The sequence below is a fragment of the Syngnathus acus genome, chromosome 12 (assembly GCF_901709675.1).
Source record: "Syngnathus acus chromosome 12, fSynAcu1.2, whole genome shotgun sequence".
Taxonomy (NCBI): Eukaryota; Metazoa; Chordata; class Actinopteri; order Syngnathiformes; family Syngnathidae; genus Syngnathus; species Syngnathus acus.
This window is the reverse complement of record NC_051097.1, coordinates 9,675,935-9,815,098: the sequence shown is the minus strand read 5'-3', so window position 1 is coordinate 9,815,098 and position 139,164 is coordinate 9,675,935. Positions and strand designations below refer to the sequence as shown.

At 41.1% G+C, this 139,164-nt stretch overlaps 12 protein-coding genes and 1 long non-coding RNA gene across 35 annotated transcripts; 7 read left to right on the top strand and 6 right to left on the bottom strand.

The window, feature by feature from the left end:
* Nucleotides 1–43,509: 43,509 nt before the first annotated feature.
* On the top strand, nt 43,510–45,220 carry si:dkey-242g16.2 (uncharacterized protein LOC336380 homolog). Of its 4 annotated transcripts, none has more exons than XM_037266061.1 (3): nt 43,510–43,694; nt 43,886–43,975; nt 44,147–45,220. In XM_037266061.1, the coding sequence occupies exons 2-3, from the start codon at nt 43,962–43,964 to the stop codon at nt 44,925–44,927; spliced, it is 795 nt and encodes a 264-aa protein (XP_037121956.1). In that variant the 5' UTR covers nt 43,510–43,694; nt 43,886–43,961; the 3' UTR covers nt 44,928–45,220. The 4 variants fall into 4 exon arrangements, with proteins under 4 accessions (XP_037121956.1, XP_037121954.1, XP_037121955.1 ...); XM_037266059.1 differs by having other exon boundaries at nt 43,510–43,737; XM_037266060.1 differs by having other exon boundaries at nt 43,510–43,741.
* Nucleotides 45,221–46,346: 1,126 nt separating this feature from the next.
* Nucleotides 46,347–47,885, bottom strand: LOC119131368 (phospholipase A2, minor isoenzyme-like). Its single transcript, XM_037265747.1, has 4 exons — nt 47,742–47,885; nt 47,501–47,648; nt 47,289–47,422; nt 46,347–46,633 (listed from the first exon to the last, which is right to left on the bottom strand). The coding sequence occupies exons 1-4, from the start codon at nt 47,788–47,790 to the stop codon at nt 46,515–46,517; spliced, it is 450 nt and encodes a 149-aa protein (XP_037121642.1). The 5' UTR covers nt 47,791–47,885; the 3' UTR covers nt 46,347–46,514.
* Nucleotides 47,886–48,118: 233 nt separating this feature from the next.
* prkab1a (protein kinase, AMP-activated, beta 1 non-catalytic subunit, a) lies at nt 48,119–52,046 on the bottom strand. Of its 5 annotated transcripts, none has more exons than XM_037265745.1 (8): nt 51,913–52,046; nt 51,144–51,383; nt 50,744–50,913; nt 50,563–50,656; nt 50,382–50,496; nt 50,105–50,238; nt 49,761–49,829; nt 48,119–49,351 (listed from the first exon to the last, which is right to left on the bottom strand). In XM_037265745.1, the coding sequence occupies exons 2-8, from the start codon at nt 51,291–51,293 to the stop codon at nt 49,274–49,276; spliced, it is 810 nt and encodes a 269-aa protein (XP_037121640.1). In that variant the 5' UTR covers nt 51,294–51,383; nt 51,913–52,046; the 3' UTR covers nt 48,119–49,273. The 5 variants fall into 5 exon arrangements, with proteins under 5 accessions (XP_037121640.1, XP_037121638.1, XP_037121639.1 ...); XM_037265743.1 differs by having other exon boundaries at nt 51,144–51,378; XM_037265744.1 differs by having other exon boundaries at nt 51,144–51,352.
* A 1,567-nt stretch (nt 52,047–53,613) lies between these two features.
* Nucleotides 53,614–64,963, bottom strand: phf24 (PHD finger protein 24). Of its 3 annotated transcripts, XM_037265988.1 has the most exons (9): nt 64,481–64,963; nt 59,704–60,107; nt 58,632–58,817; nt 57,475–57,553; nt 57,001–57,203; nt 56,764–56,930; nt 55,988–56,020; nt 55,511–55,588; nt 54,834–54,930 (listed from the first exon to the last, which is right to left on the bottom strand). In XM_037265988.1, exons 2-9 carry the CDS (start codon nt 60,103–60,105, stop codon nt 54,834–54,836), a joined length of 1,245 nt encoding a protein of 414 aa, XP_037121883.1. In that variant the 5' UTR covers nt 60,106–60,107; nt 64,481–64,963. The 3 variants fall into 3 exon arrangements, with proteins under 3 accessions (XP_037121884.1, XP_037121882.1, XP_037121883.1); XM_037265989.1 differs by lacking the exon at nt 55,988–56,020 and having other exon boundaries at nt 53,614–54,930; nt 64,481–64,956; XM_037265987.1 differs by lacking the exon at nt 64,481–64,963 and having other exon boundaries at nt 53,614–54,930; nt 59,704–60,105.
* A 5,797-nt stretch (nt 64,964–70,760) lies between these two features.
* Nucleotides 70,761–76,797, bottom strand: pigo (phosphatidylinositol glycan anchor biosynthesis, class O). Its single transcript, XM_037265650.1, has 11 exons — nt 76,615–76,797; nt 76,041–76,519; nt 75,733–75,876; nt 75,540–75,663; nt 75,140–75,299; nt 74,467–74,649; nt 72,814–74,395; nt 72,543–72,746; nt 72,172–72,356; nt 72,019–72,089; nt 70,761–71,771 (listed from the first exon to the last, which is right to left on the bottom strand). The coding sequence occupies exons 1-11, from the start codon at nt 76,626–76,628 to the stop codon at nt 71,642–71,644; spliced, it is 3,276 nt and encodes a 1,091-aa protein (XP_037121545.1). The 5' UTR covers nt 76,629–76,797; the 3' UTR covers nt 70,761–71,641.
* A 389-nt stretch (nt 76,798–77,186) lies between these two features.
* On the bottom strand, nt 77,187–79,607 carry stoml2 (stomatin (EPB72)-like 2). The gene is made up of 10 exons (XM_037265651.1): nt 79,431–79,607; nt 79,011–79,163; nt 78,822–78,921; nt 78,683–78,741; nt 78,515–78,616; nt 78,293–78,427; nt 78,079–78,223; nt 77,883–77,962; nt 77,673–77,801; nt 77,187–77,609 (listed from the first exon to the last, which is right to left on the bottom strand). The coding sequence occupies exons 1-10, from the start codon at nt 79,470–79,472 to the stop codon at nt 77,508–77,510; spliced, it is 1,047 nt and encodes a 348-aa protein (XP_037121546.1). The 5' UTR covers nt 79,473–79,607; the 3' UTR covers nt 77,187–77,507.
* Nucleotides 79,608–80,162: 555 nt separating this feature from the next.
* On the top strand, nt 80,163–114,739 carry LOC119131228 (protein unc-13 homolog B-like). 10 transcript variants are annotated; one of them, XM_037265482.1, is made up of 45 exons: nt 80,163–80,396; nt 84,486–84,515; nt 86,641–86,740; nt 87,541–87,658; nt 87,825–87,948; nt 88,365–88,438; nt 88,524–88,581; nt 89,330–89,540; nt 99,611–99,880; nt 99,975–100,065; nt 103,987–104,033; nt 104,165–104,246; nt 104,495–104,500; nt 105,230–105,304; nt 105,385–105,604; nt 105,678–105,905; nt 105,974–106,115; nt 106,306–106,475; nt 107,082–107,197; nt 107,273–107,436; nt 107,520–107,670; nt 107,801–107,869; nt 107,968–108,057; nt 108,258–108,395; nt 108,484–108,614; nt 108,726–108,811; nt 108,899–109,025; nt 109,099–109,195; nt 109,267–109,410; nt 109,527–109,604; nt 109,695–109,772; nt 110,272–110,298; nt 110,373–110,423; nt 110,697–110,711; nt 110,803–110,823; nt 111,405–111,493; nt 111,574–111,720; nt 111,803–111,926; nt 111,996–112,049; nt 112,125–112,202; nt 112,286–112,433; nt 112,540–112,596; nt 112,795–112,887; nt 112,973–113,132; nt 113,199–114,739. In XM_037265482.1, exons 1-45 carry the CDS (start codon nt 80,375–80,377, stop codon nt 113,482–113,484), a joined length of 4,887 nt encoding a protein of 1,628 aa, XP_037121377.1. In that variant the 5' UTR covers nt 80,163–80,374; the 3' UTR covers nt 113,485–114,739. The 10 variants fall into 10 exon arrangements, with proteins under 10 accessions (XP_037121377.1, XP_037121375.1, XP_037121376.1 ...); XM_037265480.1 differs by having other exon boundaries at nt 87,541–87,667; XM_037265481.1 differs by lacking the exon at nt 104,495–104,500 and having other exon boundaries at nt 87,541–87,667.
* Nucleotides 89,556–99,593, top strand: LOC119131227. The gene has a single exon (XM_037265479.1). The coding sequence runs from the start codon at nt 89,885–89,887 to the stop codon at nt 98,813–98,815; it is 8,931 nt and encodes a 2,976-aa protein (XP_037121374.1). The 5' UTR covers nt 89,556–89,884; the 3' UTR covers nt 98,816–99,593.
* Nucleotides 100,726–103,879, top strand: LOC119131229. The gene is made up of 2 exons (XM_037265491.1): nt 100,726–103,473; nt 103,557–103,879. Exons 1-2 carry the CDS (start codon nt 101,619–101,621, stop codon nt 103,607–103,609), a joined length of 1,908 nt encoding a protein of 635 aa, XP_037121386.1. The 5' UTR covers nt 100,726–101,618; the 3' UTR covers nt 103,610–103,879.
* A 1,332-nt stretch (nt 114,740–116,071) lies between the features above and the next one.
* On the top strand, nt 116,072–121,601 carry LOC119131150 (phospholipid-transporting ATPase ID-like). The gene is made up of 26 exons (XM_037265321.1): nt 116,072–116,128; nt 116,208–116,321; nt 116,401–116,499; nt 116,565–116,626; nt 116,699–116,771; nt 116,852–116,922; nt 116,996–117,078; nt 117,159–117,317; nt 117,420–117,508; nt 117,587–117,780; nt 117,852–118,060; nt 118,143–118,186; nt 118,250–118,415; nt 118,486–118,674; nt 118,778–118,893; nt 118,954–119,118; nt 119,244–119,355; nt 119,430–119,535; nt 119,625–119,775; nt 119,844–120,027; nt 120,090–120,313; nt 120,383–120,466; nt 120,533–120,778; nt 120,843–120,981; nt 121,076–121,206; nt 121,281–121,601. The coding sequence occupies exons 5-26, from the start codon at nt 116,718–116,720 to the stop codon at nt 121,500–121,502; spliced, it is 3,138 nt and encodes a 1,045-aa protein (XP_037121216.1). The 5' UTR covers nt 116,072–116,128; nt 116,208–116,321; nt 116,401–116,499; nt 116,565–116,626; nt 116,699–116,717; the 3' UTR covers nt 121,503–121,601.
* A 123-nt stretch (nt 121,602–121,724) lies between these two features.
* On the top strand, nt 121,725–129,372 carry LOC119131148 (phospholipid-transporting ATPase ID-like). 2 transcript variants are annotated; one of them, XM_037265316.1, is made up of 28 exons: nt 121,725–121,998; nt 122,604–122,686; nt 122,821–122,879; nt 122,951–123,064; nt 123,133–123,231; nt 123,325–123,386; nt 123,507–123,579; nt 123,648–123,718; nt 123,799–123,881; nt 123,945–124,103; nt 124,164–124,252; nt 124,345–124,538; nt 124,601–124,809; nt 124,884–124,927; nt 124,993–125,155; nt 125,220–125,408; nt 125,541–125,656; nt 125,727–125,891; nt 126,000–126,111; nt 126,226–126,331; nt 126,426–126,576; nt 126,645–126,828; nt 126,892–127,115; nt 127,190–127,273; nt 127,347–127,592; nt 127,666–127,804; nt 127,890–128,020; nt 128,241–129,372. In XM_037265316.1, the coding sequence occupies exons 2-28, from the start codon at nt 122,632–122,634 to the stop codon at nt 128,490–128,492; spliced, it is 3,573 nt and encodes a 1,190-aa protein (XP_037121211.1). In that variant the 5' UTR covers nt 121,725–121,998; nt 122,604–122,631; the 3' UTR covers nt 128,493–129,372. The 2 variants fall into 2 exon arrangements, with proteins under 2 accessions (XP_037121211.1, XP_037121209.1); XM_037265314.1 differs by having other exon boundaries at nt 124,990–125,155.
* Nucleotides 129,373–130,959: 1,587 nt separating this feature from the next.
* Nucleotides 130,960–135,713, bottom strand: stbd1 (starch binding domain 1). 4 transcript variants are annotated; one of them, XM_037265320.1, is made up of 4 exons: nt 135,215–135,713; nt 134,412–134,761; nt 133,192–134,211; nt 130,960–133,017 (listed from the first exon to the last, which is right to left on the bottom strand). In XM_037265320.1, exons 1-4 carry the CDS (start codon nt 135,696–135,698, stop codon nt 131,635–131,637), a joined length of 3,237 nt encoding a protein of 1,078 aa, XP_037121215.1. In that variant the 5' UTR covers nt 135,699–135,713; the 3' UTR covers nt 130,960–131,634. The 4 variants fall into 4 exon arrangements, with proteins under 4 accessions (XP_037121215.1, XP_037121214.1, XP_037121213.1 ...); XM_037265319.1 differs by having other exon boundaries at nt 130,960–133,046; nt 133,221–134,211; XM_037265318.1 differs by having other exon boundaries at nt 130,960–134,205; nt 134,409–134,761.
* Nucleotides 135,596–138,893, top strand: LOC119131151. The gene is made up of 4 exons (XR_005099601.1): nt 135,596–135,715; nt 137,810–137,905; nt 138,216–138,338; nt 138,569–138,893. It is a non-coding gene; the product is annotated as an uncharacterized LOC119131151 (long non-coding RNA).
* Nucleotides 138,894–139,164: the final 271 nt, after the last annotated feature.

Genomic DNA, 139,164 nt, shown 5'->3' with positions numbered 1-139,164 from the left:
GTGTATTTAATCCAAAAGACAGAACAGACTCACGGGACACCACTCCGGGTCCAACACTACGTTGTAAATTGTATGCCGTTTTCTGCTATGTCAATGGATTGAGCTAATTAGTACAAAACAGGTGTTAATTAATCGAGGTGAGAGGCTATCAGTTTGTTTCCGATCCATAGCGACTTGTCTCATGGTGCGCCAACTCTTCGATCTCCCCTGCAGGCCTGAACGCGCCACTAGACTTGTCATTTCCAATCGGGATGTTTTAAAAGATTCCTCAAAGGTGTCCCTCTTGTTAAGCCTCGGTGAACTCGGATGAATGGAACGAGTTCAAATCGGTGCAATGTGTTTCTTTTTTCGCCGCCTTCTGTCTGGCGCTTTTCTTTTCGGAAGTTTTGAAGCTGCCAACATGAAGCAACACCTGCTGAGTTAGGACGCCGAGGGAAATAGCAACAAAGTGTCGTTGTTTTCTGTCGCTTTGGAACTAAAGCAAATTAAATGATGTCCTGTTGGTTGCGGTTAACGTTTGATAAAGGAGGCAACCGAGCAAGTGAATTATAAACAAGCGGAATGTTCGACAAGCGACACAAATGTGTTGAGGCGTTTCATCAAATGAAGCTAGAACGACTTCGTCGTAAATTAGTCCAGTCAGTCGTCAAATCGGGGTTTATTAGGAAAGTATCATCGCATAATTTGCTGACGTGAGAAAATTGGGATTTTTCCCATTAACAGCTGACTGCTTTAGGGATTTGTATTTCAATTCACATGCTAACATTTGATATTCATTTGCCATCTCTACATTCAAATACTATAATTTATGTTGAGAATAGAGTGCAGAGGAGATAAGGACAAGTTGAAATGCTATCAAATGAATTGAAATGTAATGATAGAAAGGGAGGCCTTGAAAAATGAGAGCTGAATAGTTCATTTTCATTATAGTCGCATTTATTTAATCTTGTATCTACTGTTGGTGTATACCAAAGCAAGACCCGCCTTCCTCCAAGTAACTTTTGTATTTCATCAACTTTTTGTTTACCCCAAGGACTTAGCATGCCTTGACATTTTATTCTGATTTATTTGAAGGCATCTTACTGTGTGAATATGCATGGCAAATTGATTATTGGTGACTCCATTTTCCTGGCATCTAATTTGCTTCCCAGCAGTGCTTCAAGAATCTTGCAACCGTGAATCATGTGCAAAGCTTTTGTTTAGTGTGATGAAAGATGGTTGAGCGAGGTGCTGGGTTGAGTTGAAGAATTTTCAAAACAACATGGATTAGAGGAGGCACATTTGCATTTCAACAAAATACTCCCTTATGGGGAATTCTTGGTGCTTACACGCTATGGGTGCACACATGAGATGAATAATGCGTGTTGGGATTGGAGGACATAAATGGAAAAAAAAAAAAAGATCAGCTCATCACAGCTGGTGGGCTTACGTAGAATTAACCTGGCAAGGATTTGAAAATAAAGACTCGAATCTCTCATGTAACATGCTGCGGAAATGTTATGGCAGAAATTGATAATTGTTAATACCGTATTTTCCGCACGATCCGGCACACCTAGAAAACCTCCAATTTTCTCAAAAGCCGACAGTGCGCCTTATAATCCGGTGCGCCTTATATATGGACAAAGTTTTAAAATGAGCCATTCATTGAAAGTGCGCCTTATTATCCGGTGCGCCTTATAGTGCGGAAAATACGGTATATGATGTGCAGTGCAGGTTGGAGGTTGAAGGTTGGCTTCACCAAAGTGCGTCAAAGACTTTGTGTGACAAATTGCACCTAGCACACTTTGCAACACTAACTTTTATTTTGTGGGCTCGCAATAAGATGAACACATCGCAAATCCCACCCCGATCCATTCGTAAACACTATACTGAAAACAATGACAATATAGCCCTAGCAAAGACGTAAACAATAAGTCCACATCGCCCTGATATTTGTATATTTGAGTCTATGGAGTATTATTAAATAAATATATAAATCCCCCAAAGCTAACATCAATGACAAACAAGAAGTCGGCGAAGGAAGGAGGTCTGTTGGGTCAGTCGCTTAGTGTCTTTCAGCGGGTGCGTGATAGACTAACTCTGGGAAATAAATAACATGAATTCCTATCTATCACTCCGCCTTCTTTCCCATTTCCTCTCTTACGCTGCAAAGATCAAAGACTGCTGAGCCAAGGGGAAAAAGATTCCATCAATCTTTGCTTGTCCCTGACAGTCACGTTCACCTGTCAAAGTTGCGCAGCACTCGGTGAAATGCGGTTCCTTCCTGCCAAAGCCTTGACTTTTGCCCCTGAAATATTGTCTTTCTATATTGTAAATTCTATTTAACGGGTTGCTGTTGTGCCCTGGAAGGCCTATGCGCATCATGTCAGTTCATGACCTTCATTATTAGTTCTTTTGGTCTATTTTTTTCCCCCTGATTAATGTGGGTGGCCAAAAATAGTGACATCGGAAGTACTCACCATCATATATTCTTTGTCCTCTGCAAAACACGACGGTATTAGTGCTGTACTGATGAGCTGAGAGTGTTGAATACACAGTATAGCCATCTTAAAAAATATTTAAAAAAGTGGCCGCACCAGAAGTAGCAGTACAATGGCCATTCAGTTGAGATGGTGTGAAGAAAAACCTTTTATTATTTATTATTTTATTTTTATTACTCTAACACCGCAACATACAGGCCAATTGTCATTGATATGTGACGAGCTGACACATGGCAAATGAACTATATAATGGGGTGGAAGTCAACGGCAATATAGTCTTACACCCCTTAAAGCTAGGATCTATCTGTTCTCATTATTCTGAAATGATTTTGCCCGATGCTAACCACTAAGCTTGAATATCCCCCTCCTATCTTTGCTCAGCCTTATTTTCCCCATTTCTATGTTGGGAGTACGATTGCAGATATTGCCTATGGTGGTCTTTCTAATTATAGAAAGTTCTCTGAGTTTGGCTGGAAGCCTGAAGGATCAACATTATCATTGTGGGCCAAGATAGGAGCTGCCCAGAAGCTTGTCCCCGGAGGCTGCTTAATGAGAAAGTGGAGACAAGGAAGAAGAATTGAAGCACCTGAAAGCCAACTGTTTCCAGAGTGTAGCAGAAAGGCCTGAAGTCATTGTGTTGACATGACCACGGGGCCTCTCCAGACATTGTCGTGACCTCACGCTACCTCCAGGACAGACGGGAGCGTCGTTTATCCAATACATTAGTCCTAAAGCCAAAGTTGGGGTGACTTAACACGAGATGACTCCACAGCTAAGGGACGATTCCCGAGGTTACGTGCTTCGCCAGAGAGGAGACTGCCCTTTGTGTCGTTAACATGACAAGACATATAGTCACCTCTGGAATTACACCGAGTGTATCATGCTTGCTTCTATGGCGTATCATAATTCAAGAACGGGATTAGTCAGGAGTTGGTAAAATGCTCATCTCTCTGTCTCTCTCCCTGGAAGGCCAGCAGCTTTTGCCGCTAAGTGTTTTTGTGTACCCTGCAAGGCACAAATGGGGGCGTTTAACCTTGAATTTATTGCAGAGCAGTTGCGCAATATGTATTTCACTCGTGTTTAGAAGCAGGACGGGAGTCACACTGTAATCACGTGTTGACAATTTGAAATATACTATCTTTTTTAATTGTTAATATCTTGTCACGGTGGCATTTTGTAGCCCTAAATAAAAAATAAATAACTGTTTTTAATTATTGACAGCATGCGTCACACACATCTGTTTTTTTTTAAACATCGCCTCTCAAAACTACTTCGTCAACAAATGTAAGCCGATGTGGCCTTGTATGGAGGAGAAAAAAAAAAAAAGTGACATCCATGCCCTTGGTGGCCTGTGAGGTTAGGAGTTAGTCATAAAAGCAATATGAGGCTATTTAAAAAAAAAAAGAGCGAGAGAAAAATGCAATTTGTGAAAATGCTCTCAGGATAAATTGAGTTCAAACTAGCCTTGTGACTGATTGCTCATTCAGCAATGTTTGGCCAAAGAATATTAGAGAAAAGATAAATTTTTCTCATTTTTATGATATTGATAAAAATGTCTTTACTTTCACATGCAGAGGAGAAAAAAAATCTTTTCAGTCCGCTAGAGAAGATGCTATAAAAGTGGCTAATTTCCTGTATCCACTTTTTCTATTGAAACATTATAAAACCTCCCATTTGGGACAAATATTTTGTTTATCTTCATTTCTTTTGCTGTCATATTTTTTTCAATGTGCAATAAGTCTGAAGGCTTTTTGAGTTATTATATAAATGTAATATAACAGTGTCTTCACAGCAATAAAAGTGAGATTACATACTGTAATGGTCCCCCATGCAACCCACTAATCCCCGATGATGGGATTAGAGAAACCCGGTCGAGATTGTTTAAATGTGAAATGAGCCAGGGAGGATTGAGACTGCAGTATTTTCCTTTCTCACTGGATAAGTCGTGGCATCTTCACGTCAAAGCGTGTTGGCCAAACACCACTCGAGGTTGAATCGGAGATGACAACACACAGCACTTGGACAAATGTTTGTCTTTTCCGTTGGGACACTCATCGTATAAAAGTGAATTGCCTAATTGCCGAGCAGCTCTGAGCTCTTGGATGTTTGTGCTCTTGTTCTGGCCAATGAGTGTGTTTGCAAACGATTTGATGTATTTGGTAGTTGCCAACTCTGCGGAATGATTACGAAACAATTTCCATGGGACGTTTGAATAGGATTCAGACAAAAAGGGACAACAGAATCTTTTGTACTTATTCGTGTCCGGCGCCAGGTAAACTTTCCAGCTCATCCGAGTTCCTGGAATGCAGCACAGAGGCATGAAATTAGGAAACCAAAAACGTTGCAGAAACTTGTTTCTTTTGGCACGATAGACTGAGCCTCCACAGAGCTGACGGAGGAGAAGTTGGTTGTGGAGTCTGGGGAAATATCTCCGGTGGAAATGATACAGGAGGAAAACGCAACCTGTCCTGTTAGCTGCATGGCGAATGGTGGCTCCGTATGTTGTGTGACCAGCTGCCACCTGGTTGGGCGAAAGCAAATAACCGGCAGGCCAATAATCCAAGCCATGTGGAAATGAGGGCAGGCGAGAGCACCCCAAGAGGAAAGTGGAAAACGGGAACAAAATTGGCCACTGTTGGGGCAGAATGGGAATTGCCCCAATCAACAATCGATCACATATACAGACAACCATTAAAAGTCACATCGATGATATTGATTTTATAAACAATTGATCAAAGTGGAATACGGAAACAAAGTTGGCCACTGTTGGGGCAGAATGGGAATTGCCCCAATCAACAATCGATCACATATACAGACAACCATTAAAAGTCACATTGATTTTTATAAACAATTATGAGATCAAACTTTTTTGTTTCCTTGTTTATTGGGAAGATGTAATGCAACTACTGTATATTATGCCTTTTGAAATCCAGATCAAAGTTTTTTTTCTGGCTCATCACACCAAAAAGATCAAGCTGGAATTCATGCCTAATTCTGTTAGTCCTCTGCTCTCTCCTCAGGGAAAGACAAAAGACAAACATTGGAATCCCTTATCCTGTATCGCACGCTCAAAACAAAACCATAAACATTTTCACCGTGAAGTTAGGCGATTGCGAGATGCCCTGTGTGCTGCTGCTTTTTTGTTGTCATAAGTTCAACGTCTCCCTCGTTTTCCTTCTTTTCGCTGTCTGTTGACTGCCGCTGTGCCTGCAGGACACCAGTGGATGAGGACGGAGGCGGACCTTGACTTCATGCTCCAGTGACAACACGCATTGAGGGATGGCAACAAGAAGGGACGTAAGTGGCAGAGGCCAAAATATCTTATTCAGTGCATGCAAACGTGAAAGATGATGCAATGTGTGTATGAGAACGGGTACTAAAAATAATTATAAACTATTAATTTATCTTAATATTTTGACCCATGAATATAGAACCTGAAACATTAGCATTACTTTAGTGCTTTAGATGAGTCAATAAAATACAACTGGTTCATGAAGCAAATTTGAAGCTTCATTTTCCACTAGTAGAAACCAAACGGTAAAATGTATTTGGAAAACGTACTAGCGTTGGCATTTGACATATGACAGTTTTAATAATAATAATAATAATAAATTTTATTTGTAAGGCGCCTTTCAAGGCACTCAAGGTCACCGTATAGAGATAAAATAGCATACATGATTAAATATGAAAAAAGTATAAAAGCAAGGAAATAAAAAAATAAAAAAAAAAGTTTTGATATTAACCTTCTATCAAAAGCTGCCATTTAGATGCTACTATATTTTTACATTTTAATCCTCCTAATGCTGTTTGAGAGTTGGAAACCAAGCGGGGGGGGTTGGCATAGGTGAATTTGAAGATTTGTGTGAAAAAATCGAAGCAAAGCATCACCATATTTTTTTTTCCTTTTCATAACAGTCGTTGGGTTCGATTTGAGCTTGGGTCAGTCCAGGTTGCTGCTCCATCCCTGACGGATGCCAGCCATCTTTCACTCTCTTCTCCTTTATGTTTCTGCCAACTTGCCACCCCCTTTCACTCTAATGTATGAATATACAGTCCCCTTTTGGGTTTTTATTTTATTTTTTTTTCCCCAGCCTCCGTCTAACTTCTCTCTGTCAGCCCCTATTAAATCAGAGAGATTGTAGGTGTCTCCTCTGAGTGGGAGGATTCACTGCTGCTGCAATGCCTTCCCTCCTCTCAGCTTGACAAACTCCTCTGCACAACTCACCGTACTCTAATTTATCCCTCCATGTTCTTATATGCAAGCAAACCTGGCGGTTACGCTATTTATCACACGCCCCTACCTCCGCATTAACTGCGAGTCGTGATTAACTGCGAGCGCCGCCGCAAAGTTAATCATTAAACTGACCGGTTTTCATGCAGCGCCTGTGCCGTCATGCAGGTATTACTCAACCAACCAACCAATCTGTGTTTATTTTGAATTCATTTACCTCAGTCTGCTCACATTTGTCGCGAGAGTCTCCATGTATTCCCATTTAATATATTTGCCTATTACTGCCGCAGTGTTTTCTGCAATATCTATTTTTTTTTTCTCCGACTCTCAGCGGCAAACCGGCAGCTGCTATCAGCAAATGGCACCGGCCTCAATGAGCGGTGCTAAAATGACTGAGTAAATTTTGCACAGTTTACACTTGCTCCCAAGATGGTGGTTAAAGCGGGGGGAGGGGGGAAAAAAAGGAAAAAACGTTGACCTATGTGAGGCCTCCGTACTGTATATATCAGCCAGAGCAGCATGCAGGAAATAATCCTCGGAGTTTTGAATTATTATGTGTCGGGAGGTCCTTAAATGGATTTTCTTGGAAGCAATGCAAAGCCATAGAGCCAGGAAATCAGGCTATTTTGCTGTGGTGGTGTTTTTTCCCCATTCTTGTATTGATTTTAATATTACCTAGACTTCTATAATCCCACTTATACAATTAGATTTATCTTCGCTCTTCTATTGAAGCCCAACCGTAGTGATTAATTGAGTCTCCATTGACAGGCCTCAATCAATTTAAATAAAGGATTGTGTTCCAACGGCACCAAATCCAGAAACTGCCTTCCTGGGAAAAAAAAAAGGATATAACATAACGGTGATGGATGACGATGATATCTGGCCTTTTAAGATGGCAAAAGTAAACAATCTCCTTGGGAAAAAAAAACGGTGACATTTCCTGCCTTTCTTTTTTTTCTTTTTCATTTCCGTTGTGTTGAAAGAAAACATACTCTTTCTGCTCTGTCCTCTCAAGCTCTCAAAGGTCAGCCTGGACAACAGCCAAGTGCTCTAATTATGTTTTACTTGGGGATGGTTGTCCAGGGAGCCGCATTGGCGCAATAAAGGTTTTGGTGCGTATGGAGGTGAAGGTTCAGTCTAAAAATTGCTTCCATTTCATCGAGAGAGATTTGACCCTCCCAAGACAGACCCTTGTTTAGAAGTTGCTGATTGCTCTTATTTTGCGCTTTATTGCTTCGCTCGCTTACACTTTTACTGTGACACTTAAGGCGTGACAAAATAGGAGGTGACATTTTGATGCATCGAAATACCCCTTGTCATTTCACCTAGTGACAGCGGACAAGAACAGGAATCAATAAGGGAATCTTGAAAAGTGGGCTCAAAAAACGAAAGACAGCTTTTAGTTTAATTTTGATTTGCTGGGGAAATAAAAGAAAACATCAGCCTTGATTTTAATGCATAGTTAAATTTCGGAAGTTGTGGTTGAATTTACGAAACTGTGCACATCTATTCATTCGGTTCCAAGATGAAGGTGACCCTGTTGGAGCAGGTATCTCGCTCTCGACTCCTTTTCAACTGCTGCCTTCGCTTGCCACCAGAAAGCCCCGACTGAAAACCACTTTTCTAAATTGCTACCATTTAATGGAACACCTTGACCTGTCTTCCTCTCCCAGCCAAATATAAATAAAGAAATTGGTAGTTGAAAGGCCTTCCAACTTAGTGGAGATGCCTGAAGAATGGAGAAAAAAAAAATGGAAGCCATCAAGCATCACTTTTGCACGGCTTCCTGACAGACACTTTTCTTTAAGAGCTCTCATGTGAGTTAAATACGGCAGCATTTTCTTAATGGACCAATTTAGCACCCTATATATATATATGGCCATCATAAGTGATACAATCCTTTTCAACTATGAGCCGTATTAATTTTGTTTACTTTAGAGTCGAGGTTTGGCGGTTTATTGAAATCTGGTGAGAATTTAAATGTAAACCACAAAGCATCGTGCATGTTAAATGAAGGCGGCGAGCGATCTAATTAGTGGTGACTGCTGGCCTGAGTGACAACTTGTTTGTGCAGTGTGTCGATAAAGGGGAGGATGTTTGCCAAAAGCAAAGGAAATGGACAAAATCGTTTTTCTTGTAGCTTAGTGGGTGAAGCCAAGCTGGTCGTTTATGAAATTAACTAAACTAAAACTGGCGTGGTACTTAATAAGCACTGATTTGCATAATTGGTGGCGTGGAAAACACAATCTGTTTGTTTTTTTCTGAAAGAAAACAAATTGAAACCCCATGAATCAAATCTTAAATTGAGTTCAAAGACGATTCATCTATTACACGATGCATTTTGCTGCTTTGGTTATTGAAATCGACGAGCTCAATTGCACGGCATTTGTTTCACCTCTCACCGGTCACTACATGATCTGTAAGAGTTGGCGGGTGAGGATAAAAAAATTGGATTACACATCCATCTGCACCCGAGGAGAGCTTTTGATCCTGGCAGGAACCCCACTTACCTGCAGGCTCGACTTAGAAGTTCAACTTAAAGCATGCTGAGGACGTGTAGCACATCTGAGCCTTCAATCGGAGCAAGGAAAAACTGTTTGAAGACGTTTACATCATAGCACTGGTGGAAGCACGGGTGATGTTTTGGAGTTGGGGGGTTAGAGGCAGTTACAGGTGTGATTATTTAATTAACAGTGCATTTTTTTTGTTGGATTGGAATTTATTTTACTATTGTATTTTTAGTTTTTATTATTTATTGGAATTGTATTTCTTTATTGTGTTTTTATCGTATTTCCTTATTTTTAATTATTAATTTTATTGTTTTGTATTTATTGTACTTATTGATTTTTTTGTACTATAATAATCGGACAGGGAAGATCTCAAAGTGCCCTTGTTATGAAATGTAAAAACAATAATCAAGTTAGCGCAATCCCTGCTGAATGAATGTGCTACTAACAGCAAGATGGAGGGAAAAAAAAAATACACCGCCTGTCTGATAAGACCAAAATCAATAGCAAGCCTCTTTTCATTATTGTTGTCCTCGCCCGGTCTCATCCACCAATGCCTATCTGGTTAGCGCCAAATAATCCGTCACAGGATGGCATCTTTCTCAGAACCAGCCTATCGGGCTAATGGATTACTGCTGGTTATTGAAGACACAGCAGATAAGACAAAAGTCTTGTCAATATTGAATACATAAAAAACCAGAATACAGAAGAGACTAAAGCTCGCAAACTGAAATCATATCTTTTATGCTGCGATTGCTACGGCAACAGCAACAAATTAACGAGTCCAATTTCTTGGTATGTTTTTAGCAGGCACATTAACCAAACCAGACTTTCCCCGCGTGTCTGATAGATGGAGCAGGAAATGGATCACTTGCTTTGATTAAAGTGCCGCGCTTGGCTGGCTTTCCACATCATAATCTAAGAATGGATTACACTGCAGTAATGTGGGTCACAATATTTAGCAGCGGTGAAGGCACAGACACGGACGACTCAAACAATACTCAGGAAACCCGAATTCGAGAATTCTCCTCCAACAAGTCATATCCCTTCTCCAACCAATCATTTGTAACGGTGGATAGAGACAACTGTTTTGAATTATTGAACTATAACCAGGGAGGAACGTTAATGTCCAGCGTGCCGTGAAACCAACCTCCACCCAATGATCAAGGTGACCGGTACCGCCCCATTCCCATGACACACTTCTCCCTCTGATGGATTGACCGTGCATCGGACAAGGACTTCACGAAGTCATCCGTGACAAAGCCCCTCAAACTTTTGTCTCCAGATTACAAGTTTTGCTTCAGTATCTTCTGGCATCACTTGTAAAGCGGGGTTGTTCTTTTGCTAGCTCCTTAGAGTCATTCATCAAGATTGCCTCATGCTAATGAATCCTTGCACAATTTTTTTACCCCTCTTTAATGATCCCCCTTGTTTCCCTCGCTTATCACTATCTCCCATACTCCTTTCATTTACAGAAGGCAGCCTTTCATATACGTAACGGATAAATGAAATGCGCCTGTAACGTTTTCATCCCATCATGTTCCTCCTTATCTCTCCGCCTTCTTTTTTGCTCGCTAGCCTACTTGTGATTGAGTGGATGAGCCCAAGAGCCGCAGGACGGTGCTAAACTCCTACACTAAACTGCATTGTACACGCCGGTTTCCATTTAGCGGATGAGTTATAGATTTTTTTTGCAGCAGCAGCAGCATCAAATGCAGAAGGGGAATGTGAGAAAGCTGGAAAAAAAATAACATACCTGAGCTTGAGAGTTAATTAGAGGTTGCAACTTTTTATGCTCTGCTGGGACATATTGATTTTAGTTTTCAGAGACAAACACGTGAGGGACATATAGGATTAGAAAAATGATTGAAGTCCATGAAGCAATTGGAAAGCTTTTTGGGTCTTTTGGTGTAATACTCGAATATCGTCTCAGGAGCTATTTTCAGTTCTGAGCTTGAGACTCGGATCGACTCATCCACAATCCTGATGGGGATCAATCAAAGAAGTATCGAGAATTATTTTGCCGTATCTTCTATTTGTATTCTTCCAACTCATCCTCCATTCATTTTTTATGATTTAAAATTAGAATAACATTAATCACAATCCATTCCAATCCACCCGAGACAATGTTTGCGCCTGCTGTATATTAAAGAGACAAATAGATTTATCTTCCACAACCACGCTGACCTCAATACATCTGCGCCTTAAAAAATTACTGCAACATTTTTCGGTTTCTAAGACGACGATATGTATTTATAGCAACGGTATTTAAGTCATGTCAGTCGCAGGCAAGTCAGCCGGCATAGTTTTACGAGTATTCAAATCGCAGAGGATCATCAAGTCAAAGTGCGCAAATCGTGATAACCCCGCGATTGGCCGATGATGATTCGAGGATTTACGGCAGCTTTCACATTAAGAAAGCTTCAGTTCCTTTGTCACCCTGACAAGGATAAGCCGTCTAAGAAGCCAAAGGAGCAAAATGCATTTATCATCTTTACACAAAATATCTGCTTCTTGATTTATCACTGCGTTTATTTTTGATTAAAATACATCCTCCGACCATGTATGAACATTTCAAGTGAATCTTCTTGAACATCTCATCTCTCCATCCATTGTGTGGTTTTGATTGATAGAATGCTTTGACCCTCGAGTGTCCACATTCCTGGAGTGGATGTAGATGATGATCGATGTTTCAAGTGTCTTCTTGCGGCTAATAACCTCTTTTCCCATCGATTTCCCCTGGCCAGATAGCGCTCTTTGTTCTCTTTCAACAAATGAAGTCTGTCACCGGCTGTCCTTTGCTCAACATGTATTCCCCTCAAGTTAGCGCCTCTCAAAGAATATTGCACATGTAGTGGCACACTTTCGAAGCTAACCTCTTGAATAAGCTCAAGGCAAATGGGATCATTTTTGAGTGTCTCACTTCAAAAGTTTGCCCGTAGGTTTTATTTTTCTGCAGGATACGTTCGAAAGGGCAAAACTTGAAAGGATCCGAGACGGAGCCCTGAGGGGTCTCTTTTCACACACAAATCACAAAGACACACTAATTAAAATTTTAAATGGTTAATATTTTTATTATAGAACTTGTAACCTTGTATCAGTTTATGTACAGGTCACACACATTATAAATTAAATTAAAAAGTGATAAGACAGCTATTTATTCAGATCATTTTTATGAGCCGCTCTTAACCACATCATTTGGAAGTACCGGTAAGTTAATCAAGTTGATCTCAACATGCTCTTTGCCTGCAGTAGTTTGTGTGATTTCATTTACTGAATGCTATCTTTTTAAGATTTGATTTCGGACTTGTTCGTGGTTACTGCGGGTTATTTGCGACTTACTGTGCAAATGTTTCTTCCAGCTAATCAAGCAAAACAAATTTCACTCCTGACAGACCATCATTGTAAAATTCCAGTTTTGAGTGATTAATTACCCCGTGCTTTGTTTATGCAGATTAAGGACTGCAGGTCTCCCGCTGCTCTCAACTAACAGCGAGTTAACTTCACATGTAGCTTTTTAATTTTTTTTGGGGTGGCAGCTAATAACAACAATCAATCAAAGAGGACATGAAAGAAGATTTCTCAGATTTGTGACCTAACTAGTAAGCTCAACTTTATGACAGGTCTGGTTTTCAAAAGTTCCATACCTCCGCTATAAAACTTTCCCAAGTCTTTGAATTCCATAATTGAGTTAGAAGAGATGAAGGTCTTCATAAGAGAGGGACATCTGGAATACGAATAAGGTCTAATAATTTCCGAGTGTCTAAGTAACATTGAATTGAGTTGATGGATTCTATGTGTGTATTTTACCACTCAGTTCATTTTTATCCAGACCTCCAAATTCATATTTGGGTGTCAGTCCTCGTGTTTGATAAGCGCAGATCCTTTAATCATATTCCCTCTGCAAAGTTCTTCTCGCAAACTTTTAATAGCAGGGATTTCTTTCATACAAGAAGAGTTTCTCATTAAATAAATAATAGAATGACTGTGAAAATGTCTGGCACTTTTACATGTCGCGCGGTGAAAGGCGTACCGTGTTGTGTTAGATACTGCAAGTGAAATAATGCAAATAATGAGGAAATAAGCAAGCGCATAAATAATGCCATCTGGATGAGTGCTAATGAAATTGCATCAAGTAAACCAAGCGCTACTATTTGTCTTAAATGTTAAGCACTTGCTTAATTCGTGATAACAGTTAATTTGCGAGGGAGGGGGGGGTCGACTGGGGAGACCGAAGCTTGTGAGCTGTGAAACACCAGAAACACGCTTTGTCAATTAGTGCGGCTAAGTAGAACTGATTCCAGCGTATTCATCAGAATATGATTTGCTTAACCAGCAGCCATTGCTGTTCATTCTTGCAAACTCTCAAAGGTTCCCTTGCATGCATTACATAAAATTAAAAAAAAAATGGCCGGCAGAATCTGCCAGTCACTGTGGTCGGCTTTTTTTAGGGGGAGCCTTTGGTTCTGGGAGTCTTCCATCTGATTACTACTTTTGCAAGTAAAACTTTTCAGCCCAGCAGCTGCGGACTTTTCAAACATGACGGCTGGAATAATGTGTGGTGAGTAGTAAATCAATCAAATATGTTCAGCATAGCACACCTCGAATTTTCTGGAAGGAAGACATCCATGCAAGGACCTTTTTTAAATAAATTCAGACTCACGATTCAGGCAGTGGTTGCCTTAGATGTCTCTTTTTCAACACTCCAACTCTGCTTCAGGGAATTTATGTTCTGAAAGGTCTGATTGGCGATTCTCTGATCCTTGTCACCTGTCAATCAGTCTTCCAAATTTGTTAGGTTAGGGGCACAAAGCAATCAATATTGTCATGTCAAGATTTGTTCAATTTTCATGCTGCATATCTGTCAAAGTGGGAGGTCAGGTCAGCTCACACATTTTGTTGTTGTTCTGAATTGAATTAAAGTCTGGGCATGAAAACTATCTTCTCCTTCTGAAGCCCATTCTGGCTATTTTGCATAGTTGTCATGCTTAAAGCTGAAGCACCGAGCCATTTTTTTTTTCTAACAGATTTGACCGGTATTACAAACTGTTGCTAATTCACTTTGTGAAATGGGTGAAATGACTGAGCCTCACTTTTGAGTCAGTTCAAATCTAGTAAATCAGACGAATAATATATATATAATAAATGTATATGTGAATAATATATAATATATATAAAAAAATACAAATAAAAAAAAATATATAATACAAAAAATGTATGTCAAAGTCAAAGTCAAAGTATGTAATAAATATATAAAAATAATATAAATTATATATAACATAAATGAATATTTAAGCCTATAGAAGCTATAGTTCAGACACAGAAACTTCCTTCCTGTTCTTTCCTTCTGCTCTCGTTATTCCACTCGACACTTTTTCCATCCGCTTTGGCCTCCAGTCGCTCATCTTAAGCACAAACTGGGTCACGTTGACCTCTTCTCTTTCAAGTATGCATCTGAAGTGACCTGACAGGACAGAATACATTTTGTGCAGCCCGGCACTTTCTTTTCATTGCACGGCCTACATTTTGTTTACCATTTTTATCTGCCGGACTTAAATGGAGTCTTACAGAAACGGCTTTCACTTTAGACGTGAGTGTCATTCTTTTATTTGAGTCTCCGCTTTGATACCGAGCCATTCAAAAGATAATACGAGAATAGCATATTGCTTGACCTCCACACAGAGAACGTTCACATTTTCCAACAAATACCCTAAATTCCGATCTTGTAAACGTAGTAACTAGTCCAGAGATTTAAATCCACGCTTGTTGTAAAAGTAAAGCACGTATTTATTCTTTTTATTTCTTGTCTAATTTGGTTCACTAAGTTTCTGCCTTTTAAAACCAGCACTGTGAAATGAGCCTGTGAAGACACGAGTAAAATTAATTGGGCCAACATGCCAAATGGCTGCAGAAATTATGGAACGATTAGCCAACTTCTACGGTTGTAACCCACAGAATAACCAGATGCTGTCAAATTTCGATTTATTAGCCTGCTCTAATAGAATACAAAATAATGTGATGATGCGCCAATAATTATTTTAGAATGACTGATTTCAATTATGTAAATCATTGTATGATCAAAACAATTGAAATATAAAAGATGCCGGTTGGCTTCACCACGACACGCTCAAGTGGGTCAACGAGGGGATCCATTTTGAAGATCCGACACGAGGGAGTCGTAGACAATCCCGGAAGAATCCTTCCACGATTGCATGAAAGCATGACAGAGAAGGCTGGGAAAATGTTTGAGACTCCCCGGGGGAACACTTTGAAGGGGAAAACTTTTTAGTTTTGCAAATCTGTCTGAAAGAAGAGAGGGGGAAAAAAGCACATTGGACGATTAAATATGTAATCTCCGGAATTAAAAGAAAAACGACATGATGTACATCTTTTGATTGTTACTTAGCCCTTTTAAGCTCGGTCGAGCAAATGGCAATATTGTTGAAAGTTCAAGTAAAGTTTATTCAACGAAAAGAAGACGCTCATTAGCTTAATGAGTTCCAGTCATTGTTCAAAAGGGTAGCGGAGCAGTTAAAATCAGCCGAGTGCACTCGCACTTTGGGGATCTTCGTAAATGCTCCGATTGAAAGTGCGTCACAGAATGCAACAAATTAAAACTCAGGCGGGTGAAATTCTTCTTGCGTCATAAAAATCATGATCAAATCCAATTTTGGTTGTCTTTATTTGGGTCATGTATAAGATGAGGCCTATCCCTTGTAGTCTTTGGACCAGCACTGGATTAGTATGAAGTAACTGTACTGTATAAAATTGATTTAAAAAAAATATATGTGGAAGTAGTAGTAAATATTCACAAAAATGGGTATACCGTATATCTTGCTTGTACGGTTCCTGTAACTAGAAATTCTGTGCATGAATGAAGAAAATCAGTGGCAAAGGGCGATCTTGAAAGATTCATTATGCGTAATGGGAAGAACTTTTACTGCAAATGGATCGTAATCGCGGGCCACGGACCTCTTGCGGTCAAATACCTAGTAGTGATGGCGACCGTTTAAATAGTTGATCTCGCTCTGCTCTCCCGCTCGTATCTATTATCTCTATTATTATGAACTCGATCTAATTAAAATGACAGCAGAATGCATATTGAAATGACAATGAATGCAGGAAAGATGAGTGCAGGGTATCACAAGTCAGAACAGCCATTTGGAAAATGCTTTTTACTGCTTCAGCTGCAAGTCAATCTTTTGAAGGCTTGCCCATTTCGCAAAATGTATCTGTGAGCAAACCCTTTCATAACATTTGGATAAAAATATGTCGTATATTCCCCCTCTTTCTAAAATGCCATCAACAAATCTGTCGTAAGTTTGTATTTTTCTCCGGAATGTTTTTCCAAAGCCACTTAATCGACAGGGGGCCGGTGAGAACCGGGTTGCCCGACACAGCATGTTTGGTGATTAATCACGCAACGACTTTGTGTCTTTCGGGCTTCTTCTTCAGTCCTGCAACATCTGGGGATGTCTGGAAACGTCAAGTGAAGGGTGGGGAGGGCAAGTACCACCTATTTGTCTCTGTGGGACAAGAACCAGACGTGCTGCCTCAAGCTAATGTCACCCCTCATCCTTTTAGCTTCAGGGTCCCCGCTGACCCTGTTTGGACCAAAAAAAAAAGGCGCCGTCTTGTTATGTGACACATAACACTCTGAAGGACTGGGAACACGGGAAGTCTCCGGGCCGCACATGGGTGACAATAACAATCGGGCCAAGTTGGTGAGCTATCAACAAGAATAACAACCTGCTGTGTGTGTGGGGGAATACAGTTGACATAGCGCGTTAGCGGGGAAAAGCTCAAGACAGCGGCTGGGCTTAAAAATAGCAACAAACAGGCGTTAGGAACGGACAGATAGCAGAGATGAATCGAAGCGAGGCTTGCTTGAAGCAATCGGCTGGTCTAAAAGTGGTGGAAAAGTTTCAGTTGACAGACAGTAAAAGCAGCAGAAAGGCTGAGAAATCTAAAGCGATGTCAGTAGTGTATCTTCCCAGTCAGTGGAGCTGAACAATAATGGCCTCTGCAATACAAAGTACACAAATGTAAAGTTTGTTTTCCCGGATCTCTATTTAGCAGGCTTGCATATATAATCTTGTTTGGAATTTTATTTTGTGGATGTAAACTATCCCCCGGTGGGTTTCATTAAATGCGGCGCGGTGACTCAATTTAAAATCTAAAATGTATACACCCACACTATTAAGATAACGGATTATGCATTATTTACAGCTCTATGTTAATTGTAGCGGTAAAGAGGTTGCGCAAGAACACAACGGCATTTAACGCCGGCGCTACGAGTGACCCAAATATTAGATTATGACAAAAACAAGATTGTGTGAACAAATAACGAGTGGGTGGACTCGACAATAATTTCAATTTGCTCAAGTAGCGTCGCATCGGGCGTACCAAAGCGTTTCGCTCCAAGCGTCGTGCACTCGACTTATTGTGTTGAAGATCCTGATATGATCTCTGGCGCTATCCATGTGATTCACACTAAATCATTTCAGTGGAGATAAGATAAATCATATGCAATGAACTTCATGCAGATGAGATATTTTTGGCTATAAAAGAACCAGCTGATTATGCAGTGGCCCTCGTGCCCGTTCCAGGAGGCAGCTGTGCGGCGGAGATACACGAGCTGCGTTCCCCCTTTTCACTCCCCCTCGCTCGTGACGGCATGATGAATGATCAGCGCAGGGAAAATGGAGCCAGGGCAGCTCTGACATGAGGGAGTCACGGGATGTACTGTACACGCGCTGGCTTTGCTCACAAGTCTATTTCCATTTTCAGTTATTCCGCATGTCCCCGTGGCCGGGAGCTGGAGCACAAGACCTTTTAGGATGAATGGCAGATTGGAAGCTTCCCTCCAGTGTGATGTTTCACAGGTGTCACTTTGGGTTGTGTATCAGCGCTGACAGTTTGATGGTTGATGACCTTTGCGGGGACACATTGGGACATAAACACTCACGTGGATTTTGCAAATTTGAATTTGTTCAATTTTAAGATGGTCTATCTTGGTGGGAATAAACTGAGCCGACGCTCCTCTGTCACAGTGGCGGCGCTAGGATTTTATTTTTTCATGGGGGGGCTAAGGGCTTTTGTAAAAATAATAATTTGGTTTTGCGGATGCCCTAATTCTTCAGAAAACACTGATAAACAAACTAGGTGTGGGGAAAATAAATATAATTCCTGAAGTGCCAAGTTATTACTTAACTCAACCGAATCAATCATGTGTTTCACTTACTGAAGAAAAACAAAATTACCATCCCTATCTGTTAGGGAAAAAGAAAAATGAATGCCACAAATAAATCGTCCTCAAAGTCAAATTACCATTGCATCATTTTTCGAAACTTTCCTGATGATTGTTTCATTACAACTGTTTCACACCAGTGCTCGCCTTTGTTTGCTTTTTCACAATATTGCTATTCATTAATTTCCCAAAAGATGTTTTTGCTGCAGTGAACTGAATCCAAAGTGGATGCTTGTTCACTCATAATTTCAGTTTATAAAAAGTCTTTGATAAAAAACACAAGGGTGGAAGGTCCCTGGAGTAATGCCAGAACCAGAACTCCACAAAGAGATGGGTCGACGGAGAATGTGCCAACAGCATGCTCCAACTTGACAAATGTGATGCGTAAGATTCCTTTAATACAAGAGTGTGATTCATTTCCTCTCACCCTTAATAACATCGCAGATGTAGTAACACAATAAAAATACCAAAAGGTCATTTTTTTGCACATATTCTCAATAAGTGTAAAGTTGTAAAAGCTTCTGAGTGTAGAATAGAAGAAATATGAATACTAAAGTGTCGTTCCGTATTTTTATTACTGAACCAGCACGAGGCTTTCTTGTTTTCAATACTTCTACATGGGACGTGTATCATAATAATGTGACATTACATTATTCCTGCGCGACTCAGTAGCTTGAACAATATTATGGAAACGCAATGCGGTGGCGGAATTTGATTTTAATGTCGGGGAGATTAAGAACGGAGTGGCAGTCCTTCGGGGAAATTTCTAACGAGCCGATAGCAGATGTCAAGGCACGTAGACTTGTGGGGTCTCAACTTTAGCATTGTGAAAGAGCTGCAGATGTGAGTGAACTTTCATTAATCTCACCAACCACACAGCTTGCTTAATTACGGCCATTGTTTACCTTTATGTTGGCACGCTCAATGAATTATTGATGGATGCCCTGACCTAGTCACTTAAGCAGCCGGTGGACGGACACCTGCCAGCTCAACGTCGCCCGCACGACACCCGTTTTGAATTATTACCTCAATAGCCGTTTGTTTGGCCCACGGCGGCGCCGTGCCTGCGGCGGCTGTTTGACGATGTGATAAAACGGTATTATTATCAACAGATCATGCAGTAGCCTGCATGATTATTCATATTCCTAGCAAGGACATAAACTGCGTGAATTGAAATATTGCACCATTCTAATTTGCACCCAGTTTGCAAAACATGCCCTCAGTGGCCCATTATAGCTCTCTAATGGCATCCGTGTGGTATACATAAAAAAATCCCTCAATCTCCACCGCAAATAAGAAAGCAACTGAGTCCAAAACAAATCCGTGAATGATTACCACCCCCCAACAATAAGCAAATCCTCAGGAAATAAAATTCAATTTTCCGCAATCCCACAGTCCTACTGCTAGCCGCCATTCAAAGCTCGTGAGGATTTGGACTTAAGGCGACTTAGAGGTGATTTATGCTGTAACCCAAATGGCTGCGCCGGGAAGAGAAGACAGGCAGCGGGCCCTCAGAAGGAAAACCTCAATGTGTGTCATGACTCACGGTTGTTACGCTATGCATGACAAGGTAGAGCTTGGCCTTGTATCATTTTTGCAAGGTTCCGCTGGGTATCTCCCGTGCGCACACCCAATTATGTCAAACAGTTATGGCCCGCCCTCTCACTGCCAACTAGGGAAAAATAAATCTACCGGTATGCTAATGCATTTGAAATACAGTGTGGAAATGCCTTACATGACAAAAATTTCCATTATTTCCATTGGGATTGAGTAAGTGCATTTTTCTATCTCACAGGTATCATGAAACTGAAGTCGAAGCAGGTTAGCTCTGTCCGGCCATTTTAGATACAGCCACAGAGGTGAGTGAGGTGGAGAGGGCAGGAATAATAATGAGGCAGGAAATGGAAAGACTTGTCAAGCGGCATTAAAGTGTCTCTTTGAGAAAATGAATCATCAGGCCACCTGGGGATGATGACGGACGGACAAGAGCTAAAGAACACGTTTTGTTGACGCCACACTGAAACTTAAAAGTATTTATTTCTCACTTGGTTTGCTTCCCCCCTAAAAATGAAAAAAAACACAGTGCTACATATTCTCAATGTTTTGTTTTGTTTTGTTTTTTCCACTGAATAAATAAGACCGGGTCTGTCTCACATCTCACCCAGAGAGATGTGAAGCGGAATGACAATAATGTCAGAGTGGTACAATGTGTTTCTCAAGTAGCCTTAAAGTGTCACTTTCACAATGTCAATCACCATCACATCACTGAAGGGTTTCCGAAGGGGGCCACGTCGAGATGCTTGCGGCATGCTTGGCTACACACTCCGGCTGCAATGTGGAAAGTCGCCTTGTTAGTCGCCGAAACATGCGCCGTGACAGTGTTTTGAAATATTTGGAGGGTATTAATCAGATTAGGGAAACTGTTTTAATACACTAGCTAAAGTTAGACTTGACCTCATTATGAATATCGCCATGTTTTAATCACCATATTTCTTGGATTATAAGGCTCTCTTAAAATCCATAAATTTTCTCAAAAATGGACAGAGTAATTTATAATCAGTAAAGTTTGACTTATTTGCTGTATTGGTTTGTTTGTGCCCCATATATGGAAATGTCCAAATATTTGCCATATGGATACGCCTTATAGTTGGAAAAATACGGTAACCGTACTTGCAGATTTAAAAAAAAAAAATTGGAATAACATGCAAGTTATAGTTTTAAAAAATATATGTAATGACATCTTATTTGTTTTGCATGTTTCTTGCCAGCATACAAAGTGGAACAAATCCAATCCAGCCAATTTGCAAGTTGGTTTCGGTTTTGTGATCCATTTTGAGTAACAAACAAGATGTTCCCATTTTCTCTCTGCGCGAACCAAAAAAGGCCGACCTTTGGTCTTGGTCGTACAACGGCCGCTGTTTCAAGCACTTTTTGAAAGCTTGAGAAGTCCGCATTAAAATTCAACCGTGGCTTTTTTGAGAATCCCGAGCACCTACAGGAAGCCGTTATCCTTTAGGAAGGTAGTGAACCCCCCGTTGCGTCTGACTGTGTGTTGATGGTGTGAATTTGCCCACCCTGTGGCCGTAAGGGATTCATTGTTATTTATTTATTCATACATCCAGCCTGTCTACCTGGGGTCATGTACCTGCTTTGTGATCAGCGAAAAAGTGAGGAGCGCTGACTTGTTTCAATTAAATCGATATACATGTATGCAATCGGGGCATGTACCTTAGAATCGACACTTTCGGTCTGTTGCGTACGACGCTATTTATTATGTAAGGATCGTCCGAGTCGTTCCTTTTGGTTTACACCCCATTTGCCATTTTCCCCCGTCAATTTCAGATCACATAAAGCAACCCTAATGCAATAAAGTGATTGATGTTGTTCTGGTTCTGCTGCATTTAGCAATACTTTTTTGGGCTGTGGGAGAAGCACATCAAAGACTCAATAGTATTCTTTTTTCCAGCCCGTTGCTGAAATGAGGATGAAAACGGTCCAGGAATATTCTACAGTCGAAGGCCACGCGGGACCAAAACATCAAAGCTCATCTTTCCGTCAAAGCAGTTTACACCTAGCTTAATTGGTACTGCCCTCACTGTGGAGATTTATAACACGGAATTTAAATCTTTGAGAAAAACAACTCTTTGAAATTGGTTTCATGTTGCGGCACAACATGATGTGACATTCATTACTTTTTTTCAGGGAGCGGTTTCTTCGTTTTTCAGCCGTGTACAGAGCCTTGGGTTTTTATAGGCACACATAACGTTGCTGTCAGCAGTCCTGTGAAAATTGATGGTGTGTTAGTGGAAGTCCATGTGGAACAAGAAAAGCCAGAGACTATCAGCAATGTCTGAAGGTACCATTGATGTCGCCGTGGAATATATGTCTTAAAGATTTAATTACAAACCTTGAGAAGAGCCACCAGTGGTTTATATGCAAATGAAAAAGGGAACTGGTGTTCAATCATGCTTGGAAAGACTGCAGAGAGGTGCCGAACAATTTGGTGTAATGTTTTAAATTTCTTTTAAAATGGAATATAGAAGAGAAATAAATGCACTGGATAATGAGATGAGTCATCAATGTTGTATTGTATGTAGATTCAAGAAAACTTAGAGTTCAATAAAAGAAAAAACGATTTCCCGATTCAACCCATTTTTGTTACACATCGAAGTATTTGATTCACATTATTCTTCATTTGCATGAATTGATTGGCTTCCTTGCTCACCTGTATAATAAATGCAATGTATTCCTACCCAATTTGTAACGGCCATTCATCAAAAAACAAAAAAATCATGGCTCAGGATAGTATTGGAAGCTCGTATTTATCCCTTGGCACGGGAACACACGAACGAGTCTGTGTTAATTTACTGCATGGCGTCCAGCCTGGATGATCCTATGGGAGTGCAGGCACCCCCTGTAAGTGAGGCTGAACGCTTTATCCCGTGGCATTACTCGCTCATGTTTGAGTTAATACCCTCGAGTCCGTCGTCGATCTGGAGGCATTAGTGTCTGACACTCAGCGGTTCGGGATGGGAGAGACTCTCACCCCTTTCCTGTTGGACTGCCACTTCCCAATTGTTTCTCTTTCACTCTGGCACTTTGTATTCGAGTTGTCAAATATGACAAATGACACCCCAGGAAACACTTTGATCAGCTACGTCAGGGGTGGCTAGGTCGGATAGCAGAAAGAGCCATGTGAGAAATGGATGTTACCACGGCAATAGGTGAAGACGTATATAGAAAACTGATAGATCAAGTTTTGGGAAAAAAAAATAGAAATTACCGTGTTTTTCCATGTATAATGCGCAGAATTTAACAAATTTATTGTCCTAAAATCTGGGGTGCGCATTATACATGGGTACATGGCTTTTTTCTGAAATAATTTTACGTTTACGGACTTAAGTAGGAGTCAAAATTTGGGTGCGTATTATACATGGGTACAGGCTTTTTTCCAGCATTAACATGCCATTTTTAGGGTGCGTATTATACATGAAAAAAACGGTAGTAACTCAGTGTGCTTCATAACCCTGTTCAAAGATTACATTTTTTTGTGTCGTTATGATCATGAAGTATGCTTATTGTCCTCTGCAATTTAAAGCAATTAGAGGAGAAAATCACTTGACTTTAATCATTTCATTTTGCTTTTCTGTGGCACATCCCCGAGACTAATTAATTATGATGTCTGAATTTAAATTACTTCTGTCTCGACTTGCTGATAATTCATTGAGTAATTGTGATTTTGTAAGTGCTGTTGACGGACTGGGTAAATAATATATAACTGTCACAGTACATTGATTTATCATAAATGATCATTTGATTGATTCAGAAGTGTTTTTAGAATAGTCAAGGGTGATGTTTATTTGTCACGGCCATATCTGCTAGGTATTCCCGTTTCAAGGTGATTGATGTATTTTTGTTGTTTAAATGCAATTGATTCAATGTTAACATTTTCCTTAATTAAGAAGAAACTGAATTTCTATTGATTAAAAAGCTTCTAATGCACTGCTGAGATTTTTTTTAAATCACATCAAAATTAAGTTTGCTCTGACATGAAAAGGTAAACAAAGAACCCCCATGACAGGTCCAAAGAAATTTTCCATTTGAATGTTTTTATGGATTCAAAATATATTATCCCAGGAGCATGTCCAATGCCAATGATTAATGTTGATTCCAGGCAACGTCAAATTTCGTAGCAGTATATGACATCACCCCCCACCCACCCACACACACACACACAGACACACGTCAGTAGGGAATTGTATTTCATGGCAACCCATCTTGTTCCACATTCTATCACACCCTGTGTGTTATTTTCCAAAATGTCCTTCAGTCCCTCCCCCATCGCGCTGACCTGCCCCTCCCCAAGGGGCTTCACCTGTGTCCCATCATCTCACCTTGCCTGATCTTTTCATTCACCGTCCTCATTTATGTGTCCCAGTTTGTCTTGTTCAAGTATTCTAGCAGAGCTGCTCCCCCCCCTTTTCCCCCCCAACCCTTTGTTTATTCATTCCGATTGTTTCTTAGGCTGAATGTGTCTTTTCTTTTTTGGGTCCCATCTCCCTCTTTTCTTGACTTATAAATGATGCTGTTTACACTTGGACCATGACATGTGACCACACTCCAAATACTTCTTTTTTTTATGATTATCAAATACTACAGCACTTAAAAAAAATGGGTTCACATGCCGTCTAATTCCGCCTTTTCCATTGATATGCAGTATGTAATCTGTCTTTGTACATCCACAAATGGATGTGCTGTCATAATGCGCTACCAAGGGGGCTGTTTTCTTTTTTCTCAGGCTTCCGGTTGACTAAGATAGCGCTTAAAATGCATTTTCCCTTGGACACAAATGGCTTTTTAAAGCGTGATCTATGTTTTTAAAACGACCGGTGTAGGTGTGGATTTAGTCACTGCTACAATGACAGATTACAGTCCGTACATGGTGTGGTAAACAAACAATGATCGGTTAGCACATTAGTCTGTTGTCTTCGCGGCGAGCTAAGAGGCATGTTAGCCGACAACGTCTGCGGGGCAACACTGATGTTCATTATGAAAAAGTGGCAGCGCTCACATTTAGTCAGGGAGCAAATCCATACTCGGATGCTTTTCAGCAATGCTGACTCAGTGCGAGTCAATTACACTCTGAGCTCGGAGTGGCGGGCAGGGCAATTCCGACCGTGTCTGCGCTGAGTGATTGCTGAATTTATTCATCAAGGTATAAGTGGCACTTGAGTCGCACACGGGTGGAATGTAAAACTGAAAAGTCACCCGGGTTTGAAGAAGACATCTGGAGGTTAACTGGGTGGAGCTGAGAACTGCTTATTAGCATGACTGGGGACAGCCATGGAGTCGGAAAAGGGCGTGGATTGGGAAGTATCATAAATGTGGGAAGGTGAGGTGCAGTTTTTGTGTGGAGAGCAATTAGATGTTTTTTTTCTAGTTTTCGGCAACCTGTCTGGGCCATTCCGTAATTCTAATCTTTAGTTGAGGCGTACGTTGGTTGATGTCAATGCCTTTAACCTGTGTGATGCTGAAAAATGAAATGTCTCAACCTTTTGAACTTTCAAGCGAATGCCGAAAGGTTTTGTGGCAAAATATATCGTCGGGGCTGTTCATACATCATTCCACTTTGTTCCGGCTGAAGAAAAATGACCTTAAAGCACAAAGTATCTGCCATGTCTGCTTATGTAAGAAACATACTATTATAAATGATGCAAAAAAATAAATACAACTTTTCTTAGCTGAGTGCATTTTCTTAAAAACAACCGTTTCAAACATTTGCGCGCATAAATTGCATAGTGCAATGCAATTTAAACGGAGAAGGTCGTTTCAGCACCATGGAGAGCGGCATAGCGAGAAAGTGGGACAAGCGCAGTAAAGGCTTTTCTAGCACCACGAAGAGCGCTCCAAAAACAAAATAAAAGCAAACATTCGGGCTGATTGTAACGAGATGGTGCTATACATGACAATAGTTGGAAAAAAAAACATCTATCAGCAATTAAAGCTCTCAAAACAGATGTTGCCTGCAAGAACACGGACGGGTATTTTCTTCATTAATGGATTGAAATGATTACTAGCCTGTTATTTTAGAGAAGCCCGCTTAAGGCTCTTTGAGAACGCAATTTGAGATAATCAAACTTTAATGAGATTTTATGAGGGGGAGCTTTGAGGGAAAGTTTAGCCTGAGCTTGCAGTCATTTATGGACCTTCCGAGCCGGCGCCTGAACTGGGCCGCATGTTTTAACACGGGCTCTAGTGTCACACTGTGCCTGTCAAACAGATGCTGAGTCAAATAAGCGTCCAACTACAGTGAGCCGCCGCTGCCGTGTTCAAAAGGAATGCGGCGGCGCTTTAAACGCGGAGGTATGAAGATGCAAGGATAACATCAAATGAGAGAGAACAATCAGATTATGAATTATAGAAATATTATCAGCCCTCATTAAGATGAAGCAGATCCTGGAAAAAAGAGAAGTGAAGCATATTAACTTCCTTTTCACACAGGATAGCAAGGCCTTCCTCTTTCGCTTGGAGTTACTTCAAGCTTTTTAGGCAAACGGCACACATTTGGGATGTAAGTGGAGCTGCACAAAGGGAAAAAAATGCAATTGGATAATCCCAAGCAATAAAATTTTTGATAGTCGAGCTAGCTTGTTGCCAGCTAGCTAACTGTTTGTTTCTGGCCTTGGTAGTTTGTCGTCAAATTCTGCTTAAGTCTCATGAGAACAGGCTGTGCCGAGAGAAAAATGCATGCTGGGATATAAATGGAGTCTACCGTTTGACATGATTGTGCTACAGGAGAAGAACAACGTTTTCTGTACGCTCCCATCTGACCTAGTTTCCTTCTCCTTACCTTCCTGTCTGTCCTGCCACAGCAACACACTTGAGCTGCCCAAGTGAGGCATTGCGCACACTCCTGGGATTTATAAAACTTTGCTAATAATATATTCAATGTTGCTTTATTTTATTAATTTATTTTATTATTATTATATTCATATATTCAATGTTGCTTTATTTTATTGATGAACTTGCTCATTTATTCTCATATGATGCTAAAGATACAGACAATAACTGTATCATTGTTTACCTCTGCACATTTCTTTTAAATTATTTATAATGTACAGGTACACCAAAGTTAATTATGGAAGTATGCCTTAAGCAAAACAGAGCTGCTTGTGTACATAGATGAGCAAAACAGAGTTTATGTTAATTTAAATATTTATTGGATCCCTCACCTTAATATTTAATCAAATCTCTCTTGGTATCCATAGCATTCGCTAGTAATTCTGACACAATGAAATGTAGCACAAATGCCAACAATAAATCGATATTATTCTGCATCGCTCAGGTGTGTCTCCTTTTGTGCAGGAAGAGGAATGTCCTTACATAATTGGACCCGACACTTATTTCATTCGGTTCTGTGGGCGGACCAATAAAGAGGGAGCCAGATTAAATTATTTGATCGGATTCCTTCTCGCTGATATGTCCCGCGGGATTTTCATTAGCAAAGTGTCACAATTTTGAATTTCATATTTGTCTTGAGTTGACTCTTAGCCGTCTTGCGTTGGCGTCAATTACATGGATTTAAAAACAATAAAAAGTTTAGTTTGAGCTGTTTTTCCTACTGTGATTTGTTTTTTCAACGCAGCCTTCTTGTAGTTTTAACCTTCATATCAAAAACACCACATTTTATGTCAGCATGATACCAGTTTAACGATTGGTTGTCCAGATGAACTTTTTCCTCACATTTCCAACTTGAAATAAATAAGTTGAAAGAAAACATCCAATAGACATTTGTTGGCCTTTTTTTTTTTTTTTTTTTTTGTCAGGAAAAAAAAAAGAATTTAATGACTTTAATGACAAATGAGATATGCCTACTGCGGACACAAGCTAACCGGCGGAGGAATTCATTAGCTTTCATTAAATGAACGCGTACTGAGACGACCATTTGTTGTTATGTTTGCAGCGTGTGAAGTCTGCCGCCGCCGTCGTGCGCAGTTTCTCATCTCCTCTCTCTGCGAGCAGTCCATTTCATGACTTATTTAGTTTGTTTCTGATTCAGCATCTGTCCATCTCCCCCCGTCTCTTTATCTCCCTCCCACGGCGTGCTTGGATGTTGGAGTGTGTGCACTGGAGCGGCTCACTAAAGGTTGCCTTTCATGCCGCTTCTGTTCTATTATTCCGCGGCTGTCGTGTTCTGAAATGTTCTCGTTGCCCAAACGCTCATGTCTACGCGCCGAGATGTTTTCGTCTTGGGCTTCAAAGTCGCATTTTCTTAACGTTGCCATCGCCATGTTCCATACTTTGTGTCCATTCTTTTTTTTTTCCTTTTTTTAAATTTATTTAGTTTATTAATCGATTAGGATATGCTCCGTCTAATTGTGACTATTTTTTTTATTCCGAATATTCAAATATTACAAACGATACAGAGCTTCCTGTTTATTCTCAGATAAAGTCCTTGCATAAAACTAAAATGAAATTGAGGAAGCAAAATAAGGGAAAAAGACATTGGGAAAAGAGAAGCATAGCATTTCTGTTATAGTGACGGCATTTTTTTCTTTTCCCCAAGTTCAGTTTATAATACTTTTGCATTTCCCACAGAATCTAAATCAGCTTATTTTGAATTGGGGCCACTGTATTTGTCCCCAATTGGTCTTTTTCAGTTAGAACCACACAAGGCGTCATGGGACACGACTGCTGGAGGAAATTGAAAATCCTCATTGGATTCCATGTCGCACCAACTCGTGGGCTGCCACAACTTTACATTTACCTGGGGATGAAGTGCATTTGACAGCTCTTCCAAAACAAGACCTGCTGAGCAGTTCTGGCTGTGCAAGGGCAATAAAGAAGGGGTGTTAAAACTGAAATAGATCCCCAACAATGAGAAAAGGGTGGGTGGAATCGCAGCAGAAATGGCACAGCGCGACGCTAACAGCTTGGAAGGCAGTGCAAGACGGCGGGAAGATGCGGCGAGACCCCCCCCGGGGATTGCTAAACCCTGCGTCATCGTCATTTTAATTTCTCGGTGCGCAACCCCAGATGATTGGGGAGTAATGATGGTTTTACTAATGGGCCTTGTGATTCTCCACTTTTGCATGATCATTTGCACTCCAAGCAACATTAAAAAAATATGGCGCCAATGAGAGATTTGCATTGATTATACTCACACAAATCTCATTTACATTTTGGAGTCAAGCGTCATGATAAAAAATTGCATGGAAAAAAAATGATGGGTCAAAATTGGATCATACATGAGACACGAGCATGTGCGGAATGTTTCTTGGAAAATGTTCTTGTCACACCGTCTGCGCCTCGCTCCCTGTTTGAAAAGTGATTTATCGTAGTGTCAATCGGTCCCCCCATGTGAACAGCCCTGAGGTTGGTGCCCCATCTACACATCAACTCAAGGAACCGGCATGTCTCGCTGACCCGTAAATAACGGCTGTAGAGGTCCGCCAGATGTGTGAGTACAGCTTGCATGGCAGTTGAGAGTGAGGAAGTGTAATAATGAGGGTTTGGATCATTAACCAAAAGAACAATAATTACTTTTCGGGAAGCGTACCCTTTGGTTAATTTATCAATGTTTACCAACATAAAAATCAGCAAGGGTGACCACCTTGAGCAAAATAGTTTTGATTGAGTTGAGAGAATGACTGCTCAAGAATACCAGGAACCTTTAAAAAAATATGTTTTCCTGTGATAAAAAAATGTCAGACTGAAATTGGACCCATTCGTTTCCACGGTTGCGGGCATGGTGCAAGACAATTGTATGAATAACTCGGTCTGATTTCCGTATATGGATCAATTCATAGTCTCGATCTTCAAATGTGTTAAATCGGCCAAATTTTCCGTATTTTCCGTAGTATACGGCAAACATTTACCGTATTTTCCATCGTATACGGCACACTTAATTTTTTTTCTAAATTCGACATAATCTAGTGCACCTTATGTATTGCTGTCAACAACTCTGAAAAATATTTTTGATTTTGATGTGTTTACCACTTTTAATTCAAGAGATGTTTTAAGGGAGCAGCTGTATTTTTTGGGTTCATTGGCTTCCACTGATGTAGCCCAAAACACGCCACCCATGAAAATGGGGTCTGGCTCTGTCAGTGCCGTAGGGGTACTCAGCTCCGGAGTCAACAGACATCGCCGTGATGCTCTGGATGCCTCCCAGTCTTTTATTCCGCACCAGGGACGAACCCCCTGCAGACAGCAATGCGATCATCAGAGGATGCATTTAATTTCCATAAAGATGACTTTGTTTCCTAATTAATCTCCTGGCTCCATCTCCCCGTTTTGCTCCTGTCACTTCCTCAGAATGAAACATGGCCGGCAATTTGTTAAATCAATTATTCCGGCTAGGAAGCCTGGCTTCTTTTGTCAGTCCACCCCGAGAGCTCACACACATACACACAAATGACGGGAAAAATACAGAAAAGCACATTGATCGTCAAAATGTTGTTGTGCCTGAAAGTAAGATTATGAAGAGCGGTACTGGAGTTTTGGGAAACAGGCGAGAGCGAGAGAAACGCTTTGTCCTTGTTGACATGGCAGCAAGCTTTTGTAAACGCTTGGCTGACGAGAACTCTCCTTGGCCTCACGCCGCAAACTCCCACAGCAAAACAGAACTACTGAGCCCCGAGGGAGGTTGATAGACACAGAAAAGAAGGCAGGTGGAGATACAGATTGGTGTTGGGGAACAATGTGTGCGAGGGGAAGACGGGGGAGCCAAAAGGTGGATGCCGGAGGTGAGGAGGAGCAGCAGTCGATAAAACCAAAGGAGAATCGGCGTAGAAAATAACATATTTACTGACATACTTGTGATTAGCATTTAGAATCAAAATCAAAACAACCATAAGGTCTGGATTGGCAAAACATGGAAGCCCACCAAACTCTGGCAATATAATTTAAAACGTCCTTCCAACAATTTGATTCAAGGATATAATGATGATGTAATTATTCGATTCGGTTCATTTTAGTGGGATTACGATTCGATATGTCTGTATTTTCCTCCAAATATAATCACAGAATTGATCAACTGGGCTTGTAATGCAATCCAACAAATTTTCTCAATGAGATTTAAATAATCCGGTGCGGTATAGTCTGAAAAATACGGTTGATTTGATTCGACGATTAAAATACGATCTTTCGATTCGAATCAATTTTTGTTCTCCCTCTAGTGCTGTACTTGTCTTTAAAACATAATTTCGGATGATGATGTAAAGATGCATCTTTACAGAGACTTTACATTTATGGATGAGGCGTGCAACGGTGGACCGATTACTAATGGAAAAAAAAAAGTCTCCCAAATGGGAAGACAAACAGAGGTGCCCCACTGTGGCGTGGGCTGCATTAGGCAGAAGAGAAATAGCGTGGCAGGATGTGTTTAAATCAGAGCGCTCGATCTTGTCGTGGGACACATTTCATTAATCCCAGCAGCTGAGGCCGCGGCTTCTCTGGTCTACACATCTATCATCCGAATCCATCAGGCATGTCCTCCCATGCGCTGACAGCATGCGCAAGATGGTCGCCGCTCGTCTTGAGCAGACGACTCACACACTGCCTGTGCTCGTTTCTATCTTCGACAATGTGTGAGGAATTTCCGTGTCCACTGACTCTCAGCCCATTGTTTGTCAACCTTGATCCTTCATTTTTCCCATTGTCCATGTTTGTGTATTGACCAGGTCTGGTTTAGTCATGTTTTCCATCGTGTCCTTGTCCGTCTGGTCGGATTTTTCTATCCACCTGTTTACTTCTGTCCACCAATCAGCTACTCGTTTCATCCAACTGTCTTTTAATGGTTGCCAATTGTGAATAGATTAAGCGCCATTCAACACTTGTATTCTATAAACGCTGATTTGTTTACAACACAATCACTAATTTGGACCTGTTAGTATCTTATGGTTGTCATTCCCTTTATAAACTTCCAGTCATTACTGTGACGCCTAACAATTGGATCACAGAGTGGCTGCTACAAAGTTGCACGTGATAATTAACCTCTTTAGGTGATGATATGGAGCATAATATTTTCCAACGAATATAATTACTGATGCTATAATGTGCAAACACTGTGCAAATATTAGAGCCAGTTAGTTCTGAGTTGCAGGCACAGAATTAATGAACTCCATTTGTATACAGTGGATATAAAATTCCCCCAACACCCCCACCTGCTTTAATTCCAGACTTTTGCTTTACCCTAATATACGTACGTACATATATATATATATATATATATATATATATTTTTTTTTTTAGGACACTTTTTTGCTGATTAGCTAAATTAGAAGATCTATTTGAGTTCCTGTGAGTTCGCATTTTCCAGATCGAAGCATTTCTCGGTGCAGTCGTACTAATTTCCTAATTATAATCATTGAAATAAATCCTTGCATGAGTTGTGTGCAAATAAGTGTGACTATCGGACACAAAGTCCAAACTCGGCGCCGAACAATTTTGTGTTGATGAACACGTCGCGTTATATCAAATATGCAAAGTGTGTTTGCTCGAATGCTTTTCTGAGCTCCACGCTTGATAATTAATCAAGTGCGATGCGTTTATTAAATGTAATTAGATGACTTTTGAAAAGTATGTCATTTACAATGCTTGAGTGTGTTTTCATTGATTTAATTAAGGAAATACATGCTTAGGAGAGACAACTTCAGAGTTCATTTGCGCCCGTGTTAACCTGCGTGAGATGAACGCATGATTAAGCCTGTTAATTTCCCAAAGTTGTTCTGCCGCCGTGGCTTTTCCGCCCGCTTTGCTCGGCTCGCGCCCACCTCCGGGTCAGAGAGGTGAAAGTTGAATTTAGTTGTACTGACTCGCTCTTTTCCACCATGTAATCCCTGAGCGTCTGTGGCCTGATTCCTTGTGAGCGGCAGATGTGGAGCTCCTCTCCGGCGGTCCCGACACGCTGGACGGCTCCATCTGTCTCTAAATTTGTCTGCTCGCGGTATTGCGCCGTTAAGACGGCCTCTGGTTTTAGTCATCTTGAGCCAATCAAGGGATAAGTCTTGCTAACTCTATAACTATTTTTATATATTTTTTTTATATACTTAAAAAAAAATATATATATATTAAAATATAAATAAAAGTATAATGATATAAAAATATATATGATAAAATACACGCCTGTATAGAGTTTTTCTTTTCCAAAGCCGATTATTGGGTGGGATGAATTTTGGTTCGCTGCCGAAGACAACTTCAATGCTCAAAGGAGTTCATATCACCAAAGCAAGTCCTATTCACTCTAAAAAATGTTTTATATTATTTCAACCTTGGTTTATTGTGAGTTCTACCACTTGAAAACTCTGGCGAAGAATGAATAACATACACTTGTTAAACTCAACAGTGTTGTGTAAGTAAAGAAAGAGTTTTTAAATCGTTTTAATCCACACAAATCATATGAAGGTTCAACGCTTCGTTTCTTCTTTTATTTCTTCCTTTTTCTTGCCACTCTGTCCCTACCAATGAATCAGTATCTACCTCAGCCAGCTCGTATTAGAAGACCACCGTGCCCTTTCGGATAGGATAATCAAATCCCCACAGGAGATGCTTGAGTAAATGACTGTGGGAAATGGATGGACTTTCCAACGCAGTGATACGAGGTCCGCATGGAGGCGGATTCTTGCTGGCTAAATCCCCAGCCTGGTGTTTACCCCTGGCACCATATCGCTCCAGATCTGAAATCCTAACAATCCTCCAAACCCCATTATATACTCTAATCCCCAGCCGTCCCACTCTCCACTCTCCATGCTCTCAGAGACAAACGGAATAATTGAATTTCCACTGAGCCCCATGCAAATAACCCTTTGTGTGAAATATTTGGGAGTATTTCTGCCATTGTTTTCCTCGGTTCTCAGGGTTACCCGTCGCTTTCAAAGACAGACGTCCTCCGTTTGCTTGTTTATATTGCTTGGTGGAACAATGGGACGCCACGTGCGGCACCAGATGCTCGGGGCACGTGGGTGGGAGCAAAGTACGGACAAGCAAACACGATGATGAAAGCATGATAATCTTGAAGGTGAAAGTTAGTTGTTGACGGGGCGGATCATAATAGCGGGAGGGAGGGTGGGAGAGAAAAAGTCATGTTAGAAAGCACGCTTGATGTCAGCCTGAATATTTTTTTTTTTTTTTTGGGATACTGGAACAAAGATGAAATACATAAGAAGCTGTGATTTGGTAAGGCTGTAAATAAGCCGGCACATGAAAGCCTGTGGAAAACATTTGGTCAGTAGTGATGTCAAAAGCAATGGCAAGTTTGAATTAAGTAAAGCGAAATTTAAGTAATGAAAGTGAAACAGAAATAGAATAAATATATCTCTGTATGTATATACTTTTATCAGCCGCCTAAAATGGCTTAAGGATAAGAGGGGAGGCTGCTAAGTCAGATATCATTTTTACATTTAGAATATGTTCCTCTCCACTAAAGGCTCCGTTTCCTAGTCCGACATGAGAGGAAATCAAGATAAGTAGCCAACAAAGAAATTACTCTTGAGGAGAGATTCCCGTTACATGCCAGCGAATTTTTATGGTCGCAGGGGCTCAAGATACGACGAATGTGTATGCGGGGGGAAAATGAATGTGTCTCCTGACATAGATATCTTCAGCAGTCTGTGCGAGAGCGAGGATTTAAGGCTCTCTGAGTAGAGATGACCCCGGGGGAGACTGCATGAGCAAAGAACAAAAGTAGGAGGACTAACTTTTCAAAGACAAACACCGTCTGGATCACAGACTTTTTATGGCCATTTAAATGTGGTGCAGATGCTAGACCTCCACCGACACGAGGGGAGACAACCATAAATACACGTTAATTCACAAGGTTGTTGTTGTTCTTAAAAGTGCGGCTAACTATTGTGCGTGTGTGTTTTTAAATAGGTGGGGTTCTATTTCTAATTTTACACTGAATTAACCTTGGGTGTGGGGGAGATATGTTTTATACCCTGATTTATTGACATCCAACTAAGGACTAGTTTTCGTTTCTATCCCTGCGTTGGCATGAAATAAAAAAAAAAATAAAACCCGGGAAAGGGATTCCAGAACAGCTGCACTTTATTTGGGGTAAATGAGAGGCACTTTCAATGGTAGCCCTGTAGTGATGGGCAAATGAAGCTTCATGAAGCACTTGTGATATATTCTGACTCTACTAGATGGCACTCTTGGTTTATGGAGCCACTAGAAGTTTAATCCTATTACGCTAGTGTTTCTCTAAAATGAAGACCATCTGGAGGAGTAAAAAAAGTGCTTCATGAAACTTCATTATCCTACGATAACCCACAAACAACTATTAAATAAAGACAAAAGACTGCTAAGAAATACATCCATACAGTTTTTACAAATTTATATAACATGTTTATTTTTGCATCAGTCTTGATCCGAGAGTCAATTATGAGGTTTTTTTTCCCCCATCAGCATTTGTTGTGACAGTCAGATAAATTCCCGTAACAGTGAAAATAAACTGGCAATAGTGTTGCCCATAATGAGCTTGTGTTTCTAAATTGCTCAGTAGAACTGAGGAAAATCGGAAGAGGCTGTGAGGTGATTTGTAAACTATTCAAGGATTTAGTATGGAGTATCGCATACTGTGTAGGCGAGGTGGATTCTGCAATAAACATTCGGGACACGCGCGGCTGTGTAGGTCTCGTTTAAGCAATGCAAAGCTCCCCATCTTCCTGCAGGACTTGTATAGGATCAGCAGCCATACACGGGCAAAGAGACGAGATCAACTTGTAATCTAATGCAGACAGAAATCGCTTTTATTTGTTCTTATTGCTACTCCAATATATATTAGTTTTCTTGCCTGCTTATTCTCATGCAGTGGAAATTCAAGGGACACTTTAGAAAAAGCGTAACGTCAAGTATATGCGTGTGGGTGTTGTTGTTTTATCTGTGAGTGCTTTGAAAGATTGTAAAAGTGGAACTAATATTGCTAACATTTAGCATGTCATTGTTAGTTTCAAGGTATGTTTAGCTAACGTTCTTAAAGTGGAAGTCGACTCCTAACGTTTTTTTAGAATATGTTCTATACGGCCCTACTAGTCTAAACACGGTATTCCGATGAATATTGTGTTTGTGTACCGTATTTTCCGCACTATAAGGCGCACATAAGAACCTCCAATTTTCTCAATAGTGTCCCTTATAATCCGGTGCGCCTTATATATGGACCAATATTGTGCCACTACAGCAGGCGTGTCCAAATATATGGACTTATATATGGACAAAGTTTCAAAATGGGCCATTCATTGAAGGTGAGCCTTATAATCCGGTGCGCCTTATATATGGGCAAAGTTTTAAAATGGGCCATTCATTGAAGGTGCGCTTTATAATCCGGTGCGCTTTATAGTGCGGAAAATACGGTAATATGAATTATGTAGCAAAAACCACCATCTCAGTAGGCGGCCATTTTGGCTTGCTGTCATTGACTTCGAAACAGGTGGATAAGAAACCAAAATAACAAACAATTGGAATCAATTATTTTCGAGGGGGAGCATCTGAGTAACGGTTAAGGATCCAGCGAGGCCTGCTGGCACATTGCCCAAGCAGGATCCTCCTAGACCACCCTCTTCAAGTCTCCTTGGGGGGCTTTAATGGAACAACAGCTGTGCCAATGCTATTTCTGATTTAACTCACTTAGCTGTGGTCTTCTTATCACAGGCTCAGAACAAACACTCTTGGCCCCCTTCAGCGCTTCCCTCATTTTCCTCAGTTCCCTAACGTGATTGTAAAGTTACAAAATGTAATTGCCGTAGTGGAGAATTGCTCTGTGAATCTGATCGAAGTCCTCGCTAGGAAGCAAATCTGTCAGTTTCCTTGCAGCAAAGCTCCTCCGGCCATTCTTTATCCCATTGTAAGCGCTACACGCATAATCCTACACCCCCCCCAGAGGGCACTCTAATATAATTAGGCACAAAGCAATTATTCAAGCAATCAGTCTCAGTTTTGATGGTGTGTCAACAGTACTTGTCACTTCCATTCCCCAAACTGTTTTTGAGCTGCATCTGCTCCTTTTTTTTCCATTCATAAAAAGTTTGCACTCTCTCCTCAATTTACATCACGCGAGTCTCTGCAATCAAGAGCGAAGAAACTGTTGACAGGAGGTCAAGAGTCTGGTCGTGAAAATCTACCCCCCCTCCTTCCAAAAGTGAATTTAAATGAAGCAGACCTCATTATCCATCACCTTCCCATTTTAAATGTCCACAAAGGGCTTCTAAAAATGCAAATTAACGTTTCATCACAACAGGGGAAATGACAGAGCAATTTAAAGCCAAGGCAGGAATGATCAAAATACAGGCAAAAATGCATTGGAGCAAATGAAGCTATAATTGCGTGTCACACACGTCAACTATTGTTTTGCAGGCTAATTTGAATAAATATGTCATATTTCTTGTTCCTACATATATCCTTATACAAACATATATATATATATTAGCAATATATATTTGCAATATGCTCAAGACAGCTTGGCTGGATGATTTAATTTCAAAAGATTCTTGGCTTTTTCTAACTACTTGGCTCTAACAGCGACTTTTTACAAGAAGATATCGACAGCTGGCCAGTAAACCAGTTTTTTTTTTCTTTTTTTTTCGAGGTGAAAGAAAAATTTGTTGGTAATAATGTGTGAAGTAGAAGAAAATTACCAACATATCCTGCAGAGAAGAGTCCATGAGCCAACAATCATTTTTTTCTGGCCTTGAAGCAGAGACACAACTTCACTCTTAAATAACTTTTAACAGACGTCTGTGATGACATTCAAACTCAAAGTACCCGGAGGTGTAAAACATTCAAAGCGAAAAGTTTTCTGAAGAATGTTAAAGGCAAATTATAAAATCCTCGCTTGAAGGAGAGACTACCAAATCCTCAATTGCCATTGTGATGACGTGAAACTGACCTGAAATCCATTTTCATGTAATCCTGTAAATCTAACTACATAGCCAAACAACTACGACCAAAGCAAAAAAATGGAAATTAGGAATTAGTCTTTTCGTATAAGAAGCAAGAATTGTACAATTTTGACTTTTCTATCTCTTAGCGTGAACTATTTGTTATTCCTGTCAGGAATAAGGTGACATCCAATTCCTCTTAATCTCATCACACCACTGGTGACTTTTGACTTCATCTGATCATCTCTCGACATCGCTGTGATCAACGTATTTCCCGTCAACAGCGACTCCTTGTTAAATAAACGTAGATGCGGCTTACGCACTCAAAGACGAGTCGAGCGTGGTGATAAATTGCAAACGATAAGACTCCAGTGATGATACTTCCAAAATATTTTGATGCCATTTCAAGTTCACGTGTATTACGAAGTGGTGTCGCCCAAAGATAGAACGCCTTGGGAATATTTTGAACTTTCTCATCTCAGCATTTGCAAAACAAACCCGCCCGGTGTATTGCGAAAAATGAGGCAAATGTCAATCAAATGTTAAGCAAATTGACTTGAAGGCGAATTTTTTTTTTTGGGTGGAATTGAAACCATCAAATATTTTTGACATAATTTTTTTCTCCAGCCCTCATATTGGACAGTAAACTCTTGAAAAAATCATTTAGGATTTTATAAGACACACTCTACTGAAAAACTAGCAGCACAAATCAGGAGTTGGATTTCCTCTCACTCGAAAGGTGTTATTGGCACAGGCGGTGGCCACTTGGAATGCTCCACCAGTGGTGCAGGTGAATTGACAAAAAAAAACTCCCGCCGGTCACTCCGTGGCTGTTTTCATTTTGAGTGACACACGTACGCCCATGCACACATCAACAAAGCGTTCTTCATTCCCCCCACACACACACACACACTCAGCCTTCAGATCATTTCGTAACCCGTGCCCCTTTCTCATTCCATTAAAGCTTGAATTATTCAATGCACATGAAATTGATTTCTTGATAGTTTAATCGCAAATCAAAACCAAACCTCGAGCCCGGCGCATTCCCTGAAGGCAATTTTTGACAATCAAATATTCATGAAAATATGAAATGTTAGCAAATCACTTCTGCTTGTGGCTGATTAGGAAGACACGTTGAATTCCGGCGGTGAAAAGGAAGAGGCATGGAATTAACTTCGACCGGATAGCGTGGAAAATCTCATGCCCTGATCAGATATCGAATCTCATCCAGGGTAATTTTCAGATTATATTTGTCATTTGCTCCTTGAAATAAAATAATAATGCACATTATAAGGGAATTAAAATTTAGCATTTCATTTTACACTTGCGTCATCACAGACACAGAATACATTGAAACGATGACTCCCCCTCTCCAAAATATGCTTAAACTTCCCAAAAAAAAAGATTTCCCCCACATTTCCCTTCCAGTTGAATGATCCTCTGCATTTTCTGAAGAATTTTGGGGGTTTGTAAAAAATAAATATATAGTTTTTGTTTTAAGATATCCTTGGCCACCCCAGCCTCCCCCAAGAAAAAAAACCTAGCTCCGCCAGTGGTCCTTGACTTGCTGCTCCTCCTTTGGTGTATCAGCAACATAAGGTTATAATGGACAAAAGAATTCTCTTTGTGTCACTCCTTGCAAGCAGAAGCTTGTCACTCTCCTCTAGTTGCAAATGAACATCCACAAAGGACGACTAGTCGTGCAAAATGTTTCTTCGGTGTCAGCTTCTTTCCGGCCACCATCACCAGGAGGGTCTTTTTTTTTTTTTTTTTTTTTTTTACGTGCTTACATGAGCTCTTTGGTATTTGAGGTGTAGCCTGCTTCGGGCAGTTAGTCAGCAGGTGTCAAAGTCCCTCAGCCTTTACCCAATGCACACCATGATGGCTGTAACATCAGCAGAGCTGGAAGACGGGGACAAAAAAAATTGGCACTGGCATTTTTGGCTGCAACCACCCACGGATAGATTTATTATTAATATTTTGAAATGCCCATTTTCGCACATTATAGTAGCTTCCCATTGTTTTAATAGAATTCAAATTTCTAATGTGCTGAATCAGCATGACTGCTCACTTTAAAATCTTAAATTGCATTCAGGACTGTCGTTTATCAGAGGGCAAATGGATTACCTCTGCACTACCTGACAACGGGAAACAAAGTTCCAAGAGGATTTCACCTCTGGGAGCTTGTCCTGTCATGATAAATACAATAAAATTAAATAAATGCGCCGCTGTACTGCACAGTTTTATGAGTTTCAACGTGTTTTTTTTTTTTTTTCCCGGGGTGATAACACCAAACTGGAAGTGATTTGAAGTGATGAATGACGGTGAGAAAAAATTAAAGAAGGGGATCAAAAAGCAACAGAGGGAATGATGGATTTAGAAGGAATTTTAATGCTGTGCTTTTACTTGCTTGCCAGCCTGCATGGTTAATTCATTTTATAGCATTCTGAGTTTAAAGCAAATGCAAATCATCTGAATCTAGATGAGGAAAGTTCTAATAAAATAGAAAAATAAAATAATAAAAATAATAAAAACGGGGTGGTACAATATCTTAAGGTGTACAAGGAGAAACAAAAGGAGAAAAATCAACAAGAGCTCAAATAGCAATCAACACGATGATTAGAGAAAAATAAGAAAATAAATAAAATATTTGCAAACTCATTTTCTTATTTTGCTATTTATTTTTATTACTGCCAGTTTTGTTTGTGTTGTGTTTCCTTGTGTGCTAAAATGAAAATAAAAAGGCCTTGCTAATTTGGCTTTTGGTCATTTTATCATTATGATCAGATAATGATGTTGTTTGCGGGCACATTTAGCAAAAATGTTTTCTCATTTTGTCTTTTGAGTTCCAATTGCTATCCCAAACTATTACACTAACTCCTTAATTCATATTTCCAGGTAGGAAATTGCATTTCTCAAAATACATATCCATCCTCCCAGGGCAACTACGGCGTTTCATTAGCAGAGTTCACTTACCATTGGACTCTGGAGTGTTTTTTAATACAGCAGAAATTCGCCGAATCTCTTCGATACTCAGCCATGCAGGGATCATTAAAGGTATTATTTGACCGAAAAAAATAATAATGCCCATTTGCCTGCCCCCAAGGTCAACACATTGCAGCATGTGATTGCAAAATGATTCAACAGCGGCGCCGGTGTGCCTTTAGGTGCTCGGTGAGATGTGAATCCATTATTTACCTGCAATCGTTTTGGATAAAGCACATGGGAACACGCAGCAATTCATGCAGTAAATACAGTAGGCGCCTTCTCGCTCCCCCGTGGTGAAACATGTGCACCCAACGACATCGCGGACCTTTCCCATTGTACGTTATGCTCGTGGGTGAACGATTTTCCATTAACATAATGTTTTCTTGCTTTCAATTTACTACACCTTGCTCAACGTTGCAGAGCCAGCAAAACGTATGGATAATAAACCACGACGGCATCCGCTTTGATTGACACTGATGGAGAGCATGCAAGGCATTTTGACCAAATTGCAAACAATAAAATATGGCAATAAACGTATTGTTGAGTTTATTCATATATAATGAAGTGCTGGAGTACCTAATGAAGTGTCCACTGAGTGGAGATGATGTCCATCAGTCCTAATTAGACAAGCTGGCAGAGAACGGGGGGTAAAAAAATCAACAGGCCGGGTGTCATTGCCATTTTTTGATTTTTTTTTCTGTTTTTTTTTGTTCCATTGGAACACAGGGAAGGGAAACTAGTCAGATACTCGGCTTGGTACTCTACTGCCATCAAGTGAGGAAGACAAATAAGACACAAATTGCACAATATGTAATGCATATATGATCAGCATTCATTTCCTGCGGTTGTCTTTTTTTTTTTTCCTCTCTCTCATGATTCATTCGGAAACTGATTGCTGAAAGCGGCAATATTGGTCACTTTCACCTGGATACACATGACCGGTCCGTTTATTCTCCAGCTGTGTGAGCATACATCAAATGTTGTCCCCAGCTGGTGAGTGAAATGGGAGTGTAATGTGAAGATTAGGACACATCTGCTCTTGTAATGGCACAGATTTCTCGAAAAGTTGACAAAATGAGCCACTTGAAATGCATCGAGGTTCAGTATGGCTGAAAAGCACATTTAAATGGGCTTGCTGATGACATCACAAGTCTCCTATAAGACCTGTGAATAAACTTGCATTGAGACAAATTAAAAACCTTTTTTTTTTTCCTTTCAGTATTATATAAAAAATGCTTTCATGTGGTTGAGACTTGCTAGAATACATTACACGACACTTGCCTCCATGCATATTATAACGAGACGGTATGTGCAATTATAGCGTGACCCACAACGGAATACATGGAGGGTCAGAAAAGTTACACATTTCAGAACTGAGCTGAATCAATTATAAATCATACAATACATGCAGTGCATTATACATCAGACGTATGGGTTATTCCTCCCGGGATTTTGATGCCATTCAGCACTCAGCTGCGTTTATATATGTACTGCTTTGCATGCAATAATATGTGCAGAATATGGAAGTATATAATAGACAGGGAGGGGAGGGGTGCCACCGGGGGATTTGGAAAAAAATAGAGACCTGACACTTCAATGCAGTGAATTGAAAATACAGTTTTCAAAATATGACTTAAGTGTTAAAGCTTATGCGGGATTTCTGCTTTGTAATTCAGGAAGGTATTCCTATCCCATATCCAACCGAGTAAGCTGAACAACTCGACCTAGCGGACATGATTATCGATTGTGCTTTGTGAGAAAACTGTGACATTTTCTCAAGCCTGGGACTTCTCGCTGCTTTCGACTCAATTTGATTCCTTTTTTTAGTCTTCAAATAGGAGCCTGCAGGGTAAAATATCTCTGGCTCAATAAAAAATACAGTGTGATGCCTGCAGCATGGCAGATTTAGATCTTACCGATATCTACTTGAGGGAGGACTGCTTATTTATAATCGTGTATTTTACAAATGTAAACCAGAATTGATTTAATGGTATCGGCGAGGACCTTCTCTCTCCACAGGAGGGCAGCGTTGCCCATTGCCTACTTGCGGAAGGCATCGACGGAGGGCCTGCTCATGCTGGGCTACAGTCTGCAATTTAAAGCTCCCCTCCTGCAAGCTTACATCAGCCTCTCTCATCATTCTTCCTCTGAGTGGAAAGCTAATCGTTTTGCTCGTGGAAATACAATTTGAGGGACTTTGAAGATTTTGTATTTTCGCTCCTCTACAGAACTATGTTTGGGCTTTGAACTTTTATCCCTTCATGTTTTCCCCGCAACTGGTGGACTTTTCGTCTTGTTTTATTTGGAATTGTTGTTGTTTAAACGCAGTGAAAATATTTGGAAAGCACATCAAAAGATGAATATGGAAACTTACGTTCAGACAAAAACAAAAGTTTTAGCTGCGACGTAGCAAAGATACGGCAACAGATGGACTTACTGTATCATTAGTGAAATGAAGCTTCAGAATTGCTTCATGAACCAGTGGTTATGTCATTAAATATATAAATAAAGGCAAATATAATTAAAGATTGCCATAAAAGGTATGAATGCAGACTATTCTCGTGTGACCTCATACATAAGCAAGATATGACAAGTGAAAGTCTAGCCGCCCACCTGTCCGTTCGTGTGATGACACACTGTGCAGTCATCATGACACAGCTTGACGTGACTGTCGGCTTGGAAATGTGTGAGCGGGAGAAAGGAGGAGATGCCATGGGAATGTTAGACTGAGGTTTTGAAAACTGCTCTCTTACCTCAGATGTAGTTTAGGGGCAGGACATGATGAAGCAGGTTCATTGGATCACTGATATGCAAAGCAACTCCCACTGGAGGTTCAACCTCAAACTTCTCATATGAGCTAAGGTGAGAGCAGAGTTTGGTTCCGTCTTTCTCTCACTGATGAAACGTAAGTGAGTAATATATATATATATATTTTATTTTAATTAAAATATTTTCTATTATTAAAAAGCATTTTTTGTAAATGCTCCTTTGTTAACTAGTATTGCTAGAATCCGGTGATTTTTCCAACTAACCCGTTCGGGCACTTTTCTCAGTTTTCAGTGTTGATGCTAGTGGATGACTTGGAATTGACGGAAATACTATGGCGGAGTGATTGATTATAGTTTGGAAATGAATTGCACAAGGTAAGCATTACTTCTCTTGACTGTCTATGAAAAATAAACCAAAACAAACACACACAAATATCGATACATAATATGACAAGCAAATTCTGTTTGAATAAAATCTAAAGTTCTATGAAATGTGTGTTTTAACATCATAAGGTGCTAATATCAAACTTTTGTTTTGACCCTCAGAGTCCTGCCCACCTTTGGCAGTCACCCTCAGCCAACTGGGATGCCAGTCGACCTCGCCATGTGCTTAAGTCTGAGCCAGCGTCGAAGACTTTACCAACTTCTATCCATGAAACCTACTTTGCGTTATAATCCTCCCACTGGCAGTCTGCTGAGAACCAGCTTTCACTCTTCCAATCAACCTTCTTCCTCCCAGTCATCTTCACCCTCACCCTCTGATCTTCAGAGCTGTCTCCTCAGGAAAGCCGGAAAGCCGGGCAAAAAGCGTGTTGTGTTTGCCGACTCCAAAGGACTTGCCCTCACTGCGGTACATCTATTTATGCCTGATACTGAACCGCCCGATCCAACCATGATACAGAACCACAAGTATCGTCTGGGCTTCCCTCAGCCGTCACTCGACTCCAAAGCGTTCCTGGCACGCCTGCGAGAGACAAACATACAGTTGGAAAGCTGCAACGTTTCCGAATGTTCCCTCAGCGGCAAAGTGCACGTCTGCCACGGGAACAGCGACAAGGCGGTCCACTTAAGGCTCACCTTTGACTCCTGGCAGCACCACTTTGACATTCCATGCAAGTTCTTACAACAGCAGCGGTGTCTCGGTTTCGATGTGGATGTTTTTACCTTCGATCTGAGCTTACCTCAGAACCTTGACCTGATCGAGGGGATCGAGTTCTGCGTGTCTTTCAGGCCTGGATGCGGCACTTCTATGCACTGGGACAACAACAGAGGAAAAAATTACAAAGTGTACTTGGAAAAAGACGAAAAGGACGGGTTACCATTTTGACCCTCTTATATGTCCTTGGGTATTCAGAACCACGGCCATGTAAGCTACTTCAGAGGACGTTCACTTGTTGAATCTGAGTGGAATGGAGATCCCTTTGTTCAAATGAATAGACCAGGTGACAGCAGTCCACTCAAAAGAGCTACGAAGACATATAAATAATGGATAGGAGGAATATGTCTTGTGAAATCTGCACAGTTGGGCGGATGTTGTAAAATGCCATAACTCAGCTACCCTGCTGGAATGTGAATATTTAAACGTGTTGAATAGATAATAAAGCTCTTGTCACCAGTAAATCTTGAGCATACTTTTCCACGATAAGTCAAACTCCAGACTTTAGACTCTAAAGTCGATTCAAGTACGATTTTTCGATTCAAATCGATTTTTGTTCGACTTCTAGTGCTGTACTCTAGTGATGGGCAAATGAAGCTTTAGAATTGCTTCATGAACCTTTTTACGTACAGAATCCTGTCAGTATCCAAAAATCTCATTTAAAAAAAAAAACTTGTGTACATAGCTGTACCAACAATCTATTGTCTCTTTACACAAAAACACGCAAGTACGTACATGTAAGGTTGTTTGTTTCATAGGATGTATCACGCATTCCTGACAGGTAAAGTCAGGTTACTAAAGAAAGCTCTGGGCAATGTGGCTCTGCATGGGTGAGCTTGTTCTGGGCACTCCCAAACTGCAGTGAACAATTAGAAAGTATCTTTCTTAATTTACCCAAATGTATCCTACAGAGATAATTATAGAAAACACGCATTTGTTTAATGTAGGTACATATAGTAAATATATTAGAATAACATGTTAGAATACTTTGTATTCTAAAGCCAAAAAAATGTACAAGTATGCTCAGAATGTTAAAAGCCTCAAGAGTCAATTTGGTGCACTGTACTTGTATGCATAATTTTTTTCCTCTAAAAGTAAAATAATGGAGAGTGTCGGTGCGCTAGAGTTGGGGCAAGCATTTCCTTTTCTTTGTACTGTGCAGACCTGTTCCCACATGCAAGAATTGTGTCATTGTGAGATAGTAGACAGTGAGAGTATCCCCCCCCCCCCCCTTGGATAATGATTCGTCACCTGTCTATTGAATATCTTAATCTTTCTCTCCTTCGCATAAAATCGGTTGCAGATTTTCCCATTTAATTTACCAAACTGTATACTGATTGTGTCAAATAAGTTGATTTAATTAGACTGAAGAAGTTATTTGACTAGATTTGTAATAAACCTTCCTATAATGTCCAAATAAATACTGCCTTTTAGAATGATCACTCCATTTAATTAAACTCTAAAGGTAATTCTGGAAAATGCAAAGAAAGACAGTAGATAGATGAGATAAATAACATTTATTTTGCAACTAAATCAATCAAACCGTTTTTGCTCTGATGATTTGTGCAATTGTTAAATAAATGCCACCAGTGTCATTGATTGCCAAGTATGACATCCGTTTTAATAGAAAGAACATCAAAAACATCATTATGGATGCTTACTGACAGTAATATACTCCTCCAAACATTCCAGTTGTTCCGCTCCAGTTTCTGCATGAGTCTTGTGGAGACATGGCTTGGCTGAAGTCACCTGAGATCTTCACTTGCACAAGTGGCTGGGAAGGTGCTCATGCTCAGGGATCCATGGAGACCGGGCAAAACATTCTGCTGCCTTTCTGTCGCACTCGCAAATGAACATCTCACAGGTGTTGTTTTTGCCTAAGGAGAAAATTGACAATATTGAATTAGATATTATGTTGTCTTGCAATAAAATAAAAAATGCAATAAAAAAACAAAAAATGCTTTTGAAAGAAAAATAACTAGCAAAAATGTTTTTTTTTTCTTTTTTGTCTTTATTAGTTAATTTAATGCATTAGGGTTGATTTTCAATGTATTTATTTCTTATTAGCCTGAAGGAATCAAGACGTTGAAACGGTTGCCTGGGAGTTGTAGTCCTTTTGTGTCGCATATAAGTGACGTATTCCAGCAGCCAATTATCAACCGCTATAAAAATGACGTCACTGCCAAGCGACGGGTTCGCGTGTTTGGTTGTTGACATGAATAACTCAAATGCTTTTGTGATTTAATTCAGCCCGAAACGCAGCGCTAGAAGAGCTTTCCTTTTTGTGATTCATATATGGAAATAAATAAGTACAATTGGGTCTGTTAGACTACTTGTCAACAAGAATTCAAGCCACAAATCCACTTTTGAAGTTGGCCACTCTGCAACCAAGGTTAGGATTGTGATGAATCTAATTTTTGCATGATTTGATTTTTATAATATATTTTAGTTGAATTCATACTAATGTTTTTTTTTGTTTTGGTTTTAGACTTGCATCTTGCACACAAGTAATAAAAGATCTGCTCTACTCACTGCCACAGGTGATCTTCTTCTGCTCCTTATCACAGCTGTAGTGATACGAGTTTGTGTAAGGGTTGTCTATGATGAACCAACAATCGGGGTGCTGCATTGCGTCACTATAACACCGGTCGTGCACATAGCAGCACCTGTCAAGGGCAGAAGAACATGTAAGGCACAGTGTGATTTAGTCGTGGTCGAAATCAAAAGTGGAATTAAGATTGGACCTATCCAGCTCATCCACAGGTGTGCCTGAGCCACCCTTTCCACAGTAGCAACCGTAGTCAGTGTAGTCCCAGACGGGCCAACTATCAGGCATCATACACAGGATCATTTTTCTGAATTGGCTGAGAGACTTGTAATCCATGGATTGAGCTGCGGGACAGAACATGAAGCAACAAGCCTGCTCACGGTGTCCTCATGGATGTGTACCGGATTATATCGCAAAGCAGTCCTGCGGCGACTTACCAACAGAGAGGCTTAAAGCCAAAAGAAGCAGAGTGTTGAGGGTGTTCATCCTGAGTGTTCTCAAGGTTGGCAGCGGAAGTCACAATCATTCTCTCGCATCAGACCCTCTTTATAGAGGTAAGAACCTCGGTATCTACCGCGTCAGCTGTTCATACTGCTCAGGGTCGCACGCCATTAGTTCTACATACGTATGGGAAGAAGATGGCAATTCTCACGTGTGAACCGACCAAACTTGTTCAAGTGTGTTTGATGTTCTGTCTGGACTTGGGATTGTTTGTTTTTTCAACATAATCTTAGTCATCCGTCACAGGGCGATTGTGAGGTCATGAAAATTCTGGAAAAAATGGAACCCAGAAGGGAAAAAAAAAAAGACAAAGTCCATTTAATATATTAATCTTTATTAAATGAAGTGATAATGCAAGTGAGGTTGAAAAACTCAGCAATCTTATGTTCTACAGAATCGTTAGAATGATTACTTACTGGCCTAGAAAGTCAAACAAAGATGTGAATAAATAACCATAAATAAAAAAGTGGAAGTTAGAATGATTTGCAAATCATATATTATCTAATAGTGAGCGTATTTCGAGCCATCGTGCGATTTGAGACAATCCATCTGTCACCGGAAACAAAATATCGTCAACTTCATGGTAAATAATAGATTGATCTGAGACAGTTCTTCATTGGTCTTAACTGCTCATTTTGATTGTCAACTTGTCCAACCAGCTCAAAAAGAATAAATTCAGATCTTCTACTAATTAGGTTGCATTCGACTCAATTCCGCTGACTTCACAGTACACGCATTCTACATTCAATGTTGGTCAGTGTCATGCTAAATGATACAAATGTAAGTGCTACGTAAAATAAGTAACTTTGTCACCTTAAAATTAGAAAAACAAAACATTTTTATACTTCAAAAAGAAGTGCTCTCTAATTTGTGGAGTAAACAATGATTCAAAAATTCTGAGAACACTTTTAGGGTATTCAACTATCTAACATGACCCTTTAAATCTCTCTTGCTACATTCCCTAAAACCAGGTTGCAAATTCCGAACCCCTGAAAAGGAAAAATAAATTGGAGTGCCGTCTTTTATATCGTTTTGGTATGACGTGTTCTTTTTGAAGGTTACAAAAAAAAAGGTTTGGGCTGAGTGTTTTTGTTGTTGTCTGGAACGTATTGAGAATGAATAAAAAGGATACACACTAAAAAGTTGTGCAAGGTCATGTGACGCAATCTCACAGCATGTTTACATGGAAACTCATTTTGTGCTGCTGTAGATGATCCAATTTTACTAGACCGGCAGTGGATGAATTAATTAAGATCATTCGGAATATTGTATGAATCGCAGCTTTCATGAGTCATCTTGTTTACGGGACTCCCTAAAATGTATCAATTTATGTGATTAAAATAAAACATATTGTGATTTTTCTACAACTAGATTATACAAAAAAAGGGAACGTTTGATCCAGCCTTAGGTGGACTAGTATTGCTACTTGACTTCACATCAGTTGAATTAATCCTGGCACGGTCTCCCGTCAGATGGGTTTATACAGTAAAGTGGTGACGTACTTCTTCTTGTAGCGATGTGTCGCGCTAAGCACCATCACGCCGTCCTGTCAAAGAAATCGTTTTGAAATATATTTCAGCGTTTACAGACTTCAGCTATTTGCAATGTAACACCTGTGTCACTTTAAAGAAACATTCACACACACACACACACACACGGTTGCATATGTATCCAAGTGGAAAAAGTACCGGTCCGAGCAGCTGTCTACTGATATGGAAAGCGCTAAGTATGACTCAGCTGGGAAGGTGCAAGCATGTCACAAGTGTGTGCTTTCACTCCTACTCATTCCCGGATTCAACTCGCCGTGTGCGTTCTATCTTAGCACAGGTGTCAAGTTTATTTTTCCGGTCGCGCTGCGAGAAAAGCACATTATCTCTCCTGCTGACTTCTTCCGACTGCAGTTTGTTATTATCGTTGGCGTAACAAGAAAACCCTTGAATCGTCGGGGTGCGTACCTTTATGGAGAGAGCGTAGAGGTGGTTGAGCATGACGTGGTTCGGTTCTGGAAGGAGGGCAGGATCACACTAGGAACGAAAACAACCGTTTCAATGGCAAATCGTTGAACTGGTATACACCTCGGGATAGGTGCCAGCCAATCACAAGGCACATACAATAAACAACCGTTCACATTTACCGTATTTTTTTATTATGAGGCCAACTTAAAATCCGTGAATTTTCCCCAAAAATCAACAGTGCGCCTTATAACCAGGTGCGCCTTATATATGGAAATTTCCAAAAGTAGACCGGTTCGCCTCGTGGTCCGAAAAATACGCTCATCTGAGTGACGATAACAACTTACAGATATTCCAGTGTCTTTGTTGAGAATGACTTGAAGCAGATGAGGTGGGAGAATAGGTGGGGACTTGAATTTTTCCTCTTGTTTTGGAGTGTACGCATCCTGATGATATGGACCGGGGGGAGAGCTGGAGAGGTCTAATGGAAGAGGAAGAGTGTTGAATCAAGTACTTTGGCGACTCAATAATAACGCATTTTTCAGAGAGTGGTCTACTGGGGCGAGAAAAGGAAACTGTAGGTTGTTTAGGTCTCGCTACGTGAGACAATTTGTTCAGACTCACCCGACATGTCTGAGCACTTCTGCGAGTCCACCATGAGAGCGTCAAACACCTCAAAGTCTGTTTTCTTCACCTGGATGATGTTATTGACTGTACCCAGCTGACTTGTTACAACAGGCTGTCAGCAGGAAGAAAAAAAGTCAATAAAAGAAAGCGGGAAAACAAAACATGATTTATTGCACACCTCGGCTGGGTCGTGAGTCCACTGGCCGTCGACGTAAAACTTGTACTGATGTTCCCCTTCAGGTAGCTCCACGATGGTCACAAAGGTGTTTTGACTTGGACAAGTAATGAGGGGATAAACAAAAATCAAAACAGAGAGACAACTTATAGATTGTACATGAAGTGACTCTCAAGCTCCTCACCTTCGAATCAGGGGAATCTTATTGGCCCAGTTGTTAAAGGATCCTGACAGGTAGACCTCTTTGCCGTCACCCTTCCAGCGAAAGACGGTCGGTCGGTCTAGAGTTGGGTCTTTGTCTTCCGCTTCCAAATCTTGCCTCCATGCAAGGAACTCTTCTTTTTCTAAGGGAGCCTGCAGTGAGCATAAAGCCACAGTAAGATATGATAAAATGGTTCCTTCTGATGTGTGCACCTTAGCCACCAGGGGGCAGTATAATACAAACACAACTGCTCAGTAAGCTGCAAATATGAGTCGTTTTTAGCAGAAGATAAAATATATAAATATGCAATAAACTGAATATGCAATGAATAAAATTTTTGATTATTTTTTAAAAGTCAATGTATCCCAGAGAAAGAACTTACTTTCATGTCTTCGCCGTGAAAAATATCTGCATCTTCAGGGCTGTCCATGAGAATTTTGGGCCTCTCACCATCCTTAGTTCCCCTGCTGTCCCTCCGCTGGGCCTTCTCTCCATGGCCCAATGCAGCCCTCTCGCTGCTTGTGTTCCCCATTGCGTTGTTTCTGGGTGGTCTGCTTCTTCAAGGTGACTGTAAGATTCAAGGAAACTTGGCTGCTGAAGGAGGGAATGTGCAAATTCTGACCTTTCATGAATAACTTAATTAATCATTAATAGCTGTGACTTGGGAGTACAGGCAACAACTGTTTTCCCCCCCAGCGATAGACACACTTACTGGGAAACAAAATTCATACTACTATTATGTAAATAACTATCTATGGAGGTGCATTTTGTTGATTATAGCTTGTGGATTGCATCTAATTAAACTGTGCAATGTGTGGATCAGTTGTTACTTTTTGTAAAGTGTTTTGTTATGGCGAAAGCTGTTGTGAAAATAGTATATAAATAAAGGTCATAAACCGTCGGCGCGACTGTGACGTCATATAAAAACAAACTGACAGCAGTCTCGTTATAGTCGAACGTTTACAGGATAAATCAGCAGGTATTTATAAAGTGATATGAGCAATATTCCTTACCGTTACATTTATTCACCAAACCGTTGCTAACAGGCGGCTAAGACTAGCGCTACCGCGTCATCGGTTCGTTCTGTTATCTCAGAGGCTTAATTCCAACGAATAACACTTTGATCCGTCTATGCATGCGGTCATTTTTACCTGCAGAAATGCGGCGGTGATCGATGATTTTGATCATAAATTATTAGTTCTCCCAGGCCCCATTTCATTCGGTGAGCATAAACATAAACATATGAACTGCGCCTCCTGCATCTCGCGCATGCGCAGTCGACCGCGCATTGCGCGCAAGCAATAGCGTTGCGGCAATTGACGCGCGTGCGACTATCACGCAAATGTTTTTTGTTTTAGTATATGAAGCTATTTAAATGTCCGAAAATAATGAATACTGATGGTAAATACTTGTAATATAGAAGTTTGACACTAGATGGCAGCACAATTCCAGTGTCGGTCCTTGAATTGCTTCAGACATTGCAAATGCAGTCAATAACTGATATTATGTGCTGATGACAGTTCTAAATGTGCGAGACAAAAGGTATTGATTCATGCCGTACTGTATTTAATGTAATATATCAAAAAAAGAGGCTTCAACCTGTTAAATATTGACCCAAATATAGGTTTACTGGCAAATAAATTGCTATACTGCCCTCGTGTGGTCAAGGTAGGCAGCGGCACGATGGTTATTCAAACAATGCAGTGTGCGTGTGGGGGGGGGGGGCGTTTAAATTATTTTTAATTATATTTTGCCATGTTAGTACAATATGGTTTTATAAAGCACACCAATCACAGCGTGATATTTGTCTCATTACGAAATTTGGAGATTTTCTTCAGGATGCTGGAAGGGATTAATTAAACTCATATTGCAAACCACCAGTGTATTGCAAAGGAAGGCAAAATATTTTAATATACTGTTAATGATCAGGTCTTGTTTTGCCCATCTAATTGGGTGCACATCTCAGTCTCCATTTTGTCAAATAAAGCTTGCAATAACCGAGGGGAAAAAACCCCCACATCTTTGTTTTGCTCCATATTTTCGCTCTACACTAACATGTAATGAGGCTAATGATGGCCCCCGTGGACTCCATCCTCCGGACCCAAGGGTAAGCTTGGGGCTTTGGCACATAATGAGGCGCTAAATTAAAAGAAGAGTCCAACAAGGCAGTGAAAGCGGATGGGAAGAAGGTTAGGCTTGACTGAACCACAGATGAAAGGCCCTGTTACCTCCTTAAAATGTCTCAGGAGATGACATTTACAAGCCATTCATAAATATGTCTTCTTTTTCCAGAGCATTTATTCCTTATTTTATTTGTTTCCTTTTGGATGCACCCTAAAATTACAGCATATTCCAGCTGGGATTCTGCACGTATGAGCATGGCGTATCTTTTTTGTTCCAAAGAATAAGTGTCAGCTTGTGAGAAGGCTGCCATAATTGCCTGCAACAGTCACAGCATGCGAGAAGCAAATGGTTGGCCTGAATGCGACATTTTTTTTCTGGTGGAGGTGGTTCTAAAAATATAATGTCAGTGTTGATAATATGTTGTAAAAACTAGCAGGTCCTCACTGTTTGGGTTTATCAAAAAATCCTAGACTGAGTTCTTGCAGCTTTAACTCATATCAACAAAAACAAGCTGAAATCGGATCGCTGTGTGTTTGACTATGTTTACACATAAACAGTTTTATGTTGTATTTTGCAGTTATTTACTAAAACTAATTTAATCTACATTTGTTGTCATTACGTATAGTCAGAATTTTGACTATGAGACATGGTTTTCATTTTAAACTGCACTTTGTGTCTTTATTTTATTCACGAAAACGGAGCAAAAACAGAAACACAAGACTTTCCAGGAGAGTTAATGTCATGCATTTATTTTAGCACTGTGACATCCCTCGCATGATCACATTTGAAGTCAATCATAATTTATTCACAAAGTCGAACTAGCTTTAAATCTTAATTACAGGCCATAGACACAGACACGAAGCTCTAGTTGTTATGCTAGTTGCTCATCAATCACTGTAGTAGCAATCTTGTGTGTATTTAAACTTTCATAGAGACATTTGTCGAGTTTCCCATGACTTGAAAGCCCCAGCAATTTATCCACATAAATGTCACAGTCTCTGTGAGGCGCATTTAATTGCCAGATATTTCCAATATGTTAAAATGTAGCTGGCAGCACAACAGGAACAAATATAATTAATGGCAATATACATAGTGATGGGAAAATGAAGCTTCAAATGTGCTTCACGAACCAGTTGTATTTTTCTCTCTCCTCTAGATGGCACTGTTGGTTGAAATAAAGGGTTTTACGAAATGGCAAGTCAGTGTGCTTTCAGCCCATAATAGAGCAGAGAATGCCGTCTAGAGGAGTCCAAAAATACAACAACTGCTTCATGAAGCAAATTGGAAGCCTTATTTTCCAAATGGGATCACATCCCTATTCAAACTACATTAGAAAAACAAAGATTTATGGATTCAAGTGAAGACAGTGCACATCGGAGGATACATGAATAAATATAGATTTGTAATGCATTGAGAATAAATTAGACTGGTGTGTATAGCAGCTCTATTTCATACATTTCTGTTTGATATATGTTCTCTTGCCTGCAAGGTCAACCTCCCTCACAGAAGCCTATCCACGGTGTGCCAAAAACGAAATCTCGCATATGCCTCTGAGTGGTGTGATTAACAACGGGCCAGCAAATAAACACAATGCCATTACAGTAGCAAGAAACTCTCATAAAGACATAATGAGGCCCAAAGAAATTAATGTTTGAAGAGTAACAGCCTGTCAAAGTAACGCACCCGCACGGAGAGGTTAGCTCTAGCCGGAGGGCCATTGAGTCGAGTGTTTGTCATTGAAAAAGCGCGAGAAGCCAAACAGTTCATGTTTATCTACCTCTCTAGGTTTTCAAAAACTTTCACACAGCCTCGTCTTTCCCTCTTGCTGTCACTGCATGTTCTTGTTGTTGTCGAGGAGGCCAGATGCTTGAACCGCTGCCTCTTCTCGCTTTTTGCTCGTCGTCTTCGCCCTCCTCCTTCCATTTTGTCTGCCGGGTTTCGCGCTGGACTATAAGGGAAGACGGATGTGCACGGCCGAACTATTGGGACGTGCGGCCAAGATGTAGATGGAACTCTCCCTGAGAAAGTCTGCCCAAGATGTCGGCCTATTGAATATAAACATGATTAAAAACACATAACTGAACCACTCGTATCATTTGTCCATTAAGCTTAGTTGAAACCTTTTGAAAATCCTTCTGATGTTGTATTAAGACAAAATCTATTTGTTCCTTGACCCATTTTTAAATAAAAACATCACTTTTAGTTTGAGGTAGCTATTTTTGGTGTCTTTCTTTTCTTAGAATTTCTTTCTCAAGATCATCCTGACATGTCTGCCCTCTTTCATTAGTGATGTGACAAATGCTACCAATAGAAAATCACATTTTGACAGCGTGTCCAAATGTTCTCTGATGAATATTTAGCGTGGCAACAGGCAGAACATTTTCCATCCGTCTGAGAGACGTATATATTTTTGGTAACATTAATTAGATTTATGCGAGGGGCAAAATATTAGACACACTTGGATTAGCGCACATTGCAGCTCGCCAAACTTCATTATGAACATTGTTAAATTATTCTTCCTGCACTGTCAAAAGAGAACATAAATGTTTTGTTTTCATCATTAGTGTCAAAATACAGTGCGTCTTTATTTATTTACTAAAATGCAAAAACTAGAAGAGTACAAACCTATTGTCATCAGTCTTGCTTTGTTCACTGCTTGAGCTGGCTGGGCTGCTCTCACAAATGGGCCCAACGTGACTTATGCTTTTGTACACAAGAAAAACAAGATGTAAAAAAACGCACAGAAAAGTGATTATTCATGACCACATTCCTTTACACTGCTGATGGGAAAATGAAGCTTCAAATGTGCTTCATGAACCAGCAACTGGTTCACGAGGCACATTTGAAGCTTCGTTTTCCCCGTACTTCACAATGAGGCAAGGAGCTAGCTGTCACCTGACTGTATGTAAAAAAAAAAAAAATGGCGTAGTCTATTCTTAATCTATGCTAGCACAGAAGTCATACATTCAGGAAAAAAAATATATATATATTTTGGGACTACTTATGAATCTTAAAATAAGAAGAGCATGCATGCTAGATATTGCAGAGGTGCCGAAGTGAGCGAAGGGAAATGAGCCGTGCACATTTCTGAGTCACACTCACCCGCAATTCATAGGAGCGCAGAGTCCCATGAGTCTGCGCGGTCGCACATGATGAACAGGGATGGAATGATGCATGTGAAATAAGACATTAGACCATATGGATGAAGCTCATGCAAGTTTGTCTCGATGGTGGAAGGTTTGATTTTGTACTACCGTAATTTTCGGACTATAAGTCGCGGTTTTTTTCATAGTTTGGGTGGGGGGGCGACTTAAACTCAGGAGCGACTTATATACATATATATGTTTTTTTTCACTTTTTTGGGCATTTTATGGCTGGTGCGACTTATACTCCGGTGCGACTTATAGTCCGAAAATTACGGTAGTATATTAGAGGAATACTATAATTGTTTTTTATTAAGAATTATTTATTATAATTATTAATTTTTTTATTTATACTAGTATATTAGACGAATCTTTTTAATTAATAATATCATTTTTTATTTTTTTATTTTTTTATTATTTTTGTCCACCACAGACATACAGATAATAATATGGCAGTGAGTAGAAACTGTCAGATGCTACAAACATACTCAGCTGTCCCCGCAGATATTAACGTGATAAATGTGCAGTCACAAAGACAGAGTTCATATTGCGCAATATCGAGCGTGTTTCCTGAAAGCGCTTTGAGACGAATGAATGAAGAATCAATACAGTAGCGTTGAATGCAACAAAGACCGTCTGTACTACCGTGTCCAGTTCAGTCAATGTATTCATTAGAAAAATGAAAAAAAATAAAAAGCTTTGTAGTGCGTGACGATGAGATGAATGTTTTCTCACCTCACGTTGCAGGACTGCGAGTCTTTGCTGAACTTGTCGAACCAAGACTGCTGGGCCTGCCGGCATTCTGCTCTAGTGATCAATCCGTCTTCATCCACATCCAGATTCAGGAACATTAACCGAGCAGCGTCTCGTTCTTTAGCGGTCAGCAGGCGGACAAGTGAATTCTAGCGGGGAAGCAAGAATCAGGTAATGGCATTTGAGACGTGTTGGAGTGTGAAAACACATTTTCTTTACCTCAGTGCGAAACTTTTTCAAAACTGCCAACGATTCAAAGTAGAGAAAGTCTGACCACTCCACGTGACCTTTCTTGTCGGGGTCCAGGGCTGCAAACTGGGCCAGGACTTCTTCCTCTTGCTCATCAGTCAGGTCTTTATCAAACTGCTGCTTGGATACAAAGTGGTGGTACTGCAGCAACTCGTCCGATACCAGGCACGACTCTGACAAGGCGCAATTAATAACACAATATACACCTTCATTAGGCACTGAGAACATTCCTCCAATTATAATGAACTCCCAATGACACATTTCAGACAAAATGAAATATCAGTTCCCTGTTGGTCCATAAAAGAATACGATCGGTCTTTAAGGATAATGAGACTGGGGGCAATCAAAGGCACGGTTTGACGGTTAAAAATAAAAAACGATAAATACTATTTTATGAAAAAATCTTTAAATGTTATTCTGCCTAAATTATATTCCGGAACTCACCTGGGATGATCTTGCACTGCTTAAAGGTCTCCATAAGGCTGTACATTTCTTCCTCCGTTAACAGCAAGTTCAAATTATCCTATAAGAATAGGAAAGGCAGGCAGGCGAGGTTATTTTATGGTTAATTGGCAAATCGGATAAGCTCTTTCACGAACCGTAGCAACCGAATGTGCAGTACGATATACATAGGTGATTTAATTACACAACGTCTTTGACACATTTAAAGAATATAAGTTATATTTAGACATTCCGGGAAAGGTGTCGTTACTTAAGGTTTATCTCGGAATGGATTTTGAAACGGGAAGTTAATATAAGGACAAAGGAACAAGGTGTAATGTGGTCTTGTGGTTTAAGTCTCTACTTGAACTTTGAATCAAGTATATGTGACATTATTCACAAGCTCAGGCAGAATCCAATGAAAGTGTCACAGAGTAATGAATGCACTGCTTGGCTCGTATTTTCAAGATGAATGGAATTGGTAGCATAACCTCCATTAGCCTTAAATATTGCTACCGAGTTGATACATTTTCAAGGCACATGCAAAGAAAAAAGCAAATGTATGAATGAAACGACAGTGTGCCCGGTATTAATCCTTGTGGTACTTTGTATTTTGTTGTAACATGCAATAATGGAAGATTTGCAAGGAATATGTGGGGATATCGATTTTAGACATTCTGATTTGCATAAACCATCAACAAAAAAAAGTGAAAAAAATTATATTGATCTTATAAATCCACATTTAAGGAATCTAAAGGAATAGACGCTACAAATAGATTTTAGGGGGGTGGCGGGGGGGGTCAACAAGTGACATTTAAGCGCTTTCTCCCTCTCCGAGACACAAATGTCTTGCGGTCTGCATTCCTCTCCCAGTGAAGCACCCAACCAAAAAAAAAAAAAAAAAGACAGAGGACCTTTCAGGGTTCTTTCACAGAGTGGCTAAAAGCCCCCCTAAACCGCCTCTGAGTGTGTTTGGCATTTGGTTTAATTTCCCATTGCTGATTAGGCGCAGCAAAGCCTCCACTTCACAGTGAAGGGTTCTTGAGCAAAAACACTTTTCGGCCTCTCACAGTATTCAAAATAGTTTCATTTTTCCAGCAGGATCAGCAAAAACACAGGTTCATGTATACTGGCTGATTTTTTTTGTTTTTAGTGCTTACACAATAATAGCAACTCCAGCCGGTAACTGTGTGAGCTGTGTCTCGCATCTCCTGCAAGGCCTCAGCACGAAGGTAGCCCAACTCCCTCAGGCAACCATCATGGAAAACCCGAGTGCAGATCCTGCACGGGTAGAGGTCGTCGGCCGTCCACACCTCACACACGTCGCACATCTCGTCGCCTTGCGGCTAAGGAAGAAAGAGAAAAAAAAACATGACATGTCAACATTATGAAAATCTAAGATATATTTTCTTTATTTCCTTATTATTTATTTAATTTATTTTTTAATTATTTTATTTTTGTTTTCAACATTTGCCGCCCGATTTTGTGCCCAAATTTAATTAGTTCACCTTCCCTGCCTAAATAATCACAAAGCAGGTGGAAATTACTACCTAGCAAGACGCGACTACTTTTTGTTAGATGGCTAATTAGTTGCGTTCTTTGTCAATTTCCTGCTGCTTCCATTAGCATTCAAAAGCTACCGGGCTGGCATCACGATTGAAAATAACCGCGTGATGCTTGGCTATTTCACGGCATAAATCAAGCACCAAACCCGTTTTTATCTCCTTTCAAATGCCACAGCAGCTTCAGGGCTTTGACTGCATCACTTCTCGTGACCTTCGTCTAAATAACGATGCCGTTTTCCTCATTAAGATGACATTGCATATTTTTTTACCGGGTGACTATAATTACACGGGAGCAGATTTAACAAGAAATATGAAAGCAAATAATTGGTAACTATGGGAACACATGCCCATGATCAATTGGGATTTCTGCCGCTGAAGGTTGTTGTGCTTTGGCTTCTGATGCTGGACCATTGTGTGATTGAGTTTTTGTACTTTTCAACTTTCTCTTCCTTGAGAATACAAAAAAAAAAAAAGCTTAAGATTTCCTCATTGAATCGCTTGGACGAGGAGACCGGATCATTTGCTGCTGTTGCCATGGAGACCGACACGGTACAACTAGCGCTTTAATCCTATGCCTCTCGGATTTGACATGTGTAAACTGAAGTCATTTTCTACGTATTGATCTGTCATGCACATATATTGATTGACATATTGATTCGATGGTCACCTGCTCTTTTTTGGCCAGCTCGACTTCTAAAGGCTGATCATCATCAGCTTCCCTTTTGGGCCGCACATAAGCAGGCGGCGTGAGCTGATGCCTCTTTTCCAGATCTTCAGGTTCTACTCCCTTTCCATCTCGTAACCTGGACCAGGCCTCCTGGTTGACAGAGGCCTGCTGAGCTGCGGACGAGCCGGTGCCACTTTCCGTCTCCCCGCCTTCCCCTTCCTCCGTGTTCTTCTCCTTAGCCCCGCTCGAGGTATTAGCTGGCACGTCGGCATCCTCCGCGTCGCCCTCCGTCGGCTTGACAATTGCCGGGCGGTCCTTGATGCCTGACTGGAAGGCTGAGACCACAGCGGTGCATCTTTGCACCTTGTCCACAGACTGCTTCTTTGACATGAGCACACCCATGGCTGCACACAGATGGAGAAAGGAAGGGACAGGGGATACTTGCATGAGTACTCGGAAAAAAGCCTGAGGCTCATGTAGTAAATCCATCTGTTATCCATTAAAAAAAAAAAAAACACATCAGTCCGGCACCATCTGAGCTTTTTCATGTTCTGTCTTTAAAGCGAAAGAAATATACTGATCCGTCTTCCGGGACTTGCTTCTTTCATTTCAAAAATGATTTGAAGGACTGAATAACGTGTTTTGGATGGTAATCAGGAATTGTGTCGGTCTTCACAAAACATAAGTGACCTTTTTTGTACTTGTGTTCTCACAATATTTCAGTCAGGTATTGTGTGAAAAATGATGTTTTATTATTTTCAGATACCGAATCATTGCCAGCTCTGTTATTTGTGCATCAACAAACCTTCATAGTGATTTCGATTTTTTTTTTAAATGTCAAGACCCGACGAGAAACATCTATTCCTTATGCTATGTGGAATAGGCAAAATTAATTTATTCTCCGGCTATTTTAAAAATAATTTCTTCAACAACTGCTAACACGAGCCAGGATTTTGTTGATCACAAACAACGTGACACCAATAAATAGTCTGGGAGGAGTTTAATGGCTTTGCCCTTCAAAGTCATTTCCAACTTTGTCTCAACTGTCGTTAACTAAATCCCATGAGAGAAACCTTTTGCCCTTCTTTTTATTGGATCTTGTAGAATACAGATACACAACTCAAAATTACGCCAAATGGATGAAAATTGGTTCCTCTTCTATAACAGTGTCAATTACAAGCATTATTAGGATGTTTCCCAGGTAGATGTGATTACATCATTATTTGGAGTGCACAGACGTTTTGTCCTGTGAGACAGTGAATTGTATTATTCGACAAAAAGGCGCCATCATGGATTGAAGCTTCTTGTGGGACATGTTTCTTTGCTGTGAAATTCAATCCCATCCATCTTCACTCCACATAAGTGCTTGTATGAAATTCAATCTCATCTATCTGGAGTGAAATGGGAGTCATTCTCGCTCTCTTCCTCCCGGGCTACCCTAATAGCCAACAAGCCCTTCATTTGGTCCCAGGCTGCCACTGAACTTTATAGGCTTCTTTTCTTTCTAGCATCAGGTCATGTGCCCTCACAAGCTTTCGCCTAAATTTCCTGTCAAGGCACACATTGTGCAGTGTGACACATGGCTTGTTATCCTCAAGGACAACCCCTCCCAAAACAAGGTCCAGTGAATTATGGTTACGATGCACACAAGCAGACTACAAAGTTGTAAAGGGGAAATTGAAGCTTCAAAATGACTTTATGAACCAGTGGCTGGTCGAATGGCAAGTCTGTGTGCTTTCAATCCGATGTGGACAACTGGTTCATGAAGTGAATATGAAGCTTCATTTGACTCACTGAGCGTGTTCAACAGTTAAAACAACAATACGTGATTGCTGTTTTAAATTTGACTGAAAGATTGATTTGCCATTACAAAATCCATATAAATATCTCCTTACTTTTTTTTCCATGAAAATCAAGCACAGTGAGAAGATTTTAATGTGTTTTGGTTTCATTGCCCAGGTGAGTGTTGGTGGGCGGAGCCTCCTGTGGCCACCTGGCGTGAATTGAGGTTATTTAGGTGGAGCTGAAAATGTCAAACCATTTGCTTCCCTGTGTGCGCATTACTTGCTTACTTCTGCTTTTTGAGGTAGGTTGTGTATTTCTTCTCTGTGAATATCAAGTGTGCTGACTGTTTTCGATCATGGCTGTTCGATGGTTGTTGTCTATCAATCAAATTTGATTTATTCAGCACTTTTCATACATGTTAGTAACACAAAGTGCCTCACAGAAGAGAAAATCAAGAAAACCCTGAAGACCCAGTTAAAAGTAGCCATGAAGCATTTAATACTTCGACTTGCACGGCAAGTATGACTTATCAGAAGCACGCTAATTTATGTTCTCCACACTGAGATGACTGAAGTACCTGCTGGACAAACGGAACCTTGTCATTTACAGGTTAACTTCTGAATATTAAATAAGACCTTTATGTTTGCCCCCCCCCCCCTCAAGCAAAATCTATACTGACAAAAGTGGGTCAATGCCTCTCTTTGATACCTTCATTTGTCGGAGTTCACTAACCTGACTGTCTGATATCTTTACTCTAAAACAGCAATTTTATTTTATGTTTCTTTTGCGGGTTGAACCAAAAACAACTGCACCGCTGATTTTAATGAAATTGAGGCATCTCAAAGTAGTTTTAAAGACACACTGGTTCCATATTTAATAGACAGAATGTGCCAAATAATCAAAATAATGCTTTTAAAAAGTGGCACTGAGGCTCAAGATTTATAACTGAGTCACAATTTGTCCAAGATTTGAGAAGGACGTCTTAAATGTGTCACAAATTGACGTGTGAGTGTTTCCTCCCCGTCCCAGACGCATCTAAATGATTTATAGGCCTCAGGTTATAAAAAGATCTGAGGGGAGGCAAGGGAAGATAGGATCACTTCTTAAGGCTGATAGATTGTGATGTATCCCAACTTGGGAATGTTATTTTCAAAGCTGCAATTCAGAAGATTTCGTTTACACTTTCCGGAAAAATATATGCCGTTAGTACATTTTGAAAGTGCACTCTGTCTTTTTCTCGGACAAACCTTAGCGAGAAGGCCAAAGTACAAATTCGATACTCATTGGCCCTCTTGAGTCCTCTCTGCAATTGATGGTGACGGCGCTTTCAGGATAAGCTTGGTTTGATTAAATATTGATAAATTAAAAAGGGAGGTGAGACCAAAGAACTCATCAAATCCCTCTCATTTATTTTTCTGAACTTGGCAGATATTTTTTCTGGTCTTACCACACTCTCCCATTGGGAATAGCGGTAGTTGTTTTTATGATGAAAAGTATTATGATTTAAAATTGGATTTTTTTTTTCAGTAGCCACAGCACGCGGTCTAACCCCACGAGAAATCTCACTGCCAATAGCAAAACTGGGAATTTATTTAAATCAACCCGTGTGGCAAAATAGTTTACATTTGTCACATAAATTTCAGATTCAATTATTTTTTGTTAGGGTTGACGTTCAATACTTGTGAATTAATAAAAAACATTTGATGTGAAATGAATTTAAAATTTGTAATCAAAGTGGGCACTCAGGCTTTGTACTCCTGACTGCTTTCCCAAAGCTGTTAGATGTCACTGGTATGTGCTGATTAGAATCCCAACCAGTGCCTCCTTTCATTGCTTGCCTGAGAGGGCAAAGGCCTTTTTTTTTTTTTTCTTCATGGAATCCCCACAAAGCTTTTCATGGGAAAGAATCCGCCCCCCCTTTAGCCACACAAGTAACCCACGGACCAGGGAAGCGGAGACCTGGAACTAATTACACTAATGAGTTTAGCCAGAGCCTTCTAGTGAAAGAGTGACTGGAATCATTAGCTGAACATTTAAAACATGCAGTTGTACAAAGTGAATTGAATTCACGATGCTTCAGAAAAAAGTCATAATTACGATTGAACCTCCAAAGTCGAACAAAATTTGCGCTCTAATTATTATTTTTAATTAAATAATTGCTTCCCAGCTCAAACTGTTGCAATCAAAACCTTAATGAACTGCACAGGAAATGATGTAACGTTAGAACATTGCTAATGCTAACTGTCATGAACTTATAAAGTTAATCACTGCAAAATAAAATGAAAAACAAAAAAGTAAAACGAAGCATTACCTGACATGTAGTTTAAAAGATATATTTGAAAACCCAATCCAAATAAAACACCAAAATGGCCGAAGAATTCAAATCTCAATACATGCGTAGTCTAAGAGACATCACATTGGCATTCAGGCGCCGCCAGAGCCGAGCATGCGTGTGTGTGCCAACTCCCAGAGTCAAACAATAAACGGCAGCAAAGGAGGATCAGACTGTGAGGAATCTGTCACACGCTGAGGCGTGCACTCAAAATTCCCTCAATGTGGGCAAGGATAAAAACAGCCTAGACTGATGACAAAAACTGAACAGGGGCTTCTTGAGATATGTTTTCTCCTCACCGCATCCCATCTGTGATATACTACAAGGAAGGTCATGCCCTCATAAAAAAAAAACTGTGTGACATGTAATTACTGTGGGTGTAAAGCCAAAACAATCCACCACCCGAGTGCATGCTGACGTAAATATGCTTTGGAGGCTCTGTGCTTTCTATGAATGAGATGCCTTTTACAACTACAGGGACTAGACACCTTCTACAGTTAGATAATCAACCCCATTGACATAAAAAGAAGAAATAATAAAGAGTGCAGGATCCCCAACAAAATGATTCCCAACTAGCAACCTGCATTACAATTTGTTATGTAACATGATTCAAAAAGGTTTGTGTGCGTGCGTGAGCTTGAGCAGCCCGACTGAACTCACCTTTAAAGGGGGGGTGAGAAAAAACGCCGTTCAATAAGGACTTGATCTCTCCGGTGCCCTCAAACTGGGCCGTTAAGCATGGCAGGACTTTGGCTCGGATGAAGTCTGTGCACCTTCCCGGGTTGGTTTTTTTTTTTTTTTTTTTTAATTTATTCCTTCGTCTCCCAGTCTCCGAGAGAAGAATTAGCAGCTTCTTGCCTCCGAAAACAAGAATTGCGCAAGGGTGGGGAGGGATGGGAGGGAGGTCGAGCGTGGGAACAGAGACTTGACTCGGAGGAGCAATGGACAGCTCCGGTGCTGAAATGGAGTTCGCCTTCCTTCCGTGGGCTGCTCCGCCAGTGCGTGTGAGCGGCCACGCAGCGCGTCGCCGCTCGCGTCAAGAGGAGAGACCTTGGCGCTGCTGACTCACAGGCAGCCAATCAAGTTACATCTCCCATTTATAAGCCAGAGTCATCCAGAGAACCCCCCCGGCCCCTCCCATTCCTCCCTCGACCTCAGTGAGACAGTCAAGCGACCACTGAGGTTAATAAAGTTGCGGGACGCCCTGATTGGACCGAAACAGGCTACTGCGACAAACTAATGACGTTAGGGAGGATGCGTCCTCAGCATCCAATTAACTTTTAGCACATTTTAAGCGTGACAGGTCAAACTGTGACTTTCTTTTTCTGCTTTTTCTCTTTGACTGTGTATTGTAATGCATAGTGTGTGCACAGGTCGCATTTTTTTATTTGGATTAGCTACAGCAGGGATTATAAATCAATGCGCCGAGGCACAAGTTTGAATTCAGGAAAGATGATGTCGCTTTTTTTCCATCTATGCTAACTAAATGCTTTTCCACTAGAGGGCGGGATCTTTTTTGAGAGTTTCTCGAAATTTCAGGGCAACAGATTTTGCAAAAAAAAAAAGTGTAGAAATTTTGCAAATTTTGCAAACAAATTTAAAAAAAAAAAGATAATTTTCAGCATCCCCACAGCAGCTTCTCTTTTGCAGCCACTGCATGCTTTATGTATGAACATCTACATGCTCAGTACCCCTCTGTGTCATTCTTAAGCTTGCTGGTTCAAATGGAGGCACCTTGCATTATTGATAAAGACGTAAGTGCACGCTGACCTGACAGTCTTGATGTTCTCTTTTCACAATTGGATGGAGGGAAAAAGGAAAAAGTTGTCCGTGGTGTGCTTAATTGCTCTCCCATGGACTTGGAGCACTGCAATCATTGTCCTTTCAGCTCAGAGTCATTTAAGGGCGGAGAAGAAGAAAAAAATAGGACTCGCAATGCCTGATTGTTATGTTCAATCAAGGAGCCATTTTCACTTTACATTCAGTCTTGCAAGGCTTTCAGTTAGAAATTACTCCATCCCAGCAACTGAAACATGTTTTATGCGCTAATGCATAAAAAGTATGTGTTCAACCGGCGGCAACGTGTCGATTAGCCTTCGCCGCACGGCTTCAGATTAGTCGTGATTGTTTACTCAGTACCACTAAGAAGCATAAATAAACATTAACAAATCGAGCAGGGCTGAAAAATACAGACTTGGGATTTTTCCAATCAGTGCACGGAAGACAAAGAATACAAAGTGACAGTAGGGTAATTGAGTGGAAAATGTGCTGAGCTCACTAATCACGGCCTTCGAAGATTATTGACAAATTTCCGTCCCATGTCACGTATCGACATCGTGCCTGCGAACGCAATTATCATATTTCACCCTAAAGACGTTTATTTATGTTTCCTCATAAATTATTCATTATGTACGCTATATGGAGAAAGGGTCCAACATGTTTCTGACATACTGTACATCATTTACGGCGTACTGAAAGATTCAACACACGGACGGCCTTCAGCTAACACCGAGCCGGATCAAACATGGCGTTGTTCTGTGCTCAAACATATCTTTGAGTCCCTTTGTTTCACATGAAAAGAATCTAATTATGTTCCTGGGGTGGACTGAAGGGAACAATGTTATTTTTATTCGTTGAGAGTTGGGCACTGAGCGAGCATAATGCCCCCTTTCATGTTCATAAGCAGAGATTTTATTGATCTTGGCCAAACACTGAGATGGTTTGCATTAATCAGGACTCGCTCGTTTAAGTGAATGTCTCGTTGGGATGAACGGCTCAAGTACAAAACGTGAGGTCAATCATCGTAAAATGTTCGTAAAATGATAGAATGGGATCATCTGTTGAATCAAACGTGATGCTAATAAAGTTTAGCATTCCATAATTTGCTAAAATGAATGTTATATTCAGGATTTTAAGGGGGGTGTAGAATTACGCAAGGTTATATTTTATTCCTGTGGTGTTATTGTGTTCAAGTTTGATCATTCTCAATATTTTCTTAGCAAATGGCACTTGAAAGTAGGTCGGCATGGCAACAGTGACGTACGTATAAGTCCAAGGCCATGTTCTCTGCACCAGTCTTGTTTTCAAAAAGCAATCAAAAGAAGTCTTTGTTAGACAAGTTGGTGTTCCATTAGTTGTACAACAACCCCCACAGAGTATATATAGTTGCAAAAATATTTGAAGTTAGATTATAAGGAATCTTGAGTGTCACGTTATTTAAATATTACTTTAAGGAAAGATTACTATTCCCAATTGCAATTATTATTCCTATTCATTTCTGAATGTCATGTTGTTATCAGCGAAGTAGATAATAATACACAGCTCATTCTGTAAAATGATTTATTCATATCAAAATCATTCACTACCATTGACGCATATAGACGTCAAAGTTCTATTTTAAATGTGCTGGCAGACAACAGGTTAACATTTTAGAATGATTCAACCCCACTGAAATAGATAACAACCGATGAACTAATCATCTCATCTAGTTTTCATTATCTTCAGATAATCACATGCTAATTTCATACCGGGACTGTCCTGAATGAATTATACCATGGCAAACTGTTACGCCTTCAAAATACGGCGCCATTTAATTCCAACTCTGACAAAAGCTGCCCAAACTTCTCAATGTCGGCGTACTCTTGTTTATCGAGAGAAGCCTTCACCTCTCCACACCTGACTGACATCCGCATCCTGTATCCAAAGTACAACTTAATTCCTGTGCACTCAGGAAGACGGTAATGAAAGGAAAAGCCATTAGCCCCCGAATATCATAACCACCCGGGCTCATTACCAGCAGCCACCCAGAGATTACAAGTCGTTTGATGTAATGTTTTGAGTATGAACCATATTTCCATGGCAATGGCCCAACGCGGTATTAGCGCAATTTAATATTTGATAGGATTTTTTCCTGTAATGGAAACGTGTTTGACATAATCTTGATGGAGGAACTATTCAGACTGACAAGTTGTGGTCAGCAGCCTGAAAATTAGCTCAGTGAACTTTTTCCAATGTTTAGCATTTAAACCCAATGAGAATAAGATGAAAATAAAAGAGCTGATTCCAAACAATGAGCCTGATATCAAAACCAGCCCGTAACGAAATTGTGTTTATGTGACATATTTTTTGAAAGATAACAAATGGCAGAATGGATGAAGGGAAAATAATAACTGTAATAACTTTAATCCTTTATTAGGCCCACTGAGGGGGAAATTAACTTTGATAAGCATTTTCTGTATAAATCAGATTATTTCAAAAATGTTTGATGTTGTGCAGAGCAAGAAGCAGATAAAAAAAAAAAAGAGATTTTTTCACCAGGGTTCATTGTGAAAGGAAATCGGGTTGGGTTCCTTTTAATGACCCAAAATAAACATTTTAAAGCTTAAATACAGTACGCAGTAATATAAAGGCTACGTTCCTTCACTAGTAAATGTCCTTCCTCTCTCGGCTCTTTTAAAGCTCACTAACTGTATCGATCGCCATCCCATCTGCAAGTGAGTAGTTGAGGTGAGAGAAGCCCCAGCATATTGTTTTGCACTCTCATCCTCCTCATGCTGTCTGTTGGCAGCAAACTGCTCCAACAACAACAACAACATAAATGTGATGGGCTGCTTTCGGCCATGTTGTTTCCAGCCTGGATGAAAATCTTGTTTACATGTCTCTCGAGTGCATGTGAGCCAAACATCAGGACTGCCAATAGTGTCATTTTTGTTTTCCAAGCAAAATCTGTATTTTACCGATAAAGCTGGGATGATTGTTCCGCCGTCAGATGACAGCTTAAGTACCATCTAAAAAAAATACACAGTGGATGAAGCAACATTATTTTTTAAATGTGAGCAGTTGAGGAAAGTGATTAAAAACAAAAAAAAAACAGTTAGAGAAAACATGACTATCTCTTAGGGACAATAGCAATTGTTCGGGAAGCCTCGGCTGCGTGATACATTAGCGAGCGGAGGTTGAAGATGGGTGCTTGGAGGCTTGGAGGGCGGGAGGAAGTTGAAGTGCCCGCCAGATTGCACAATGATCCATTATCTTAATGTGTTCTTCTTCCACACCGTGGCAAATCCCCAGCAATGCCCTGATCATTGCTCGGCCTGGCGCTCTTTAAAACGTTGCTATTCTGCAAAGGAGCTTCATTTGTAGTTGCTCGTAATGAGACACATTTCACATATATGACTCAATTGGTTCGAAGTTGAAGTGTCCTCCTTATCACACAGTTCAGAAGACATCTGGTGCAACTCCAGCAGCATATGCCTGACAGCTGTCAGTGGTGCTGAGAGTTCCAGAAGTCACTCCTTATATGCTGCAAACATGTAAACAAGGGATAGAAATCACTCATGAAAGATAGTTGTTTTTAAAATCAAGCAATCAGCAAAGTAAGCGAAAACTAATGCGAAATAAAAGGGGACCAAGCATTGAGCCCTGTGGAACACCTGTAGTTGCTCCCGAAGAAATGTTATTTTAGATATTGTATGATCCGAGCTAGAAGAGGGTTGTAATATTTAACTGAAATGGTCTCCAAAGGGGAGAAGCAGTTTATGGAGTCAAACACAGCAGTGAGGTCGAACACGCTGAGAATATTAAGGTGGCGGGAGTCGGAGGACAAAGAAATTACAGTGACATTTGGGGAGGGTTGTTTTTGTGCTGTCTAGTTTAAAAGTCTGGATTAGATTGTGCTTCCAAAAATGTGTTTTTTGTCTTGGGAAATTTTGCTAGCCAATCATAGACTAGGAAACTCTGTTGGGTAAAAAAATAAATAAAATAGAAGATAACTTACAGTGACATTTTTCGAAACAGGCAGACAACCAAAGATTTACTCGGTTTAATTTCACACGATAGGTGGGCAGGGCAGGCACCCCGTGAGACTGATTTATCCGAGACGTGAGTGAGAGCAGCAAAATTTATTTACTGCCGTGCTCGTCCGGAGCGAAGGGACGAGTAGAAGATGGAAGTGATAAGTGTGTGTGGGGGGGGGGGGGGGGGTGAATGAAGGATGGTGCACAGGAGGGACTTTAGTTTGGGCAATAGAAACAATTGACACTGGTCACATGACATAGCGATTGGCTTGGTATCCTTCCTGAAGATACAAGGAATAAATTTTTTTTTTTTTTGCTGCCTTATCTGTGATAAGAAGGCATCTGGAGTGTGCATGCGTGAAGTGCACCACTTGGAATTACGACAGACGCCAAGCAGAAAAGTGTTCCCTGAGAAGCTGAAGGAACAGCTGGGGCCGATTTAAAGGATTGACCTCCAAATAAGCCAGGAGATGTCTGAATTTTGTTTTTCAGGAAAAATAGAAGGAAGTAGCTTTATTAAATTGAATCAATTTTATAATGTATATCTTAACTGATGTTTACTTGAGATTTTTATCAGTCGAAATCATTTCGTACTTCACATCCAGGCCGCTTCCAACCTGTCGTGTCTTGTTTTTGTTCAATGCGAGATAATAGCAGACTTTTTCTAATGGAGTGGTGTTGACCGCACAGACGCTATTATCACTTCTTAAAGAAGAAAAAAATAAAAGTGAAAACAAGCCCTGCCAGTGAGTGCTTTTAACAAGCCTCAACAAGAAAAGTGGCTTTATTTTCCTGGAGCTTCGGTGTGTGTGTTTGTGTGGTGCCAAACGTAGATGCAAAGGTGTTTCGGCCCATCTGTGTTTCCCATCAGCGTTGTCGTCAGAGTTGGCATTTGACTTTTGAGATTACGCGTGACCTTTGTAGCACGTGAGTTAATTACAAAGACAACAGCTTGCACAGGTTGCCTGTCAATAAGCGAGACAATCCCTCACGCTCATCGTCGTGATGCCAACCAAATCCTTTGTAGAGAGTTATTCATTTTTCTTTTCATATTTGATGAATGAAATGAGAATCTGTCAGTATTTTGACACCAATATCTGGAAGAGGAAATGACAGTATTTCACATTTTAAATTAAGGAATTAAATGAAATGGGACAGATTTTATTTATTTATTTTTGGACAAAAGATGAGCTTCACTAATGTGTATAAAAGAGACAGTATGGAAATTGAAAACGTGAAAGTCCCTTGTGAATAATGAATGAAAGACATTGACTGATGGGTAGTAAAATATTCCATCATCTCCCCTGATCAATAAACATGTTCAATTTTTTTAATAGCACCTTTCAAGTATAAATAGTTAGCAGTGCATAAAGTTCAAGTTGACAAGTCCAAAAACTATTTTCATGAACAACACACGGAAAAAGTTTGTTTTTAGTCACTCGTTTTAGTTCTTCATAGAAATAAATTTGATCCAAAACACAATAACAACATGATTAAATCATAATCTGGGGTGAATTGAAGAAATGCAATGTTGGTTCAACCTGACCTTGACATGCCTTCAATATTGTGCATTAGCTTTATGAACGTTTAGCAGCACATTACACAAAACACCCTTGACAGTGATTCAAGACATTCTTAAGAAAATAAATGACTTATATATAAGACATCGTTGGAAAACAAAAGGCATTAAGATGTTAAGACATGTATTTAATTTGTAATTTATAAACTAAATAGTGTGATTATATTATTATTTTTATTTATTTTTATTGTAATTGTTATTTGTCTGATTACTTGATAGAAGAAAAAAAAATCATAGGGGAAAGAAGAAAAAAGAAAGTGCAACTCTTCTCAGGTCTTATATATAAAAAAAAAAGAAAAAATGCAGACTTAACATTTTAGCCTGCTCTTGCAACTTTCAATTTGTCAGTGGTTTTGAGTCTTCACACCGTTTATCAAGTGTCCACACAACTCCTCCACCTTGTTTATTTCTTTAATGGCATAGTGCGCTCGAGCGGCGTGGCTTTGGCTACCTGGACACTTCGGGGACGAGTCTCTCGAACCAACGTCCGACGGCCACGTCCACTCTCAGCACTAACGAGACGCCGAGCAGCAAACACACGCAGCTCACCAGGAACCCCGAGGCAGAAAACATAAACCTGAAAGTAGAAAGTCCAGGTGAACGCCTTCCGGGGGAACGGCACTTAGTTGAAATCGTCAGACATCTGTAACTACCAACAATATCTATTACAGCGGTCCATTACTGCGAGGTGAATTTGCGTGCGCTAATGCGCGCATGGTGGAAACCTGTGTAAGTGCCAGGCATTTCCATGGCGTCCATATCCCGAAAAAGCCTTTCAAAACCGGCGAGTCTGTGCGAGCGGGAAATTGTATTCGGGCACTTACTTGGGTGCGAAAATACCCCACACCATTAGGTGTCTCCTGAGGATGGCAGCTGCACACATTGAAGCAAAGACCTGAGAAGGAGAAACACACAACTAGAATGGCACGAGCAATTAAACATATTGTAACATGTATGAAGGAACTTTATCGCTTTACCTGCAGTCCGAGAATAAAAAGGTAGCGTGTGGAGAGTTGCAGGAGAGCCAAGCTAAAAAGTTGAGGCTTCTCTCTCAGTCTCATCTCCATCACCGCCTCCTCTCCTCCTTCACCACTGGCTTTTGCTGACCTGCTTCCTCTGACCTCGCATACCAGGGGCCAAAACAGAAGCAACGGACATCCCACTGGAGACAACAAAGCGGTAATTGTCCGGAGAAATTTTCAACCAACAATGCTAATTTCTGTATTTATAAGATGCCCTTTTTTTAAATCGTATGCCTTAAATGGATGACTTGCAGTAATGCATCTTATTTATATACAGGATATAGGAAAAGAAAAAATCAAGCAACACCATTTTTTTTCTGCTGTACCTGCAAACAGGATGTGTGAAGCGAAGGTGTTGAGAGTAACCAACGTGGCCGGCAGTAAGGTGCCCGTGTGTCCATCTGGGAATCCCACAAAGGCTGCTCCCCATTGAAGGGCGGGGAAGGCGGGCAGGTGACCTGTCGCGTGGAAGAACTGGGTGGCGGCCAGGGACCACAGCACGACAGGAGTCCAGGGCACATTGAAGCCACCTGAGGTAAAATGGTGTCATATTGGATGACTGCAGACAAGAGGAAAGTGGAAATGGTGTCAACTCACCAGAATTGACTCCGTGCAGGTCGCGGAGGCTTGTTGAGGAGGCATGAATGTGCAGCAGAGCCCCCATTTCCAAAAGTAGCAGCAGGAAAGACAGAGCCATGCCTTCCGGGTGCAACTGCAGCAAACCCAATCCCAGCAGGCCACAGAACAGAAGCAGCGGGGCGGAGTAGACCGTCCCGAGGCCGTAAGCCTCCACGGCAGGTCTGTTGTCCGCCTCGCCGGTTCCGCCCGCCTCTCCGTCGTCGAGCGAGCGGCGCATGCGTTGGTAGATTTGCGGGATGAGGTGGCGAAGCTCGGCTTGCGGGCTGATACCGGTGCTGGCTCGGTAGCGCGGCACGGACGTATTTTTCGGCACGCTTGCGGGCCTGTGTTTCACAAACACGGTTAGGGGGTCCAGCCAGATCAGGATCAGGCCCAGTCCCAGGAGGAAATAGGCGGCTCTGGGGATGATCAGCTGGGCCAGTTTGATGAGCTCTGTTAAGTTCTTGAAACCGTCCTCCGGTGAGGCGCGAACGGCCCAGTAGAGGCCCAGACACACGGAAAGCAGGGGTAGGATCCAGCGGGCCGTGAATACCGTTCCGCCCGAGGAGTTGAGGTTCCCGTAGTGGCGGAGACATCTCCTCAACAGATACGTCCACACGGCGAGGGAGAAAACTGAGAAGATGTAGAAAAGGTTCTTCACTTGATTGTCCTTCACTCGAGCGAGGGAGGAAAGGAAAGGGGACGGCTGGCAGTCGTGCTGCTCCTCTCGACAACCGTGGAAGAAGACGGAGAAGTAGAGACTTCCCACGAGGAGCGCGAAGAAGGCTAAGAGTGTCCCGCTTTCTTTTCGCACCGTCGAAGGCGGCGAGGGTAGTTGCAAAATGTGCTTGGAGGGATCTTGGTTAGCGGGCAGGAGGAGGCCATCCCAATTGAGACGGAGGGGAACACTGAGAGCCAAGGAGAAAACCAAAAAGCTTATGACCTGACCTTCTTCGACCACGTAGCTATTTGAGAACAAAGAGACAAAGTGAAGGAGTGTCACCACCATGGGTGGGGAAAGAAGATAACTTGAGTTCCTCCATCTTGCACTCTTTGGAGCTTTCGCTTCATTTTTAAAGGCGGCAGATATTTTGAATTGATGGGCCCAGGCCAGGAAGAAGAGCTCCGAGGTGAAGGCGGTGGCGGCCGTGCACCACGTTAACTCCACGTAACCCAATGAGAGCAGCTGACCAGCAGCCACGCAGAACCCAACAAGCAGAGCGACCGCAACAGGTGTCCTCAGTCGCAAGTGATTCTCTCTGACGAGCACGGATGACATTTCGGACACGGTGAAACACATCAGGCTGGCAAGTGCCAAGATGATTAGACCGGCGCCCATTTTGAGCCAGTTGAAGCGGGCCCAGGTGGCTCGGCACACGTCTTGGACGGAGGTGAGGTAGGCCCGCAGTGCCGCCGACAGCTCACGGGAGGATGAGCGGCCCTCTCTGACAAATGCGAGATACTCAGACGAGAGGTTTTCAAATTGATCCTTAAGCAGAGTCAGAATCTCCGTCGGGATGTCTTTGGCAATGGCGGAGTAGGTCATCAGGAAACGGCTGACCTTCAGAAACACAATACACACATACTTAGATTGAAAAGTAGATATTTATTTTGCAACCTTCTGTGCCAAACCTGTTTTGCGTTGATCCACAGCGCCTCCAACTGGGTGGGACCTGCAACTGCACCTTGTGCAGGGCCAACCGAAGGAAACATAGGCAGGAGAACTTGGCCCACACTGCTATATGGGATGGGTGCTCCAAGAAGCAGAGCCAGAGTGGGAACCAGGTCGATCTGGGGCACCACATCTGGTTCATCCTGCAAAGAGGTATATAAAACAGTTGCAACATCATTATTTATGGACTGTTCTAGACATTGTAATTTTCAGCCAATAAGGGCCATTGTTGATTTTTAAGAAAATTAAAGAATTTATGTCTGCAACAGGATTAAATTATTATATAATGTCCTAAAAGGCTCCCGATAACTAAAAATACATTTGTCTTGGTGTCTAATGCGGCAGATGTCTGATTATCTCCCCGCTGCTTGTCTTGAGGACATAATCTGCGCACAGTGTATATTCCAGAATGTGATGCTCCATTTAAAAAGCAATTATGTTAAATGAGTTCTGCATTTTAACACTTTGATGGGAGGTGCACTGAATTAATTGCTGACAGTGGAAAAAAACGACTACCAGCATCCATTGGCAAAGCGTAAACGGTAATTACTTTCTTTCATTGCCTCAAAATAAATTTTCCGGATATCTGAAAGAATGAAACAGTTTTATTCTCAGCTCTTAAATTGATCAGACCTGCGATGGGGGTCCAGGAAAGAGTGGGGCAGAACTATAGAGGAAGAGGGCCGCTTCAGTCTCCTTCTGACTTTCTCCTCCATGATCGCCAGTGTCTGTCATTCCATGATCTCCCATCACCACCAAAAGCGTGTCATTCTGCAAGTGGTCGATCACAGACCTGCAGGCAAAATGGAGAAGAAAGTAACTTTTACAAAGGCTTCTTTTGAAAAACTACATGCAAAAATAAGTTAAAGTGCAAAATAATCACAATGAAAGGAAAATGAAGCTTAAAGATGCTTCATGAACCAGTTTTCTTTTTTACTCCAGTCAAAATAAGACAAATGAGGCATTTTGAAGCTTCATTTTCCCATCAGTAACTTTACGCATTAATTAAATTCACGTTGCATCATTGTCTGACCTGATGACTCCATCCATCTGGATGAGCTTGTCAGCCATCCTTGGGTGATCAGGACCAAACCTGTGACCACAGTGGTCCACCCCGAGGAAATGAGCAACCACTACATCCCATTCGTCGCCAACCACTGTCAAAGCCAACAAAAAGACCGTTCGAAAAATATAAACAGGACCGACTACGACTAAACAAATCATACGGGTTTTGTAGAGATTCTGGAGGATGCCGTCGTCCACGGTGTTCAGGTCGTGCGTGTTAAATGAATGGAAGGGCAGAGAACGGTGGAACTTCTTTGGGAAAAGACTCTCCCAAGTGTCGTCGCCCATGAACACCACGCGTTTGCCTGTGAGTTGTTTCCAAGAAAGTTACAGTGGCATCAGAAGGAAAACAGAATTTCTTTGCCTTTGATTATTATTATGCATGCACATCCATCTATGCGCCGAAAAGTTTTTGTTACCATTACTACTATTTTTGCTTTGTTATTATGCATGTTTACACACTACTCACCTATTTGACCAAATTGGTGGATAAGGTTGTCATCCGTGATGGCCGTTGATGCAAAGTTATTACCAATATCTACAAAAGTGGGCAAAGACCCAGTAGTCAATCCCTTTATCCTCTGCATGGTGGTCGTAGGTGGGTCAGCACGAAAGGGGTACAAGCGACACTGGGCAGGCTTGGATGATGTTATCTCGTCAATCACACGGATCTTGTTTTCAAAAGGTTGTGGCGACGTGTTGTTGGGGTCAAAGCGTGTAAAGTCGATCCTGAGGGCGTCGATGATGATGAGGACAGCCCTGCGGAAACGTGGCTTTGCCCCGCAAAAGTCTTTCGATTCTCCCCTTGGCTCGAGTACGTCTCCGCAGGTGCTGGTACGGTTCACCTCCAGTCGAACCAGAAGGAATCCACCCACAAAAAGGTAAATTCCCACAAAATACACCGCACACACCCAGAGGAGCAAGGAGATCACCCGGAGCCCTTTCATCCTACAAACAGTTAAAAGACAAAATACGATTTGTTTCCATTCATGTTCGCGTCATCCAGTTGGAGGTCTGGGGTCGCCTCGCTTTGACACACTGACCTTGTGATCGTCATTCTGCCACCCCCTCCTTGGATCAGGGGGCGGACTTGACGGTTGTTGGGTTGGACCAGGGGTGTTTAGGTGTTTCAGGTACACACAGGCACGCTTCACCCCGGCCTCATTAGGACTCCGTTCGGGACTGTCAAGACGATAACCGGGTGTAGGAACTTCAAAGCGCAAAGAATTTCTGTACGGACATATTTCCGTGATGCACCATCTTCCTTGAATTTACCCCTTCTTTTTACCTTGCAGGAAAGATCCAACGCGTTTATTGTGTGCCTATGAGAAAATCTGTTTCACGCCATTTGTACAAAACATGTGACGATAAATTAATGTGTCATACTACATACAGGTTAAAGGGCTCGTTTGGAACTTTTCTTTATAACTAAAATGTGGATAATTGTCACAGTTGTACTCGCATTCAGAATAAAGGAATCCAAAGTTAACCTGGATCAGTGTCTGCAGGTTGTATTCACAAAATTTGTAATCTTGCATGAAACGAATTAGATAGGAAAAAAGCACTACAGTATCACTTCGAAATGTAAGAAATAAATCCATGGACAAGGGCTGAATACAGATGTGAAGGTTGGGCACAGTGTTTATTTACTAACCACAGAACAAAGGGAAAGTGTTTCCAATAAAAAACATTTTGAACCAATTTTAACCGAGTGAACAAAATCAAATTTTCAGCATTGATAAACCAAAATAGCTTGCAAATTAATATCGGAGCTCGTAACTTCCAGAAAACAAAGGTAAATCATAAACATGACACGCATCCAAAAGTCACTGTCATCAAAATAATTGCTGATGTGACACTCGGTGAAAATTCCACTCGTGCAACTCCAAGTTTTAGACATCCAACTGCTTTGTGAGTTCATTGATTGTGTCCTGTGCTATTTTGATTCTGGCTGATTCAAAACATCTTCACTCTCCTCCACTTGTGCTGGTGGGATCTTTGGCGTTGCCTTTGCTAATGTACCATAAACAGCCATGGCCTACGGGCGGGAAAACACCATGAGTAATATCACAATTTCAGAAACCATTGTGTCTGTTCATACCTGCGTGACCATGCTGCTAACGTCCCCTGCATTTGACGGGAGAAGGACAGTGTTGGACTCTTTGGCGAGCTTGGAAAATGCCAACACGTACTGCTCGGCCACGCTGAGTGAGGCTGCCGCATTTCCATTCTGCGAGATAAAAATAACAGAGAGGTTTGAAATTGAGATGACCCAATGCAAAGACTAACCCAAAAAGATAATATTCTTCACCTGCTCGGCGAGGGCATCGGATAGAAGACGGATGGCCTTGGCTTTGGCTTCAGCTTTGGCTAAGACTGCTTGGGCTTCACCTGGAGACAAATAGTTTTGGTAAAACAAATTAATTCAAAATTATTTTAATTATTCAGCAAATTATTATTGACATTAAAAAAAACACTTTAACCAAAAAGCGAATATGGAAGCTAACCGGCCGCTTGGTTGATCTGTTCCGCCTTTTCACCCTCCGATGCAAGAATTTGAGCTTGTTTTTGTCCTTCTGCAACATTAATGGCCGATTCCCTCATTCCCTCGGACTCCAGCACTGTGGCTCTCTTCTTGCGTTCAGCCTCCACCTACGGAACATTGCGCATGGTCAACAGTTAATTTCTAGATGAATAGTAAGTTTCAAATGTCCACCTCACCTGCATTTGCATAGATTCCTTCACACGAGGTGGAACGTGAATGTCTTTAATTTCATACCGCAAGCAACGGATTCCCCACTCGTCTGAGGCTTGGTTGATGGAGTGAACAATGTTGGAGTTAAGGGACTCTCTTTCCTTAAGGGGAAACAATATAGATTATTCTCATGTCCTTGTTTAAAGGTGGGACACAAACAAGGTGAGATCTAACGGCCGGTTGATTACCCTGAACACTTTGTCCAGTGTGAGTTTTCCCAATTCTGAACGCATGGTGGTCTGTGCCAGCTGCGTGACGGCATATTCAGGATCCTCAACACCATAACTAGCCTGGAATTATCAAAATAATTAAAATAGAACCAGAAATAAATGGTCACATCCATTTTAATATCTTACTTTGAAAGGGTCCAGGATCCTTAAATACAGAACTCCATCAATCTGTAGCGTTACATTATCTGCAAAACAAATTTCAATTACAAAATACCCAAACCAATTTCATACAAGTTTTCACAAAGTAAAAGACTAAATGACTGACCTAAAGATACTGCAGACTGCTCGGGGACATCAATGACAATTTCTTTGAGGCTTTGCACATAGCGGATTCGGTCAAGTATAGGTATGAGGAAATTTAACCCCTAGAGGAGGTCAACCAGGAGAGCATTAGGAAATGCAATGCACATTCTTTTCACATATTTTAAGATTGGACAAAATAGGTGAAACATACCGGTTCGAGGATGCGATGGAAACGACCCATTCTCTCCACCACCCATGCTTCCTGCTGGGGCACAAACAGAACCACCGTGTTCATCGGCAGACTGGACGCCCATCGTTGCTGAACTGGGGACACCCACAACCTTGGCACTGTTTGTCGGCTTTGCTAGAAAACACAAACACACACATATGTATATAAATATAGATTCATAGATGAATACTATGCATTAGTACTACTAGTATTAAATATATGCACAATACAGTTACATAGATACATATATACTACTCAAATATATTAATTCCTAACTAATTAGATATTGAGCATGGTGACAAAATAAAATACTTCACTCATTGATAAGTTGATCGTCTCGCGTTCACCACAAGTAAATGAATGACCAGTAAACACAGGAAATGCGCTATGATTAGAATTTACCTGGAGAAGAGACCCGCCGGTGCGAAACAGTGTTCGTATCATTATGTAAACTGAAAGGGAATGAAGGAATTAGGCTATGTAACTAGAATTTTTAAATGTAACGAGACTCCGATCGTAGAAACTCGCCACTCATCTGTGACTGACCTATCAGGAAAGTTACATCATTGGTGCAACGGTAGAAAGTCCGCCACTACGAGAAACAAGGTGGCGTCTATAGTTCCTATTAGTTCGCAGCAACATCAAAGTCAAGAAATAAAAACATAAAGGATATAGATTGCAGAAAAAAATATATTATTTTTGATTAATTAGCCAGCAAATACTTTGATTTTATATAGCTGTCAACACCCGGATGTGTTTTTCGCCCTTTTACTCTCAGTTTAATGTAGTACATAATTTTAAGCACGTAGAGGCGCCATTGAGTTTATTTTGATGTTTTCGGACTTTTCATGAGATTTAATATTTTAAGTTTTTTAATGCATGACTTGTGTGTATCGTACTTTATGCCATAATTAATTAAAACCTTGTTTCATTTAGGGTGATAAATCCAGATTTATTCAGACATTGCCTGCATCACCTGTTTCTTTCCGCGAAACAGCTCTAGGATCATTGGTCAGAGTTATTTGACAGATCACGCCTTTTGTCTAAATAACGAGTGCCTATTGGCTATACAAGACGCTACTCAACTGTTTTTATTCTCCTGTCCCCGCCCTCTGTTTGCTCAAATTGACAGCAAGTCGGTTGCATGAAGATACTTTTAATAGTCGTGCAGTTTGATTGCTCCCCTGTCGGGAAAGCACCTGCAATTTGCCTTACGCAAAAACATCTACGATTACGATAATGAATTAATAGCGGCGTACCATGTTGTCACACTCGCTTAAATATTGTCAAGCGTCTGCTTTCTTTCCAAAGTGAGTGAAACTACTGGATTGGTGTTGGAAGCGCTCATGTCGTTACTTTGTGTAAGAGGTAAGTTTTGCTTAAACTAGGTCAAAACCTGCTTTATGTCATGAAGCGGCACAGCGCTTCACTGCACTTAATCTTGACATGTTGATAAAAACTGTCCGGGTTTCTGAAAAAAATAGTTTCTATTTGTGGCGTTTTGGAATATAGCATTATTATTACAGCTATTTTGGGCAAGCGTTTGTATTTTGTTGATTTGCACAATGAAACATATGTTTGCATGAAGGCTAAAAAGTCCCGATAAAGAGCATTTTGCAGTTGTAAATCATATTATGCAATAATCAATGTGTCAGGCTGCTCTCCATTTTGATCCACTTCCACTAGGATGCCAAACAAAAGTACTGTATGGAGGATTAAGGTCGTATAGGGGAAACAAAAACCACAAAATTACAATTTTAATTATATTAGACCAAAATGGTCTATTCATTGGTGCAAAGGTTTTGTATTTCAGTTATCAGTCTTATTTATAGGGGGGAAAAAAGTCATGGATGAAACTCTAGTTCCAGGTTGTTGGCATTAGTCAGGATAGACTTCCTTACAGGATGATGAAGCATGTGCAGGTCGCCATCTTTCACCCGATTGTCTATTCATGATGTGACATTTGGTAGACTGTCCCCTAGGGTCAATGTTTGTGCAACGTGCTCAAAGTGAATCCTTGTAATCAAGAGCCATTGTTTGCAGTTGGGACCATGTTCTGTATTTGAGTGTCACCAATTGATTTATTGTGTTGGCAAATAAAAAGCAGGAGGTGTTATGCCGACCAAGATAACAGGAAAGATGTGGCTCAAGCCGGGGCCAGTGTGTTTTGCTGATGTGGTGACTCATGCTGTGATAACAGTAGCTTGACAATATTGCTTTTGTTTTGTTTTTTATTGCTGGGTCAAGAAGCTCCATCTCCATGGCGATGTGTTACTTAACACACAAGTGGTTTATCACAACAAGTGGGCATGAGGGTGAGAATTGGACCGTCCATCAAGGACAGGGTTGAGTAGACACGCATTGTTGTAGGTTGTCTACATTTGATCTAAATGAGGAGCAACAACCAAATTAAACTTTGATGTTCTCTCAAAATGTAATTTAATCACCAAGTGTTGGGATTTTAGTAAAGTATGAATTTGTGGAAATAATACAACTGCACACGGAGAGGTTTAGTGCATGGAGGAGCAGCATAGTGGAATTATGTGAGAAAGAGGCAGAGGCAGGGAGAGCGCTTAGAGATTGTGGACGTAATCCCTTGACCATCTGTTGCTCTCTCTCTCTCTCTCTCTCTCTCTCTCTCTCTCTCTCTCTCTCATGCTCTCCGTCTCGCTCCACCTGATCGTAGCCACCAGCACCAGTGGAAGTGCACTGCTGCCAGCAGCATTAGGAGAATATAGCGTTACTTCCTGTTCCAGTGTTCCTGTAAATACAGTTAAAGGAAATTAGCATTTAGCTTACAAGAAATGCACAAGTTACTTTTGGTTTTAATTTTAAAATGTGTCACCTAAAACACATTTGATATCGCCAATGCAAACACTTAAACTGGAATACTGCTAACAAATGAAATATTGCATTTTACGGACCACCATATTGTTATGAATGGGTCCATTTTAAAACATTTTCATACATAAGACTCACCGGGTTACACATATTATCTTTGAAAAGAATTGTATGTTAAATATCATTATTTATAAATGTTTATAATTATAATCAAATTATATAAATATAATATAAATATCAAGTTAGTCAAGTTTATTTATATAGCCCTAAATCACAAGCAGTCTCAAAGGGCTTCACATATACAAAACAAATTGACAATTATTCTCAATTTTCTACAAAAATTCTATATTTAAATATAATATATTTATAAATTTAGATATTTTTATAATCGAACAATTATTTAAGTATAATTATTTATGCTATATTATTTTTTAAATAATTTATCCTAATTATGTTTATGTGTTGGATTTAGCGCTATCATACTAGATACAGACCAGACACGAAATATTGGGGAGCACCACTCGCTTATTTTTATTTGCCGGGAAAAAATATTTGCAGTCGCAATGAGTGAACCCAGTCAAAGAGTGACATTAATAGATTCACAGAGGCCCTGGCCAGACCATGATAGTCATCAGTTTCCACCATTAGCGCCCGACGGTTTATTGCCTTCAGGCCTCAATGAAGTCACGTCATTCCAATGAAAGCACCTGCTGCTTATGTACTGCTGTGACAGAATAAAACGGAAAGTGTGACAAAGGATCTGTTTTGTTTTCAATAGTTCACCTCTTCGCCCTCTGTAATTAACTCATCCGAAAATACTTTGTGGGATTAATTAGTTTTGCTTGTGTTTTGGCCTTTTTCCACAGTTGTGATCTCAGTTTGAAATTGTTTGTTGTCACATCTTGCATTCAACATTCTAGGGCACCGCTTTTTAATGAAATCCTGAAGATTTGAATCACCTAGCACGAGATGTTGCATTCAAATACGTTTGTCCCTCCATCATCCTGTTTGGGTCCATCTGCCATGGAAGGCTCCAGAGGTTTAGAGGGTATATGCCCCGAATACTGCTACAGCAATCACCAGTAATCCCCTCTAAAGCGCTTCAATCTCACAAACGTTGTTCTATAGTGGAGAATAAAGATGGGTGGTCTAAAAATAAACCACAGCAAAAAAATATATATATATTTTTTAGTACCGTAATTTTCGGACTATAAGTCGCGGTTTTTTTTCATAGTTTGGGTGGGGGGGCGACTTATACTCAGGAGCGATTTATATACATATATATGGTTTTTTTTCACTTTTTTGGGCATTTTATGGCTGGTGCGACTTATACTCCGGTGCGACTTATAGTCCGAAAATTACGGTATTTTTGTTTAACATATTTTCAAATTGATTATGTAACACCCGAGAGTTACTTTAAAATTTATTTTCTTATTTTTATTTTCTTATTTATTATTTTTGTTATTTTAAAATAGTTTGGTCTATGGAAATTTTAAAACGAGAACTTCTGAAGTCATGGTGGAAAAACACCTTGGATATCATTCTGAAATTTGTTTTATTTCTCTTTCTATGAAAGCCAGTGTGTGATTCTGAAGCGATTTATTTATAGTAATAAAACAATCCAACATTTCACACCAGCTCTTTTTGGAAAGCTGCATCTTTTATGGAAACGTGTCACGTGTCCGTCGTGCCTGTTTGTGCGGTCGTGTGTTCCGAGTCATGGCTCCTTTTGCATATTAATCACACCGCCGGGCTTCAATAGCAATTGAGTCCTGATGTTTTTAGTCATAGCTAAATATAGCCGTCAAATCACGGGAATCATCTAGCTTGGACACATTCCAAACCACTATTGTCTTTAAAGGAACAGAGGACAAATTGGTGAAGCACAAAAATGTGGGCAAACTCGCGTGATTGTTTTGCCAGCAAGTAATCCGCTCAGTTGGCATTTACAATTGAGTACAGTTTATTTTTAAATCCTGTTACATTTTGTGTCGAAGGTAAACGTTTTTGCCATAACCTTTGTCCTTTTTAACTGCGACTTTGAGGAAAATAAAGTGTCCTAGCTTTTTTTGGGCCTATTTTTGTCGCTGGTATCTTGAGAATAGCAACATGTCAAATCAAAACAGAAATAAACACAAGTATAGCAGTAGACTTTGCTAACATGATGAACACGTCATTCCAAAGTATTGTTAAATTCCATAGAACACAGGTGTCAAACTCAAGGCCCGGGGGCCAGATACGGCCCGCCACATCAATGTTTATGAAATTCGTATGTCATTACTAGAATTTAAAATTGTGTTCATTTTTAATCCCATCTGTTTTTTTAAATATTTGACCAGTTTTTACTCGTCTGATTTGAAAACGAGTTATTTGTTTTGTAGCTTTTACTGTATATAATGAGGTGCTCATACATTTATTTGGGTTGACAGTCATAATGGCCCCTCCGAAAGAAGCTATGACTACAATGCGGCCTGTGAAAAAAAATTGTTTGACACCCCTGCCATAGAAGAATTTTATTTTCAGGAGTGTTTGTGACTAGTGCTACTTTTCGGACTTATTTTAAAATGCCTTTATTATGTTCCCAAACTAAAACTGTTCTGTTTTCTTCATTTGCAGTGAAAAAAGCCAAGCTCCACGGACCTTCAGGTGAGTCATTGAGGGGGGGGGCAAACGTTTCTTTTCCGCATGGTCACACATTTCCAATATTTACTTTTGGTTGAAAGCTTTGTTTGTTTCAGATGAAATGTGAGCCAGGTCGGGTAAATTCATCCTAGCTGGATTAACGCTTGATGAGAAGCACAAACTGCAATAGAGACTCATTATGTCCATACAGTATTGTTGTTTTTTTTTTAATTCTGTGTCTGACAATTCACTTAAGACTTTTTTAGCCATGTCAGGCGTCACGGTTTTGTTTTAAATCTTGCAACCTTGCATCCTTTGCTTGCCAGCACGTTTTAAGATCACTAGCCGCTCATTCCAAATCCCTTCGCTGTCCATCTGTGCCAATCCCTCATTTAACCTCACACCTATCTTCTAAGCCTAGCGACACCGTTTTACCGGAGCCGCCGACACGGTGACGTCAAATGTCACAGTGACGTTTGACTCCTCACTCGCAATTACTAACCGACCTCTGGCTTTAAGGTTTTTTTGAAGTCTTGTGTGTGTTTTATGAGGCGCTTCCCTCCCCTGGATCACGTCATGTGTAACACCTGCCCCAAAGCAAACAACATGGATAATTCACTTAATCCTTTTGTCTCTCTTAGACACAAGGTAAACTGGATCTAAAAAGTTCAGCATGATATAAAGCACACAATAAATTATTCCAAAACTTTTTCCATTGTACTTCCACAACACTTCCGGTTCGGCTTCACTCTGGAACTTGCTTTCCGCCTCACTCCCTCAGGAAACTTGAGCTTGATAAGAGATTTTGTGTTTGCTGGGTTACTACAGTGCGTGTTTTCAACTCTGAGCCAGACTGGAGAGTGATGAATTGACCCGTAAAGCATGAAAAGCAGGATATGTCTTTCGTTGTCAATAAGAGGTCAGGCTTGAAAATGTCACTCTTCCGACTGCCTGACTAATTTATGAAGCGGCATTGATCTTTAATGGTTGAAGAAATGTGGGCTGTCGAGCTTCTTGGTATAAAAGAAAAAAAATGGCCGCTGTGCTAGGTCAGTGTAATTTTGACAGCCAGCTTCTGGTGGACGTTAGCAAATCCATACATGTTCGTCCTTTATCGCATCTTTTCTATTCAGCCGACCACAAATTTTAGGCTAATGTTATAAATGTAGTAATTGTTTGTTTTTTGCATCCCCAGGCTCTTATGTAGTATTGTGTTTTCTTTGCCGTCTGTCTCCTCGAGACACTGATTAGGTCTGTGCTCTGTCACTTGTGTCAATTTTAGACAGGACGGCGCTTTTCCACTCTGGGTGCCCTCGGTGCACGTTGTTTTGTTTTGGGGAGTACCAGAAATTCTGCTGTGTGTTGATTGTTGGTGAAGGCAGGATAAATGTTTGGATGTGTTTCAGGGCTAATGCCAAAGTGCAAGCAAGCAGCTGATGCATTGCTTATTTTTCCCTGTGTGTGTGTGTGTGTGTGTGTGTGTGCGTGTGCGCGCGTGCGTGTGTGTGCGTGTGCGCGCGTGCGTGTGTGCGCGTGCGCGCGTGCGTGGGTGCGTGCGCGCGTGCATGGGCGCGTGCGTGCGTGCATGGGTGCGTGCGTGCATGGGTGCGTCCAAATATTTTTTAAAATCCCGTCTAGGAGGTTAACTTTGCTTTGAGTTGCTTTAAAGAGAGGCGTTTCTATTCTTTACAAGATGGACTTTGTGAAACAGGGTGCTCCCTTACATATCAGGATTTGTTTCGTCTTAAAGGATTTTTTTTTTAATCTGTGACAAACCCCACCCGTAAAAATGAAGCATTCAACAGTTTTGGATGTATTATGTGTGGAGATGTTAAAATGAATTGACAACATTCCGATAATCAAGTAATCGTTTAAAGATATTATTTAATGAAAGATTGTGCAAATATTCTGATTCCAGGTTCTCAAAAGTAACAATTCTCTGATTTCTCTTCACTAAAGCAGACTAATTTACCTTCTGGGTTTAATCAAAATAAGACAATTGCAAACATCTGTTTTTCAAATGATTTCCAATACACGACACCCGATTATCCGATTAATCAGCAGGATAATCAATATAATAATCAATTCTAAAAATATCCAATAATGTCAACCCTAATTGTGCGTGACGTGATTGTGAACCTTCTTCCAGATAAATTCAACACTTACGTGACTCTGAAGGTGCAGAATGTCAAAAGCACGACAATCACCGTGCGAGGGGATCAGCCATCCTGGGAACAAGATTTCATGTTGTGAGTCAATGAATCTTTTATTTCATTTCCTCGCCGTACATCATTCAAAGGTAGCCGTGGTGTTCAGAGTTCTAACAGGAGCTTGCGAGCATGTTTGTTTTTTGTGAACACTCACACCGCGCCGGTGTTTGTTTTTCCACACTCTCCGATACCAGTAAGAGAATTGCGTTCGTTGAAAGCCGACACCCGACGAATCATGATGATGTCACATATACTGGGATGTTATTATGTTCCATGCGCCACAATATTAAGTACACCTGTCAATACAAGCGCTGTATCAAAAGCGCAGATACTTTTAGGTAACAGCGTTAAACATTTAGCACAAATACGGATCGCAGAAGATTTGTTTTGAGTTTGAATAATAATGTGCCGCTTCAAATTACTTTCATTGCATGACTGATTTAGTCTGCTATCTTGTTTGAGGAGGACATGACACAAAAAGCCTTTATCTCCTGCACCTGGACACCATGGATACTGGATACTAAACATTCCACCCCCTCTGTGCTTTTTGTCAATTAGCTGTCCGCTTTGATTAACCTTCCTCTCATCTTCCTTTTGATTGGCCCAGAAAAAGCTGTAAAGAAACGAGCATGCAAAGGCTATTATTCTGCTGCTCCCTTTTCAAAATTATTATCCATTTCATTGCCAGTATCAGGGTGGATTCCAACTCTTTGAATAGCGAAGAAGGTTTTGAACAAAAATAAGATTGTGACTCTTGTCAAATCTTGGCTACATTTCTTGTGATTTTTTTGGTGCACTTAATTTTGTCGCTATTGAATTTTATTTTTTTTTCTCCACAGTGAGATCAACCGGCTGGATCTCGGTCTTATTGTTGAGGTGTGGAACAAAGGCCTCATCTGGGACACCATGGTGGGGACTTCTTGGATCCCCTTGAAGCGTGTTCAACAATCGGAGGAGGTTAGAAATGTGAATAGCCATATATCAATCTTTTTTTTTTTTTTTTTTTTTTTTATTCACATTTGTTTTTGGCACGATTGCATTGCACCGCGGGGCGGGTCATGCCAGGGGAATCCCCGACGCCTTGCTCTATTGTGGAAGTTGAACAAACTGTTCTCAATTGCAGGAGGGCCAAGGAGAATGGCTTCTATTGTATTCAGAGGTCCTGATGAAAGCAGATGAGATATACGGCACCAAGAACCCGACCCCTCATCAACTCTTATTGGACACTCGCTTTGAGCTGCCTTTTGGTGAGAGATTTCTAAATCGTCTCCCTGCAAGACTTTGGTTTTGGATTCCCTCATGTTTAATCACATAGATTCTATTTCAGCCTGTATTATTATTTTTACTCACGTTGAGTTGATATTGTAAAATCAGTAGAAATCTGGCTACTCGTGCTAACCTGGAGCAAATCAGCCGTGACCCACACAATCATAGAGGACTGAAATGTCAGCAGCTGGTTTTGAAATTGCCCGGGGCATGACTCACAGTTTGAGGACGTCATCGTGAAGCCTGTTTTCCTATTGGTTAATCCAAAAATATCTTGTGTAAACCTCTTTTGTTTGTTTTTTAGAACGTTGACACAAAGTGGTACATTTATCTTTAAAGTCGCTTTCTGGCCTCGACTTAAATTGCTTTAAATCCAGATGATATTTTTTGCCACCAGACATCCCTGAAAATGAAGCACAGTACTGGACAGACAAACTGGAACAAATCAATTCCACGGAAATTCACGATGAGGTAGGACTTTTTTGAATAGGTTTAAATAGTTAATAGGCCATTTTTAAAAATCTATTTTTATTCTGATAACTGTCCTCACATGCAGTACACTCTTCCGGACGACATTGATGGTCATCCGTTGCCCCCCACAGCTTCCCAGTGCTGTAAGTATTCTCTACCTTTAACCACAAGAGGGAGACATTTTTACCTTCTTGTATCGCACAGGCTTTGACATGCATTTGTTCTTCCTTCCTGCACCCCCTTTATAGAAAAATGTAGTCCTCATTCTTCCAAGTGTTGTTTGTCAAGGTTTACAGTGTTACCAAAATCGATTCATTCAGCCTCATGACATTGTTAAAGGTTTTCTTGCATGTCAGTTTTGGTAACAGAAGTTCTGACAGCCATCGGTGGGTATTCGCAGTTCTTCCACACAGACACAAAATTTTGTTTTCACTTTCACTTCTTGTTATATTTTCATCAGGCAACTATTTCGGATGGGCTGACTCACTAAGTATGTAAAAGCAGCACTTGATTGAAAATGTTCCCCTAAAGCCAATCCTCCATATCCCTCATTTTGTCTATATAAAGTTGAAATAAAAATGTGTCCAAATCATTTCCTACATCACAAGAAAATGGCATTTTTTTTATTGCCAGTATTTCCTTTTTACACCTGCTCTCCTACTTCAACATCCCTTTCCCACCTTTCTATTTTTTTCCTTGCTTCGTGTTGTTTAATTCAATTTTTGTATCCATGAAATGACTCTTTTATTCATGTATCTCTTTATAGCTACATTCTCAGCTTTAGGATTAATTTGCTTATAAACCAAAGTATTAAAAGACTTACCATGATCTGGAAAAAAAAAATCACTTGTGTTTCAGGGAATAAGATGTTCCTTTTTTTTTTTTTTGCAGCTTTGGATGACCAGGACAGTGCAGTCGATGACCGGGATAGCGACTACCGCAGCGAGACTAGTAACAGTTTGCCGCCACGTTACCATACAACAACTCAGCCCAACTCCTCCGTGCACCAGTATCCCATCGGGCCTCGGCCACACCGCCACTTTGACTCATGCACGGATTCCCTGCACAGTTTCGAACTGTACTACCGAGACCAGAGAAGCAGGTACACAGTCGGTACACATCACACCTTGCGTTTTTTTTTATAGCACTTTAATGATGATACTTTTCAAATAATAATTGTAATTATTAATCACAATTTAGTAGGTTAATACTTTAATTATTATTTATGATTATTTTGTTTTTGCATGCGATCCTGTCTTTACTTTGGCATGACATTTTTCCAATTGATAAACATTTTGTTTGCATGCTTTGTTTCTTGCTCTGCTTCTTCTTTTCCGTTTTCTCTTTTCCTCCTCCCTAATGTTGATATCCTTAAAAATAAAAACGCACTAAATTAGGTCACTGAATGAAAAAGGACAAGTCCGAATTATACCTGTCGATTCGGGAATGGGTTGCGAGGATTGGGAAAGCAAATATAAACGGCGAGGAAAGCCTCGGCTGAGTGACTTTTTAGATGATCAGCAAAATACTGCTCAAACGCTAACGTCTTATCTTGAACCAACAATCTCAGTCCTTCGAAATACTCAACAAATTGCTCATGTGCCTGGAATCTATCCCGAGGGCTATGACACGATAGATCGCCGGAGGAAAAAAAAAATCCGGGACCCGGGAGGGTTTCTCAACAGAGAGACGCTCAAATTGAGCGAAGAGGCTTTCCCGCCAGATTTTGGGACATTCTACGGGAAACGAGGGGATCAATTTATTCTGCATGCATCCGAGATGCAAGAAGAGGTGCACCGTGTAACATCTGGCCCGCAGCAATACGAAAACGGCCTTCTGTATAAGACAAGAATGTGGGCGCAAAACGAACTGGATGCCACCTTTGAGAATTACGTGGCTTACAAAAAGGAGCAAGATGCAAGGATGCAATCACTCCATGATTTTGATTTGATGGATTCTGGAGACCATCATAATTTTTTTAGAGCAGAAGAAGATTTGGATGATTCCAAGACGGTGATTCCAAGACGCAGAAGAGACAAAACGTTCTCCTATGATGGCGGCATGGACAATCCCCAAGGATTTCAGGAAAAGTACAGAAAATCAAAAATAAGTGGATGGGTACCTGAAGCAGTCCTTTCACCTGTAGAAGAACCCAGCGACGAATACGTAGACCCGATGGATGAGCTACAGTGTCTCGTTGAAACGGTTTCCGAATATCTTGCGGAGAAAGAAGAGGAAATTAGTAAATATGGTTCCCTCCCTAAATCAAGTAAATCGAGGCTCTCATCTCAAGGAAGTAGCAAAACGGATTCTGTTGGAGATGAACACAACACTTTAAAGGAACCTAAAGCTGAAAGTCAGTCACAAACTCCCTCTGGAATTTCAGGTGTAAAAAATGCCATGAGCTCTTTATTTAGTAATCTCACGGACAGAGTCGGTAACAAACCGTCTGTGGTCGATACAAAACCGCCAAACATACCACCGCCTCAGTCTGGCATCACAAAACTGCTCTCCTTCATTCCAAAATCAAACAGCTCCACTCCTGTAGCTGTTGTCTCTCCTGTGGAAACTTCAGAAAATGTCTTTACTTTGCCTTCACAACCACCCTGCAAGGCCAAGAACCAAAATGAAACGGACAGACAAGCTTGTGATATCAACGAGCACAAACAGGACTTGGGAACAAAATCTCAAGCTCCAGGAAATTCAGTTTTGGAAAAATTAAATCCTTTAAAGCTGTTTTCATCTAGAGATGATCACAAGGAACAACCAAAGTCAAGCCATGATGATCATGCTACTGCTTATCAAGAGAAACTACTTACGGAAAGCAAACTGAGCAAAACTTTTGCTGGTTCTGCAAAGCCTCATGTTGAAACCCAATCAGAAAACACAAATTTCTTTAGTCTGAGGAAGTCAATTAGTTCACTCATCACACCTTTTCCCTCCATGCCAGCTCAGGAAACGTCACCTGTGGCAGTCTATCCAATATTTCGATCTTCAGAGGATCCAGTGTTTCAGAAGCAGTCTAATGAGCCATTAGCAAATCCTAATCTTAAACCGCCTTCAAAGTCCTCTGAAAATATCTCGACTCAGGAACAACCAAAACCAGAAAGGGGGGTGCTTTCTGGATTTTTGAAGTTTGCATCCAGTGAGGATGTTCGCTCCCCTGGAAACACGAAAAATCCAGAACAGTCACGGCGAGAATCGTTTTCTGCCACAGAACAGAAACCCACAGAAAGGGGGTGGTTCTCTAGCATTTTTAGCTCAGCTTCTCCTCCCCCTGGCTCAAACCAGAATAATACAAATAATCCTCCATGTCAAAGCCGTGACGTGTCACCCGGCTCACATCCAGAACATGCATCAGATTTAAAAACAACACAAACGCATGATCGGATTCAACAGCAAGCTCCAAGTCAAAGTTTTTTATCAGGACTATTTCGTGGGAGCTCCCCGGAAGATAGTAGTCCACAGAAGCAAGGAGGAATTCTTGATTCAAGTGGTAACCAACATCGGCAAAATATGAGCTACCATTCAGTTCAGCAGGAAAGCAGTGTTCATCGTAATTTGACTCATCCCGACATGCAAAATCCGAATCAAGGAGCAGAACTCAGAAATCAAACCGCAAGACAAAACGAATCAAAGATTCCACGACAACAAACCGTTCCAGTTAAGCAACCGCCATCCAAACAAGGTGGCCTCTTATCAGGTCTTTTTAAATTTGCTTCTGCTGACAGCATAAACACACAAAATCCACCATCAACCCAATCTCATGGAATTGGCCAAAGGACAGAACAAGCCCAAGTGAGGAACATTCAAAAATCCGAACAAAATCAACCACGTGACCACTCAAAAGAAAATAATCAATCAGGTGGTTCTTTTGGAACAGATAAATCCGCTGCACAAAAACAGCCTCACCAACAATCCAAACTTCAGAATAGGCAGCAATCGATTCATGTGGAAGGTAGCCAACAAACCAAAGAGCCTTCAAATCAATCTGCAGTGTTCTCAGATTTGTTTAACAAGTTAACAAAATCATCTAAGGACCATGACATAACCAGCCATTCATCACTAGACCAACTGTCATCTCAAGATGGTCATAAACACGCAGTCCAAAATACGACATTGCAGACTCAGGCACAATTTTCTCCGAAATCTTTACAAAAAACTGCCCAACAAAGTTTTACTAGACTTGAAAATAAAAACGTTTCGACGGACTCTACTGCCTATCAACAGCATAAAATATCAAACCAGAGTTCTGAGGAACTTCTTCCCTCATCTAGATTGACAACTAGTGCTGGGAAAAGTGTCAGTCAGGTTCGTGGTCCAAATAGTTTCATTCCAAGACCAAGCAGACACGATTTCAAACGTGCACCCGTCGCAATTGATTCTGACAGTCTCGACTTAAGAACGTCTGCTACCTTTGCAAGATCACATCAGAGTCACGCCACGTATTCGTCATTTAGTACCGGTAATTTACCTCAGTTATATTCCTCTCGCTCTTATACAAACTGCTCAGTAAAGACCATCGGACCATATATATGTGGGAGCATGCCCTCATTGTATGAACCAACAAGCCAAAATATTTATAACGGTCAACTTTCTTCGTATCAGATAAGTCCCTCCTATGATGAAAACCAGTGGATCCATGGTAGCACAATATGGCAGCAGTTCCAGAATGAATCTTTAAATTCTCAATTCCAAGGAGAGGACTCGGGTTATTCTCATAGCTATGAAAATTTGTCATTGCAAGCTCTTGGGTACAGTTCTCCAAAAATCAACCACCAACTTTCTTCCTCTACCACCTGGCAAGGTGCAATTTGCCATAATGAGCCACATTTGTCGACTGGAAATGATGGTTCTTACCCTCAGAAATTTTGGACTAGTCACGAAGAGTTAGCAAACCTACAGCATTCATCTAGTGAACAAGGAATCTTGAACTTAACAACCAAACCAAATACGGGAAAATGGAATTTGTGTCATGACGGCAGCACTTACAGCTTGAACGGAATTACATACCATGAAGGCTACTACGAGGAAACGGCACCGAGCTTGTCTTATTCACCAAATTGGCAGCATGGGATAGATAACACGATTCAGCAAACGCAATATAATTTCACTCAGTTAAAAGATTCAAATCACTCAAATGTGAATCAAGAAATTGACGATTCTATGTACCTAGAAGATGTAGAATGGTACCAGCAGTGGCTTACACTGTTGGAGCAAGGAATGTGGTGGCCAGCTGAAGATGGTGACTGTGGTTACTTTGTTTATACGGATCACGAGTATATTTACGCCTTACTCACAGATTCAGCGGGCGAATATGTATACGCATGTTCGCCCGAAGATAATTCTTCCGGAAATCCGTGCGATAGTTTTCCCAGTGCTCTGCTTTTCAATGAAACGGTTTTAGTGTGTGGCTTCAAAATTCCACTATACAATGAAGATGAGCTTCTGTGGTTGCCCGGTCAAGATGTGAATGAATCTCAACTCCTCAACGCCCCTTTAGATTTGTCTGCGGCTTATAGAAAAGGAAATCAAATCATGAATCTAAATCTAGAACAGTTTGCTCAAATGTTTGAGAATTCCTTTTTGTTACCAGACCAACAAGGTGTAGATTTCAGATCTTACACCTTGAACAAAGTTCGTATGGATCCAAGGCAACCCAACTGCATGCCAGAAGATGTCATTGACCTTTCCTGTCATAATAACGACTATCAGGGTCCTCGGTGGAATAGCCAAGAAACTCGAACATTTCTTGCTCAAAAAGTTGCCGTTTCCTTGAATTCCACTGCAACTGTGAGTAATAATCAGCAGATCCTTTACAACTGTTACCAGCCTAGTCAACGACGTCGTTCATCCACTGGTGTTACCGTAAAACATGTTGATGATGTATCAGAAGAAGACTGGAAGAAGAGAGTCGCTCCGGGAGAACCACAACCGAATCGTCAGGTCAAAAAGATTTCTTCCCTCATTTCATCGGTTGTGGGCAAAAGTACAACAGTTGAATCAATAAAATCTAGCTTATCTTCCTGTAATCAAAGAGAACCTGACAATACAACTGATAAAAATTCTAAAAATGTGTTTTCTTCTGGCTTACAAAGTTTGAAGGCAAAGATAATCAAAGAAGAAAGTACACCTGAGAGTTCAGCAAAAAAACCACAGGGAAGAATTCTACCCCAAATTCCAGTGACCCCTCCAGCAAAGCAATCTCATATCAATTCACAGAAATCTCGACTACCCCGACAAATCACAACAGAGATAAGCACAATTCCATCGAGATCAAACGAATCTCAAATTCAAGACCGGCTGCCTCAACTTGCAACTGAAAAGCCGGTGGATATAGCAGCTGGAAAAACCTCTGAGCAACCAGGATTCATGAACTTCCTCAAATCTGCAGTTGGAATAGAGGAACCCAAGCAAGAGCCGAAGAAGGTTTCACAGACATCCGTCAATCAGCAAATCAATACTGGTTCAATAGAAGCAAGTGCTGGTCCAAACAAAGAGTCTACAGGAGGATCAAATATATTTGGATCAATTAGCAGTTTATTTAACAGCGAGCCCTCTCCGCCACAACAAAAGGACATGCCCATGCCAACCACAGCTAGACCCAAGAGTAGTATACAAAGACAACAAACACTGAACCAAAGTGGTACAACTGTGCCAGAAAAAGATCTCCCCTCCTCAAAATCCGAAACATTTCAATCGAAAGTTTCATCACTTCCTGGTCAGACGAAACAAGAAACCAAACCAAAACCCTCTGGAAGCCTGTTTGGCTTTTCAATTGGCGAAATGCTAACAGCAGCAACACAATCTGAACCTACAACTCAAACCACCAAGTCATCTGCACCTCCACAAGAATCCTCATTTGGAAAAAGTTTATTTTCTGTGCTAAGTGGGTCAACTTCAGCACAATCTACACCTAGCACTGGGCCGTCTCAAGGAAATATACCTAACACCACTCCACATCATCCGCAAGTCGAATCACCTGGTAAAGGTTTACTGACAATGTTTGGAGGCTCTCACTCCACACCTCCTCCTTCTCAAACAGAGACCAAGGATGAGGTGCCGCAACAGGGAACTTGTCCTCCAAAAGACCAGCAGACCCCAGGGATTTTTTCATTGTTTGGTAGTTCTAACACCCAGCAGTCTCAATCTCAAACAGGATCTCTCTTAGGGGGACTTATTTCTGGATCAAGTTCCGCTGAAAACCCAGTGAAGGGTCTGTTTTCAATATTTAGCGATCCCAGTCCCACTCCAACCCAACCCCCAATGACCTCATCGCCACACCAAAAAGTAGTCCAACCGCAAGCTCAACAACAACGAGAAGCTCCGACACCAAAACAGCAGCCCCAAGCCACATCAGTTCTAGGGGGTATCTTAGGGGGATTGTCTACCTCAAGTGAAGGTCCCAGAAAATCATTATTCTCCATGTTCAGTACCCCCAATGCCTCTAAAACACCAGGACCAGTAGGAAATACTGCTGCACCAACCAAAGAACCCTGTAAAACTGCACCCTCTATTTCAGACATTAGCAAACTTACACAGTCAACTCCTAAATTGTCACCCAGCAATAGTTCTTCTATTAAAGAACCTCCACAGTCTTCCCAAGGTCCATCTGTGTCCAAAACCATGGTTCAAGAACCTATGAGTGAGGTTTCAAGTGAAAATGCAGGAAGCAATGAAAAAAGTAACTCAAGAGAACCCCAGTCTATTACGAAGGATCCTGTAAGTTCAGAACCAAATTTTGAATGTGTCCCCAAAACAAGTATCGCTAATAGTACCCCTGAAGCTGTTGCACCCCTTGAGGAAAAAACAGCGACGGACCTGATGTCTAAGGCCAAGGGACTTGATCAGACATCTTCAAAAACAGAATTCATTTCAGACAGTCCAGTAAAAGGCTTACTTTCATTATTTTCTGGACCTAGTGAAAGCCAAAAAGTTTCATCTCCTACAGCAACAGCATCTGGATCACCGAGGCCCAACGATGCAGAAGCTAAAAGTATATTCTCTGTGTTTGGAAACTCGTCCCCTCAACCTGGATCTCAGTCTGGAGGTTCTTTATTGGGGGCTATGTTTGGAGGCTCTTCACCCCAAACTTCACAACCTGGAGGATCATTACTAGGCGGATTATTTGGAGGGCAGAGTCAGCAGTCTAATCTGCAGACTCCAAAAAATAGCGGTTCTGTTCCTCAGACAGCAGGACCTCAAGCAGGAGAATCCTTCATTGGAGGCTTATTTGGTGGATCTGCTAACCGGACCCCTGGATCTCAGACTGGAGGGTCTATTTTAGCAGGCATATTCGGAGCTCCAGCAACGTCAACCACAGCAACACAGGCCAGTGGGGCATTGAGTGGACTATTTGGTGGTGCTGCCACACAAACTTCAGTCCCTCAAAATAATAGCTCTGCTTTGGGAGGTATTCTGGGAAGATCAGCTACAGTCCAGAAGGCCGAAGCTTCAATTCCTGCTGAATGTCCTGGTGCAAGTTTGCTTCCAGCATCCAAAGATTCAGTTTTATCTGAATCGTCCACACCAACGGCTAAACCAAATTTAAATGATGACCAGAAAACCACCACTCTCTCTGAACCTATACAAAAAACATGTGATGACCATACCGCCGCTCCATCTTTAGATGTTCAAGAATCGTCCACAATTACCGTTGTCCCTCAAAGCACAGAACAGAACACAGACACATTGCAGAAGGCCGCTTCTACAGGTCCAGTCGAAAGCCCACTTCAAAAACCTGGTGACCTTGATAAAACCGACAAACCAACCAAAGAAGATCATGACTCCGAATATGAAACTTGTATTCCAGTGCAAGAACCCACGGAAGCAACGATTGTAAGTGATCAATCTACTCTGCAAAAAACACCTCCGAAAAACGAAGGGGAGACAACCACACCTGTGGTTGAGATGCCTCAAAAGACACCAACAGTGGACAAAACTGTTGGTAGCTCATCAACAGATACAGGAACAGATACAGTCACAGGCTTATTGTCCTCCCTTTTTAAACCAATAGTGTCTTCAGATGCAGGTCCTCAGTCTCAAGAGAGGAGTTCACTTTTTGGACTGGGAGGATCAGCACCTCAAGCCACTGCTAGCCAACCTGGAGCTTCTCTACTTGGGAGTATTTTTGGAGGTTCCAACACTCCGACAGCACCTCCTAACTCAGGTGGAAGTTTATTAGGAAATTTAACCAAGGGTTCTGCTCCCCAATCTAATACCGCACCCTCTCCAGGAGGATCAATCTTTGGAATGTTCGGAGGACAATCCAATGCAAAGCCAAATGTCCCAAAAACTGGTGGGCAGTTACTAGGTGGGCTTTTTGGAGGGACTGCTGCCGCTGCACAGTCTGGCGGCTCTTTCCTCGGAGGAATGTTTGGAGGTCTCGCGGCCCAGACTGCAGGATCACAAACTGGAACACCAGGAGGAGGGGCTGCACCTCGGAGTATGGGGCAACCAACAAAGCCATCTGAATCAATGCCAACTGAGCAGAAGCCAAAAACTACGACTACCTCACAACCACATGACAATTTGGCACCAAATACTACCGTGACAAATTCAAATAAAATGGTGGACTCCAACCAAGAAAGTTGCACTCAGGAGAATTCAAGCATCATGCCAAAAAATATTGTAGCGTCAGCTGAGGCTGCTTGTGAAGACGCAACATCTTCCACAAATAAATGTGAACAGGTCGGTCAAACCGACAACACAAAAAAAGAAACGTCAACTGTTGAGGAAAACATCATCCGCACCGAGGAACCGTCTAGGCATGAAGAGGACAAATCTATTCCAAAAAATAATTCCAATACAGCCCAACCTGTTGCCAATTTGCAAAAAGATGCAGAACCACCTCAAAGCAAGCCTTTGTTTGGTTTTATATCAACACAGAGCGACGCAGGAAAATCACTCGGTTCTTTATTTTCCCCACAAACGTCATCTCCTGCTTCAGCAGAAACGGGAAGTTCTCTTTTTTCAGGATTAAAAACACTATCTGGAGGCTTATTTCAAGAGGACAAAACTGTTACTCCTTCATTATTTCGGACAAAGATTGGATTTCCCTGGCAAGCGGAGCAAGCCGCTGCTCCGGTAATAACATCTCAACCAAAGAACAATAGCAAGCCTACAAGTGGCGAAACACAAAATGTTTCCACATCCGACCCCTCAAAAGCTGAATCGGTAGGTTCCACAGATGAGGTAGCCCACCCCCAGGTACGCATTTCCACCCCTGACCTAGATTCCTCCACATCCTTGACCTCCAAAGATACCAAAATGCTTGTAGAAACAAACCCTTCTGCAGGTCCTACCGCCGACGAGCCGTTGGACGACTCATCTAAGAGGATTCTGTTGAATACCAAAAGGCTAGTAAAAGCATTATAAATGGACGTGTTCCTTACCATTTATGATGCAATTACACCCCTCCCCCTCCCAAAAATAAATGACACGCTCAGCTCTGCAACCCTCCTTACTTTAATTCAAAGTACATTAAATATTCATGTCACTACAAAACATGATTCCAATGTCAAACACATTTTACTCTATTTTATGGGCCTCAATTTGATAACTATTTTCAATTGGTACATCAAAGAAGAGTAAAAAAGAAAAAAAATTATCTGTCTCGTGTCATTTGCCGTTGTTTTTTTATTTACAGCATGTCGACATAAAATGTGTTTGAGCATGGGAGTCTGGTTTTCTTTCCATATTCATAGTGCATGTGCATTGGTTTTTCATATTTCATCATTCACATTTCATATTTGTGCAGTATTCATATAAATTCCTCCAAAATATATAACTAGGATCTATACGTAACTGCTAACATATCTTCAATTTGCGTATTTCACTATTTTTAACATGCCACAATCTCACCTTTCAAGGTTTGGTATCTTTTTAGGTTGTGTGTTGTATCTATGCAACACGTGTTTTAGTATGTAGAACAAATATTGATCAAGCAAAATTGAATATTAAATAATTGTTAGTAGATCAGTGGGGCTCACTTATCATAAATTTGTTCAACATTCACTTATTTGGTCATTTAAAAATCTCAACTCAATATGTTTTGAAAAAATGTTTACCACAAAAATCCCCACTTATCTAACAAAAGTCATAGAACTCATTCATTTATAAAGTTTTGATCTAAAAAATAAATCTGACATCATTTCTCTCTTTCCAATTCAGTCCAGTGGAAAGTAGTCGATTTGGGTCATCAGGAAACCTGAGTCAGACCAGCTCTCAGCTGAGCGAGATCGGTCACGAAAGCACCGGAGGGTCGGAAATCGAAGAATGCTTCCACTCCTATCACAGCGCCGGCTTCTATCCTTCTTCAAATTTTGCATCAAACGGACACTCCGCTGTCGCCGAGAAGGTTCAATCTCAACCGGCCTTCGACGCAAGACGGAGCTTACAAAATGAAACCCCAGCAGAGAAAGTTGTGTCTAAACTTCACAGGTACAGTTTTGATTAACTCGTACCTGAAAATATGCAATATTTTTCCCTGTACTCCTTTTTTTTTTATTTACGCTCATAATTTTGTGTGTCCCAGGTTTCACGATGAAGGGTCACCTTTACCATTTTCTCCATCCAGAGTTCGTTGGCTGAAAGCCATCAATAAAGTCAGGGTTCAGCTACGAGAGGTATGCAGTCAAAACACCCGTCCTCCATGATGTTATCATTTTACTCCATCATTTATACTCTAAATAGAAATTACACTTTTCCTTATTCCAACGATTTTTTTTTTCCATTTTTGACTTATGCACTTTCAAAGTCAAAGTCTGCTTTATTGTCAATCTCTTCACATGCCAAGACACAAAGAAATCGAAATTACGTTCCCACTATCCCACGGTGACAAGACATAGTACACAAGATACATACAAGTAAACAACACAAAAAATAAAAACAAGAAGGCACAAACAATGAATAAATAAGAGTGATGAATAAATAATAAATAAACAAATAACATAATAAATAAGAGGAGCAAAAATGTAAAAAAAATATATAATTTGTAAAAAAAAAAAAAAGTGGCTGGGCAGGTTTAGCCACTGCTCAACTCTTTAGCTCCAAGAAGATTAATATAATCTATTTTCATATTCTATTGTACTCTGATTATGAGATTGTTATCAAGCTTTTCATGGAAAGTGAAATACAAACAAAAAGTAAATTAGGAATGTGGCAGAACCAGACACAGAGGGAAACGATGAGGCTGTGCATCTACCTCGAATCGTCTTTGTGCTGAATTACGCTGCCAGAGGGAGTGAGAAAGCGTGCAAAAGGGCGAGGGGTGGGGGGGTGTCGAGATAGCAACATTATCATGTGATGTCTCAACTGCTTCCCCTCACTTGTACGATTTAACAATGCAGCGGTACCGATGAGCAAACTCTGTCCTCAACAAGTTTAGGAATATTTTTTTTTTTAAATCGGGCACAGCAAGAAATTCAAACACGTGTGAACCATCTAATCGCATCAATTATTGAAATGGATCAGGTGTGATGATGCTGGATCAGGATCTTCCTCTTATTTTTCTTCTTCTACTATAAGGTAAGGATTTTTTTTAATATGTTAATTTGCAGATTTTCAGATAAACTTCTTTAAGATACATAGATTATATTTATCTGTAACATGTTAATTGTTATTGTGTAATGTTAATTATTAGGCAAGTTTAGACAGAACATTGGACAGCAGATGTATCACTAGACATATAAATTAACAAATTAGCATTTAAAATTTATTTTGATTGGCTAAAGTAAGTTTTGAATTGGAAAGATGTAATGTCATACAATAAAATCTTATTTTACTTTTATACTGATCGGTGTTCACTCTGGTATCTAGAAAGGGTCGGACCGGAGCGATCCAGTATAGCAGCTGGTAACGTTAAAACAGGACACGAAGAGCAGAGATTTGATCCGTCCTCTAATTGCTGTGATTCCAAAGCGTTGCAATTACAGAGATCGAAGCAGCTGCATGCAAGTTGTCGTCACAGAGAGTGCAGGCAAGCCTATTGTATATTGTTCATACCAGAGTTTCCTAGATTTGAAATTGTATTTTGCTTATTCTCAAAACTCAAATTAGAAATCATAAAACTGATTCTCTTTGGTCTGACATTGCCAGGTACTGAAGATGATTGCTTACACCAATCTCGGGATGTATTACTGGGCAATCACAATATTCTTTGGAAATAGCTAGTTACTTCATGGAGATGTTCCCCAATGGACGCCTCGATGGACAAGATGAGCACAACCTGAAAGAGCTTGACGTTCTTCCGCAATCACTCATGGTGGAACACAGCTTGAATATACCGCAAGTAAACGACAAACTAGAGTCCAATCAGTCCCTTAGCCAATCACGGCGAAACAGCCGTTCTGATTGTGAGTCTGCTATGGAGGAAACGCTACCCCAGATAATTAAAAAGCTCCACATTGAAGATGTTAAACAAGACGAGGAGCAAGGTTCTAATAATCTAGTGGATCATATCCTGAAAGAGCTCAAAGGCATAAATAAGATCCAGGAGGAAATATCAGACCTCAGGCAGTACTTAACGTCCGTGCGAGGCTCAGTGGACGAAGTTTCGTGTTGCGTTGACGCGGTGCTAAGTGAAATTGGCGAGTTATACTCCGGAGCTTCAGCTGCACCTTACTCGAGTCCACTTTCTCAAAGTCACAGAATCAGGCGAGGAAGCTTAGGAAGACAGAACGCTGTTACGTCACCTCTCAAGAGACCGACTGCTCCGCTGTCTGATTGCAAAAAAACATCTCACGGTCCTTCCAAGCAATCGATTGGCGGTCAAATTACACTCCAATCAAACCAACAACCAATTCAGGACAAAGAATTACAAAGTTCAAATATACAGGAGCTTTTTCGTCTTCCTCAAGGTCAGGACTACCAACGTAACCACTCTTTGTCATCCTGTGACTACTCCAGGTCAGGATTTATTTGTATTGACCCAGAAAATGACAGGTGGCCTTCTGAACACTTCAGTACTTGTGGAGAGGGAGGTTGGAGCGAGAGTGAACCCTCCTATGGAAATATTGAAGAGCCACATGTTTGGGACGACTGTTGTCCAGAAACACAAAGCAACACACCAGGTCATTCTTCAGGCGCTAGTTCAGAACATCTCTCATTACTTTTTGGAATTCATTACAACTCTCCCGCATGTTCTCCTAGTTTGGACAAATGTCCAAATACAGAGGGGAGGTTCTCTTCCATTAGTGGGAGTTGCTCCAATATCTTCTTGACAGACTGTGATGGTGGGGACCTGTGTGATGACTACACATCATCTGGAGACACTCTTGAACTTGGATCAGGACAGAGTTTGGACCAGGATTGGACTGATCACAGCATCTCAAAAGATGATGGAGGAGAATCTGTGTCACAACATTCTTTAGAGGTTTCTTCCAGTGTAGGATTTGATCTTAGGACTTTTAGCAAAGCTGTGCTAAATTTCAGGTCTTCTGTGAAGGGGGCTTGGAAAATGTTTGACGGCCTCAACCCTGATGATTTGGATGATGACATCTTGGAGACATCTCTGCCTGTCATTACACACACAGATGTGTCCAACAATCACACTCCATGTGTCCCCACAACGGAGGTCAGTGAAGTTTCAGACGTTCAAGATCCTGGAAAGATATCGGACAAACCGTCATGTTCCGTCCAATCATTGGAGCAAGAGTCTGGCCACTCTCTGTCAATCGTAACAGATAGAAGTGATGAAGAGATTATTCAAATCAAAGAAGACTATAAAACTAATTCGGAAATGCCCGACCTTTACCTTAACCCAAATGATTGCCCCGTCATCCAAGATGAGAGTCCGTTGGATGCTTTGCCCAGTTCAGATGAAGTACCCTTCAGTTGTCCTCCTGAAAACATGGTGGAGGAGCTTGGAAAACCTCTCGATTCCGATCACAAAGCACGTATAGCTAACTTTCAGCGCATTCTTCGGGAAAAGAAGCAGATTCATCAGCGGCTGTCCCAGTCTACTCAAGGATCTCAGGGGTCTTGTGGTTCTCAAGGTTCTCAAGGATTTCGATCTCAGGAGATGTGTATTAAAGGTAATACGGGAATTTGAAAATGAAATGCCTTCCAAGTTTGATTGAAAGTCTTTCTAATGAGATGTTCGTGACTTTCTTCACAGAGACAGTGCAAGAAGAAAATCAGGTTGCTCCAATTCTGTTAGCTCCATATTAAATTTTTTATTTGTGTGCTGTATGTTTTTATTTTTGCCGTCAGTTTTTGTTTACTGCAAATAAGGCTTCATAACACTGTTGGAAGTATTAACATAAAAAAGTAGAATTTTTGGGGATTATTTTGGTGACTGTGAAATAATTTGTATGATAAAATATTTCAACAAATGTTTGTGAAAATATCTTTTATCATTATTTATTTTATCATTAAACATAACCCTGTAGAGGGGTGGAAACTTGTGCTTCAACCTAGTTCCATTTCTTTCTTTGTGGCAAATATTAAACTAACCAAATGCATGTTCCATTACTCCTTTCATTTCAAATGAATGAAATGATTTAAATTTTGTAAATGGTCTAACAGCTCATGTTTTTTCTTTACAGGTTTGTCATGATGAACCGAGTGTAAGACAGGCCTGGGTAAAACCAGGGTAAGTCAAACAGCATCGTGGCGAAATTTGGTTAATTTCATTTGTCCTTTTAAATTGACAAATTATCTCAAATAAAATACATTTTTGCACTAATGGTGTTTTTTTATTTTTATTCTTTTTTTTGAGAACAGTGGTGGACCAGGGCTTTATGGGATCGATAGTATGCCAGACCTTCGTAAAAAGAAGAAAAAGATCGCCTTGGTTAGCGATGTGGTCAGTATAAGCATTTTCAGTTCTTTTTAAATATATTTATTCTTGTTCTTTTGACTGCATGTTTTGTGTCTTTGTGAGTTCATCTCTCTGTTTGGGAGAGCAGCTATTTATTGGTTTTGGGGGATTTGATTAGAGTCTTATCATTGAAACGCATTTGAAAGCAAGCTGCTAATTGTTCTCTCCCTCCTCTCTTAAACCTGAAACTATTCCCCACAACTCTCTTGAATGCATTCTCTCTGCCTGGTCAGGCTATGGTAAGTTATTAGAATCCAGTAAACTAACAAGTTGGATAAACAAAACACTACTCGCTTCAATTTCTTATAACTGCAGCATGATTTTTTTTTTCTATCTAATTGGAGAATCCATGTTAATTGGAAATTATAACAATTGCATGCATATTTCCTATGACACTGGTCAACAGCAAATTTTTATCCCAGATGGATTTATGTGACCCTAAATTTATTTTTGACGCTGATTTAAAAAAAAAAAAAAATCTTTTTCGGATATTTTCAGTTGTCTTCCATTATTATTATTATTATTATTAAAACCTAATGTACATCTTTGGAATCAGTGCAAACAATGTAATCTCTGATTGAAAAATGTAGTGATAATTTGTTGACCAGTGTTATTTAATTTTTTTATTGTAACGGCATGAATAATTTTGCCAGTGTGTTCACAGGCTTGCCGCTTTCCTCAAAACGATAACTAACACTCTTGCGGCTCTTTGTTTTTTATATCCAACTTAACACTTTGTTGTAATCCTCTCTTCAGTAGTTCCTTTAAACTCACTTTGGCTTTTTGACCATTGGGTGAAAATGACTAAACAAACTGACAACCCTTTTTGACGTTCCACCTCACTCAAAACAATGACCTCCATTTGAGTAATATCTCACAGTTTGCCTTGGTTGTGGGTTATTAATATATTAATATTCATATTTTTTTGTTCATTTATAAAATACCCTAACACTCTATCTGTTCTCCAGTCTCTTGTCCAAGCCCGTAAGGCAGGCATCGCATCAGCGTTGGCTGCGAGATCTTCCATCAAGGATGAGGAGCTGGTAAGTGCTGCAAAAAATAAGATCGGGGTTAAGATTGGACAAAATTATTCTGTTCATCGTCTCCTAAAACTTCAAAACAGAAAAACCACGTGTATAAGAAGACCCTCCAAGCTCTGATCTACCCAATATCATGCACCACGCCTCATAACTTTGAAGTGTGGACCGCCACAACACCCACATATTGTTATGAATGTGAGGGGCTGCTGTGGGGAATCGCACGGCAGGGCGTTCGCTGCTCCGAGTGTGGCGTCAAGTGTCACGAAAAGTGTCAGGAACTTCTCAACGCTGACTGTTTACAACGTGAGTACACTTTGGTATTTCCCCGTACTTTTTATTACATACCTCACAGATTCTTCGATCGGTTCATAATTAGGTGCTGCCGAGAAGAGTTCTAAACACGGCGCTGAGGACCGGACACAAAACATCATCATGGCAATGAAGGACAGAATGAAAATCAGGGAAAGGAACAAACCGGAAATTTTTGAACTGATCAGGGAAGTTTTTATCATCCACAAAACCTCCCATTCGCAACACATGAAGGCAATCAAACAGAACGTACTGGACGGGACGTCAAAGTGGTCTGCCAAGGTCACCATCACAGGTATGCCCGTCGTATCAAATATTTGATTCCACACAATAGAAATGATGACTTTTTTTTTTTTCGTCTAGTTGTTTGTGCACAAGGACTTCAGGCAAAGGATAAGACGGGATCCAGTGATCCCTATGTCACCGTGCAGGTGGGCAAGACAAAGAAGAGAACCAAAACTATCTATGGCAACCTCAATCCAGTGTGGGAGGAGAAATATCACTTGTGAGTAACACTTATGTGTTATAATCCTCAATTTTCTGACCACAAGATGCACCAAATAATAAAGTGAAGACATTTTGGTCAATTTTTGAGAATATTAAAAGATTTCAAGTGCGCCTTATTGTCAGAAAAATACGGTAAATAAATTCGAGACACTGTATTTATTTATTCCTATTTATTTCCCTTGTCTTAGCGAATGCCACAATTCATCAGACAGAATCAAAGTGCGCGTGTGGGATGAGGACGATGACATCAAGTCAAGAGTCAAGCAGCGTCTTAAGAGAGAATCTGACGATTTCCTCGGCCAGAGTATTATTGAAGTCCGAACACTGAGTGGAGAAATGGACGTCTGGTACAATCTAGGTGAGTGTGTTTACGATACATCAGAATTAAAAAAAAAAACACATTAATTGCTCTGGCCCTAAAGATTTAAGTGTGGATATAATTGAAAGTTTGTGGAAAAAAAGATTTTACCAAAATATTTACTATTCCATCCATTGGTACATATGAAACTGTAAATCAGAGCTTGGAAATTAACATACCAAGCTAGCACGACGTGCTGTGCTTATAAAACTTTTGGAACAGGAAGAAATAAAGTCAAAGAAATTCTGGTACATTTAACACGGTGTCCCTGTTCTTTCTCCATCATCTGCTCCAAAGTAACCCCCTCCCACCCCCACCACCTTCTCCTCCTTATGTGTGATTATCAAGTGCTTGAGTTAAAAACCGACCGTTCCCAACGACATGTATGAATTACCCTTAATGGTGAGCCTGTCAGAGTAAATAGCAGGGGGTGAAATCGCAAGACTCTCCGCCTACAGAAAAGCTCATGTCTTCAGTCAGCAACCCCCTCACCCTCCACCTCACTTTGGAAAGCTTTTATTAGTAGCTCCCGAGTGCTCAACAACTCCATCAAATACTGACATGCTGTGTAAATCGACTGTTGACCGAGTTTGTGTTAAATTACAGAAAAGAGGACGGACAAGTCAGCCGTGTCCGGGGCCATCCGCCTCCAAATCAACGTGGAAATTAAGGGGGAGGAGAAGGTGGCTCCATACCATGTGCAGTATACCTGTTTGCATGAGGTAATTGATTAGATCATTTTAAGAAACATAACTCATGAATGACTAATGGACCAAACACTTTTTATTCCATTCTAGAACCTGTTCCACCACTCTACAGATATCCACGGACGCGGTGCGGTGAAAATCCCCGAGGCCCGTGGAGACGACGCATGGAAAGTTTATTTCGACGACGTGGCGCAAGATATCGTGGACGAGTTTGCCATGCGTTACGGAATCGAGTCAATCTACCAGGCCATGACGTACGTTTGCGATCACGTCATACCTCTTAGACGTTGCGTAATGGCCTTTTTTTTTTTCTTTTTTCTAATGTTGCTATTTTCAGGCACTTTGCTTGCCTGTCTTCTAAATACATGTGTCCCGGGGTTCCTGCGGTGATGAGCACGCTGCTCGCCAATATAAATGCCTTCTACGCCCACACAACCGCCTCCACCAATGTGTCCGCCTCCGACCGTTTTGCGGCCTCCAATTTTGGGGTTTGTACTGGAACACAATACACACACACAAATGTATATATATAATTATTTTCAGTTATATACAATATTATTTCACTTTACAGTTCAGGATGTATTTTTCTGAAAATCTTCCATACAATTTGTTCCACAGAAAGAACGTTTTATTAAGCTCCTTGACCAGTTGCACAATTCCTTACGAATAGACCTCTCTACCTACAGGGTAGGATATTCTATATTATGATTTTTTTTTTCCCACCATTTAAGACAAAAGCTGTCAAAGCAATGTGTTTTAAGTCTATTTTTTTTTTTTTTTTGTAGAACCATTTCCCTGCCAGCAACAAGGATCGCCTCCAGGATTTAAAATCCACTGTGGATCTTTTAACCAGTATCACATTCTTCAGAATGAAGGTAGCCATCACACATATGTCAGAATTTAAACTTTGGTGTTATTAATAGATAGATATTTTAGTGATGGGAAAATGAAGCTTCAAAAAGCTTCATGAACCCGTTGCATTTTTTGACTCCTCTAGGTGGCACTGTTGATTTAACTAAAGTTTTGTGTGAGGTTATTGTAACTGCTCGTGCTTCTTACACCATATGATGATCAGGTCCAGGAATTACAGTCTCCACCCAGAGCCAGCCAAGTCGTCCGAGACTGTGTCAAGGCCTGTCTCAACTCCACCTACGACTACATCTTCAATAACTGCCACGATCTTTACAGCCAACAGTACCAGCTGGTGGAAATGGTGAGTCACAAATTGATTAGACAGTCAATGACCCGGAATGGCTCTATAGTGACACTCAAGTGTGGCTTTTTGTTTATTTCCAATCCAGAACAAGGAAGAGCTCTCTTTGGAAGATCAAGGTCCGAGTATCAAGAACTTGGACTTTTGGCCTAAACTCATTATGCTCATTGTCTCCATTATTGAAGAGGACAGGAACTCCTACACGCCAGTGCTGAACCAGTTAGTAGCGTTAGCTTAACAGAATGGGTTTCAATCAATATTTTGTCCCACTGTTTGGTCTTAATTTGAATTCCTCTATTCATTTGTTGCATTGCTTTCCATTCCTTTTAGGTTTCCGCAAGAATTGAATGTAGGGAAGGTGTCAGCGGAGGTCATGTGGACTTTGTTTGCACAAGACATAAAGTACGCTATGGAAGGTACGTGATTCGGGTTTATTAAAGTTACATTTGCAGTTTCTGCAAGATTTTTTTTTTCCAAACCTCTGTGCATTTGGTGTCTTCCAGAACATGAAAAACACAGACTGTGTAAAAGTACAGACTACATGAATCTGCATTTCAAAGTGAAATGGCTCTATAACGAATATGTCAAGGAGCTTCCCAGCTTCAAGGATGTCGTTCCAGACTACCCATCGTAAGTCATCGATAAGATTATTAATCAATATCAAAGATGTTCAAAATGCTTATTGTGCCTTTTCTTGGCCTAGATGGTTCTTGCAATTTGTGCTGCAGTGGTTGGATGAAAATGAGGATGTGTCTATGGAATTTATGCACGGAGCTTTAGAGAGAGATAAAAAGGATGGGGTAAGAACATTTCTGGACATTTTTAAGACGTACTTCTAAAAATCATGCGTGGTGATCCTGTTCCAATGCAGTTCCAGCAAACATCAGAGCACGCTCTCTTCTCCTGCTCGGTGGTGGACATCTTTACTCAACTCAACCAAAGCTTCGAGATCATCAAGAAACTGGAATGCCCTGATCCCAATGTCATGGGGCAATACAGTCGCCGCTTCTCCAAGGTGGGAGCAGTATTTTGGTATCCTATTTTTCCACGAAGGAGAATATTTTAGGATGCATGGAACCATCTCATTTTCCTAAAAATTACCTTTTTTTTTTCCCTCCCTCATCTTTGCAGACTATTGCCAAAGTTCTTTTGCAGTACAGTGCCATTCTTAACAAGAGTTTTCCTTCCTACATCGACAAGGAGAAGATTGTAAGTTGACATAAATGAATGAAGGATAATCCTATTATTTGCAATCTTCTGCAATATTTTGAATCTACCGATCTCACTCTCTCCACGCAGCCCTGCGTCCTGATGAATAATGTGCAACAATTGCGAATCCTATTGGAGAAGATGTTTGAGTGCATGGGTGCCACACAGGTAAGCCTTCGTTCGGACAATGACTTTTTTTTTAGGTGGCGCTCAAAATAAAATGTCCTCCTGCTCTATCATCATAACTAAGCAGTTCCCAAATGCAAAGTGTGTAGGGAATAAAATTAGTTTTGGCCCCCAGCAAATGTTGTGGAGCTTCTTCAGTTGGGCATTCTAACTTAAATCTCAACCTGTGTTCAATGTACATTTAAAGCAAAATGAGGTGACGGAAGAGGAAGAAGAAGAAGAGGTAGGTTTTCAGCACTTAGTGACAGTGACAAAAAAGGAGGCCAATTTAAAGGTGCAAAGGTTCTGGTGCGTACTTTTGTTAGTGGTGGTTAGATTTACAACTAGATGCATTAGGCATAGTGGCTTATTCGTAGTAAGTGGTAGTGATGGGGAAATGAAGCTTCATATTTGCTTCATGAACCAGTTGTAATTTGTTTTACTCCTGTAGATGGCACTGTTGGTTTAAATAAAGGGATTTATGTTTTTTTTTCTTCTCTAGTGCAACAATAGAATACCAGCATGTCAGGCAAGTGCCAACATGTCTGCATTGATTATTTTCACTATTGGCAATGAGACTTAACGTTCTCTTTTCACTGTTAGTTTGAGGAGAGTGAGGAGGAGGAAGAAGAAGGTGACAAAATTCAGGTTGAGGTTTGTTGCAGTCTTAAGTACAGCCCAAATCATTCGTGTGAATTGTTTCCATCCTAATTCTGCTCCCAGTGACATCATTAATTCATTGACAGCTGTGGAATTTTCTCAGGCTGTGTAATAACATTGGATCATCATTTCTGGTGACAATAGACATCAATTTTTTTCCAAAACCTTTCCCCAAATCAATTCACTCATTACTTCTTGAACAGCTTTTGCTGACTGTTTTTACCTTTTCTCAATCTCTGCCTCCACCCTAAATATATTTTGCAATAGACTGATGGGGAGAAGGTGGGTGTCACGATTATGTGTTAACTTCCAGCATATATTTGAACATGATTATTGTTTAGTTACTAAAATATTGTCTAACATTCACATTAAGCGGGATACTCCAGTCGAGAAGGTAAGAAGCATGACAAATGATTTGTAACTGCCGTTCCTCCCCTGAAGCCTTCCCTCAGTGCCACCTAGCAAAAAATGTTTTAATAGCCCTTTAATGTCCCTGTGCATTTCTTACCAGGTCATGATTTTTAAATAATGTGGCCCACAACACCACATTTATTTCGCCTTTTTACCGTCAGTTGGGTTATCTACAGTAGAGCTACTTTCCTTTTCCCTTTTCTTTCCAATTGAGTGGAAATATTGAGTGATGGAGAAATGAAGCGTCAAATTTGCTTTGTGGACCAGTTGTTCTATTTTTGGACTCCAGATGGTAAGAAGTGGCAATTCTCTGTGCTTGCAGAGAGTGCTATCTAGAGGAGTGGAAAAATACAACTGATTCACGAAGCGTATTTGAACCTTCATTTTCCAATCACTCGAATAACAAAGGCAATCTCAGTTTATTGCTGCATTGCCAACGCTGTATTACAAAAACATGCTTATGTTACATTTCAATACAGCTTGTGAACTATTTCCAATATCTGAAAGCCATTTTACTTTCATGTTTTTTGACGAGACTTTTTTTTGTGTGTATTCTTTCTGCAGATGGACACCGAGGCAAGTGATCTGCTCAACAACCTGCAGGTGAAGCTGAACAGCGTGCTGGATGAGCTCAGCAGTACATTTGGGAACAGGTAGCAAATGTCTGGCAACATTTCACAGCGCCACGCTTGATCAGACGTTCGCTCATGCCGACTTCCTTGTGAAACGGCAGTTTCCAGAGCCGCATCAACGACTGCATGCGTCAGATGGCGTCTCTGCTGTACCAGATAAAAGGGCCACTCAACGCAAACACCAAAAGCCAGGTGGAGGCCGACTCTGATAACATGCTACGGCCTCTTATGGATTTCCTGGATGGGAAGTAAGTGGTCACGCTTGCCCCGATGTGCCGTAACGGACGGAAACATTCAAATGCGTTTTCTTCCACGCCCGTAATTGCGCAGGTTGATGCTGTTTGCGACCATTTGTGAGAAGACCGTTTTGAAGCGTGTGCTCAAGGAGCTGTGGAGGATTGTGATGGTCAACCTGGAGAAAACGATTGTTCTGCCTCAGGGCACTGACACCTTTGTAAGTTGATTTTGTCTTTCTTATCATGCATTTTGGGAGTTACAGTTGCCAAGATCATTTATTTTTCAGGGTGCGCAGATACTCTCGGCCGCAAAGGAGCTCGGTCAACTTTCCAAACTCAAAGTAAGAATATAGTGACTCGATGTGAGTGACTTTTTTTTTTTTTTTTTAGTTATTCTAACTCTGCTTTTTGTGTAGGATCATATGGCGGGCGAGGCAAAGAGTCTATCTCCACGGCAGTGTGCCGTTATGGATGTTGCACTGGACACCATTAAGGTCAGATGACGTAACCAGTCTACACTTTAGATAAAGCCCGAACATCTGCTTATGAAAAAAAAATAACTTGTTGTTTTTCTCAGCAATATTTCCATGCGGGAGGAAATGGTCTGAAGAAGGCCTTCCTGGAGAAGAGTGCTGAGCTGTCGTCACTCCGCCACACCTTGTCCCTCTACACTCAAACCACTGACACGCTCATCAAGACCTTTGTGACCAGTCAACAGGCACAAGGTAAGCAATTAGAAAGAAATTTTTCCCCGGATTTTGTCTAAAAAAAATTCTACCCCACGCTTGACAAGCTGTTTTCTTTTTATTTCCTGTGCGACGTATGTGCTAGTGCACAATGGAAAGGGTATTAGGTTAACTCCCAATGAAAGAATACAGCCCAGCAGGGGTAGGTTTCATCATCATAGAGCATCTGACCCCCCCCCACCCACACACACACACACCCCATCGCTCTGTCACAATGTATTTGTTGTGCCCCTAAAGTGTGTTGACCACAAACACAACCTTAAAAAAAAAAGCATCTCATCCCGACTTTGTAATTTCAAAGCAGCTAAAGTGGGCTAAGTGTGTGTTTGTCTTGAAATAGGATCAGGCGTGTCCAACCCTATCGGCGAGGTGTCCGTCCAGGTTGAGCTCCACACTCATCCCAAAAGCGGAGAACGCAAGGTTTCCGCCAAAGGTCGCACATTACTCACACAATGGCGTTGTCATGAAAACATTTTTAAAAGTCAGTAATTAATGCTCACTTGTTCTGTTTCTTCCAGTTGTGGCAGCCACTGATTTGAAATGGCAGACCCCTGGAATGTTCCGACCCTTTGTGGAGCTCACCATGATCGGACCTCACCTCAGTGACAAGAAACGTAAATTCCAGACCAAATCCAAGAACAACAGCTGGTCTCCGAAGTTCAACGAGACATTCCACTTGTGAGTAAAGAAAAGTTCTTCTGGTAGCTGTTCATAAAAATTCACCTTTGGATTTCTTTCTCACAGCGTTCTGGGAAACCAGGATGGTTTCGAATGCTACGAGCTGCAAGTGTGCGTCAAGGATTACTGCTTCGGTCGAGCCGACCGGGTGGTGGGCTTGTCTGTGATCCAGCTGAGGGACATCATGGAGAAGGGCAACTGCGCCTGCTGGTGCCCACTTGCTTCATGCATCCACATGGACGACACGGGCCTCACCGCCATGCGGATCTTGTCGCAGCGCACCAATGACGATGTGGCGAAGGAATTTGTGAGGCTTAAATCGGAAACGAGATCGGCCGAAGAGGGCAGATGAGGAATTCCCCCTCGGTAGACATTTCTTAACGTAATTGACTATTTGGTGGCACCTGACCAAGGTCGCTCACAGTCCCACTTTGTGTCCATCAACCTCACAAATTTTACTTGGCTCTTAACCCGCCTTTTTTATTTTTTATTTTTTAAACCTCCGACATTGCAAATGTCGTCAATAAGTTTGATGCCTTACACTCCCAAATCCAAACTGTGAAAGTGTCAAATGAAGTCAGCTCAAGGTGCACACCTGCGCTTTCCGAGTCGTGTAAAGACGACAATCAATTTCATCTCACACAGTGTCAAAGGCGATCGAATTTTGGAAGCAGAGCTCATTCAGTCGTCTTTTAACACTTGAATATGTGCCTCCAAATGGCTTCTTTTTAGGCCACAATGTGAAAGACCCCCCCCCCCCCGCTTCCTTCGGGACACACTTTAGTAATCGAAGTGTATAAAATGAAAACTCCCAACTCCTCAAGCACAGTCATGGTAGGAAAGACATTTTATTTATTTATTTTTTAAACTATTATTTATTTTTTGTGCCCATGGTGTACAATTTTTTGCTGCTGCAGTGTTGTTACTCAGCAGCACGTCTGAGTTGATTTTAAAGTGTTTACTTACCGATGGTTTACATGTTAGAAGGGTGATAAATAAGTTAGAGCAAATGTCGATGCTTCCGTACAGCAAATGTCTTTCACTTTCACAGTCCATCGTTTTCAGAAATTAAAAACCATTGGATAGCTTCCAGGTTTCCAAAAATGTGAAGAGGAATCTGTCACCCAACCTGGTTTGTTGTTTGCTTCTGCTCGTGCTTTTTTTATTTTTCACTTGCCTTACTGCGATTGAACATTTTTGTTTCTATTTTGAACCCTTATGAAATCCTGCTCTTATTTTTGCCTACCTACTGTAAGGTTTTCTACTTTCCCTTCCTGTATTCCAATAAGTGATCTCCTTTTTTTCTACTTTTATCATTTCTACAAATGCTAAATATTGATCTTTTTCTGTCCCTTAAACGTATTATGTATGTATGTGTTTGTGTGTATGCGTAATGTGACTGTAAGATACGTTTTGAATTCGATGCTAACATGAATTCATGTGCCATCAAAGTGTTTTATAACTGATGGAGAAATAACGAGTAATGACGGTTGTATTTATTAATTTTTTTTCCAATATGAACACCTCAGTGTTGGAGCGATCCTGTTTTTAACACATAATATCCTGGAGAAAGAAACTAGATTAAATATTTTCTGTAATATACTATACATGCTCCTTGTGCCATTTTTTTATTTTGCATTTTTCTCCACTAGGTGAATTGATTTGTTGCTATGTACGTATATGTTGTCATTTAAACATTCCTATTCATTTTCTATAAAGTGTATGTCCATCAAAACGTGTACCTGATTTTTCTGACAGCCCTTCACGAGATTTTTCTATTTGAATCGTTTTTCAATACCTCTGAAAGGTAAATTGATACTTTAATGATGTTGATAAGTTTAATTGCAAGCAGGCCAAACCATTGCTTGTAATTACCATCGCAACAATTGTTTTACTGCCCATGCTGTGTCAGCATCGAGGTCCAAAGATTGCTTCATTATTTACTCACACTCTTAGCGGGGAGTCTCACTGGAATCACAGCTCTTCACTTTTGATGCAAAAACACTTGACCGGTGGCTCCACTCATCACCTCCTCCATCTTGTGGGTCTTTCATCCAGCTGGGAGAACCTCCTGGTTCTCAACTCTGGATCAGGCTGGGGTCTGAAAGTCCAAAGTGAGTGCATGCAATGACTTGCTTTTGTTGGTTTCATTTTGTTGTTGTCAAATAATTCATTCTTTTTTTTTTTTTCTCCATGTGTCACTATGCAAGTACTGAAATGAGATTTATTTTTGATGTGATATGATTTTTCTCTTTGAAAATCAAGGCGAAAAAAAACTGAATCAAAAATTAGGCTTGACCACTTTTTATACTTGTGGTTTAATTTATAAATCTATTTTTTAATATTTAGAAAACAAACCAAACTCCTTGATGGTTGCAATTACTAATGAAAATAAAATCCGCTTAACAGTCCCTTTTTTTTTGTGCATTCGCCTGTCCGATTTAAGTGTTCGCTGAACTTGCAGATATTGTATCTTAACATTTTTATGACTCAAATCTCCAGGAGCAACTTTCCAGCGTCCCGCATGTGAGACAACGTGCTTTGTTTGTCACGTGATACATGACTCGAAAAGTGACTGACATCCTGCAATCATATCACCCACCACCTTTATCTTTCTTGTTATAAATCTTTAACTTTGGTACAAAGGCTTGAGCAGGGAGTAGTCCGACATTAGTAAGGCATCCAACTAAGTCTATATTTGTAAAGATTAACAATCAGAATTGTTCCTCCACATTTTGGGATAGAAAAACAGAGATAAGATGGGATCACTGGTGTCCTACTTCGGTGAGGTGTGTGGGCAGCAGAAATCACGAGGTGAGTTTTATTTATTTAGTTTTATTTTTAGTTTTATTTATTTATTTATTTTTTTTAGTTTTATTTTTTTACGTGTATTGTGTTTTCTTTTATGTTTTTTTTTCCCCCCCCTCTTCTCAACAGAGGTGGAGAGAAACTTGCGAGCCAACGACAGAGCCTTCAACCTTTCTTACCGCTATGCCGTGAGTCCACAACATGGAAAGAGGTCACAAAGTGACAAATGGATTCATTTTACATTTCTCACGACTTAACTTTTTCCAGAATAATGCCATCAAGACATCGAAATACAACATCTTCACCTTTCTGCCGCTGAACCTTTTTGAGCAGTTCAGGAGGCTTGCCAACTGCTTCTTCCTCTTCCTTTTTACACTTCAGGTGGGCTTTTTTAAATGTCAGTTGCCCCTCTAATGCTCCAATACAGTTCTTGATATGGGCTTGATATATGTTTTGACAGCTCATTCCTCAAATCTCCTCACTGGCCTGGTTTACCACAGCTGCTCTTCTCATTTTGGTGCTCTCGATAACGGCGGTGAAAGATGCCTCAGATGACATTGTGAGTAGATTACAAAACACCGTGACGTTTTTAGCAATCTAACAACACTCCTGTTTTATGAACAGAATCGACACAAAAGTGACAATCAAGTAAATAACCGTGAAGTGAGCGTCCTTCTTGATGGAGCGTGAGTCTGTTGGCTCTTTTCAAAATGACCCATCAATCTGAGTTGTTAAAGTGTCTGCTTTCATTTTCACAGACTTAGAACCGAAAAATGGATGAATGTCCAGGTTGGAGATATCGTCAAACTAGAAAATAACCAGTTTGTCACAGTAAGTGCCACCCAAAATAAAAACTCTTGGGAGTTTTTTAAATGTTGTTCTGCTACTTTTTTTACGTGTTTGCTTTCTAGGCAGACCTTCTTTTGCTCTCCAGCAGCGAGCCTCTCAATGTGGTTTATGTTAAAACAGCTGAATTGGACGGGTAAGTTATGGATGGATTATGAATATTTAATAATTTGATAATTCCCTTCGAATGTCTTCATGGTCTTTGCCAGTGAAACCAATTTGAAGGTAAAACAGGCGCTGACTGTCACTGGCGAAATGGGCGACGACGTTCAAAGACTGGCCAGCTTCAATGGTGACAACTTCAATTTAATTCAACTTTTCCAGGTATTTTCACATGAACACAAAATTAATGAAGCCCGTATTTTTTTACAGGGGAAATCAAATGTGAGCCTCCAAATAATCGTCTGGAGATTTTTAAAGGGACACTGACAGTCGATGGACAAATGTATTCTTTGGATAATGACAGAATGCTTCTTCGTGGATGCATGTTAAAAAACACAGAGTGGTGCTTTGGACTGGTCATCTTTGGAGGTCAACTATCATGCCTTTTTTTTTTTTTATTCAGTCATTTTTAATCAATCGTTTTGGTTCGATTCCAAATTGTATCGCGTTCAACTTTAAATAATTTTGCAGGTCCAGACACCAAGTTGATGCAGAACAGCGGAAAGACGACGTTCAAAAGGACCAGCATTGATCACCTCATGAATGTTTTGGTGCTTTGTGTGAGTTTTTGAATCGCGTAAAAGCATAACAAGCAGGCAGGTTTTGCTTCATAAGGTCTTTTTTCCTTCACCGATCAGATTTTTGTTTTCCTGCTGTCCATGTGCTCCGTCCTGGCCGTTGGTCATTCAGTCTGGGAAACGACGGATGGATCAGTTTTCACCGCGTTCCTCCCTTCTGAACCTGGCATTGATTCTCCACTCTCATCATTCCTCTGCTTCTGGTCTTACGTGATCCTTCTGAACACGGTGGTGCCCATGTCTCTCTTTGTCAGGTACGCACTGACAGCATCATTAACACATTTTCCGTTTTTGTCACGCTTCCATTGTTTTTATTTCCCACCAGCGTGGAGATCATCCGTCTGGTGAATAGTTTCTATATTGACTGGGATAGGAAGATGTATTACCCCAAGAGTGACACTCCTGCTCAGGTGAGGACCACCACTCTGAACGAGGAGTTGGGTCAGATCAAATATATATTCAGCGACAAGACTGGCACCTTGACGCAGAACATCATGACATTTAATAAGTGTTCCATCAACGGCAAACGTTATGGTGAGTGGATGATTCAACGCCACACAACACAAATAGTAAATGAATCACATTTTAGTTTGGTGTTCTTCTTCTTCTGTTTTAGGGGAGCTCTTGGACCTAACAGGACAGAGGATTGAAATAACAGAGGTGAGATGTGGTAAGAGTTACAACAAACATCTCAGTTTGACAGACACGTCTTTCTTCCTCTAGAAGACACCAAGGGTCGATTTTTCGTGGAACCAGCAAGCCGATCCAAAGTTCATTTTTCACGACCACAGTTTGGCAGATAATGTCAGGGAGGGCAACTGGGAGGTTCAAGCGTTCTTCCGTTTATTGGCTCTGTGCCACACTGTGATGCCCGAGGGGAAAAAAGATGGTCAGCAAAAATTTCAGAACTGCTTTTGGGATATAAAACATGTTTGATGATCGGTCCCGTTTCCTCCAAGGAGAGCTTGACTACCAGGCTCAGTCCCCTGATGAAGGTGCTCTGGTCACCGCCGCGAGAAATTTCGGCTTTGTGTTCCGTTCACGTACACCGGAGACCATCACGGTGGTGGAGATGGGCGAACGAGTCGTCTATGAACTTTTGGCTGTTTTGGACTTCAATAATGTACGCAAGAGGATGTCAGTCATTGGTGAGACCATCGGCCATTGTTGGAATCTTCTCGGCTCAAGTCTTATATTTCTGACTGTCAGTGTCATTCAACAAGAACTTTATATCCTCGCTGTGATTCCCAGTGCGGAATCCTGAAGGGAAGCTGACTCTGTACTGCAAAGGAGCAGACACCATCATCTACGAGAGGCTCCACACCTCCTGCAACGAACTCATGGGCGTCACCACCAGACACCTCAATGTAAGTTTTCATTTCCTCCAAAATGAAGAGTCTGTTGTAATCCCTGTTCCCAATTAATAGGAATATGCAGGCGATGGTCTCCGCACTTTGGTTCTGGCTTACAAGGATTTGGATGAGCGCTACGTGAATGATTGGCTGCAGCGCCACCATGAGGCCAGCACCACCATTGAAGAAAGAGATGAGAAACTTCATGAGTTGTATGAAGAGATTGAGAAAGACTTGTTGGTTGGTTCGACCGTTAACTACTTTGCTAGAAACCTTGACTTTTATCTGACACAAGATGGTGGAGGTGGCTGAGGCCAAATCGGTTCATCAAACTTAGAAGACAATTTACTTTTCTTTTGATTAAGCTTCTAGGTGCAACAGCTGTAGAGGATAAGTTGCAGGATGGTGTCCCTCAGACAATCGAGCAGCTGGCCAAAGCTGATATCAAAATCTGGGTGTTGACCGGAGATAAACAAGGTTGGTGTCTTTTTAGGATTAATTTTTTTGCGTGTGTTCAGTTTAAGAAATTCTGAAAATCTTATTCCCACCAGAAACGGCAGAGAATATCGGCTATTCTTGCAACATGCTGCGAGAGGACATGAAGGACGTGTTCATCGTATCCGCAAATACAGCAGACGGAGTCAAAGAGGAGCTTCGGTATGTTCACGATCTCACGTTGACATATTTAATCAAGTACGGTCATCATGAATCAAACGAGTAAGAATCATCTCCATCTCTACGTTTAGGAATGCGAGAAGGAAAATGTGTCCAACAGCAGTAGAGGAACCAAATGTGACCAAAGCTCGTGCAGGCCTCTTCTGGCTTGAGAAGACAGAAACTCTGCATGATGACCGAGTGAACGGAGAATACGCTCTTGTTATAAATGGACACAGTCTGGTAAGAGGGCTTTCGTCGCCCCTCATATTTGTTCGTCTTCTACCTTGTCCTCCGTTTGCATTCCTCAGGCCTTTGCCTTGGAGAAAGATTTGGCGTTGGAACTATTGAGGACCGCATGCATGTGCCAAACGGTGATCTGCTGTCGGGTCACTCCACTACAAAAAGCTCAAGTCGTCCAACTGGTGAAGAAATACAAACAGGCGGTCACTCTGGCCATCGGGGACGGAGCCAATGATGTCAGCATGATCAAGGGTAAACTCGCGCACCGATAATGCGAGAAAAACTCAGTGTCCAAATTGATTCTGGTCTTGCAGCTGCGCATATCGGCGTCGGGATCAGTGGTCAGGAAGGCATGCAGGCGGTTCTGTCCAGCGACTTCTCCTTTGCTCAGTTCCGTTATCTACAGCGCCTCCTACTGGTGCACGGGCGCTGGTCATACCTACGCATGTGCAAGTTTCTGCAGTATTTCTTTTATAAAAACTTCACCTTCACCTTTGTGCATGTCTGGTACGCCTTCTTCTGCGGTTTCTCGGCACAGGTGAGGACCAAGAATGAATTCTCACGAAAAACCTTTGACACCTAACTCGTTGTCTCTTCTCATCCATAGACTGTCTATGACCAGTGGTTTGTCAGCATGTACAATGTATTCTACACAGTCCTCCCTGTTGTAGGAATGAGTCTGTTTGACCAGGTATGCAACGTTAGCATCATACTATTCCTGACAACAATACTTTATTGGCTTTCCTGGTTTCTGCAGGATGTGAATGATCGCTGGAGTTTGCAGTATCCTCAGCTCTACTTACCGGGACCTCTGAATAGTTACTTCAATAAGAAATCCATGGTGTGGTGTCTGATTCACAGTTGCTACAGCTCACTTGTTGTCTTCTTCATCCCGTGGGCGGCCTTGCACAACACTGTGGCGGACGACGGAAAAGATATTGCTGATTATCAGTCCTTTGCTTTAGTGGCGCAGACGTGTCTTCTCGTTGTCGTTAACATCCAGGTGAGGATGAAGTACATATATACTCGGAAGACCTTTTGCCTCTAATACTTTGTCAACGTTTTAGCTGTGTCTCGACACACATTACTGGACTGCTGTGAATCAGTCGTTCATGTGGGGCAGCTTGATTGTGTACTTGGCCACCACCTTCGCTATGCACAGCAACGACATGTTCTCCATATTCACCTCTGTATTCCCCTTCATCGGTGAGTCACGTGGAGTTGGCGTTACACCGCCGCCATTTTGTTTTATTTGTGCTTTTATGTATGACGTTTATATGTCCGTTTTTTTGGACTGCAGGAACAGCAAGGAACTCTTTGAGGCAACCTAATGTGTGGCTGACAATATTCTTGACATGCCTCTTATGTGGTCTTCCGGTGCTGGCTTTTCGATTTATTATCATTCAGCTTCGGCCCACCATCAATGACAAAGTATGGCAGTCGTATATTTTACCCCTTGATGAATAATTTAAACATATTTTGAGGTGTGACTTTTTTTTGTGCAGGTGAGATCTAAAGCGCGGAAGGAGGGGCTTCCAGGTCCTGTTCCTTGCCGTTCATCAGTCAGGCGAGTTGGCACTCGGCGTTCGAGCTACGCCTTCTCTCATACTAAGGGTTATGGCGATCTGGTGACATCGCAAAGATTCAAGAATGGTTTGGGCAAACAAACAGAGCAGCCACAATTCTATCGGCCCATCACGAGGGAGTCAGAACATCAACCACAGTAGCACAAGTTGATGTTTGTACAGTATTCTTTTTTTCTCTTGTAAAATTGCCGTCAACATTGTATATTTTTGTTTTCCAAATAAATTTCTGGGGATGAAAAAGTCGTTTTTCCAAGTGTCACTTTCAGGCATGCGCACTCACACCGGGGTGTGTTTCATACCTGCTTAGTCAAGTCAAAGCCACATTGTTTGCTCTGATTGGCCGTTCATCACGACCGTTGTTTTACTGCCCATCCAGGTCCAAAGATCACTTTATTGTTTACCCAAGCGGTTAGCAGTGAAGCTCGCCCGGGGATCTCTGTTCTTCCTTTTTGAATCCAAAACAACGACTGGTGGCTCCTTGCGAGGCACCTGCTCCATCCTGCGATAATTGTTCAGTACTTTGTACCAGGCTGAAGTCTGAAAGTCCAAAGTGAACGCGCTCTTTGTTAGGAACATTTTTCTTTCTTTCAGCCATGTTTCCATGAATGTGGAAGACCTTAAAGGATTATTGTTGGAGGTATGTCTTCTTGTTTAATCTCTTTGTTAAAGCGTACTTGTAAAAAATTACAGTACATCCAAAAAATGTCTCAACGTTTTATTTGAGCCACATTATTTTTCCTAGCTGAATCAAATCAAGAGTTCCGTCTTGAGTAAACTGCATGTTAGAGTTAAAACTGAATTTGATTCATTCACTAAAATTATTTTTCTTGAAACCACTTCCATTCTCCCCCTTTTAGCTGATTATAAATACAAGTAAACTAAATGACCATGGTCGGGTCATATCACCGTTTATAATCTTTGTGGTTATAAACTATCCGACCATATATATTTGACTTAGGTGCAAAGTGTTGAGTGGGGAGTGGCTGCATTTATTTGGTTCTGAAAAACTCCAGTTTTACCCCCATAAATTAAGACGCCACAGCTTTTATACCTGGCACAGATTTGCCCTTCTATTGGAAGACAAGAAAGTACACAGTTATCATCCATGACTCGTTATCTCAAGATTGCTGATAGGATTCTTGTATTTAACAAAGAGTGGAAAGTTGCAAATCAAACAGCTCTCTGCTTCCTCCATGATTTCGTACAGGTGTAATAAAACTTTTTTTTTTTCCTTTTTTCCAGCTGTACATTATGAAGAAACAGAAATAAAATGGGATCAGTGGAATCCTATTTTGGACGGCTGTGTGGGCAACAGCAAAACAAAGGTACGTCTGATTTTTTTTTCATATTTATTTATTTATGTATTTATTTATTTAATCTTTATTATTTCATTTTTTATTTTTATTTTATATATTATTATTTATTTTTTTAATATATATATTTTTTTCTATACCAACAGAGGAGGAGAGACTTTTGCGAGCCAATGACAGACCTTTCAACTTGTCCTACAACTATGCCGTAAGTATACAAGATTGAAGAAATAACACAGCAGCAATGGAACCCTCATTTGTCACTTCTTCCATCTTCAGAATAACGCCATCAAGACATCCAAATACAACCTCTTTACCTTCCTTCCGCTTAACCTTTTTGAGCAGTTCAGGAGGCTCGCCAACAGCTATTTCCTCTTCCTCTTTGTACTTCAGGTAAGCCAGATAATGGGATAGCAGCCACATCTTAAGCTACACAAGTTTGTGTGTACGTGTGCTTCCAGCTCATCCCACAAATCGCCTCGCTCTCATGGTTCACCACAGCCGTCCCGCTCATTTTGGTGCTTTCCATAACAGCCGTCAAAGATGCCACAGATGATATTGTGAGATGACATTTTTGATACAAAGTCACTTTTATAAGCCGCAACCAGGTCTAATTGTAAGAATGACATATTTCTCTCTTTGAAATGAAACAGAACAGGCACAAGAGTGATAACCAAGTGAACAACCGCAAAGTGAACGTCCTCATCGATGGAGAGTGAGTCACTTTTTTTCTTGGGATATATATATATATTTTTTCTTTATTGTGCTCTAATTCCAAACTGTATTTTTAAACTAAAATCACACAAAAATTAAATTTATATTTTCATTCTGGCAGACTTCAAAGTGAAAAATGGATGAATGTTCAGGTTGGAGATGTCATTAAACTGGAAAATAACCAGTTTGTTACAGTAAGTGCCACGATAACATTTCATACATCTCTTTTTCTGGATTTTTTAAAAATTATTTTTCTCCCCAGGCAGACCTCCTCCTGCTTTCGAGCAGTGAGCCTCTAAACCTAGTCTATGTGGAAACTGCAGAACTCGACGGGTGAGTCCATAATATATATTTGATCTATAAGTATTGCCGTCTGGTTCTCTCTTAATTCTTCTTTTCGTGGTCTTCCCCAGTGAAACCAATCTGAAGGTGAAACAGGCGTTGACTCTCACTGGAGAGATGGGAGACACCATCGAAGCACTGGCTAGCTTCAAAGGTGACAAATTTAATGAGGTGTTATTTGAGAGCGACAAATCTCAAAGATGTTTCTCAATCTCAGGTGAAGTCAGATGCGAACCGCCAAACAACCGCCTGGACAAATTTAAAGGGACGCTAGCAGTAGATGGACAAACGTACTCTTTGGACAACGACAAAGTGCTTCTACGTGGATGCACTTTGAGAAACACAGAGTGGTGCTTTGGACTGGTTATTTTTGGAGGTAAACCATTGACGACTCATTTCAGGTGCCATCCGATTCAACACGATTTTATTTTTCAAGGCCCGGACACAAAGCTGATGCAGAACAGCGGAAAGACGACGTTCAAACGCACCAGCGTTGATCACCTTATGAATGTTTTGGTGCTTTGTGTGAGTTATAAATTGAATTATAAAGTTTGTTTTTCAAAACTCTGAGATATAATTCAGGACCTTCATTCTTGAACTCCTTGAAATTCTTTTAGATCTTTGGCTTCCTGGCTACCATGTGCTCGGCTCTAACCATCGGCAACGCAATCTGGGAGATAAAGGAAGGCTCGGCGTTCACTATGTTCCTCCCTCGGGAACCCGGCGTTGACGCTCCTCTTTCATCGTTCCTCACCTTCTGGTCTTACGTCATCGTTCTCAACACGGTGGTGCCGATATCGCTCTATGTCAGGTATGAATTTGGGCGCCTGAAAATACAACAACACTTCCTGACAATTATTTTTGATACGACAGTGTGGAGATCATCCGTCTTGGAAATAGTTTTTACATCGACTGGGACAGGAAGATGTATTACCCCAAAAGCGACACTCCTGCTCAGGCAAGGACCACCACTTTGAACGAGGAGTTGGGTCAGATCAAATATATCTTCAGCGACAAGACTGGCACCTTGACGCAGAACATCATGGCTTTTAATAAGTGTTCCATCAATGGCAAAAACTACGGTGAGGAGCAAATAATTGAAGGTGTGCAAATATACGAGAAAATAATATTTGTCTGTGCTGTTTTTATTTGTCAGGTGAGCTTTTAGATTTTGCAGGACAAAGGATGGAAATTACAGAGGTGAGTTATGATTGTGATTGGTTCGTATGTGGCAATCATTTCTGACATCCTTCCCTCTCTAGAAGACACAAAGGGTCGACTTCTCGTGGAACCAACTGGCTGATCCAAAATTCATTTTTCATGACCGCAGTTTGGCAGATACCATCAGGGAAGGCAATTTGGAAGCTCAGGCTTTTTTCCGATTGTTGGCTCTGTGCCACACCGTCATGCCCGAAGAAAAGAAAGAGGGTGAGCTTCTTTGTAACCAAAGTCGAAACGGGAACCATATTTTAAATATCTCTTTTACTTCCAGGAGAGCTTTACTACCAGGCTCAGTCCCCTGATGAAGGCGCTCTGGTCACTGCCGCGAGAAATTTCGGCTTTGTGTTCCGTTCACGTACACCGGAGACCATCACGGTGGTGGAGATGGGCGAACGAGTCGTCTATGATCTTTTGGCTGTTTTAGATTTCAATAATGTACGCAAGAGGATGTCAGTCATAGGTGAGACCATTTTTGGAATGTTCTCGGCTCAAGTCTCAGCTCGATGGTCTTTCTCTGGTTAATCTGGCTCCTTCCCAAATGTTCTGTTAATTGAAGACTAAATTGTCTTGATATCAATCTTCTGATTTCCAGTGCGGAATCCTGAAGGCAAGCTGACTCTGTACTGCAAAGGAGCAGACACCATCATCTACGAGAGGCTCCACACCTCCTGCAACAAACTCATGGGCATCACCACCGGACATCTCAACGTGAGCTTTTATTTTCTCCTGGGAAAAGTCACACATGGATCTTCATTGATGTTTTTAACCCTTAATTTAGGAATACGCAGGCGATGGGCTCCGCACTTTGGTTCTGGCTTACAAGGATTTGGATGAGAGCTATTTGAAGGAGTGGATGCAGCGTCACCATGTGGCCAGCACCGCCATGGACGAAAGGGATGAGAAACTCGATGAGCTGTATGAAGAGATTGAGAAAGACTTGCAGGTGAGTACGCTGACTCATTCTGTTGGTTTAGACTGTTTTGGTTGCAGGAATGTTCCTTTTAAAGACAAGCTGAATTACAAAACGCCATATTGGCACGTTTTGATTTAGCTTCTGGGAGCAACGGCTGTAGAAGACAAGTTGCAGGATGGTGTCCCTCAGACAATCGAGCAGCTGGCCAAAGCTGGTATCAAAATCTGGGTGTTGACTGGAGATAAACAAGGTTGGTGTCTTTTTATTATTATTCGGTTTTCGGCCTACTTTATGAGCAATCTCAGTGTTTTGCCAAAATGTATGTTGCACGTTTTCCTCAATTGAATGTTCACCAATCTCTCAGAGACGGCAGAGAATATCGGCTATTCCTGCAACATGCTGCGAGAGGAGATGAAGGACATTTTTGCTGTGTCAGCAAATACAGCAGAAGAAGTGAAAAAGGAGCTCGTGTACGTGAGTTCAAATATACATTAAAAATATGTATATATATATGAAGTTTTCTTATCATGACTTGATGATGATTCCATGCTGTACTGTTTTTAGGTGTGCAAGGAGGAAAATGTGTCCAGAAGGAGCCGATGCACCGACTGTGACCAAAGCTCGTGCGGGCCTCTTCTGGCTTGAGAAGACAGAAACTGTGCATGATGACAAAGTGGATGGAGAATACGCCCTTGTTATAAATGGACACAGTCTGGTAAGAGGGTTTTCATCGCCCCTCATATTTCTTGGTCTTCTACCTTGTCCTCCGTTTGCATTCCTCAGGCCTTTGCCTTGGAGAAAGACTTGGAGTTGGAACTATTGAGGACAGCATGCATGTGCCAAACGGTGATCTGCTGTCGGGTCACTCCACTACAAAAAGCCCAAGTCGTCCAGCTGGTGAAGAAATACAAACAGGCGGTCACTCTGGCCATCGGGGACGGAGCCAATGATGTCAGCATGATCAAGGGTAAACTCACGCACCGATAATGCGAGAAAAAGTTCCGGGTTCAAATCAATTCTGGTCTTGCAGCTGCACATATCGGCGTCGGGATCAGCGGTCAAGAAGGCATGCAGGCGGTTCTGTCCAGCGACTTCTCCTTTGCTCAGTTCCGTTATCTACAGCGCCTCCTGCTGGTGCACGGGCGCTGGTCATACCTGCGCATGTGCAAGTTCCTGCAGTATTTCTTTTATAAAAACTTCACCTTCACCTTTGTGCATTTCTGGTACGCCTTCTTCTGCGGTTTCTCGGCACAGGTGAGAGACGTTCGAGAGCTCAAAGTGTATGACCGAGCATAAAGTTGTTTACCTTTTGTTCTTATGATTCATAGACTGTGTATGATGAGTGGTTCATCACCTTGTACAACCTCGTGTACACGGCTCTCCCGGTCCTGGGCATGAGTCTTTTTGACCAGGTATGTAACATTGACAGGACACTTCATTAGGTACACCTGCATACTACATTTTCTTCCTTTCTTTTTGCCACAGGATGTGAATGACCGATGGAGTTTCCAGTATCCACAGCTGTACTCCCCAGGACCTCTGAACATTTACTTCAATAAGAAAGTTTTTGTCCGCTGCATGATCCACAGTTGCTACAGCTCCCTCATCCTCTTCTTCATCCCGTGGGCGGCAATGCACGACACGGTCCGAGACGATGGCAAAGACATTGCGGATTATCAGTCCTTCGCTTTACTGGCGCAGACGTGTTTGCTTGTTGTGGTCAGCATCCAGGTAAGAAAATCCACTTTTTAGTAAATCGTTTTTTTCTTTCAACCATAAATACTTTATTTTGATGTACTTCCAGCTGTGTCTCGACACGCATTACTGGACCGCCGTGAACCAGTTTTTCGTGTGGGGCAGCCTTGCAGCCTACTTTGCGACCACGTTCACCATGTACAGCAACGGAATGTTTCTAATTTTTACCTCCACGTTCCCCTTCATTGGTAAGTCACTGCAACTTGCTCCACAAAAATAAAAGACAATTTAGTACTGAACTGACATTTTCACGTGTGTTTTTTGGGGCTGCAGGTACGGCGAGGAATTCTCTGAACCAGCCGAATGTGTGGCTGCTTATACTCTTGACAACACTCCTGTGTAGTCTGCCAGTGGTTGCTTTCCGTTTCATTGTCATTCAGCTTCGTCCCACCGTCAATGACAAGGTATGAAAATCTTGATTAGTCAGAGTTTCATTTAGCACCTGGCTCGCAGAAATTCTTTTGCTTGTCTCCTTCATGTTGATTTGCCTCTTTAATGAAATCAATGGCGCCATCTAGAGGAGTCAAAAAATACAACTGCTTCATGAAGCAAATTTGAAGCTTCATTTCCCCATCATTAATTTGTCGTAATTTTTCCAAAAATTGAATTCCTTTCTTTCTTCAGGTGAGACATAAGTTGCGTAAGGAAGCATTGCCAGCCCCTGCTCCTCGTCGTCCACCGGTCCGGCGAATCAGCACGAGGCGCTCGGGCTACGCGTTCTCTCATGCTAAAGGCTACGGCGATCTGGTGACATCTGGAAGATTCCTGCGTCCTCGAAAGAATCGGCCCGCCCTGTTCAGACAAACGGACTCTCCCCTGGCACAGAACCAGCCGCAATCCTACCGGACCATCACAGAGGAGTCACAGCAGCACTAGGTACAAACAAAATTAGGTTTTGTTGTGGGGGATCATGTACATGAGAAAAATTGCTGCAGTTTATACAGTTCAGTACTGGTCTTAATTTTAAAAATTATGTCATAAAAATGAGTGCAGTGATGCACTCTGTGATTGGCACATTCACTAACTAGGGATGAATTTGATGAATTTTACGGCATATGAATGGTTATTTTTTTTATATTTATATTGAACTGTCATTGTCCCATTCTAATTGCATTTTGTGTTATCTATTATTTTTATTTTGTCAGCTTTGTTGTTAGTATTTACAAGATTCTTTTACACATGTTATTCTGCAGTAATGATTCATTTATTCATTTTCACTTTGTCCACAAGAGACTTTTAGTCAACTTGTTTACCATTTGCAGTTCTACTAAAATACCACCAAGGGGCAGTGTTGTATTTTAAACTAATATTTACCTTCTCAGAGCCATTAAATTGGGCATCATTTCAAGGAGCATTACATCTGTGGTCGTCACTTCACCTAACCAGACTAATTTATATCTAAGCTATAAAAAAGACACGCATGTTTTATTTGTTCAAAAGCCTCCATGAAGACAATTAAAAAATATATATAAATTTTGATTCTTATTTGAATTACAGTGACATTCAAATTCCATGCATATTCCCAAAAGGCCACGCGGTGCTGTCAGATGGCTCACCATCCTTCAGTGAAGGTCACCGCATGATCCTGCTGCATGGTGGGGGAAATGGGCGCCGCCATGTGTTATAAATAGCCTCATCCTAACCACAAACATGACACTAACATATTCACTCCGCCCCCCCCCACCCACCCACTCATGTGGTCTTCTGAAATGATGTTTACCTAAACGTGAGGCTATAGGTAGCAGTGAGCACTGAATCAGCAAGACATGACCGATTAACTCCGTGAATGAACTAAATCTGTACACCTTAGATATAAACTTTTCAAATACTTAAAGTTCAAGTTAATCATGCAGTCAGATTGGAAGCAGGACTGGAGCGGCCATCTGACCAACAGGCCGGCATTGATGCGGTGCTATTTAATTATATTCCTCTGTTTTAACCCAATTTGGCCCACAATTTAAATTGAACAGCCCGTCGATCCATTTACAATACAGACGGCAAACTTTCCTTTAGATGCACCTGATTTTAAAAATAAAACCCTTTTCGGTCGCTATAATTAATCAAATGTTTTGTTTAATCCCACCTAGGACTAGTCCGCATCATGGCAGACTGGGACCACTGCCCTAGGGATTCTCTAAACTGCCTTTGCACATCGCTAGCATAAGCTCAGCCTCTGCGTTCGCCATTTGGGTTAAGATCAAACCACGGCAGCGGTTTCATTCTCAGTATACTTGACAGACCAGTGTGACACAGAGAAACGAATGACTCGAGACTAAGCGGTGTCAGTTGTAAACCTCGGGTCTAAATAAAGGATTACCCCCCCGACCTTATAAAGTGTGCACAGTCTGTACTGACACATTAGCAGGCAAGGGAGTGCAATGCATGTCAGAAGACCCAAGATATCATGTGAAGATTTCTAAACCACACCGTTATCGGCAGGAATTACACCCGTCGCTAATCTCCACTTGGAAGTGATCCATCTGTCATAAATTTTTATCAGTTATTCCGGAATCTAATTGTTTTTGCTTGATCATAATGAGGCTAATATCAGATTTTGGGATTCTACCTGGTAGATTGTTTCGTCATTTTGGCACAATGCATAAAAACGTCCTGAACTCGTGTTTTGGACTGATAAAAAAAAAAATCAGAGCAAAGTCCTGATGACCTCCTTTAAAGTGTGTCAGTCCAAGGGGCCTTTCTTGGCTAAGAGGGGCAGGTTGTTGATCCCATAAAGGTTCAACGTCCAAAATCGAAGCGGCAGCTCATGCGCGTATGACTCACACTGAAGAAAAAAGGGCTTCTAAATGAAGAGGCACCTCAGGGATCCTATTTCAATACGCTTCCATTTAGAGTTAGAAGTTCAAACTAGCGATCTGGAAAAAAACAAAACAATGGAAAAACATTATGCAAGCTCACGGTATTTGATTGCTTTGTTGAATTGCAATTATTTTTTATTCTCTGTAAACAAACAGTGCAGATTAATGATTTGCAGAGTTGGCCATTGTAAACAAACCTCCAGCATAATACGACTTTTTTTTTTTTTTTTTCCTCTGAGTCATTGCAAATTAGCTATTTAGATGCATATTCAACTTTTTTGTTCTCGCCTCAAGAGAAAGAAAAAAAAAAAAAAATGAAATGTGTTTATTCATTAGAACTAGTAACAGCGGTCAGTTCCAGTTGGTGCACATTCGACTCAATATGCAAGCTAGGTCTTGTCAGGAATGTTTGCAGTTTGAACTTAGATCGTTAGGTGGCTCCTTTTTGTTTGCACCCCCACAAAAAAAAAAAAAAAAAAAAAAAACCACATGCAAACATGCTCATGTCAAAAATCACAAGTGGCAGATAACCTTTCAAATAACTGGCCTTTAATAAACGCATCACATCTATGAAATTACATCAGGTACAACATCACAAGATTGCATAATATTACAATAGACAAGACAGATTTAAAAATCACATATCAAACTTTCTCCATGTTCATCAAGGCACTAGTATAGATCCGAGCAACGACGAGGCATGCGTTTGGTCAAAAAAGCAGCATCACACTTTACTCGTTTACAATATCTGGCCTTTAATGCACACAAATTATTGCTTTGATTATTGCGGTAGTATAAAAGTCTTGTTTTCACATCGGGGTGTAGTCCGGCAGCAGAAACAGTTTTGCAGTCTCCAAATGATTTCATCACACTTGCACTGCAACTCGCCGAATTTAAGAAGAAAAAAAATTGCATAAATATATTGCATTTGAGCAAGAGTACAACTGGTAACGTTTAGCAAAGCTGCTATTCTGTGGACACAATTATTATGACGACGTACGGTAAAGAAAGACTCTTCGATAATCCAATCGTTAGTTAACCTGACAGATAATTGGATGATTATCCGATATGCTTCCAAAATTGCGTAACCTGTCCCGGTTTTAAAATAGCCCGTATTAATATTTCTAAATCCATTTTATTTGTAGACATTGTCACATAGTTACCGTTTCAATATAACATAGTAGGCCCGGTGATTTCATTTCTCACAGGTATCCCCACAATTTGTGTACGAGCAGGTCTTCTCCACATCCTGTATCAAGCAGCCGATTGCGACATTCCTCCCAGCGACGCACCTCCCCCTTTTCCACAACCGCAAACTTCCACTGCACGTGATTCTGAGCGGGAAGGCTCACCACGGCCGACCAGTATCCATCCTTGGTGTCCTCCAGAGGGACGAAGCTCTTCCAGTTGCCGAGCTCCTGCCGGTTCCCGGTTACGGCCAACATCTGGAACGGTGAACGGGTGATGTAGTGGACGCGGAAGGTGATGTTTGCTTTTTGGCTTTTCCTGTTTTCTTCGGAATTATCGGTTTGTTTGACTGGAGGAACAGATTGAGGCTCGGAATCTGGGTAGTTGGTTTCTTGAGTGGGAAGCTGCTGGCTTGCTTTGTGGTTCTCATCTCCAAAAGTTGGCGTGGAGAGATTCATCCAGGGAAACGTTGGGTTGCCATCTGTGATCCACTCGTTATGGTCCATAGTTGCCTCCATGATATTTATTTCAGTCTTCACATCGTTTTCCATCTGTGGCTCTTTGTTTTCTGCACTTTCCAATTTCTCATTCGCACGAGAAACTTCAACAACTTTCACATCTACCTGTCTTTCCCATTCATCATTTTGGACCGACACCGTTTCTCTCTGGTTGTCATTGACATTGCCAAACGTGTCTTTGTTTTTTGCTAATGACTCAACGTTCCAACTGCATATCTGCTCAGGCGGTGGAGGCGGGTGAGGCTCGTAAACTTCTGCCTCTTCCTCCAAGACTGATGGAGTTGTGTCGTCAAGTAAATGGCAAGCTTGAGGTTCCAGACTCGCCTCAGTTGGAGATTCGTGATCTGTCGCCGGCATCTCGACGGTGTCAAAGTTACTCGAGGGATCTAACTGCTCAGGCAGTGGAGGTGGGTGAGGCTCGTAAACTTCTGCCTCTTCCTCCGAGACTGATGGAGTTGTGTCGTCAAGCAAAAGGCAAGCTTGAGGCTCCAGACTTGCTTCAGTTGGCGATTCGTGATCTGTCGCCGGCATCTCGACGGTGTCAAAGTTACTCGAGGGATCTAACTGCTCCGGCAGTGGAGACGGGTGAGGCTCGTAAACTTCTGCCTCTTCCTCCAAGATTGATGGAGTTGTGTCGTCAAGCAAAGGGCAAGATTGAGGTTCCAGACTTGCTTCAGTTGGCGATTCGTGATCTGTCGCCGGCATCTCGACGGTGTCAAAGTTACTCGAGGGATCTAACTGCTCCGGCAGTGGAGACTGGTGAGGCTCGTAAACTTCTGCCTCTTCCTCCAAGATTGATGGAGTTGTGTCGTCAAGCAAAAGGCAAGCTTGAGGCTCCAGACTCGCCTCAGTTGGAGATTCGTGATCTGTCGCCGGCATCTCGACGGTGTCAAAGTTACTCGAGGGATCTAACTGCTCCGGCAGTGGAGGTGGGTGAGGCTCGTAAACTTCTGCCTCTTCCTCCAAGATTGATGGAGTTGTGTCATCAAGCAAAAGGCAAGCTTGAGGCTCCAGACTCACCTCAGTTGGAGATTCGTGATCTGTCGCCGGCATCTCGATGATGTCAAAGTTACTTGAGGGATCGGGCAGTTCGGGACTGACGGCCATGCTGGAGATCCCACTTTCTTCACCCCCGCCACTTACGTTGTCATCCCTCAGCTCGCTCGGCTCAAAGAGTGGCAGGCAAACCCGAAGCTCAGGTGGATTTGTTGGATCTTTGGTCCTGATAGGAGGAGGAGCCGCGAAGACAAAGGAATCTTCATCAAGGTTTTGATCATTTTGTTGGTCTTGAGAGGAAGACTCAATGTCCTCATGGGAGAGCTCATCTTTGCCACTTATGTCACCCACCGATTCAAACTTTGGCTTTGTGGATTTCTCTGTGTCATCACCATTCTGGTCTTCATTGTTACCATCTGGGATTACCTCGATGTCGTCAAGTTCTGGAAAACTTTGTTGAGCTTCGGGAGATGACCAGGGTTCGAGTAACGGCTCAACAGGTTCCTCTGCAGTCGTGCCAGAAAGATTTTCCGTTTCATCTTCAAGAGTTGGAACATCTACTTTCTCTGCTTCTTGATCATTAGTTGACATGTCGGAGTCAATTTGGGTTGTTGGATCAGAGGTGTCGTCGTCAAGCATAGGTGGCACACTTGAACTGTTGCTAACAATATCGGAACTTTCTCCAAGCCCGCCATCGGTTATGAGGTCCATCTCTTGGTTGCTTGTCAGGTTATGTTCCTCTTTAGGCTCAGCTTGGATTTCTGGATGTTCCACTTGCGGTGACTGAGCATCGAAAGCAACAGTTGCTTCGTCGGTCAAAATAATGTTGCCGTCAAATTCTTTCTCCAGCTCCTCAATGTTGTCATCGTGTTTTTCTTCTTCCTCAGCGAGGTGATGATTTTCATTGGGATCTGCACCGTCTTGGTGGTGAATCACCTCGTCTTCGCTGAGCTCCACTGTCCCAGTCTCCGCCACGATTTCGTTGTCTTGCTCGGCGGAAGGCTGATCGTTTTCCTCCGCTTGTGTGGTATCATTTGTGCTCACATCTTCACCTTCTTGACATTCTGCATAGTATACCTGAATGGGAAAATATGACATTTGAAATTATTATTTTTATTTGAAATTATTATTAACATTTAAATTTATTTCAAATATCTGATACAATGCAAAAATTAATAGTTTTATCATTTTGAAAATGCTAAAAAATCCTAAAATTTTACTGTCCTCTTTTTAAGGTGAAATTATAATTTGACCAATAAATAATGACAACATCTTACTTCTTCATGGTCGATGTGAGCCTGACCAGCCTCAGGCTCCTTCAAGCTAACTTCTGAAATCTCTTCATCCTTCAATGAGTCTTCTGTTGCATATAGGTGGCAAACAGTGGCAGGTTCCGCCTGTATTTCTGCCACAGAACTTTGACTGGGCTCCTCCAAATACAGCCGGGCTTCCGTGAAAGATGTCGGCACAGATTCCACTCGCTGCGTATGTGATGATGGGGCATGTTGCTTGAGCGGTGCTTGGACGTCAGATGGTGACAGGCTCTTCACAACGGCAGCAGCACGGCGTCTGACTTGGAGGTGAGTGCCAGTGGGATCATCTTCCTCTTTAGCCACATCACCATCATCTATGGCACAAAACATACATTTCTAAATTTTTAAACTACTTTTAATTTGGTGTAATTAAAATCACACTTCTGGATTTGTCATTACAGTTCATTTTTAATTTATTGAATAATTTCAGTTACTTTTAACAGTTTCTTTAACATAAGATGTCACAATTACTTTTTTTTTATTATTGATAGTATCCATTAACTATAATAACCTTGCTTCTCACTCGGCAAAGAATAACGATTATTTATTTCTGTGGGAATGGACGCAAGTTGATGTTGGGTAAAAAACGCGCGGTGGAAAAATAATTGTAGGGCAGGTTATTATGGGACTGGTGGGAAGGATTAAAGGTCAAGGTTGTTTTAAAATCATGTAATTTGCTTTTCATTATGAGAGAATGGATAATTAGGTTTATGTGCAAAAACTAAAAAGCCAACCATACGCTCATCGTGCCCACTTGACATGCGTACCTGTTGAAGTCGCACACGCTTGCGGTTCTCGCCCGGCTTGCGTCACCGCCTCGTCGGTCTCCACGGGGGTGCTCTCTCCCTCGCCTTGGGTGGTCTTCTTCCTCCCCCTTCGTCTCCCCCTGACGGTTCGGTAGATGACGAAACCCGCTAGCACGGACACCATGGCGAACACGGCCAGAGCCACGGCTGGACCGTGTCGCCCGATCATGCAGAAGAGGGACGCCAGATCGACGCGTCTTTCCGCGGCCACGCCGTTACTGCCTTTAAAAGACATCGTGCTCGAGCGGTGGTTGGGGCGTGACGTGATCGGTCCGTGCGTGCGTGCTCGCGTGGGCGAGCGAGCGAGTCTGCCAGATTGCGATTGCTGCGGGATTTGTGCAGCGTGCACGATGGGCGCGTGGCGTGGGCATGCACCTCTTGTTGATGCAGGCGGCTGCAGGTGCGGCTCATTGGCTGATCGCGTCACGAGGACCGCGACACTCATTCATAAAAATAGTTCACGTATGCATTCACGTTGAGCTCACATGCAGAGGATCGATTATTTCACGCATAGTGCATGCATTGTTTTTTTTGTTAGCTTCTTCGTGTCGGATTCTAGGATTGGATTTTTATACATCTATTCTAAGTAAATGGGTCATTACATAATTTCTCCCCTTCTCTGTTTCATTGCATTTCAAATAATCAATGTAATAATCAGTGTAAAATAGAATGGAGCAAAGTGATTCTTAAATATGATTTAAAATATCAAAATGGATGATGCAAGAGAATAAAACCCCTCAAATTGTCGACTGAAAAAAGACCAAACACAAATCGTAGCCCCAAAAATGTTTTCAGTCAATCTATGGAGCAATGCTGCTCTCTAGCGGACAATAACGGTAGTATCAAAGAAATAACTACATACATTAAAATAACCTTGGCATCTCCGCTGCTGAGATTCTCAATACAAGAGTCAGTTCATCATTATAACTTCAGTCACTCCTTATCAACAATAATTTTAATTATTGCAGTTTGTTAGATAAATTGACACATTTGGCATGCATGTTTTTCACGAATGTAACCTCTGAACCTGAACCTCTGAACTGAGCAGATGTGCTAACCAGCTTCTGGCACCACTCAGCGATACGAAATATAATACCTAATATTATAGAAGTGAATTATTCTTTACCAAAATGGCATTAAAAACACCGATTCTAATATGGGTCATTTTTGCTTAAGTGTAGTAAGCACCTGCGTCCGCTAGAGGGACCTAAAGTGCAATTAACAGTTATCAGTCTGGTGCATGGGTGTCAAACTCATTTTTTTCGCGTGCCGCATTGTAATAGTTTCTTTCGGAGGGCCATTATGACTGTCAAACCAAATAAATATGATATATAGTAAAAGCTACAAAACAAACTGAAAAATAAATCAAATCATTTCAAATCAGATGAGTATAAACTGGTCAAATATTAAAAAAAAAAAAAAAAAAAGATATTATTAAAAGTGAAGACAATTTGCAATTCTAGAAATGACACACGGATTTGATGCACAAGTTTGACACGGTTGTGTTAGATAGTTTGGGGCCCAATCATTCAACTTCATATTTGTAACCAACCACCCCACTCCTCATTTCCATCCAGTCAAACCAAAAAATTAGGCACTTCTATCTATAAAATCTCTATCTGATGACATCTTGTAGCGTTTACCGGCTCCTTTTATGTCCGTCCCGATTTTACTGAAAGCTTCTCTTGCCTTCCTCCACCCTTCGGAACCATCACTCCACACCAAGTGAGCATTACTCAACGGGGTGGGTTGCAGTCAGACGTCTTTTATTGCCATCACAAACCCTCATCATGCAGTCTTGGTGCATTTACATACGTGTGATGTCTGGCCCTGTTATGTTAACAGCATTACAGCTACCATGTCGACGCGGTGCCACGTAGATGTAAACCGGTCCTCATCGTTAAACCCTGCTGGGAACTGATTCACCGCATGGAACCACAACGCTCTTCTTTGAAGACTCAAATGCAGACAATTTCATGCGAAATGAGTCAATTTCTCGCCATCTTGTTTTCATGATTCATTTTTAAAGTTGGGCCAAGATGTTGGAAATGTGCTGGAATACTCAACTCGACACGGTGTCTTTGCCACTTGAAGCAGACTATAGACAGATTTTTAACATCTTAAGTAATTTTTAGAATGAAATGTATTTTCCTTGTGAGGCAAGTTAATTTTACTGTCACATTCACTAGGGCGTTTTCCTGAGGAGGGGGCATGGGGATGGGGTCCAGGATGTCTCAGGGAGTCTTCAAAAAAATTAAAAAATTCTTCCGAAAATACCGATGAGGATTCACTTCATGTTCCTTACAGGAGACAGATGGAAAAGTTGAAAATAATTCCCCAAATTAGCCAAGCATATTTTCTGTGTGTGTGTGGAGGGGGTGCCGCCCCCCCCCCTAGCTCCGCCTCTGGTTACCTTAAGCTACATTCAGCTTGTTCCTTTTATTTGTATCCATCTGAACTGAGTCAGTACTGACTGAGCTTACTGTAAGTCCAGTGAGTGAACCATTACACCTTCAGTAGCCTAACCATTTTTTTTCTTCTCTATTTTAAATGCAGTTCCTGTGATGTTTCTTTACGGTCAGAGCCAAGCACACGACTACTCCAACACTATAAAACCAACGTGCATGTTGGAGCTTTGGTGAGGAAAAAAAGGTAAAACTCGACAAACCATATGGGACTCACTAAACACTAAAACGGAATGGCAACCAGCTGTTTTCTTCTCTGTGCAGACTTTGACTTTGTAGTCATTTTATATCCAGATGCTCTTTTGACGTTGACTATTTGTCTTCTGTGTTGTGTTTCCATGCAGTGGAGAGTTATTTTATCATTTTTTTTTAGTTCTTTTTTTTGGGCTGCAATGGCGGATGCACATTTCTATTAGTGACTAGCATCGAAAAAAAGTTTCAAACCAAAGATTTTCAAACTGGGCTTCACTTTTTTATTGTCTGTGTCGTCGTTTCAGAATGCAGCAGATGTTCAACGTGAGCTCCGATTGAAAGCTTCGTGTTGCTTGTCGGCGTTGTGCTTGCACACTGAGTGTGCCCCCACTCCCCCCGACCCGAGAGTGCACTTCCTGCTCCGAAAGGTAACACCCAGAGAGAACAATCACAGTCTGTGCCCTCAAAGCATGCATATGCATCCATACAGTGAAAGTTGTGCACTTTAAGGTCAGCATGCTTGACAATAAAATGAAGATTGATGGCAGAATCCCAATGAATCACAAAGATCATTTTCGGAGTCCCTTTATGCTACTTATTGGAGGTTGACTTCATATATTTGTTTATATTTCTACAGTTGATTATCATTTCATTTAAGGAGCAGTAGCGTGTGAAGAATGAGACAACGAAAGATGCCGTGAAGAAGCTGAGAAACTTCAGGTTCTGGTCCAGGTTTCAGTTGTTAGATGTTTCGGTATAAAATACTTTTGGGTTGATTATTCATCTCGGAGACATGGGGGGAAAAAACAGCAGCAAATGACTTTGACAGAAGAGAACAACGTGTGCTTTCTTGCTGACCTCGGATTGAACCACTGATAGAAAGAATCCAGGTCAAAGTGCCAGAACATTGCACTTAAGTGGGACTTGAGTTTTGCCTCACAACTGTAAAGTCACCGAATAAAAATATGACTTCTCCATAACCACAATAGCCTTGTTTCCTGATTTGTCAAGCACACCTTTGGAACGTTGATATATTTTGTTGTTTTCCCTCGCTGTCTTTCCGTTTTTACAACCCCTGCTCCCTTTTCCACTAACACATCGCGGTGGTAAAGAACACATTGTTAATGGTTGCCAATAACCCTGCAGCGTATTTTCACAAGCCATGCTTTAGACCGCGCAAACCGCCAATATTTTACTGTTATGTAGCCCGCTTTGAACGTAAAATCTCATTATTGTGACGACTCTTGCTGTGAT

Coding starts and splice junctions, on each gene's coding strand:
- LOC119131368 (XM_037265747.1), bottom strand. CDS start 47,790: ATGAACACCCTCAACACTCTGCTTCTTTTGGCTTTAAGCCTCTCTGTT. Junction 47,423..47,500: donor CCTGTGGATGAGCTGGATAG/GTCCAATCTTAA, acceptor TGCCCTTGACAG/GTGCTGCTATGTGCACGACC. Junction 46,634..47,288: donor GAAGAAGATCACCTGTGGCA/GTGAGTAGAGCA, acceptor TTTTCTCCTTAG/GCAAAAACAACACCTGTGAG.
- LOC119131150 (XM_037265321.1), top strand. CDS start 116,718: ATGAATGTCCAGGTTGGAGATATCGTCAAACTAGAAAATAACCAGTTT. Junction 116,923..116,995: donor AAAACAGCTGAATTGGACGG/GTAAGTTATGGA, acceptor GGTCTTTGCCAG/TGAAACCAATTTGAAGGTAA. Junction 118,675..118,777: donor CAAGAGGATGTCAGTCATTG/GTGAGACCATCG, acceptor TGTGATTCCCAG/TGCGGAATCCTGAAGGGAAG.
- LOC119131229 (XM_037265491.1), top strand. CDS start 101,619: ATGGAGATGTTCCCCAATGGACGCCTCGATGGACAAGATGAGCACAAC. Junction 103,474..103,556: donor TCAGGAGATGTGTATTAAAG/GTAATACGGGAA, acceptor CTTTCTTCACAG/AGACAGTGCAAGAAGAAAAT.
- LOC119131227 (XM_037265479.1), top strand. CDS start 89,885: ATGGGTTGCGAGGATTGGGAAAGCAAATATAAACGGCGAGGAAAGCCT.
- phf24 (XM_037265988.1), bottom strand. CDS start 60,105: ATGGGTGTGCTCATGTCAAAGAAGCAGTCTGTGGACAAGGTGCAAAGA. Junction 58,818..59,703: donor AGCTGGCCAAAAAAGAGCAG/GTGACCATCGAA, acceptor TTTCTTCCTTAG/CCGCAAGGCGACGAGATGTG. Junction 56,931..57,000: donor TGAAAAAGTTTCGCACTGAG/GTAAAGAAAATG, acceptor CTTCCCCGCTAG/AATTCACTTGTCCGCCTGCT.
- LOC119131148 (XM_037265314.1), top strand. CDS start 122,632: ATGGGATCAGTGGAATCCTATTTTGGACGGCTGTGTGGGCAACAGCAA. Junction 124,253..124,344: donor TGAATGTTTTGGTGCTTTGT/GTGAGTTATAAA, acceptor AAATTCTTTTAG/ATCTTTGGCTTCCTGGCTAC. Junction 126,112..126,225: donor GTTGACTGGAGATAAACAAG/GTTGGTGTCTTT, acceptor CCAATCTCTCAG/AGACGGCAGAGAATATCGGC.
- stbd1 (XM_037265317.1), bottom strand. CDS start 135,698: ATGAGTGTCGCGGTCCTCGTGACGCGATCAGCCAATGAGCCGCACCTG. Junction 134,762..135,214: donor AGCGTGTGCGACTTCAACAG/GTACGCATGTCA, acceptor TTTGTGCCATAG/ATGATGGTGATGTGGCTAAA. Junction 134,212..134,411: donor CTCACATCGACCATGAAGAA/GTAAGATGTTGT, acceptor TTTCCCATTCAG/GTATACTATGCAGAATGTCA.
- pigo (XM_037265650.1), bottom strand. Junction 75,664..75,732: donor CCAGAATCTCTACAAAACCC/GTATGATTTGTT, acceptor TGGCTTTGACAG/TGGTTGGCGACGAATGGGAT. Junction 72,357..72,542: donor TTCACACATCCTGTTTGCAG/GTACAGCAGAAA, acceptor TGTTGTCTCCAG/TGGGATGTCCGTTGCTTCTG.
- stoml2 (XM_037265651.1), bottom strand. CDS start 79,472: ATGATACGAACACTGTTTCGCACCGGCGGGTCTCTTCTCCAG. Junction 78,428..78,514: donor CACTGGACAAAGTGTTCAGG/GTAATCAACCGG, acceptor TTTCCCCTTAAG/GAAAGAGAGTCCCTTAACTC. Junction 77,963..78,078: donor ACAGATCAACCAAGCGGCCG/GTTAGCTTCCAT, acceptor ATTTGTCTCCAG/GTGAAGCCCAAGCAGTCTTA.
- prkab1a (XM_037265745.1), bottom strand. CDS start 51,293: ATGGGGAACACAAGCAGCGAGAGGGCTGCATTGGGCCATGGAGAGAAG. Junction 50,239..50,381: donor GAAGTGCTCAGACATGTCGG/GTGAGTCTGAAC, acceptor CTCTTCCATTAG/ACCTCTCCAGCTCTCCCCCC. Junction 49,352..49,760: donor TCTACGCTCTCTCCATAAAG/GTACGCACCCCG, acceptor TTTCTTTGACAG/GACGGCGTGATGGTGCTTAG.
- LOC119131228 (XM_037265480.1), top strand. CDS start 80,375: ATGTCGTTACTTTGTGTAAGAG. Junction 99,881..99,974: donor GTTGTGTCTAAACTTCACAG/GTACAGTTTTGA, acceptor TGTGTGTCCCAG/GTTTCACGATGAAGGGTCAC. Junction 112,888..112,972: donor ACGCAAGGTTTCCGCCAAAG/GTCGCACATTAC, acceptor TGTTTCTTCCAG/TTGTGGCAGCCACTGATTTG.